At 35.4% G+C, this 109,125-nt stretch overlaps 2 protein-coding genes across 2 annotated transcripts in view; both read left to right on the plus strand.

Annotated features, from left to right (window-relative positions):
• Window positions 1-27,918: 27,918 nt before the first annotated feature.
• fzr (fizzy and cell division cycle 20 related) lies at window positions 27,919-87,411 on the plus strand. The gene is made up of 11 exons (XM_069838368.1): window positions 27,919-28,110; window positions 39,530-39,734; window positions 52,294-52,401; window positions 53,601-53,783; window positions 56,675-56,824; window positions 69,213-69,401; window positions 76,142-76,366; window positions 78,454-78,586; window positions 81,090-81,253; window positions 84,754-84,951; window positions 86,883-87,411. Exons 2-11 carry the CDS (start codon window positions 39,555-39,557, stop codon window positions 86,922-86,924), a joined length of 1,572 nt encoding a protein of 523 aa, XP_069694469.1. The 5' UTR covers window positions 27,919-28,110; window positions 39,530-39,554; the 3' UTR covers window positions 86,925-87,411.
• A 17,015-nt stretch (window positions 87,412-104,426) lies between these two features.
• The window catches only part of LOC138708143 (serine-rich adhesin for platelets-like), a 220,709-nt gene continuing 216,010 nt past the window's right edge, over window positions 104,427-109,125 (plus strand). Inside the window, exon 1 of the mRNA XM_069838373.1 lies at window positions 104,427-104,731. Within this exon, the coding sequence (XP_069694474.1) occupies window positions 104,611-104,731 (121 nt within the window). The 5' untranslated portion in view covers window positions 104,427-104,610. The remainder of the gene's footprint in view (window positions 104,732-109,125) is intronic.

A 109,125-nucleotide genomic window follows, 5' to 3' on the forward strand; every position in this document is an offset into this window, starting at 1 on the left:
GTTGTAGTCATCTAGGTATCCAATGAATCGTATATTTTGCAGTGGCGGCTCGTCAAATGTCCAGGGTAGGCAAAATTTACAGAACATTTTTATGTAATTCCCGCAATTCAATGACAGCTCGCTTTCATCATGCCCCCCCGAAAACTTAACTCTTGCTTACATAACAATACTGTTACATCAATGAGCCGTCTCATAATTTGTCGGTTTTTTCTAGTTTATTGTTATACTGTTGTCTTGCAACCCTTGTTGTTCAGACAACATTTCCGAAATTGGATTCAAATTCTTTTCAAGTCTCTTTACACTTACCGAGTTACAAATATGATCTGATTCCAAGTATCTTCTTTAGATTACAATAACAAACGTGACCACCTACAGCTTAGCTTTAACTTCACTTCCTGTTGGCCATTTATGTGTTTCATACCATACTTACTTACTTACAAATGGCTTTTAAAGAATCCGCAGGTTCATTGCCGCCCTCACGTAAGCCCGCCATCGGTCCATACACTGTGCAAGATTAATCCAGTCTCTATCATCATATCCCACCTCCCTAAAATCCATTTTAATATTATCCTCCCATCTAAGTCTCGACCTCCCCAAATGTCTTTTTTCCTCCGGCCTCCCAACTAACACACTATATGCATTTCTGGATTCGCCCATACGTGCTACATGCCCTGCCCATTTCAAACGTCTGGATTTAATGTTCCTAATTATGTCAGGTGAAGAATACAATGCGTGTAGTTCTGCGTTATGTAACTTTCTCCATTCTCCTGTAACTTCATCCCTCTTAGCCCCAAATATTTTCCTAAGAACTTTATTCTCAAACACCCTTAACCTATTTTCCTCTCTCAAAGTGAGAGTCCAAGTTTCACAACCATACAGAACAACCGGTAATATAACTGTTTTATAAATTCTAACTTTCAGATTTTTTGACAGCAGACTAGATGACAAAAGCTTCTCAATCGAATAATAACAGGCATTTCCCATATTTATTCTGTGTTTAATTTCCTCCTGAGTATCATTTATATTTGTTACTGTTGCTCCAAGATATTTGAATTTTTCCACCTTTTCGAAGGATAAATCTCCAATTTTTATATTTCCATTTCGTAGTGTTTCACACCATGAAGGATTAAATTTTCTTGCACCTTTAGCACTGACTTTATGAACAACAGAGCTTAATGCAGGAGTGGGTCGTCCATTGTCCAAAATACTTCTCTTTTCAATGTCATTACGACTCGAAAACGGACAACGTAACAGTTTACTTATTATATCAGTCATAATATAATATTATTGTTATCACTTACATTAATTATAAATCACCAAATATACATAACACTAATATACAGTACGTACTTGCAAAAATCACATTTTCTAAAATACACTGTTAAAAAAAACATATTTTAAAACACACTGTTTACAAACTGTTATACTACTCGTAACAATCTGCGTTCCAACTCGTGAAACTTTCAAACAGAAATTTCGCAAATCGTAGGTGTTCGATAATGCTCGTGGGTTCTCGTTAGGGCAGGCAGATTTCTAGCGCGCTGGCTTAAGCATAGAACGCATGCGCTAAGAAAGCATTTAGAATAGCGATCTCTTTTAATGCTTACTCCAGGGCCAGCTTTGAAGTTACGTGGAAGGTCGGTTAACTTCGCTTCTGCCTACCTTCTGAAGCATTGTGATCTGTCCAGTGTATTCTTGTCACATAAATCGAACTGCCAGTAGTAAGCAACGTCCAACTAACCCTAAAAAAATCCCATTCATAGTTAATTGAAGAATTTCTAAGCACCTAGACAAGAGTATATAATTATATAAGGTTTTCCAAATGTGTTGGGGTAGTTAATAAATATCCACTTTTAGGTTTTTCTAAATGTGTTGAGGTAGGCTTAGCCTACCCTGCCTGCCCTGAGGAGCCACCTCTGATATTTTGTGATGATGTGAAGTTATACACTTTTTCCCCAGGATGCTCAGAGATAAATAAATATCCTTCTGGCGATCTTAAGTGTGACTTTTTCAAATAGTTTTTAAGTTCTCCGCATTCAGTCATGAATTATGTTTTGTGATCACGATTTAAAAACATACATTTCAGTCAGTTAAGTACTGGAAAAGAAAATATATGTATCTTGTGACTTCTTCATTAACGATAGTTAATCCATATCATTGTCCAGGTTGTTATCAGCTCCAAAAGTACTTTCTTCACATACGAAATGAGAAGATTTGAGTAGTGGTTGTCTGCAGTCTACAGTAGAAGATTCAACATCCTAGCTCATTTGCTGTTACACTGTGTTACTCCTCATCCAAATTAGACAAACATGTTTCTGATATTTACTTTTAAGTTGCCTAATTTCGACTGATACTGGATTATCATTATATTATATTTGTTGGTCCTGCAATAACTCCTATGTGCAAAATATAAAAAAAAACATTATTCATCCTGTGGCAGCTATACATAGGAGATTGTGAATTCTTACATTTTCGAAAGAAAGAAATATAATTACATATAGGAGATTTTATTATTTGTTGTATCACTATTTAAGTTATTTAATAAAGCAAAAATCTGTTAATCGATAAATATGTTACATAGGAGTTACTGCAGGAACAACAACGTTATGTAATATTTGTGGATCCGAGAAAGGCTTTTGATAGAGTGGATTTGAATAAACTTAAGGGGAACCTGAAGAAAATTGGTATGCATTGGAAAGAGAGGAGACTATTCAGTAACCATTACATGAACCAATGAGCACTGTGTATGCTTGCTTAAATAAAAAATGGGATGACTCTTAATGATGGAGATGCTAAGTTTTATTGCGTGGTTTTCTCTCTGATCGTGTGCTGTGTTTTGTATCTGAGACTTTGAATATTACACTGTTCCATCATTTTTTGTGCAAGTGTACATTTTATTCATTTAATCTCTGTAAGACCTGTTAAAAAATGTATCATAATCTACCATTCTTAATTAGCAAAACATGTATCAAATGCCTACCCACTTCACTTGTGTGATTTGAGTTCCGCATATTGCAGATAGATGGCAGGACTGTGACCCATTTTTCAAGTTGCACACCACTTTGGCGGGCCACGTTATGCATGATGTGTATATGTGAAGAATTACTGTATGTTGTGTACTAGGGTATTGAGGGATGCAAAAGAATATGGAACTCACTAGTGTAGCAGTATGTGCTTACTGAAAATTCGAAGTAAAATGGCACATTTTAGCATTTTGTAGCATTGAAATACCGTTATTGAGCTTTATTTTATAAATGGTAGACAATATGCCTTATATTTTGGAGGCCTTATCTTTGAGTAATACAATGGCTATGTGGTACAAGCATAATGGATCCCAAACACATAACTCTTAAGAGTCCATCGTGTTTCGGACCCAATATATCTTGGTAGATGGATTGGACGTACTGGACGTTATTTGGCCTCTTTGTTCTCCTGACCTAGACGTTAAACTTCTTTTCTTTGGTGAGTGAACAAGGACGCTATCGAAATATTCTAACACCGCCAGAGGACATACAGCGAAGTATTATTGATGCTAGTACAGTAGCTATTGTACATGCCGGAATGTAAGCTGAACTCTGAATCAGTGATTTCATCTAGCTTCGGAGAAATGTAAATACACCCTGTGAGGAATGTGGCAAGAAGGCTATAGGGCCAGGGCCCTAAAACATGAAAAGCATTCACTTCTGTAAGTAGTTTGAATGTCACTCGCCAGGTAGCAGAGGTGTTACAGTTCTTCGTATTATTTGAAACTTTTGATACTAGATGGCAATAACACTACACAGTTATCTGTTCTATACAGTACCCTACATAAATAATTTATAGTTCCTACATCGTCCGCTAGTAGCGGCAATTCGCCTAACTTGCATCTAAACCCTGAATATGCAGATTTGCCTCGGAGAATAGCGTGAAACTTTCGTAAAGCCACCAAAGTTATGTTGGTATTACAAGGGAGACAGCTGAAGGTGTGGAAGCGGAGTACGAAGATCAAACTCAGCGCTGGTTTAGCCGAAATATAGTCAGTGAAAAGTTACCGCACTATGCAGGGGACGTATTTGTTGAGCGCACGTTATTTCGTAGTGTTCCATTACTACACTTGTTATTGAACATTATTTGTGTTGCTGTTTGTGTTATAGTATTATTATTTGTGACTCCAGTCGTCAACTAAACACTCCGTACGCTTCCTGCTGTCCACGCACTCTGTCCCCACCACTCGGGAATTTTAGGCCTACAGTAATTAAACTGAGCGCCCGCCAGCGCTGCTACAGCTTAGATCTACTGGTCAGTTGAGGAATGGATTACGGGCAATCTGTTTCCCGACGTCCCCTACATAGTGCGGTAAGTTTTCGCTGTCTCTCTCTGTATATTATAATTATAGCTCATATAACAGATTGATCAGTCTAATGGACTTTCAAGGCAACTACTTTTATCAATTTCACTATGCTGCTATCTAACGACAGCAAAAGAAGTCACGTTATAACGCTTTTGGAATCCCATGGAGCAACTGTACTTCCATCTAGCGGTCGATACCAAAAATGTCTTTTCAATGGTGTGTGATCTGTGGTGGAGGCTCTGGTGGTTGTTCTCAATTTATGTTGCCATTTCATAATATGAGAGGAGTGGTAATTAAATAAAGATAACTAAATTGACAGACAAAATAAGAACATACATGAACTACAATTACTAGAATTACTGAATAATGTACAGCTAAACTGGCAATGACTTGTGGGAAACAGAAATTCAGGATGCTGGAACAATTTGAAAATACACCTACTTCATGAAACTGGAACGAGTCTGAATTCTTAATTCTTTATGCTCAACCATGCCGAAATGTAGTAATTATACACCTGGTAGCAGTCCTTTAATGCATGTCATTAAAGTACACCTATTCATTAAAGTTCAGATTTTCGATTATTCTCGGATATGCAATCGAAAGACAACTAGCGAAACGTCACGGAGGCTGGAAATCCAATACTGTCGCAGAAGGTTATGTTCTGTTACTATAATAATTAGCGTTAATTGTAAATAATATTCAAATAAATTCAATTTGTCATCTCGTTTTTCAATGTCTAATTCAATTTCAAGGTTATATCAAGATTAATTTTTATCTTACTCTCTAGATTATATCAAGGTCGTCGACATTCGTTTCCCGGAAAAAAAAAAATCAATATTTTCGCGTCTGCGCACATCTCACAATTTATGATGTAGGCTATTGCACTCACATAACAATAACATGAATACTTATGAATAACTTCAAGTTAGAAATATGGTCGAGCATAAAAAGTAGTATGAAACTTGCCTATAATGGTAATTAAGACGCTCGTATGAAAATTATGAAACTCCCTTGCGCTCGTTTCATAAACATCCTCGCGTCTTAATTACTACCATTATAGGCTCGTTGCATAATGTACTATTATGATGATGGTAATAATTATGAAACAAAATTAAAATTAATAATTACCTCTTCGTTGATACTACTCACCTAATGGCGTCTTACTACCTCATAGCTCCTCATACCAGTTCCCCTTGTTGACTCTTACACAAAATCTTCTACAAGGAGAATGTTTCTGCAAAATACAATTATTACAAATGAAACAGTTAACATATGAGGAAACAAAAGTTTAATTCACTGAACTGATTGCCATGAATAATGGTTAGGTGGGAATGTAGAAAGGTAGGTAAGTGTGTACATAGATAAGGCTGACAACGGAATGAAGGGAATATAGCTGGGTACCTGAATATGTATAGGCATAAATTACATAGCTTGATAAATATGCATACAATACATGGCTAAACAGATAGGCTACAGTATTTGTTCGATTGATCCTGTTTTAGCCAAAGAAGGATGCATACGTATATCAAGTAAATTTAAAACTGAAAGAGAACCAATAAGGAGGGAAATACTTTGCTCAGCTATATGTAATTTTTCCTATAATATACTTCTATGATTCACTTGATATTTTTGTTTAACATAATTTTTGGCGCATATTTATGAGAAGATAGTTGTAATCAAATACAGTCTTAGAAAAAAAATTGTCACACAGATATTTTGTAAGTCCCAGAAAGGAGGCAGTGCGCATGATCAGATATACTTACTTATGGCTTTTAGAGAACACGGAGGTTCATTGCAGCCCTCGCATAAGCCCGCCATCGATCCCTATATTCAGCAAGTTTAATCTACCATCATATCCCACCTCCCTCAGATCCATTTCAATATTATTCTCTCATCAACGACTTGGCCTCCTAAAAGGTCTTTTTTTCTCCGGCCTCCCAACTAACACTACATGCATTTCTGGATTCACCCATACGTGTTACATGCCCTGCCCATCTCAAACGTCTGGATTTAATGTTCCTAATAATGTCATGTGAAGAACAATGCGTGCAGTTCTGCGTTGTGTAACTTTCTCCATTCTCCTGTAACTTCATCCCTCTTAGCCCCAAATATTTTCCTAAGCACCTAAACCTCTGTTCCTCTCTCAAAGTGAGAGTCCAAGTTTCACAACCATACAGAACAACTGTTTTATAAATTCTAACTTTCAGCTTTTTTGAGAGCAGACCGGATGACAAAAGTTTCTCAACAGAATAATAACAGACATTTCCCATGCTTTTCTGCGTTTAATTTCCTCCCTAGTGTCATTTATATGTGTTACTATTGCTCCATTTTATTTGAATTTTTCCATCTCTTCAAAGGATAGATTTCCAATTTTTATATTTTCATTTCGTACAATGTTCTGGTCACGAGACATAATCATATACTTTGTCTTTCCGGGATTTACGTCCAAACCTATCTCTTTACTTGCTTCAAGTAAAATTCTCCTGCTTTGCCTAATAGTTTGTGGATTTTCTCCTATCCTATTCACGTCATCCGCATAGACAAGCAGCTAATGTAGTTCGTTCAATTCCAAACCCTCACTGTTTTCCTGGACTTTCTTAATGGCATGTTCTAGAGCAAAGTTAAAAAGGATAACATACAACGAAACAAAACTAATTTTATTATCTCAACTAGTCCTTCTCTTGTGAAGCAGGTCGCTCGTCCTCTGATCATGTGGATTGTCTCATTTCTGGAACTTGTACGGTATCTGCGCGGCAAAACTTTTTCTTAGTCTGTACATGGTAATCAAGTCTTTTTCCGACATCCAACTGCAGTGTTATGCAACAAATAGGAAAATATTTAGTACTAATGCAGAAAAGTACTGAGATCTTGTATTTTAAAACTTAATTCCACATGCCTGCAAAATATAACTCACTCGATTTATCGTGATTGCTTAGTCTAGTATGCTAATAATGGACAAATTAAAACAAAGTACGTTTATTTTTGTATACAGACTGCAAAAAGTGCTGGACAAGTCCGGTGTCCAAAACAAGAGCGCAAGTATTGAATGACAAACTATTCGTACTGAGGTCAATGTTGGTGATTTCTTAGGTAATAACTATAGGCATAATATTTAAGAGAGTTTACTTTTTGTAAAATCAACAATCGTTCTATATTTTTCGCATAGTGAAAAGATTAATTAACTGGCAATTTTAAGGGCCTTTCGAAATTACTAATCGTTTTGAGTCATGCATCATTCTTTGTTTCACCCGCTCGCCACGATGAGGCACAGGACACAGAGAACAAACCACAATCTGCCAAACTTATGCAGGTATGTTACAGTCCACTGAACACGTCCAATAAAATACTCCTAGTTTCTTCTAAAATACATACACTGGCAGGTAAAAAATGTGAAACACTTAATTTTTGTAAGAACTTTGATATTTTTGTAAGAGTGAATAACAGCGGACGATTGAGGAACTCATCTGAGCAAGGTCACGGGATATGAACCAATAGCCCATATGATGTCCAATAATGAACAGCATATATCACTGACAAGGGAAGTACTCCAGCTCGAACGGCTAAAACCGAGTGTAAATGAGTTTAAAATACAGAGCTGTGCTTGTTCTACCACCCATCAAGATTATTTATCTGTAAAACTCAGCAGTCGTGTACAATCAATGATTGAAGAATAACGAATCTAATGACTACAGAAGCACAAATCGCTGAAGAAATAACACCGTGTAACAGACAGTTATGACAAAGAGATCCACAAAATACATAAATGAGGTATTATGTGGCAAGAAGCTACAAGACATTTGCTTTAAATAATATAGCGAGTATAGGGTATTTCAAAAGTCAGTTCAAGCATTAAACCGCTATAAATATTATAATAAGAGATAGGGAAAAAACAAAAACATCACAGTGTTGGACAAACAACGGGGTTTACAAAACATTGGGAAGATGTTCGCCGTTCTCTTGTTCAACGTACAGCTTTCTTTCTACGACACCATGTACAGCATTTTGGAGATAATGTCTTGGAATATTGGCAATTTCTTGCGAGATGGCGTCTTTCAGTTGCAGTAGGGTTGTTGGATGTGTCAGGAAAGCTCGTTCTTTAAGGTAACCCCACAACCAAAAGTAGGCCGGATTGAAACTTGGAGATCGCGGAGGTCACATTGTTGGAGTGAAAGTAAGTATTCACTTTGACTTGCAGTCCCTTTATTTGCTGGAGAGGACGTTCCAGAACCCATGTGCTGTTTCTTCTCCGCCATCAGACTCACAATCACTATTCCTATCCAATATGTCCGTATCTACTTCTGATAATTCCCGGTAGTATTTTTGCATTATAATATCACGTAACATCCATGCAAACGGCTCATCCTCACTCCAATTACATCCTCATTATGCGGTATGTAAGTTCGACGTAGCTTTTCGCGCAGCAGGTAAACAATGTTCACAGGATTAATTGACTTCTGCCTACTTATGTATGCCGTTAGTACGTGCACTTCACTACTGAACACCGCAATGGTCTCTCTCGTACTGTCTGTAGAGCTACGACGTAGTGAGGCTAGTACGCTAACTTTCAGATGGCGTTAGCGGTCGTACACGTAGTTTTACAGATGAATGGCATTGATAGCTATTCGAACAGGTACAACATTATATTTTAAACGCGTTTCCAGTCGGTTTTAGCCGTTCGAGATGGGGTACTTCCCTTGTGAATGAAAGTCATTTGAAATTAGATGACAGACGGGTTTGTTGGATTTTCTGTTCAAGAGCTTTGTGATATGCACTTAATTTATGGAGAGACGAAGTATTTTACAAGAACAGCGCTTTATCAAGAATGCTTTTTGACAGTCAGGTTCCTGTACCGGTAAATTCAATGTTTTTAGCTACTCTCAATAGCTTCATGTGATCTAGTACTATAAACCCCATTCTACACACAAGGTATTGTGCTACATTGAAATTAAATTAAGGTGAAAAATAGAATAAAACTTTACAATATATTATATTATTTTTCAGTGGCTTACGATGTACCACATATGTAAGTTTGGCAGTTTGTGGTTTATCGTTTACTCTGCAGAGCGGGACCTGAAAAGAAAAGAAAAGAAAAAAACACACTTAACATTGCGAAACATGAAAACAAGTGAAGGAATAAACATTCAACTGTCTGTGATACTTACCTTAAACCTTTCCATCTTCGTTTCGTCTTCTCAAACTAAAATTGTTTTCTATTACGCATTTTTTTATTTTACATTTTCTCTCGCTGGTATATCGGTTTCCATCTTCCTTTCGTTTTCTCAAACTAAAATTGTTTTCTATTACGCATTTTTTTCATTTTACAATTTCTCTCGCTGATATACTGGTTATCTAAAAGTAATGGTATTAACGTCATTCAGAAATTTTTATTGTATTTTTTTATAACGGTGAAAAAGAACGGCTAGAATTATATCAAATAAGTTTAAGTGTGAAATACAAAACAACTATATTGCAATTTGAAACGAAGTGAACGATCACTCAGAAAGCACAAAACTTCAGAAGTAAAACGAATAATGAAGCCTACCAGACCCTAAATAAATTAACAACATGTTCCTATCTGGCATGTATGTCGTCTATATTTACTAACACTAACTTCCCCTGAGAGAGAGCTTTCCAAACGTAATTCAGAAACTCTTTGCTCTCTGCATCACGCATTGGTTGTACTGAGAAACTAAATATCCTGTGGAGAAAAGACATAAACATACGCAACAATGCAACACTATAAACACATGAACTTAACACTAATGTACTTAATCTGTTCCTGTGGAGAAAAAACACAAACATATGCAACAATGCAACACTACAAACACATGAACTTAACACTAATGCACTTAACCTGTTCCTGTGGAGAAAAAACACAAACATATGCAATAATGCAACACTACAAACACGTGAACATAACACTAATGTACTTAACCTGTTCCTGTGGAGAAAAGGACATGAATACAAAATAAAACTGTTCTACACGACACTTACTACAGAACCTGAACCTGTGGAAAAAAGGAAATACAGGAAATTGCAATAAAAGTGCTAACATGAAACAACTTTATCACTGGCCTTTATCCAGTCCGATGGCTTGATGTCTTCACTTCATTGGACTCCAGTAATCCTCAGGAATAATCCATTAATCCAAATGATAGGCACATTAACACACGCGACGCGGACGAAATTATAATACGCCTGCCTGTCTGATCTGTATAAAACACCTGTCTCCTATCTAACACGCTTGCTTGTTTCATTTATCTAACTACCTTTTTCATCTACAGTAAACATGTTTGTTTTTCTTGGCTATACTTGCTTCTTTCATTTACCAAATTCACTTTTCGTTTCTTCTATTTACGTTCTTTAATATTCTTAATACACACACTTTATTCATTTCACTAACTTACCTCTTTGTTTCTTTTAATATTATTAATACACGCAATTTATTCAGTTCACAAACTTACAATTTGTTTCTTTCATACATTATTCGCTATTTTCCGTTCAATTAAGATTCCTGTTTGTTTCACTTATTAACACACCTTTCTTTTTCTCATCCAACACAGTATATTCCTCCATCTGTAACACATATATTTACTTTCCCAACCTAGACTACCTAACACGCCTGCCTATTTCCCCTAACAAACCTGCATGTCTCAACTAAACAATATATCTGTCTGTATTTCCTGCCTGCACGAATTCACACGCATCTGTCCGGATTTCCCTAATACGCCTGTCTGTACGAGTTAACTAATACGAGTTTATCAACCAATAGGTCTGGGACAAGTTACCTGGTTGAGGTTTCCTCCGAGGTATTTCCCTGAACCCATTAAGAGCAAATGCTGGGTAACTTTCGGCGCTGGACCCTGGACTCATTTCGTTGGCATTATCGCCTTCATCGCATTCTGACGCCAGATAACCAAAGCAGTTGATAAAGCGTCGTAAAATAACCAACTAAAATACTGTTGTCACACTAAGTTTCACATGCAAGTAGTTGTTTAATTTATTATTGACATAAAAGAATATTTAAAATGGGAGAAGTAACAGAAATAAAATCACGACTATCTCGTAAGAACCAACATTTCAAACTATGTGGTAAAGCCCATCACAGAGGCCTACGTAATTAATAATGACTGACCACTTCTACTTATTATTAGCATGACGAGCAATCTGCCTAATATTCTTAATAATAATAATAATAATAATAATAATAATAATAATAATAATAATAATAGTTACAACTTACAAATGGCTTTTACAGAACCCGGAGGTTCGTTGCCGCCCTCATATAAGCCCGACATCGGTCTCTATCCTGAGCAAGATTAATCCAGTCCCCAGCTTTACATCGCACCTTCCTCGAATCCATTTTAATATTATGCTCCTATTTACGTCTCGGCTTCCCCATAGGTCTTTTATCCCTAGGTATTTCAATTAACACTCTATATACGTTTCTGGATTCATATGTCCTGCCGATCTCAAACGTCTGGATTTAATGTTCCTAATTATGTCAGGTGAAGAATACAATGCGTGCAGTTCTGCGTTGTGTAACTTTCTTCATTCTCCTGTAACTTCATCCCTCGCAAGTAATAATAATGATAATAATAATAATACTAATAATAATAATAGCAATAATAATCTTAACTAAACTTGTTTATGTTTGTAAATCTTTATGTCACGCTGTTGAAGAAATATAACCTATCCTAGTTGAGATAGCGCCGAGATCTTGTAGGCTCTGAGGATGGTGTCAAGTAACACCGAAACAGCTGTAAGCTACACATGCTTTCATAATTAACACGACTAAAATCGCCATTTAATAAATTATTTAAATATAACCTCCAAGGAAGTAGCAAACGAAGATCACAAAATAAAGAGTCTGCAAAATTATAGAGGTAGAAACGAAGAACCAATTACCCTACGATAAAAAGAATAATAAAAATTAGGAAATAAACAACGAATACTAATGATAATAACAAAAGAGTTTGGGGTGGATGCTAAGGAAGAGAAAGAGGAAAAGATTTTGATGCAGTGATTGTTTCGAACCAACGATATCAATATCAGAATGAATGGTTTGTGCCCCTTATATTTAACAAATAGAGTTACTTGGAAACAATTAGTAAGTTTTGTATGGTATAATCCTTCTGCACACCTTATGTTCAAACTTATAATCAAAACATTATGCCCAATACATTTAAAAGCAAAGTATTAATGTATTAATTGCTGTATATCACGCATCAGATCATTTTCATGGAGTGGATGTAATTGAAATATAAAATGCTATGGGAAATATTAATCTGAAAGTTTGGTAACATAGAAACGTGAATGAAACTGATCATGTATTAGTCTAGTTTATATATAGTGCCGGCCATGCAAAGAAAGCTAAATAAGATGAGAGAAACTTACAAACTACAATAAACCACACCACAGTATCCCACACCAGAAAGGAAGAAGAAATGTTAGTTGTTAGTAACTAATAGATGGATGATCTGTTCAATGCACGTTGATATTACCAAGAAAAAACTTTCAGACGCTAAAAAAATTAATGTTAATGAATGGATAATTCAATTTATGGACGAGCAAAGTACAGTAATTTCAGAATAAAATCCGATAAATTAATGCATTGAGACATAATTTCAAGTGATCTTTTAAGATAATAATTCTGGAGATGAGGTACATAACGTGTTCCTTATCATACCTTTAATGAAATAGAACTATTTTAGAAAAATATCTCACCTAATCCACCAATATAGAGTTATATGATAACATTTTTACGTTAAATAAGTGTTCTGTAGTTTATATAAAAATTTAAACTGGTGTTCATTTTACATAATTATATTGTTTTTTTTTTCAATTAACTCAAATGGTTAGATTTCTTGTTTCTAGGTAGACTATGCGATGTTTTATTGTCGATATGACTGGAAAGTCTGAGAACTTCATGTTTGATATAAAGATTGACTGATAGCGCTCTCCGTGTAATCGAATTGTGCGAAGAGTAAAAATTAAAGATTTCTTGAAAGATTGGCAAAGAAAATTATGCTTAATCACGTAGGGCAACAAACACAGAAATTATCAATGTACTATATAAAGACTGTATACTGATTGTACAGATGGGTTTCTTATACCGTAAGCTTAAATTGACAACAATAATAATAATAATAATAATAATAATAATAATAATAATAATAATAATAATAATAAATTCATAATTTTAATTCAGTTTTTTGAGACAGACAGATAGTAGGAATGTAGGATACTGGAAACAAAAAAGATAGACGAAATAGCTGCGTATTGTTGGCGCCGAAAATTATGCTGCAAGGTTTAGAGACTATTTCCTAAAGATGTGAAAATATTGACCTAATACAAACAATAATTAAAAAAATAATAAATCATAGGCTACCAAATGAGCAATGAGTAATTACCATACAAATGGTGGGTTACTATACTGGCGTCACTTAAAAAAAACATCCAACATGGAAGATAGCGTAAAGCACACTACGCATTGATGCAAGTCCGTATTACATGACTCTGATAAAATATGCTCTTCGAATAGGCTTTGTGAGCTACGGAAAATAAACTTAATTCTTATTTAAATAAGGATAAATCTCGAAAATGGCCCTCGGTACATAACTCCTGTAAGTTACAAATGAGAATAAACATAATTGGAATTCAATAGAAGCGCAACGGGGTTTACACGATGACGCGAAAGCCTCGGACATTTTTTTTTTATAAAAATTAATTTCGAACTGATATTTTTATACTAAACTGGGTACAATTTTCAAAAATATAATTATAAAACAATTAGAATTAGCGTTACGTACAAATTTTAGAACTTAAACAGGAACTTAGACATGCGTAGCAACTGATAGGACTAACATAATGATGAATTCAGTTACAAGCTATGTAATTTAACGTAATACGTATATTCTGAAAATAATTATTCTCACAGAAATAATTTGTAGCTAATTCATATACACAATATACAATTCCTAAATGTTTAGTCTATCTAAATTAGGAAGACATGCAGGTCCCTCCCAAATCGCAACTACACTATACAGAACAGGTACCGCGCAACGGGGGTTTCAAGGTGACGCGAATGAACTCGTTCCAATTTTTTTTTATAAAGTTAATTCCGAATTTATATTTTCATACTAAAAGCACAGTTGTCAAAATATAAATACAAAACAATTGGAATTAACATTACCTACAAATTTTAAAACTTAAATATGCGTAGCAATTGATAGGCCTAACACAATAATGAAGTAGGCTATTCAGTTACGTGCGAATTTAACGTAATACGTATATTCTGAAAATAATTATTCCCACAATGTGATTATTATGTCTAATTACGCCAGAAATAATTCGTAGCTAATTGATATACAATGTACAACAATTCCGAAATGTTTACCTTATCTAAATTACCAAACACAGACAGGCTTCAAATCGCACCCACATTACAACAGACTCTACGGCGAAATGGACGCTCAAACAGGTGAGACAGCTTAAAAAATATATAAGAGGCCTAATATTTCTCACCAGTTTAATAATACAACTTCCGTGTTATTGAAATATCATACACGACTTTGCGAAAACCAAACGTTAATAACAAATAAATATTTTGTTATAATTATGAAATATAAAAGCGAATTACTTTATAAGTAGTTATTAGGTCTACAGCGGATTGATACATTGCCACACATAAAAAATACAGTTTGATGTAACAATGTTGTTAAAATGTCTAGTTTTAATCCAAAGTTGAAGCCATTGTGGAAATTTAGAAATGTTATTGCTATGAAATTATATAAATCGTTAAATAAAAGAAGGTAGGCCCTATACAAATTATATTACATTCACTCTTTTAAATCAAAGTGTATTTATTAAATACTGTATATTAAATTGTTTAATTTCTTTATTACAGTCCTAGGTTCACAATCGACGTTATCTGTAATGATTCTTCACTGTGTATTGCAGCAGTAATAAATTGTTCATACTTTCCTACACACATTTTATTTATTTAAATTAAACATGGCATTAGTAAACAAGAGATGAACATATGTTTTATTATTATTATCATTATTATACTGTAATATTGAAAAGGATGTTTGAAAAATGTTTTTCTGTAACACTGAGTAACAACTAAGTACCAAGTAATTGGTTATGTAAATAGTTAAATAACTATTAATTCACCAACTATTAACTAAGTAATAAACTAATTACTGACTGGCTACTAACTACAAACTTTATATTTTACAGCATGTCGATTAAATAGTACCGCATGTTTTATTTTATTTTCTTAACAGGTTATTTGACAACGTTGTGTCAATTGCGAGTACCAGTGTAATTCGCGGTGAGATAAGACGGGGGCTCGCCATGAAATTACCTGACATCTGTCTTACAGTTCGGGAAAACCTGGAGAAACTAACTAGATAATAAGCCGACGTAGAAGTAGAAGTCAAACCCACGCTCGAGCGCAGCCTTGGATCATGAGACCAGTCCTTTGTCCCAGATCTACGACAATGACAGTGTCCTAGGTAAGCCAGCTTTTGTCTATTACTAAAGATGTTTCAGAAGTGTTGTTGAACTTTAGCTCTAATATGTCAGTGTTAATTTTTCGCAATATACAATATATAAGATGGTGATCATATGTACGATGAAAGGTGTGTGTCGTCGAACTGATTTATCTCGTGTTGTGACTGAATCTTATATTAATTAAACTTTAGTGTCAGTTACTCACCGAATGCTACATTTCCACGGTCCAAGGAAGGAAGTAAGTTGGGATGACTATGGCCACAATTGATGGACATGGCCATTCCCAGCTGACAGATGAACACAATTATAAACGTAAGCAAAACTCAAGTTGATATGAGTGAAAACTGTGAACGTATACGTTGTTAATCTCAGTTTCAGACGAAAGCAAGTAAAATTGTCAACATCACACTCTCACCGCTTGGAGGTCCGGCATTCGAACACTGAAGTCTCATATCCTGCCTGACGTTCACAATGTCTTCATTTCTACAAGGTAAATGCTTGGATAGCACTTTAAAATAGAACACGACCGCTTTCTACCAGTCTCTCCTATTCGCAAACTCACAATTCCACACATTTCTGTTAAAATAGGGATAGGATTAATTCTGCTCTTGTGATAGTTACAGAAGTTGACAGTTCTATATTTAACCATGCTTTTAACTTACAAGTGTAATTTATAATTTAATAGCAAAGCAGAAAAACGTTGCAAGCGACATTTTATTATTTATATCCTATTGCAACGTTTTAATATAAACACGTTGCATGTAGGCCTACTCTGTTCTATATTGTAATAAACTTTATTTGTTGAAAATGAAAGTACAACCTTCAATACAAGCAGTAGAATCTAGGAGGTTCATAGGAGGTTGTGAGAAAACGTCACAACTCTAATCATCAGCAGCGTTGCCAATTTAGCTCTTCTCGAGCTAGATCTAGCCTTTTGTACTTCGCTTTTGACCCTTATTTCTTGAAAAAGCCCGTTCGGGCATTTTAGCTCTTTAGGATAAAGTCTGGCGTAAAATCTATTTTTTTTTTTGTATATAATTCACCGTCCGAGTCCTTAACATTTTTAACGTAATGTGAATTTGTATGGTTCCGTAACTGTAGTTTCACAGTGGAAAGTATTTCTTTTTCAGTTCCTGTAAAATTTTAATTAGGTGCTTGCAACGTTTTTCCGCTTAGATATTCAATTGTTGACGTGATGGACGAGAGAGCGAATAACTCGAATAAAGCTTGCCCTTCAATTTGTTTTAACTGTCACAATTATCATATGATCTTCCGAAGATCGAACCGGGGTTTTCTGGTGAGAGCTTTCAATTCAAACACGAGTTACGGCTGAGTTCTATGTTGATGAATGATGATGTTGTTAATGGTTATTTATTATGTTGAATATGATGATGATGATGATGATGATGAACGTACGAATTCGACGACAATTTGTACATCAACTAATTCAAACTTCATCTCTTTATGCCCCCTTGAGAAATCCACTCGCTTTCTGTCACTTATATATTAACACGAAAGTTTTGTTCAATAATAATTGTGAAGTCACAGTTTAAAGGCAACGAAATTGATGCAGAAACACATACAGGCTACTCCACGAAATGTAATGATAGCAGACGTATATACAAGATCCTTCTCGATTGGTCAACGCACGCACGCACAAACGTGTATGTGGTGCAGCGAGCGTGAGAAAGATAGACAAGAACAGGTTATTCTGTCATGTGCAGGTCTATCTAGCTTTATTTTCTTAAATAATTATGAATTTCATTTTCGAACCTCTATTTAGTCTTTACTCTCTTAAAGGATGATTAAAAACCACATATTCTGTTTCTGCCCTTTACAAATTCAACTCTTGTTTTCTACGCCTTGTCTCTAATTTAAATACGAAATAAGAAATTTTAAATAAGTACTCTTTTTTTACGTAACATTTATAGAAATTGCGTCTCTTTTTTCCAGAAATTTCTCAAAATGTTAACAAATCTCCCAATTATTGTCGTACATACGTGCAGTATGTGGAGATGCTCTTATTAATACAATTTCAAAAAATGTATGGTGGGGTTTCATGAGATTACTCTGAAAAAAAAAAAAAAAAAAAGCATTTTCACGTAGTGTATATATATATATACATATATATATATATATATATATATATATAAAATTAACCACCGGCGTGGCTCAGTCGGTTAAGGCACTTGCCTGGCGGTCTGAAGTTGCGTTCGGGCGCGGGTTTGATCCCCGCTTGGGCTGATTATCTGGTTGGTTTTTTTCCGAGGTTTTCCCCAACCGTAATGTGAATGCAAGATAATCTATGGCGAATCCTCGGCCTCATCTCGCCAAATATCATCTCGCTATCACCAATCTCATCGACGATAAATAACTTAGTAGTTGATACTGCGTCGTCAAATAACCAACTAAAATAAAGAAAAATAATATATATATATATATATATATATATATATATATATATAATTGTTGTTGTTGTTTAATTCAGTAACTCAAAATGATTGCGTTCTTGTGGTTTTTCCTCTGTCATTATTGTCGTTATAATAAATTCATTATCTCTCTTGCTAAAATCTCTTCCCTTGCAAATTTACAAACTAAAAAAAACATCGCGTTCATGTATTTTTATCTTCTGTGATTGTTGATGTCATAATAAAGTCATTGTAATTAAATTAATAATTTTTATTTAGAAAAAACGGGAGTAACTCGAGAAAACCCCTCTACAATTCTGCTTTCTCCACCACAAATTCTATCATGATCTCGCCGGGGGTCGACCCCAGGCCGCTAGGATGGAAGACCAGTGCGCTGGCACAGACGCGGCAATGTTTCTTCTGAAAAGGAAGGCACATCCTACCTGAAATTTTGCAGATGCTGAGATACCTAAAAAATAAAGATAACCTGTAAATCTTACCTGCAAATTTCAACTCGTTGAAAACTTACAGAAACGTGTAAAATATCGCTGACTGAGGTTGAGGAGCCTTCTTTCCAGGGCTACGACGACACTCTAGCTCCACCTTCTGTCCATCTCGACTCTCGTACTGTTTGAAGTTAAACCAGCTGCAGATTCTTTAGTGTGAGGGGTTTAGTCGTAAATAAATTAATATCAGCGCTTCACGATAATAATAATGTCCACATCTGTGGAGTAACGGCCAGCGCGTCTGGCCGGGAAACTAGGTTCCCGGTTGGGGCAAGTTACCTGGTTGAGGTTTTTTTCCGAGGTTTTTCCTTAACCCAACTGGGTAACTTTCGGTGCTGTACCCGACATTATCACCTTCATCTCTAAATAACCTAAGCTGTTGATGAAGCGTCGTAAAATAACCTACTACTACTACTACTACTACTACTACTACTACTACTACTACTACTAATAATAATAATAATAATAATAATAATAATAATAATAATAATAAACTGAATGTTAGAATTTATAAAATAGTTATATTACCGGTTGTTCTGTATGGTTGCGAAACTTGGACTCTCACTTTGAGAGAGGAACAGACATTGAGGGTATTCGAGAATAAGATGCTTAGGAAAATATTTGGGGCTAAGAGGGATGAAGTTACAGGAGAATGGAGAAAGTTACACAACTCATAACTCCACGCATTGTATTCTTCACCTAACATAATTAGGGACGTTAAATCCAGACGTTTGAGATGGGCAGGGCATGTAGCACATATGGGTGAATCCAGAACTCCGTATAGAGTGTTAGTTGAAAGACCTGAGGGAAAATGGTCGAGACGTAGATGGGAGGATAATATTGAAATGGATTTGATGTAGTTGGGATATGATGGTATGAACTGAATTAATATTGCTCAGTATAGGGACCGATTGCGAGCTTATGTGAGGAAGGCAATGAACTTCCAGGTTCTCTAAAAACCATTTGTAAGTTCAGCCTACCTTAAGTTACATTCCCAGGTCTTGTCGCATACCACGAATGTATTTTAATCATTCTGCAGAATCAGGGAGAGGAAAATTATTAATAATTAAAGAATTGGAGCTTTAAGATAGCGACTGTAGGAAAAATAATTACTTCAGGGAATGTAAATTTTGTCAGTAGTTCTGAAAGACTTCCACTACTGAAGAAAATCTGTCCAGAGTTTGTATTTTACCAACTGTTAAAGAACGGATGTGGTATGTGGAATAGGCCTTCATCTGTAGATGGCCAATTTTGAATATCAAGAAATTTCCCACATCTAAACTAGCTCCTAAAGGATTGTTTTCAAGAGGATTTATTTGACATTTTTTCATAACTTTTTTTTTTCGTAACTTATTTCACTTGTGGCGTAAATATTTTGCACACGAAAATATTGTAATAGAATGAAGTATATATATTAATGTAATTGATATCAACGACTCTCTATATTAAAAAAATATTAGTTTCAAATTTTACGTCTTGGGACACAATTATTGCAGCTAAACGAAAGAAAGCAGTACGGTTTGTATCGAGCAAGGCACGGGAAATCAACCACCAGCACAAACACTCTTACCAGGACAATACAATTTTGATGCTTATTTGTTAAAAGAGTGAAGGTTATCATCAAAGCTCGGAAGTTGGGGACTTGTGTCTTTGAACGTGGCTAAGCGACCGGACTTCAATGTCAACAAACTCCCGCTTCCAGCACGGAGGTACTGTCAGGTCTGCTATAAAAGTGGTTCCTGGCTGGAACAACATAATAATATTATGATAGGTTGAAAATCTAATTTTATAGCATATATATATAAATAAACATGCAAAATACATCAAATTTACAGTTCTGCTCTGTACATTTCATTACAGTGTATGACTACATGCATTCGAAGATTTTCGAACCCATAAATTCTTCGTCTGTTAGTTAAACATGATTTGAAACGAAGGAAACTTATTTCCACGTCACATGAAGTGACGGGAGCAAACTTTAATTTTTTTATTTTATTTATTTTAACTAGCTACCTAGTGAGTACAAATTGCATTTATAAAATAAAAATGTTTCTAGCCACTACCGTAAGAGTCAGGCTCGTGTACGGTGTGTCTTAGTGAATAATATAACATAAAATTTACAAGGACAGTTTACTAAATACAGTAATTAACTTAATTCAAACCAATAAGTACAACACAAGAGCAAGAATAAAGAAGAAAGGGAAAACGAGAGAAAAATACACATTTAATATAAATTGACAATCCGACAGAAGCCAGTGATATTCAATAAAAACATGAATATAGTCGATAGAAATAAAAGGTAAAAAAAGTACATTTGTTACTATTATATATCATGGATAATTTTACAAAATTCTTTTTTAAAAGTTTCAATTTTAAAAAATTTCAAATTTGGAAATTGGTTTGAAATTTTATTATAAAGTCTTGGGCCTAAACAAAATACTGAATATTTCACTGTCACTGTTTCCTGTTCGATTTTCAGCAGATCTCGTATCCGAGAAAGATAAGTATATCCTAAATTTTTCTCGCAAATAGTTTTCAATTAGCGTATCACTACTAGGGAAGGTCCCTCTACGACTTGATCCATGGCTATGGACAAATTCTCCATCAATTTAAAGAACTGCAATGTCTTTCAATGAATGCCCGTTTCCAGCTCTAGTTTATGTGTGGTACAACTTACAAGATATAAACTCTGCATTAGAAGAAAATAACGTATCTCCTCAGAATTCCTCCACGAAATTCTGTACCTAAAATTTAAGAAATGCATTTTCAAACTTCCATAACACCCATTCGAATAACACGTATTTTCTAATTCCTCAAACAGACCGTTTACCTGTAATTCTCTTAATGTCATTGGCTTCGACGTGACACAGTTTATTCGTTCGTCTTCTTGCCATTCGATGTGACCACTTTCTTAGTACAAACGACTGTCCCTGAGCACTTGCAGCGTGAGCTTTGTGTACGTTATGCCTGTAACCTTACTCAAGCACACGACACACATGTCCCCAAGATCCGAGCTTTGGTTATCATATACAAACAGTGTTTATATATTTAATATAAACGTTAGGCGTTGGGTTTGAATTCTTCTTCTACAGCGTGTTTTGAGGGGGCTGCTTGTTTATCGTGTGAATTCCGTTATCGTCAAGCATTACTGCCACGTATGCCGGGCTCAGCTGGGGATGCAGGGCTACTCAATCCATTCCCTGCGGCTTCTGTACGTTTTAGTTATGGATTCTTGCAATTGAAATTTCCAGATAATATTTTCAGGTTATTTTCATTTTTAGGTATCCAAGTATGTGCAAGATTTCTGATAAGGTTTCTATACATAAGCAGGGTGTGTGCTTCCCACAAGGGGCACGTTTTGGTCCATTGTGCGCCCAATATATGCGACGATTGTTAATGATAATCATAATCATTTATTACATCCACTGATCATATACATGATATGGGACATGTCATATTTACAAACTAATAATTAATTACTTAATATACATAAAAGTAATAACTATAATTAAATGCAACACAAATACAAATATAAAAAAAACATGGATCTTGATTGAAGAAAACTACAGGTCGGTCGATTTCGGCTATAAGTCCCGTTTCCAGTATTTCTTGAAGTCAGGAGAATTTCAGCCACCGCGTCTTTCATGAGAAGACATACTTCTCGAAGTCGGGATCTAGAAAAGAGGAAGTAAAGTTTTTTGAAGTAAGGCGTTCTTTTTCTATTCAGTTATGACAATTTTCAATAAATTCATTCATACTGTAAAAGCAGTTTTTGATTAAAATTTTATAAAGAGCTTTCTTAAATTTCTGATGTGCAGATATTTCTCTAAGATAATTTGGTAGGCTATTGTACATAAGAAGACCAGCATGAATGAAACTGTTTTTATATAGAGTTGTGTTAAAACTTTCAATAAAAATATTATCTTTATTTCTTGTATTGTACTCGTGTGTGTCTGAATTTGTAGGAAAGCTATGCAAATTATATTTGATATAATTTAAGGTTTCATAAATATAAATACAGAGTAATGGCAAGATATGTAATTTTTTGAAGAATGGTCTGCAGCTGGTAGTTTGAGACACTTGAACTATGGCTCTAATAGCTCTCTTTTGTAGTTTAAATATTTGGATTGCATTGGGTGAATTACCCCAATAGATTATACCATACGTTAGGATAGAGTGAAAGCATGCAAAGTACAATGTGCGGGCAGATTCAATAGATGATGCTCTTATTAGTAATCGCAAGGCAAAGCAAATTTTACTTAATTTTTTCCCTAGTCCTTGAAGTTGTACGGACCATTTTAAATGTTCATCTAGCCACATACCAAGAAATTTTGTATTGTTAGAATATTGAATTGTTTCATTTTGATACTTTATGACCGGCCACTCAGAATTATTATTTTGTGTTCAAATCCCATAGCTGCTTGTGTGGCATTCATGAATCCGACGCTGACAGGTGGACCATCCTACCTCAACACTGATAGAGGCAGGTCCCATCCGCAGACGGGTAGCCTGTTACGCCCCAGGGCTCGGAGCCCTTCCTATGTCAGCATCAGAAGCCCGCACTACCCGTCAGAATTCACCCCAGTCTATTTAAACTGTTGCAGATAATAGATGAAATGGGAAGAGGTAGAGAGTGTTGGAGGAATGGTAGAAGGAAACGGGAGTACCACGAGAAAATCACGTTGGAACTATTTTTTTAAATTTATGATTTATTTAACGACGCTCGCAACTGCCGAGGTCATATGAATCCTATAGATTCAAAATCCCCTATATCCACTTTCATAAATTAAAGGATTTTGACATATAACTGGTGGAAAATAGAGGGAATTGTAAACCTAACAGTAACTTTTAACAAACATTTAGCTTCAAATTTAGTGGCTTTTTTAATTCAAGCTCTATTAATCATTAGAATTCATTCATAGCAAGCAATATGTGGGGATAACTCAATTCTGAACAGAATGGTCTTTAGGGGGTTTTGAATCTGGAGGATTCATATCAACGTCACCGGTGTGCCTGAATTTTGTCCCGCAGGAGTTCTTTTGCATGCCAATAAATCTACCGACATGAGCCTGTCGGATATAAGCATACTTAAATGTCAAACGTCATGCCTTTATTTCGCCTCCGCCCGCCTTCACTCAGCGTTGCCAAACCAAAGAGTTTGTAGTAAGTATTACAAACTCTTTGTACCAAACCTACGATGCTCCGGCTTGTAACTGAAGATGGCTCTGATATATACTGTAGGTCAGAGTCCGTGGATATCCAGAGTACCGCAATCGTTTGAGCCGGCAAATGCCGACAAATCCGCCATTGTTAGTCCAGCGCGCGCTATGCAGTATACAGTTGTATAGGGAAAGAATGTAATATAAGTGCGAAAAAATGCAATGCTGCTGTGTTCAGGACTGTTCACAGAGAACTGAAAAAAGCGCACATTTGTTTTCTCTGTGACAAGGTGAAAGAAATAAGGAAAAAGGAAAGAAGTGACTATAAATATGAAAAGGAACGATCCACTACCTAAGCGAGCATACATAAAATAAATGAAAATCACGTACCAAGTAGGATCAGTGTCAAATTTTTACCATCTTCTCCCTTTCAAATCAAGCATTTCTGAATTTAATCCTATTTGCTATTTTTATTGGGTTATTTTACGACGCTGTATCAACATCTAGGTTATTTAGCGTCTGAATGAAATGAAGGTGATAATGCCGGTGAAATGAGTCCGGGGTCCAGCACCGAAAGTTACCCAGCATTTGCTTATATTGGGTTGAGGGAAAACCCCGGAAAAAACCTCAACCAGGTAACTTGCCCCGACCGGGATTCGAACCCGGGCCACCTGGTTTCGCGGCCAGACGCGCTGACCGTTACTCCACAGGTGTGGACTGTTATTTGCAAGAATGACATAATATATTTGTGAAGTTCTGAATTCATTCTTGAGACAAGATTGTATTGTTTGGCTCGATTGGAAAATGCAGAATCCGTAGAAACTATAAACCCTATTAAGGTTAGACTGATGAGAAATTTGAATTTTCTAAACTATTCTAGGTAGATCTGTGAAATTTTGTACTTTTAATTTGTAATTTTGAATTGTGTAAATTTAGGTTTTCAAAAATTGCTACTATTATAGCCAGAATTTTTGTTTACATGCTTGTCAGACCTTCAGGAACAAAACTTACTATACAATTTTCCTTTTATTTTACTAAAAAAATAATTACAAATATGCTATTTAATGCACTAAAAGTGTAAAAACAGAAAAAAATTCAACTCGAGCGTAAAAAAATGGTATTAAAATATCTTTTATTGATATTCTGGCTGATATGCATATATATTATCAGGCAGTACATCTTACTTGACGATATGTGTCAGAGGAAGAACAATTGTTTGTATATATCTGAAGTCTTATCAGTGTAATATGTAGCTAATCGGCGAAGTAAGCATTGGAGGGAGAAAGCAACTGGCCACCCCACCCCTTTATCTCCTGGCCTAGTTGTCTCATGAGTGATGCCTTTCTGGTGGTACTTATGAGATTCAAACATGTCTTCGGACATTTGACTAAACAACAGCAACAACAAAAAATATGAGTGTTAGGTATAATCCCGATAGAAATTTGTTAAGGACATATTCAAAAACCTCTAATGATTATTGTAATACAGTAAACTCTATGTGAACTGTAAGAATTGTTTATGTATTTTCGCGATATGACTTCCTAAGTTAAAACGACATAAAATAAATAAATTTAAAAAAACCTCTACAAAAAATTATGCACGTAGTACAAAATCTGTAGAAAAAAATAGAATTTTTAGCAATGCAAAATTTACAGTAAATTAAAGTGGAGAAAATTAACTTCAAAGTGTTGGATGATAATAATGAACCAGGTCTCTGTCTTTTTTATTTTCTAGGCATTTTGAAACATATAGACCTAGCATATTATATACAGAACTTACCCTTATATACACGACCACGCTATGCACACCTAACCTACACTAGTAAATAAAGGTGACTAAAAAAACTATGGTCCCGCGCCGTGGCGTCGTGGTCTAAGGCATCTGCCTAGGACTCACGTTATGGAATGCGTGCTGGTTCGAATCCTCATGGGAGAAGAAATTTTCTCATGAAATTTCGGCCAGTGTATGGGACCGGTGCCCACCCAGCATCGTGATGCACTTGGGGAGCTACGATAGGTAGCGAAATCCGGTTGCGAATGCCAGCTAAAACGGCTGGGGGGTTCATCGTGCTAACCACACGATACCTCCATTCTGGTTGGATGATCGTCCACCTCTGCTTCGGCATGTGGGCGTGAGGCCAGCAGCCAGCTGGTCGGTCTAGGCCCTTCATGGGCTGTAGCGCCACGGATTATTGTTATTATTAAAAAAACTATGTAAACTTATGAAAACACTATAATAGATAAATATTATTTACAAATCACTATTGACTGTAGACACTATTATAACACTAACAATAAAACTATTAGAAACTTGCAAATATTTCTTGTATCATAAACAAAAACCAAGCATGGAACACACGTTGTTATGGCTACTAGCAACAAGCGGAATTTTCCTTTAGACAAGAGTTGTGCTCTCCTTTGTAACTGAATGTTTTTTTAAAGGAAGGCAGCCTTTGAAGTAAGCCTAACACCTGTTTGATTCTATGAAGAAATATTTCGAGAAGTCGAGAAGCTACACTTGCTCAATTGGAAATCTAGTATAATAAATAATGTATGAAATATAGCGTAATTTCCAAAATTGTCGCAGAATTCAGAGTGGAGGGCTTGGACGGAGCATTTAAATTAACAGTCAGAGGCCGCAGCCTTTTAAAAATGTGACCCTAAACAGCTGATAGACCGGTCGTATGGTCATAAAAATTAGCAGAGGGCATCTTTAGACCAAAAATGAATTTTTAAAGGTAAAAACAAAGAAACGATTTTTTGACCAAAAATGACAAAACCTCACGTCAGTGTATCCTTGGGGACATTATACTGAAATTACCAACTTCCATATTTTTAAAGCTAAATTCACAAAATGTTTATCACTAGTATATCTAGTTGGTAATAACACACGTACAAAATTTCGTCTCTCTATAATAAGTGGTTTGCATTTTATTAATAACTTAATAGAATAATATTGTATTGCTTTATATAAATAGTCCCTTGCGTCACAATTTACATTATTTTAAATTGATATTCACTTATATGATTCTTTATATACATTGGAACAAACATTACTATTGGAATTTTCTGCACAGTGAATGGGTAAATGACTAGGAAATTTTATGGCTATTAATTTTTTATTTGTTATAATAAAAAATTCTAGTAATTTACTGATTAATTTTACAGCAAACCCTACAGTAAGCTTTGATTCCATGTATGTAAGGAGCCATATAAGTGAATAATGTCAATTGTAGTGCAAGCGCCTTTTTATATAAAGCGGTTCAATATTTTAATAAAATAATTAATAAAATGCAAACCACGAATCATAGGCGGATGCAATTTTGTACACTTGTCACTGTTAAGCAGATATATCAGTGATAAAAGTTTGATGAATCTAGCTTCGTAAGTATGGGTAGTTATGGATTTCACTGTTGTGAACTCTTAAAACTTATGAACTTCGCGAAATTTCAATATGGTATCCCCTTATATGCGGAAGTCGGAGAGTTTGCACGAGGAATGTAGTTGGAAATGTTTAGATTTATTGTTATTTTATTTGAAACATTGTTGTTTTAATTTGTTACTTGTAATTTATTAAGTTCTTGTTGCTGTAATACCTACAACTGTGACGTTTATGAAGGAGTGTATTGAACATTTAAATGTATATTTATGCTATTATAATTATGAAATGAAGTTTTTTTCTATTAGTATGTTGACTGACAATAATGTTCTATAATGTAAGAAGATCCTTTAGACGTTTTTGCCCTTCAAATTAAAAATATCTGAGTTTTACTTCAAATATTCCTATCCCTAGCGTGTTGAAAAGGACTAACAATGGCGGCCGACTCGGTGATTGCGCTACTCTGGTATATCCACGGACTCTGATGTAGGTTCACTAGCGGCGCGTAGCGGGAGTTCATTGGTACTGACAGAGTTGTTTGTACTTATTATTACAGCAGTTTTGCGCTAGATCGCGTGGTTGTCTGCTATATGGCCTTCACCATCGTAGTTCATTCAATGACTACCGTTGTGACTCTGTAGTTTCGTGTGTTTCTAACCAAATAAAATGGTTAGGGATTTTGTTGACGATTGTTGTTGCTATTTATTGTAATTCTATGGAAATCTGATCTCATGTAGTGGTACCTAGTTGCTCAGTGGGTTTCTCAGTTACACGAATAATACCACGTTCCTCATTTAGATGTAAAAGAGGTACGTAGTAGGTGATGTCAAAATGATGTCCACCCACATTTGTTGTTAATAAATAATGACCATTAGCTTGTTATGTTAAATATAATAATGTGTTCATTCCTGTAATCACTGCAAAGTAGTATTATAACTCTCCGTATAGTATCTTTATATTATTACAATTTCACAATAACATATAAGGTGGAGGATAATTGTGTCACAATCTATAGGATTTGTAAGTTCAAGAAGCATATGTGTTTGTAATAGTTGCTCTTTGGGAACATTTGTATATCATATAAGTTTGTCATATCTGTAGTAGCCATAGGACGATGTAAACGAATCTAGGTAGGAAGATATTACAGTTATTGATCGGAAATATGAATGTTTCCATATCATTTGAAATCAAAGTGAACAGAAACATAATGGGTCTGCTGTTTACTTATGCTGTTGTTGATGGGAGAAATTTGGTTTCTTTCTCTACCCTTACCTTCTACCCACCCTTTGTGACAAATAGTCGAACTGTCATTACTAAGGTTATATATGGCTTGATACGGAGATCGACTAGTGACAGCAAAAATGACGCAAGTGAATGTCAGGTCCATAAACTCTAAAGCCTATAGTAAAATAATACTACTTTTATTTCTTCTTTCGGACTTTTATATAATTCAGTGCATATGTTTTAATTAATTACTTGTAGGTCATACTCATATTTGGGGCTAAGAGGGATGAAGTTACAGGAGAATGGAGAAAGTTACACAACACAGAACTGCACGCATTGTATTCTTCACCTGACATAATTAGGGACATTAAATCCAGACGTTTGAGATGGGCAGGGCATGTAGCACGTATGGGCGAATCCAGAAAAGCATATAGAGTGTTAGTTGGGAGGCCGGAGGGAAAAAGACCTTTAGGGAGGCCGAGACGTAGATGGGAAGATAATATTAAAATGGATTTGAGGGAGGTGGGATATGATGATAGAGAATGGATTAATTTTGCTCAGGATAGGGACCAATGGGGGGCTTATGTGAGGGCGGCAATGAACCTCCGGGTTCCTTAAAAGCCAGTAAGTAAGTAAGGTTATACTCCAGTCTTCGATATAGACTATGATTCATCATCATCATAATCATTGGCACTACAGCCCGTTATGAGCCCTGGCCTCCCTCAGTAGGCATTGCCATCTGTCTGTGTCCTGTGCAACAGTCCTCCAATTTCTGTATCCCAATCTTACAAGATCCTCCTCCACTCCATCAATTCATTGCAGATGTGGCCGTCCTCGTCTCCTTTGACCTCCAGTGTTAGTGAGAATAATTCTTTTACAAGGTTCTGATGCATCCATTCTCATTACATGTCCCACCCACCTCAATCTATTGGTTTTAATTTATTTATTATATTGGGCTCTTTAAACATGCTATATAATTCCTCATTATATATTTTTCTCCATAATCCATTTTCAAAAACTGGACCATATATTCTTCGAAGAGTCTTCCTTTAAAAAATTTCAAGTCTTCGCTCATCGTTCTTAGAAATGGTCCATGTTTCTGAAGCATATATCAGGATTGATCTCACAAGTGTTTTGTATAAGGTGGTTCTTGTTTTCTGTGTAAGAGCATGTGATTTGAAATATTTCTTTTGAGACTGATTAATAACTTTAGAATATCATCGTATCTCAAACATTTGTTTGAAAACTGTACCATTGTGAACTTAGTGTTATTGCTGTTATTATTATTATTATTATTATTATTATTATTATTATTATTATTAATGTTACTGCTATTTTTTTTTGTTGTTGACAGTTTTTATTGCTTTGTTAGGAATTTAGTCCACTGTTTTGTGTGTGTTAAACCTCAATATTTAAGAATTAAATATAGTCCTGAAGAAGGGGAAATTGCAGTACCTGAGATATTATCACTGACAAAGACACAGAAGAAAATTTCAGTTCATTGTTTAGGCCTACAAATAAATTTAGCATTAATAAAAAAGACTTTCTGGTATTCCACTTGTCTGGACACGATGGAATAACCAGTAGTATTTTTCTGGCTAGAATAACCGGGAAAGCCTAAAATCTCCAATTTAGCATGTCTTAAGAATCATTGAGTGGTATTGGTCCCTGGAAACAGAGAGGCATTGTTGCAGTTTGGGGAGAGAAGGTCGAAACTGCCCCTTAATTCACTCCCTTCCTATGTTGTGAACTTTATTGCTTAAATTGTTTAGTCAAGGACAAAACTTTTTTCAACTTTATTTCTGCTGCTGTAAAAAATTTTACTTGTATGTTATGTCTCTTTTATACACCACATCTTCATGCACTTTTACTTTTATATGTTTGCTGGATAAAAAGAAACTAACATCGCATTAATGCAACAAATTAGTAATCAAACTGATTCTCAGTAGATCTAGTACACCTTCAAAGACTCTTGGTTGACTTGCCCATTATTAACATTACTTACTCTTCAGGTGTATGCTGCTTTAGTTTCATTAAAATGTAGCACTAACAGCCAGGCCTATTTAATTGACTTTCACTTCTAAGTAGCCCACACCTGTGGAGTAACGGTTAGCGCGTCTGGCCGCGAAACCAGGTGGCCCGGGTTCGATTCCCGGTCGGGGCAAGTTACCTGGTTGAGGTTTTTTCCTGGGTTTTCCCTCAACCTAATATGAGCAAATGCTGGGTAACTTTCGGTGTTTGACCCCGGACTCATTTCACCCGGCATTATCACCTTCATCTCATTCAAATGCTAAATAACCTAGATGTTGATACAGCATCGTAAAATAACCTACTAAAATAAAAAAAACTTCTAATTTACGTTCGATTGTATGATATATAGGCCTATGTCTTTACGAATTTCATTACAAAGTTAACACAACTGTTGCTGTTAATGAAATTTGAGCAAAATTAGAGACATCAGGATTGTAATTTCCTGTAAAAATGAACTTCTACAGAATTATGCTTCCAAATCAAGATTTAATAAAAAAATGCCGTCTCTTAAAGATATATTATTTGTGAAATTAAAATAACAATTGTCAGTATTTCTGTAACATTATAGCAAAATAGAAAATAATCTATTTTTCTGTAAAAATTTACTCTTCTCTACAACTTACAAAAGGACAGTTACAATTTCTTACTACAAGTAATAAAACACAGGGAATTACGTTCGTCTGAAATGGGACGCTTTTGTAGTAGAGGATAATCTGCTTTTCATAGGCAATCATAAATTTCACTTTTGTATTTCTGAGTTAATATCCATAAAACAACTTTTCTCTTCAGTACTTAATTTACTTTAGTAGTAGGTTGCTACTGTTTGCTTCGCAATAATGAAGTTCTAATACCATAAACGATTAAATAACTTTTAGTATGTCATAAATTTAAATATTAGTTTTCGTGCAATTTATTAAGAGTGGTATGATGTATCCCCCCCCCCCCCGCCCCAACAGTTATTTTCTTGATTGAAGGTCTCAGACTTAAGTTACTAGTAGGGTTGCCACATTTCAAGGACTGCTGTCTACAAGGATCGAAGAACAAAGATATTTCTTTTTTCATTCAGTCTACTTCATATCATCTCACAAATGAAAACATTCACTATAAAATTCAATCTTTCCCAGTTACACATGACAATAATTAGAAAAAATAGTGTCAAAAATATTAACAACTTAAGCCTAAAGAATGCCCTTAATCACCTAAACTGTTCAACATCTACTTAGAGGATTTAGTGATGAACTGGTTTCAGAACATGGAAGGGATGATAGTTGGAGGAAGAATAATAAAGTGTGTAGGATTTGCTGCTGATAATGGCGTTGTTAACAGAAGAGATAATATTAAGGGATATGTTACTTGAGCTAAATGACACCTGTGAGTAGTCCAGGACGAAGATAAATGCAAACAACACGAAAACCGTGGTTATTGGAAGAGAAATAAAGAAAGTAAACGCCCGAATTCGAAATGAGGTAATGGAACAAGTTTCTAATACTTGCGATGTAGGCAACTATAAATAGTAATGTGAGCTGCTGTCAGGAAGTCCAAGGGAGGATAACATTGGCAGAGGAAGCTTTTAATATAAAAGGAACATTTTGTGCGGACATTTGGAAAAATAACTAAGGAAGAGACTAGTGAAGTGCTTTGTGAGGAGTGTGGCATTGTATGGAGTAGAAACATGGACATTAAGACGAAGTGAAGGGAAACGACTGGAAGCATTTGGAATGTGTATGTGGAGAAGAATGGAGCGTGTGAAATGGACAGATAGAATAAGAAATGGAAGTGTGCTAGAAAGAATGGCTGAAGAAAGAAAAATAGCCACCAGCGTAGCTCAGTCTGTGGTGCGTTTGTCTGCGGATCCGGAGTTGTGCTCGGGCGTGGGTTCGATTTCCGCCTGGTTGGGTTTTCTCCGAGGTTTTCCTTTACCATAAGAAGAATGTTAGGTAATCTATGGCGAATTCTCGGCCTCATCTCGCCAAATACCATCTCACTCTCACCAAGTCCTTCGACGCTAAATAACCTAGTAGTTGTTACAGCGTCGTTAAATAACTAAGTAAAAGAAATACTGGAACTGATAAGAGAAAAAGGAATTGGCTGGGTCACTGGCTAAGGAGAAACTACCTACTGAAGGATGCGCTAGAAGGAATGGTGAACGGGAGAAAAGTTTGGGGCAGAATAAGATATCAGACGATAAACAATATTGACATAGCCTATAAGGATCGTGTGCGGAGACGAAAAAAAGTGGAAAAAATAAAATATCGGAGAATGCTGGGTTTGCAGTGAAGGCCTGACCTGCCTTGGGGGAAATACTCTGAGTGAATGGAGCCTGTAGAGTTAATTAAAAAATATATAGGCCTACGAACACTATGAAAATATCTTTATAAGCTCATTCACTTGTGTTTCCATGTATATTTAGAATATTGTTCTTTGCTGCTCTCAAAATCGGCATAGGCGAGACAAATGTGTGTTTGCCTAATGTCCAGGACAGTGTTTCAAATTTCGGTACAATCCTGCCAAAAGCTGGACTGGTGGCAACCCTATTTAGTACTGTGGTTTACTTGCATTCAGCACACATTAGTCGTAACATCTCAGTGTGTAAATTACTTTCTACTGTATGTTACTTTCCGCCAGTGTGTATTTCCATAATTATTGCGAGTTGAAGATTGCGTGTTCTGGACAACCCTTAGCCGTCGTGGAGCCTCGTTGCTTTTGTCATTACGTCATCTCCCTCAAGATAAGTGTAGCATGAGCTAAAGTCCACAACCAAACATAATAATATTTGCTACCTGAATTAGGATTGAGGGAAGATTAAACATAAGCTGACTTAACCTAACGGCTTAGGGGTGTCCAGGACACGTGATATTTAACTGTCAGTATTTATGAAAATCACGTTGGTGGATGATAAAACAGTGGAACACGTTCCTCAAAATCAGATTCTACTGGGTGTTCATGTCAAAGTGTGTCATGACGTCACTGTTGTGAGTCAGCGATTTGAAGCAAGTTTAAGCTTTTATGTCAGAGAAATTGCCTATTATTCAAGGCGTTCAATCTGAACTTGAGAACGTGTACGGTATAACTTGAACGTCGTAGCAACAGATGGCGGTCTGTGTGCTACCATAACCTCTTTCGAACTGTGTTTTGCGCGGGCAAGTCGTACGCAGGGTATATTTTATTTTATTTTTTTATTTTAGTTGGTTATTTAACGACGCTGTATCAACTACTAGGTTATTTAGCGTCGATGAGATTGGTGATAGCGAGATGATATTTGGCGAGATGAGGCCGAGGATTCGCCATAGATTACCTTGCATTCACATTACGGTTGGGGAAAACCTCGGAAAAACCCAACCAGGTAATCGGCCCAAGCGGGGATCGAACCCGCGCCCGAACGCAACTTCAGACCGGCAGGCAAGCGCCTTAACCGACTGAGCCACGCCGGTGGCTCGCAGGGTATATGTTATCATCGGTTGCGTACGGCAACATTCCACAACACAAATCAAATGCTCCGTGTCCATGTTGACCGTCGAAGTTAATGTCAACAAATACGTAAGTAATCGTCTTAACCCTCTCCCCATGTACCGACAGTAAGAAAAAAACTGAACTCAGTACGTGTTTCCAAACAGTTCACATTCCTACCACTACCGGCGTTACCGTACGTATCGATATGAACTCATCAGAATGAACGCCGTAATTGGTAGGCAACTTCTCTGGCACACAGGTAATACACCTTTGAGGAAGTGTAGGAAGATTGAATTCACTAGGCTCATCGACTAGCCACATGACGGCATACAGCGAGCCATGATACACTTTGAACTGAACACGCAGTATGTTTGCCGGTTCCCTATTGGCAGCTTTGTGTTGGATATATTTTTTGCGTGCACATTACGTGTGATGTCGAGCAATGTTGTAATGGTTATCCCTAGTTACAATAAATTTTATACTAACATCAGTACGATGATTTCTACCACCATCCACAGTGAATAAATTTTAAACTGTAAGATGACTTTTAATTAAAACTGATATTAACTCAGGTTGCGGATAGAGGAGACGGCCTCCAGATATGGAGGGTAGCTGCGAATATATTGAATAAGCAGTCGTGGACAGCCGATAAGGGGTGGTCCTCCAGCTTGGGGGTTGGGCAAAGGGCTAACAACCCATCACCGTAAAAAACAGCTTGTTACGAATTCCTACAGTAAGCCTCGGAATAGGACTGATTCTCTGGCACGACCACAACAAAGGAATAAGGTTTTGAGATTTGGCACTTGGAACGTAACTAGTCTTTATAGAACAGGAGGGGTAACATTAGTAGCCAAAGAACTAGCTAGATATAGAATAGACTTTGTGGGAGTACAAGAGGTTAGGTTAGATGGGAATGGCATATCACAAATAGGAGATTACTTGTTGTATTATGGGGAAGGAAACAATAATCACCAATTAGGAACAGGATTCTTTGTTCATAAAAGAATAAAATCAGCAGTAAAAAAGGTCGAATTTATCAGTGACAGGTTATCATATTTAGTACTTAAGGGTAGATGGTGCGACATCATAGTTATAAATGCTCACGCCCCTACAGAAGAGAAAGACGACTATATAAAGGATAGCTTCTATGAGGAATTGGAACATACTTTTGATCAGTTCCCTAGATATCACATGAAAATTTTATTGGGGGATTTCAACGCTAAAGTAGGACGGGAGGATATTTTTAGACCAACTATTGGAAAAGAGAGCCTACACGCAATTAGTAGTGACAATGGAGTTAGATTAGTCAACTTTGCCACATCGAAAAATTTAATTGTCAAAAGTACAACATTCCCCCATAAGGATATACATAAATATTCTTGGACTTCTCCAGATGGATTCACACACAACCAAATAGATCACATCTTGATAGATAAACGGAGACATACTAGTATAGTAGATATTCGAACTTTCAGGGGTGCAGACTGTAATTCTGACCATTATTTGGTGATTGGAGAATTAAGAGAAAGATTATCAGTAGCCAAGCGAGTAGAGCAACAAGTTAATATTACTAAATTCAATATTTTGAAATTAAAGGACGAGGAAGCTAAGCAAAATTATCAGGTCGAAATTTCGAATAGGTTTGCCACTTTAGAAAGTTCCGACGAAGTTGAGAAAGAATTAGATGTTAATAGCGTGTGGGAAAATATCAGAGATAGTATCAAAATTGCAGCTGAGCAGAGCATAGGTTATTATGAAACTAAGAAAAAGAAACCGTGGTTTGATGAAGATTGTTGCATGGTAGTAGAAAGAAGGTCAAATATCTTGGAGCAACAGTAACAAATATAAATGACACTCGGGAGGAAATTAAACGCAGAATAAATATGGGAAATGCGTGTTATTATTCGGTTGAGAAGCTCTTATCATCCAGTCTGCTGTCCAAAAATCTGAAAGTTAGAATTTATAAAACAGTTATATTACCGGTTCTTCTATATGGCTGTGAAACTTGGACTCTTACTCTGAGAGAGGAACATAGGTTAAGGGTGTTTGAGAATAAGGTGCTTAGGAAAATATTTGGGGCTAAGCGGGATGAAGTTACAGGAGAATGGAGAAAGTTACACAACACAGAACTGCACGCATTGTATTCTTCACCTGACATAATTAGGAACTTGAAATCCAGACGTTTGAGATGGGCAGGGCATGTAGCACGTATGGGCGAATCCAGAAATGCATATAGAGTGTTAGTTGGGAGACCGGAGGGAAAAAGACCTTTAGGGAGGCCGAGACGTAGATGGGAGGATAATATTAAAATGGATTTGAGGGAGGTGGGGTATGATGATAGCGACTGGCTTAATCTTGCACAGGATAGGGACCGATGGCGGGCTTATGTGAGGGCGGCAATGAACCTTCGGGTTCCTTAAAAGCCATTTGTAAGTAAGTAAGTAATTAAAATAACATCTTTTGTCGTCATCAATCAACTCCAGATATGACAACGTTGTGTTATAGTTAATGGGGTTTAAAAAGAGCGTATCAGCTACTGTGCCTCTTTGCGCCCTTATCTAAAATTCTTCAAAAAACGAAAACACAAACAATACAAAAAGTTGAATGCTAACACGAACTAAAAGACGTCACATTAAAAAAAAAGATACGCGATTTGTCATACCCTATGTGAAGTTGACATGGGCATGACATTTTAGTGTGATAAGATTTTCAGACACAGAATGCGTAACCCATTCCTAGAAGTGGACCTGAAAAACATGGTCTTGGATTTTTGCTATTTACCTTACATTTCATATATCTAAATTTCATACCAAAGCAGTAATCAGTTTTAATACAACACAAGTTTTAAAATATGGAAACCAATAGCTATCAGATACAACTGCAACAAAGGAAATACTGGTAATATATCAATAATAGAGAAAAGTAATAAATTTTGTTATGGGGAAGTATAAATTGATGTTATGTATTTATTACTCATCCTCACTATTAACTATTTTCTAACATGACTCAGCAAAATACAGATACAGGCTGCAGCTGCTGTAGCACGATTGATCTTCAGAAATTATTGAGCAACTACATATTTCTGATTTGAATGTACTGTTTTCAACAACTGCTGTCCAAGAAGAAAATCATAGAATTCAATACAGCTATAATTCAATTTACACTTTGTAATGAACATGATATGGTTTGGCCAACGGCGTAGCTCGGTCAGTTAAGGCGCTTGTGTGCCGATCGGGAGCTGCGCTCAGACACGGGTTCGATTCCCGCTTCGGCTGATTACCTGGCTGAGTTCTCTTCGGAGGCTTTCTCTAACCGTAAGGCAAATGTCAGGTAACCCTCGGCCTCATCTCGCAATCACCAATCCCATTGACTCTAAATAAGCTGATAGTTGATGCAACTCACAAATGGCTTGTAAGGAACCCGCAGGTTCATTGCCGCCCTCACATGAGCCCGCCATCGGTCCCTATCCTGTGCAAGATTAATCCAGTCTCTATCATATCCCACCTCTCTCATATCCATTTTAATATTATCCTCCCATCTACGTCTCGACCTCCCAAAGGTCTTTTTCCCTCCGGCCTCCCAACTAACACTCTATATGCATTTCTGGATTCGCTCATATGTGCTATATGCCCTGCCCATCTCAAACGTCTGGATTTAATGTTCCTTACTATGTCAGGTGAAGAATACAATGCATGCAGTTCTGCGTTGTGTAACTTTCTCCATTCTCCTGTAACTTCATCCCTTTTAGCCACAAATATTTTCCTAAGAACCTTATTCTCAAATACCCTTAATTTCTTCCTCTCTCAAAGTGGGAGTTCAAGTTTCACTACCATACAGAACAACCGGTAATATAACTGTTTTATAAATTCTAACTTAAGATTTTTTGACAGCAGACTAGATGACAAAAGCTTCTCAGCCGAATAATAACACGGATTTCCCATATTTATTCTGCGTTTAATTTCCTCCCGAATGTCATTTATATTTGTTACTGTTGCTCCAAGATATTTGAATTTTTCCACCTCTTCAAAGGTTAAATCTCCAATTTTTATATTTCCATTTCGTAGAATATTCTGGTCACGAGAGACAATCGTATACTTTGTCTTTTCGGAATTTACTTCCAAATCTATCGCATTACTTGCTTCAAGTAAAATTTCCGTGTTTTCCCTAATGGTTTGTGGATTTTATCCTAACATATTCAGATAGTTGATAGAGCGTCGTTAAATAACCAAGTTTAATGTTTCTAGCTTCAGTCTAGATTTTTCACCTGTCCACATATTATTTACTGCTGCGAAATATTTACTGTTGTTTTCCTTTTCATTAATTTTTTTTCTGAGAGAATAGAAAACTTAGGACTTTGGCTTCAAATTTTATTCCGCAAGACTTAAAAAAAAAAAAAAAAAAAAACAAGATATTTATACAGTATGTATTTCAAGCTGTTAGGCGGGCCGTAGTATAAGGAACTAAAAAAAGAGTGCCCTGTAAATAGAAGGGCATCTGGTCACTTTATGTCATTTGAAAATGCTAATACATCATTGAATAGACATGTATGTTACCGCTTCTTTTGTTTGGAGCGGTACGGTATTTGAGAAGGCCTAAACAATAAACAGGCTTCTCTCTTCAAAGGGCCGGCTTTTACAGCGTATTAGCACAGTCTACTATATACAGTCAGGAAGCTTGAGTTTTGAGGGTGCTAGAAACAATAGACTGTGATGGTACTATTTTGCATTGCCTGTAATGAGGCGATATTAGCGTTCCTAGTGGTGAGCAACTATCTGATGTTTGCATATTTACTACGTGTTGAGCTTCGCGACTGTATATACTAGACTGTGGTATTAGTATTAGTTGAATGAGGATACTGTACCAGTAATGTGTGGCAGATACGGGTATGCTGTTGTAAAGCATTGAGGCACAGCGGATATTAGGGGCAAACTCGACAAAGAATCTCTATTACGAAATCACTCTTCAGGTAAGCTTCTACACCATATAGCCTAAGATAATAGAGGAGAAACAGATGTTAAAGATACATACACCACATCCTTATGAAAGATAAGGAAATCTTCAACCTCCTTCCGTCAATTGAATTCAAACCCAATGAAGAGAACAGTGTTGGTGACGGTAACAATGATTTCAGTAGTAATGGTGGTAGCAATAGTAATAATAATAGTAATAATTATACTATTGAGGTACTTTCTGATAATAATGATGTTTGATATAGGCTACTATAATTTAAAGATATACATTTACCTTCAGAAATTCAAAACGCCAACTAAAAATACTGTACCTTCACTAGAACGATGTTTTTTTTTTTGTGGGGAAATTTCATTAATGTTTAAATGCAGTTTGGTATCAAGAGTCTTGAAATATTTTTATTACGACAATGACACGGCTTGATTGACTTGACCCACTTATCTATGATAAACTGAAGTTCTTTGACCCTTAACTGTGTTTGTTTATTGTTTTAGATAAGAGGATGAAGTTTGGTTAAGATGCTAGTGTGACACATGTGCTTCTCTTGTTTCGCAGGTTTTTCTGGAAGCTGAGAAGAATTATGTTCAACCAAGATTATGAAAAACGTTTACTTCGCCAACATAATGGTAACATATTGTCAGGTAGCTGGTCAAGTTACCCCCAGGATGGCACTACTGTTGTGGAATCACATCCTTCACCCACGGAATTTCCAGGCTCAAGCAACATAGCACCGACTGTAATGCTAACACCAACAAAATCGGTATGTGAACTTATTTTTGACGTGGGACTTCAAAGTCGTAAGTAATGTATAAAGTTTCGGTCACGTTAGTTTGAAGGTCAGAATTATAAAAACATGTCAAACTCTTTTACCTGTAGCTTAGATTGTTTTCTGATGTTAAACCCCCAAGAGCTGAAAAAGTCGAAGTGCACTCCTCCCTTATAGTCAAATTGACACAATATTTTAGGCAGAAATTTGCATACTAATTCTTCATTTACATTTTTGAATTAGGTACACAAATAAAATTGTAATTCACTGTAACATTACTTAGAACAAAAATTGCTGCGAAAGTTAACATTAAATGTAATAACTAGGGCTAGGATTTTGATGAAATTGCATCTTTTTTTCTAGTAAGCCAGAAACATAGCTGCTTTAGTATTTATATGTTATGTGATAAACTGAGTGTTTTAAGACATATATGTTAGGTCATTTTTTTTTTTGCATTTTTTGCCTGTTTCAACTCGTAAGAGCATCTTTTGTTTTATTCCGTCATTTTTTTAGGCATTTTCATTTAATTTTGGCCATAAATCCCCATTATTAATGTAAGTTAATGTTTATTTCCTTTGATATTTTCTTTACTTATTTTGTCCATTAATACCCATTATTTTGTATGATATTTTAATCGTTTTTCAACACAAATATTGCCATTTTAACGTAGTACACCCCATATAATGGATCAGTCCAACCACCCCTTCAATATAAACTCCTCTATACCTGCTAATTCTGGATAAGAGTGGCCTTGTGGTAGACTACATGGAAACTAAAAGTAAAGTAAATCCATGGCGCTACAGCCCATGAAGGGCCAAGACCAACCAGCTGACTGCTGACCTCACGTCCACATGCCGACGCAGAGGTGAATTATCATATATGGAAACTACATTAGGTAAAATAGTTAAAGTGTACTACTTAGAAAAATTATGTAAAATTTAATTTAAATACTAATCTAAATAATAAGTAGTACAAAACCTCTTTCCCTACTAAGCCAATTATGTAAGATCAGTTTTTAGGGCATTTTTAAGGACATTTTTGAAAGATTTTTAGGTCATAAATGCATTGTTTTTAGGACATTTTTTCATGATTTATAGGTCATCAAAATCCCAGCCCTAATAATAACACATTGAAGAAACAAAATTTAGTAATGTAGTAAACATACGTAAAAGCAGCTTGTTAATTATGATAACTTACGTATGAAAATTACGACTTTTTTTTTTGTTACATATGAGTGAAAAAAATACAGGGCTACAAATAAAAAAAATATCGGATATCAAAATTTGGGAAGTAAGCCCAATGTAAGAAATGAAATTAAAAAAAAAAGACGATTAAGAACGTAGATTAATCACGGATTTTATATTTTGTAAAGTATACCCTTTGACACGGAAAATGGTCGCACTCCTGTAGCGTGAATTTGTCTAAATCTCGTTCGTGTTTACGCGATATTCACACGCGGAAATATTAAGCATCGAGGTCCGAGGATGAAGGCAAGTCGTAATAGTGACATGCCTGTATGTCATGAAACGACATATTCCTTACGAAGCCTTTGTGGCTTAGCAATAGAGCTCTTTCTTCTCGTTACAAAGACCAGGCTTCAAATCTCTATACGTAAAATGCACGCGTGTAAACAGCGCACACGATGATTTCCGAGCTATTCCGAAGTGGGACTTTGTCTCTGAACAACGACCATTTTCCGTGTCAAAGGGGTTATATTTCTAGACTAACAACTTTTCTCCAATGTATAATACGTAACTTTGTTCAAAATGCTTTCGTTATATAATTTCGTGTTCATATTTCTAGCCCATATCTTCAATGGTGATTCAAACCAGTTTTCAACTCACATTTTCTTTTGGAGTTGAAATAAAACTTTGTGTGGGGGGGGGGGGGAATGAAATACTGGGTGTTCATTTCAAAGTGTGTCATGACGTCACTGTTGAGTCACCGATTTGAAGCGAGTTTCAGCTTATATGTCAGAGAAGTTGCCTATTATTCAAGGCGTTCTTCAATCTGAACTTGAGAACGTGTACGGTATAACTTGAACGTCGTAGCAACAGATGGCGGTCTGTACGGTCTGTGTGCTACCATAACCTCTTTCGAACTGTGTTTTGCGCCGGCAAGTCGTACGCAGGGTATTTGTTATCATCGGTTGCATATGGTAACATTCCACAACACAAATCAAATACTCCGTGTCCATGTTGACCGTCGAAGTTAATGTCAGGAAATACGTAAGTAATCGTCTTAACCCTCTCCCCATATCCTGAGAGTACGTATTTCCAAACAGTTCACATTCCTGCCACTACCGGCATTATTGTACGCATCGGTACGTACTCTTCAGAATGAACGCCGTACTTGCTAGGCAACTTCTCTGCCTCCTAGGTAATACACCTTTGCGGTAATGTAGGAAGATTGAATTCTCTAGGCTCATCGGCTAGCCACATGACGGCATACAGTGAGCCATGACACACTTTGAACTGAACAGCCAGTAGTGCTATTAAGCGCGGTGCTATATAGGGTGTTAAGAAAAGGGGCCTAATATTTTGAGAGGAGGTAAGGAGGTAGTATTTATAAAAAGGGGAAATGAAATAGTGTTATTAAGCGGGTTGCTATACAGAGTGTTAAGAAAAAGGGTCTAATATTTTGAGAGGAGGTAGCATTGATGAAAAGAAGAAGAAAAAGTCTAATAAACAGTTCCTAAAATGAATATCTTTGAAGAAACAAGAACTTTGAGATTCTTTTCAGGTATGTTACATCTGCCTGTTTACTCTTTTGTTTATTGCACTGCAATAAAAAACGAGTAAAAAGCTCACCCATGTTTTATATTTTTCTTGTTTTTATGAGTGCTGCCCCAAAATATTAGGCCCTTTTTTGTTAACTCACATTAGAAGATAATGCTGTTGATACTATACCAATTTCAAATACCTTGTTTATTTAAAGATATTAATATTAATACTGATGTTTATTAGACTTTTTTTTGCTGTTTTTATGAATACTATCTCGTCTGAAAATATTTTGACTGTTTTTTCTTAGCTCACATTAGAAGATATGCTGTTGTTACAATACCAATTACACAGTCCTTGTTTCTTGAAATATACAATTTTAGGACCCATGTTTATTACACTTTCTTTTTCTTCTTTTTATGAATATTACGTCCTCAAAATATTTTAACTATTTTTCGTAACTCAAATTGGAAGATACACTGTTGTTACAATACCAGTTTCACAGTCTTTGTTTCTTGAAATACAAAATTTTAGGATGCATGTCTATTTCTTGAAATATACAATTTAAGGACGCAAGTGTATTAACTTTTTTTTTTCTTGTTTTCATGTATATTAAACTTCTTTTCAAATTATTTAACACTTTTTCGTAACTCTCACTGAAAGATACTGTTGTTACGTACCAATTTCACAGTCCTTGTTTCTGGAAATATACAATTTTAGGACGCATGTCTATTATACTTTTTTCTTGTTTTATGAATACTGCTTCCTTTCAAAATGTTGACTCTTTTACGTAACTAACATCGGAAAATATTCTCGTGTTACAATGTACCAATTTCACAGCCCTTGTTTTTTCAAAGATATTAATTTTAGAACCCTTGTTTATAAGATGTTTTTTCTTGTTTTTATGAATACCATGTCCACTGAAAATATTGACCCTTTTTTTCTTAACCCATGTATAATCTTAATTCGCCTTCAGTCTTGTTGCATTTTGTTATTATAACTTAAGTAATATCTTAACTATGTTACGTAAATGGATATTTTCATGTTATACATTGTTTTAATTTTAAATAATACCTACTGGTACATTAAATTTTAATATATTGCTATACAATATTCAAGGTATTGATTTCGGACAGTTATTTTAGAACTGAAAATTTAATACATGAATGATGCAGTTAGTAATTGCTCTTTCTTGAAGTTTATGGAACATTTTATAGGAATTTGATTGTAGTTGTTATTACCTCTGGGTGAGGATATTCATTTCCCCAGAGAAAGGATAATATCCTTCTTGGCTACTTTTTTAATTCTTCACTGATTCCAACTTCGTGAAAGTTATTTGATTATGGATGAAATTTAACCTTAATTTTCAAATACGATAAGATTATTAGAATAATTTAGAAGTCCTTTCAAACTTCAGAGGTTATTCAGAAATGATAAGATTATATAGAAGTCAATAATAATGTTGTGGTGGTGATAGATATACAGGGGAAACCGAATACTTGGAGAGAAAATTGCCACAGCTACTTTTCCCACAACAAACATTATGGGATTCACCAGGGTTCAAACCCTGATTCTTTTGGTTAGAAGCCGTCAGTTGAGATACAACTGGCATAATCATTATGTAGAAAAATTGATTTTAGCTGTGTTGCCTGAAAAATGGAGTCCACACAGTGACTTCAGGATAAAATACTGTTCAGGCCATGAGGATCACTTGTGGGCTTCGTTTCCTTGGGAACAATGTAGCACAGTGCTCCAGGTTCTGCGTCATAACTCATGTTCTTGAGCAGACTGAAAATTTGTTGACTAAAATTGTGCTTGGCCCAACAAGTTATCTGGAGTACATTTCTTCAGTGCTCGTTGTATCACACATTTACATTTTTGTGTAAACTTTTAGCATTATTAGGTTCGGAAAATCACTTACAAATAGTTATAGAAGTTATAATTGTAAATTGTAGAGTTCATGATTGTTTCTGATACGCATGTAATAATGTATCTCAGTGGAAACATACCATTTGTTACCGATACTAATTATTACTTGGCCTATATTCAGTGGCGTAGCATGAAATTTTGAGCAGGAGAAGCTAACTCAAGTTGTCTTTCATGTATATATGAGAAAACGTATTACAAACATATAGTCTTAACCCGTAATTGGTGAGGTGATGACTGTCAGTACCCCAGCCATTGTAAGAAAAGAAGCCTGGGCCAGGTGGATGTGCGGAGATATATATTTTTTTTCATTGCATATTATGCTGCCTGCTTCCCTAATTTTGAAGAAAACTTAGCTAAAACTAATAAAAGTACTTGATTATATAAATTAAAAATTCAGTTTGATTATCTGAGTGCTACGATACAAGTTTCTAAGTTGGGGTAAGTGCAATCCCCATCTCACCAGTTACCTGACTAGAAAAATACCTCACCACTTACGAGTTAAAATAAATAATAGTCAGTATCAAGTCAGTAGTCCGAAGATTGGTTGGAATCTCGTAAGTAACACCAATAAGGTATGACCTCAAATGGTACATAGTAAAATATGATTCACGGTTTACACATATCTCTAACAAATAGACACGTATAGTATAACATTAGCTCACTCCCTGTCATACTTAGAGAAATCACAATATTAACGGTCAATAGATACAGTATTAGCACAGTCTACTATATACAGTCGCGAAGCTCAATATGTAGTAAAAATGCAAACAGGGGTAGTTGCCCACCACTAGGATCGCTACTATCGCCTCATCATCGCAGATCTCTCTCCTAGCAGCCGACAAAATATGTTACACTATCGTTGTCGTGTTCTTTTGGAAAAATTAACGCCTTCCTTCCATTATGTAAATATTAAATGCATAAAGTTAATTTATTATTTTAATGAAGTATATTAAATTCCACCACAAACTCGAAGATACCTGCAAGAAATAAGTTAATATAATTTTTGTTTGTGCAAAACGAACTGAAATTTACAATAATAGCTTCACTCATTCAAGATTATAGCGATAATTAACTATGAATTGAAACCAATAAATATTAATTTGCACTTCTCTTTACAACAATAATAATGGAAATATGAATTAATGGAGTAACTTACGTGTACCGGTACTTGTAGTGTAGGCTTACATAGTTAATAAAATGGGATGAGGTTAAGCAATAATAATCACACCAGAATTGGAAATAAAACGTGATCAATACATTTTATTGTAACAGACTTGTTCTACGTCTCTAGTTAAAGCAACAAATAAAAATAACAAAAAAATTAACAGCTATAATTAAAAACATATCCTTTGAAGAAAAAATTAGGCCTAAGCAATAATAATCCCACCAGAATTGAAAATAAAACGTGATCAGTAAAGTTCATTAAAACAAACTTAATTTTTCTACGTCTTTAGTAAAATAACACATAAAAATAATAACAAAATTAATAGCTACAATTAAAAATATATCCTCTGAAAAAAAAAGTAGACCTAACCTTTATTTCTCTGGAAATTTATAGCAGCCTAAGTGACAGAACTTTGACCGGTATCTAATGTCCTTTCGGTTGGACTGAAACATTTCATTGTGAAATTTAAGGATATAGCCTAATGTATTCTAACAGCCACAAAGAACTTCAAATTAAGAGTTTTGTTTCTGCACAGCATTCTTGTGGAAACCCAGGAACCTTTCTGAATCTTTCGGAAATCGGAAAAAGGATAACTCTGGCCTCTTTCTCTTACTGTTGCTACAATTTATAGCACTACAAACGTCTCCTCCTTGTCCCATATTATTATTCCAATTATTATATTTTAGCCATTAACATTTTTATTATAACCAATAACGAACATTTCACAAGCATCAATGTGAAATACGCAACGAGCTAGCACTCGATAGAAATACGACACAGTCGAAAGTCGACCATGGACAGTCTATTGTTTCTAGTTGCTAACCGCTTGGAGCGCTTTATCACGAGATTTGCAAAAAAAACACCTCAAGCTTCGCGACTGTATATAGTAGACTGTGGTATTAGTATCATTACGTAAGTATGCATCTGTCTTTTGGTTGTGTCCTTCATTGACAGCAAGGGAGTCGTCATTTGTTCTTTAGATCACACTTGTGTTCAACTGAACACAACTCACGAAAGGGATAACTAGGAAAAGAAATTATTTTCAATGTAAAAGCTAGCTTCTTGCGAGCCTTGCGACCAGGGTAGTTTAGTTAGAAAGGGATGGAAGATCTGCGTGGTGGGTTACACAGAAGAATGAGTGAAAGGAACCAGTCTGCTTGGAAGCTGGTATGTGCAGGCTTCTTGTTTACTGCTGCATCACGAATCATCTTAATCTACCGCATCACAATATTTAACGCATAAATATAAATCCTATTAAAATTAATAACTAATTTTGTTCATAAACTGCAGGTTTATTATGAAATTATTATTAACTGGGGAAGCTAAGCTTTTTAACTTACATTGATGCTATGCCACTGCCTATATTACACTATCAAATTTCTGTGTCACAGAATATGATAAAATTTTTGATCAAATATATATGATCAAATGTAAGATTTTGACTATATTACACTATGTCAAAACTTTGATAATATCTTTTATCACAGTTCTAATAATGGATCCACAATAGTTCTATGATTGTTGTAACTGTAAAATATGTAGTAATGGTTACTGCATTAATACTAAAGAAGAAATCAATGAAAAAATGTATTTCATCGGCTTAGAGTGCACACCTGCTAACCAACAAAAAGGAAATTTTACAGGAGAAACAAAAAACTGAGTATAAATTAACTCTGAAACTTTAGGACCAAATCCAAAGTACAGGTGGTGAAGTTTCAGAGTTAATATAAACTCAGTTTTTTTTTCCCCCCTGTAAAATTTCCTTTTTGTTAGCAGGTTTACACTCTAAGCCGACGATTTAGGTTAGAGATTGGAGTGGGGAGAAAAGATACAAAAGGACTCCATCAAACTCTAATGAAAGAACTTTTGTGCGAGATCGTGCGTATTTGCTTGGTTTCCACACAAAACCAATCTGCGGAAAGTCTAAAATTCCACATTCAATATTCCCAACCTAACACACATAACAATTTCCCTCTTCTTACCGCTTAAGTGACATATTGATTTTACTGCTTTAGGCTTTTAACATATTATTTTTAGAGACTTTCAATATAGTAATAATTATAAATTGGAAACTTACCACTGCAATTTCACTTAAATTTCACTGTTAATTATTGTTTTTAAATATTTGCAATAATTAAGTAAACTCTACAACTCCACTAAAGTTACTGCATTCGTGATGCAAGTAACATTAAGGAAGCCGTGAAAAAATCAACAAGATTCCATAGACTGGGGGGAAAAGAAGACAGACGTATATCATGGCCTGCTGCAGTATAGTAAACACAGAAAACATTTTAAAGCAACAATGTTGAAGATAGATATTTTTGTTTTACAAATTTGCCGTCATTGAACAGAAACCAAGATGGAGATTTCATTGCAACTAATTAGAAATTCCTCTTTCAGGTATGTAATAAACAATCTTCGCACAAAATAATGTATGATACACGAGCGGTATGTTTTCTTTCAATTCTCGGAAATTAAAAAAGCTCAACTATGTTTCGCTTTTTCAAACTTTTCCTCGAACATGAAAACTTCAACATACCGCTCTTGTAACGCATATTACTACAGTGTGAGGATGTGAAATTCTATATATACTAAGTATTTAATAATGGATGATAAAACATTTCATGTGACTCATAATGTGATATTAAAAGTTTTGTGGTTTTCACAGACCATGTGTACTTAATGTCCGCCATTTTCTTTCTTCTCAGTCACCGATTTTATCAAAGGTACGGTGATGACCATAACTTTTATCACAGAACTATGTCACAGGTAGATGTGATCATATATGCTATATTACTCTGTAAAAGGTTTTATCATATATATTTTATCAAATTTATGTGACACAGAAATTTGATAGTGTAATATAGGCTAGAATTTTTATCTTTAGGAGTAGGTATATCTAGGGATTGTTTTCAGTTTTTTGACATGGGAATTAGTTCTTCTGGAGGTTCTGACATATCTATGCATTGTAATACATTTATCAAAATATGAATATGGCTATGGCTATTATGTCACGAGACATAAATTTCTTCGAAATCTTAACTGTAGGCCTATTCTCGAGCAGGATATACACTGTATATTTTTGACATTGACCCTTCTTCACCCTTGCGTAATGTGGGTCATCCTAGCTTTACTACTCATCAGAAATTTTTGTAGTAGATAAATTTTTGAACTTTGAAGAAAGTGTTATGCAATGCAGTAAAGTCTTATCATTATTTGTGTGATTAGAGAACCATACACGTGTGTATTCAAAATGCACTTAATATCTTTGTACAGTTACGTAAACAAAAGAGAAAAAAAGTCTTATCTACAACCACTTGTTTACACAATCGCATACTACTGGATTTACTATAGGGTGTTTAAATGTGCTGCTCTTTCTGTATTGTTTTCATTCCTACTGTATGTTAATTAAATTGCTACACTGAAGCATGAATACATTTGCATTTGAACGTGTATAATAACCTAGGATGGCAAAGTGACTTGTAAATGAAGTTCCAGCTATTACTGTTGCCTTCATCTGAAGACAGTCTTATCTTTATTATTAGATAAGAAATACTATATAATTTGTGAGAAGTAATTAATTGCCTCAATGCGACAGTCATATTTAATTGGATGCTGTCAGAAATATAGTATTTGCATATCTTCGTAATGAACAGAGTAAAGTGATGAACTGTTAGCTGACTGGCTTGGCTTTATGCTCCAGATACCTTGGTTCAGATCCTGGTAGAATTAGAACCTGTGAACTAAGCTCGTATCAGGACAGGAAATCAAGAAGTAATTCCATTTCCTCCACCATAATTTTAGAAATGTATTATTACCATCTTCACAATCACAATCTCCACTGCTGTAACCGTCACCACCACTGCCACTGTTATTACAATGATCACAACGAATACTGGTACCACCACAATCACCACTACTGCCATGATTGCCACAACCACCATCATCATAGCCATGATCATCATCATGAATTGTCGACCTGGTTGGCGAGTTGGTATAGCACTGGCCTTTTATGCCCAGGGTTGTGGGTTCGCTCCTGGGCCAGGTCGATGGCATTTAAGTGTGCTTAAATGCGACAGGCTCATGTCAGTAGATTTACTGGCATGTAAAAGAACTCCTGCGGGACAAAATTCCGGCACATCCAGCGATGCTGATGTAACCTCTGCAGTTGCGAGCATCGTTAAATAAAAACATTTCGTCATGAATTTACCAGCATAACGATCATTTCTGCCACATTGTCACCACTACCACATTCATTACCAACCTCATGGTCTTGATCAGCATCACCGCAATCACCACTGTCATAATCTGGCCATTATTTTCATGAAACTCGCCATGTTCACCGCCACCAGAACACCCTTCGCATTGGGATAAGTTGTGTAATCTTGGCTTGTATTTGTCCTCTACATAGAGTTCGATTACCTTATTGTTGTCCACATCAATCATCATTTCTGTGAACCATTGTTAGCTATTTAATACCATTGTCAAAATTGTCCCAGTTGTTTTTGCCAGATGATATACTTGTACTTAAATATTAATGTAGAATAGGAATGGCAATCTGTTATAGCAACATTTCTTAATAATGTTTATGCTCGACCATGCCGAAATGTAGTAATTATACACCTGGTAGCAATCCTTTAATGCAAATCATTAAAGTACACCTATTCATTAAAGTTCAGGTTTTCGATTATTCTCGGATATGCAATCGAAAGACAACTAGGGAAATGTCACGGAGGCTGGAAATCCAATACTGTCGCAGAAGGTTATGTTCTGTTACTATAATAATTAGCGTTAATTGTAAATAATGTTCAAATAAATTCAATTTGTCATCTTGTTTTTCAATTTTAAATAAATTCCCAAGTTATATCAAGACTAATGTTCTCTAGGTTATATCAAAGTCAATGATATTCGTGCCTCGGAAAAAATCAATACTTTCGCGTCTGCGCACATCTCACAATTCAGGTCAGTTCCGTTCATCACTTAACATAACCATAACATGAAAACTTATGAATAATTTCAAGTTAGAAATATGGTCGAGCATAAAAAGTCGTATGAAACTTGCCTATAATGGTAATTAAGACGCTCGTATGAAAATTATGAAACTCGCTTGTGCTCGTTTCATAAACAAACATACTTGCGTCTTAATTACTACCATTATAGGCTCGTTGCATAATGTACTATTAATGCATGTTTTATTACTTAGAGTCACTATAATGTAAGATTATTTTGTTCTTTAGCATTTTATAGGTCTATTACCTTTGTAATATAGGCATTAAAAACTGCATCAGTAATTAATTTTAGTTTTAAACTTGAAATTTTAAAGCACTATGATAATGTGCCAAACCAAATCATTCTCTCCATTTATAATTTATATCAACAAAATGAAATTGCCATAAGAACTGAACGCGGAACTACTAGCTGGACTTCCATCAACCAAGGTGTTAGACAAGGGTGCGGTCTTTCCCCTCTGTTGTTTATTATATATATGAACTATATTTTATACATTTGGAGGCAAAGTCATCATGCTGGAATTCAAATTAATCGAAACACACTTCTCGATACACTAATGTTTGCCGACGATCAGGTTATTATCGCAAAAACAGAGGATGCTTTACAAAGAGCCATTTATAATTTGCAAATAATCGCCTCTGATTTCAATATGGAAATCTCAAAAGAGAAAACAAAAGTCATGGCATTTTCGGGAGAGAACCCAATTCCAAGTAAGATCATGATAAATAATACTTTAATTGAACGTGTTAACTCATTTAACTATTTAGGTTATAACCTCTCTTACATCACTGATGAAGATATGTCAAACAAAATATCTAAATTTATAAAAATCACTGGCGTCATTAACGCCGTCTTCAAATCCTCCCATGTTCAGAAACATACAAGGCTAAAGGTATATAAAACACTAGCTCGACTGGTCCTCACTTACGGTAGCGAGGCATGGACAATCAGAAAAGCTGATGAGCAAAGGCTGACGACAGCGGAAATGAGGTTCATGAGACGAACAGCGGGATGCTCTTTGCTGGAACACCGTAAAAATGTGGACATATTGCAGGAACTCAAAATGGATCCTATAGTTAATTTTGTTCAACAATATCGACTTCAGTGGAAAAAACATGTCGAAAGGATGGATCGCACTAGATGGCCTAAACAGATTCTTACTTATGTACCAAGAGGAAAGAGGAAATTGGGAAGACCACGAAAGCGCTGGCATGAGACCGTAACAGATCCTGTAGGGTCTAATACGTGAGGGATATGATGATGATGATGATGATGATGATTTTAAAGCATAAACCTATTCAATTTCCGATTTTCTTTTAATATGATGACATCTCTCGTGCAATGAAAACAAAAGCGTTTTCCATGCAGTTTCGCTCTGCTCTGTTTAATATGTAACTCGATGTTTTCCAAACAATAGTATATGGGTTGTGTGTATAGCTACATAAATATCAAATGAAATACTTTGCAGTACAGTGTTAAAGTGCATATTGTATTTTATTACTTAAGTGTGTGATCTATTTATATGGCTTGGTATCTCCAAAACCAGATGTTTTTGGACTTGGACATGTGATCCTAATCAATAACTGCCTACTCAGTTTCCTGTACAATTTTTCGAAGTTCGTATGAAATTGACATTAAATATGATTTTTATATCTAGTTCCTTTTCAGTTAGTCATGAATATTTCATAAAATATAGAATGCTATTAATAAATATATTTCATGCTTTCAGTCAATCATTTCATTGCTGCCACAAAGTCCTGGACGTATCAACAACAGTGATAGATTTATACCTTCACGAGCTGGGAACAACTGGCAAACAAAATTTGCATTAATCACAGTAAGTATTGTACAAAGTATTTAACATTTCAAGAGATAATAGATATGTAGGCAAGTAAAAAAAAAAGAGTGAGAATTAATTTTTTGCTTGCAAAATACATTAGGCAGTGTCAAGGTTGATGTTGTAGTTCTTCAAGGGGTTAGGTACAGCTAAATATTTTTTCTTTAATGCACATATTATTCCAGCATATTTTACTGAAAAAAATATGCCCGTATCTGCAATAGTTTTTTGAGTTATGATTTAAAAGGCAGGATGCTGCAACCACAGTTCCTCCTGACAATGGATAGCACCATGCCCACTCTAATAAATTTTTATTTTTTGTCTGGAAGCAATATTTCTCATACCACTGATGAGAAAGAATTTGGAAATTAAATTTCTCAGACCAGTAACCATCTTAGAAATGGCTGCTTGTTTGTAAACACAAGAACGTGATTTTTGGTTTCAAGAAATCATAGCCTACATGAAAAATGCTTAACGCTCATTTCCCGTAAATTACATTTTCAAGAACTGTTTCCTTGATATCTCAAAAAATATCCAACATTCTATGATGCAATTTTTTGTCTATTTATGCCTGTCATACCTGTTTCGGCCGATATTTAGCTAAAAGTTTGCATGCTCTGGGTGGCTCTTTAACCTTTCCAACTCAATTTTCTCCATTTACATTTTTTTTTACTAAAAGTGCTACTCCCGCTCCAAATTTTGTACTGTGTGCATGATTTGTTGTAGGTCATCTTAAAGGTGTGCTTAACAAAACTTTCTATCGTGTTTTTCCTTAAACTTCACGATTTTATGTGAAATATTTATTTTCTGCTATACATTACAATTTTTACCTTTTCTATTTTTTCTTAGCTCTTGAATAATCTGTAAAAAGTAAATAGCAGGTTATGTTTCAGGGAGTTTGAAAGGTATGTAGAGCAAATTACAGGCAAAGATGTGACAAAAATGTAAAATGCTTAGTAGTAGTTTTACATTTAAAAAATTTAATAATTAATATAATTTTTGACCAAATGCGATGAAATTTTGCATGAAGGCTTTGTATATGCAGCAAGATCTGTGTATACATTTTCAAAGACCTAGCTCAAGTGGTTAAGAAAATTGAAACTTTTGTATTCATGTGTATTAATATTATGTTATACAGCTGTTACTTTCTATATTCCCATAAACTCTTCACATCTCAAAATATGCTATTGTATTAATAGGAAAGTGGCAGAAATGGTTTAACTACTAAAAAGGCTCGTGAAAACGGAGAAGGAAGCCGTGATGGATTAGCATATGTTTGTTTATTGAAGAATGAACTTCTTGGTGCCAGTATAGATGATGTCAAAGGCCAGTGTGATGAAAGGAGGGCGTTGATGCAACTGGAAGGAGTGAATCTTTTTCAGGTATGAAATTTGAAACTCTTAAAGTAGCTGAAGGGCTAGAAGAATTTATGGTACTACTCGACCTTAAAAATTATGATCTAATTTCGATTTATTTCCCACAAGCAGTGAAGTTCAATATTATCTGCTAGGTTTTACTCGTAATTGTTAAGATAAATCAGAGACGAAGTTCTTTACTTTTGTGAGTTTGTGTTTTTCATAACAATTTTTAAAAGTGAGGCACTAGAATGTTGAGTGAAAGTGATAGTGACAATGACACTACTTCGAATCCCGCTGATTATATACTTGAAACTTTCTTCCCTTCCTGTGTGTAAGAAAAGAAAACAACTGTCTAAATTTAAAGAATCATGGTTTTCTATTTACGTACTCTTAGGCCCAATTGTATAAAGCTCTCTGACTAAAGATCAACTTTGATCAAAGATCAGAAAGTGAACCGAGATCAGACACTTCTTCTATTATATAATACTTTTCCGCGATCAAATTACCTTGGTTCAAATGCAATTTAAGTTCACGTGAAAAGGATTTGGCAACATCGCATAAACAGGTGAAGTATGTGATGCGTGGGCATGTTGTACAGGTTTGTTCAGTGTCGCCAATTTAGTGAATTTAACTCATTTTCAACGACAATTTCTTTAAACTTTTATATTGCTTAAATAGAGATTTAGCGACCTTTTTAACACCCCATTGTGACAAAATTGAATCTTTCTTTGTTGATAATGAGAAAACTAGCGACTTTACAACTACTTCTTGGCGACTTTCCGTACACTCTGTTGGAGACACTGGTTTGTTTTGTGCGTTGTAAGTAATGGCGAACAATAAGAAGAAGATTGACAGTTTTCCAAATTGTTATCATGTTATGGTGCTTGATACTGCTAAACACAATAAAGCTTTATAAAACGACAATTTTCGTTTAGTAATACAGTTAATTGAAAATTTATAAATGTACCTATCATATCCATTAATAATTAATGGTTATAAACCTAGTATAATTATAGGTTATGTTATTTGATACTGCTGAACACGATAAAGCCTTATAAAATATAAGAATGTTTGTGTATTAAGGCAAGAAATTGAAAACATATATACCATATGTATTAATATTAATAATAATGGTTATTCTTTTTGCACAATTTGCCACTCGTATATTTCAAACAAAAAGAAATAACTGAACTTGGATCATCTAACTTAATCGGAGAAATTTTTTTCAGTCAAAGTTGACTTTAGTTTAAGACATTAATCTCAGATTAGACTTTATACAACACAAAATTCCAAGTTCAGCTAGAACGAGGATAAATTTAACCTCTGATCTAAGATTAAATGGTTTATACAATCGGCCCTTAGTTAAATATGGTAGAAAAACTAATATTTTGACAAGTGTAAGGATAGTGACAGCCAATTCCGTGTTTGTCATGGTAATATGATATTCTAAACATTAAAAAAAACTGCGGATATTCGTCAGAAATGCATCCCACAGAAAGAAAAGTTCAACAGAAAGGGTTTTTTTGTTTTTCTAGCTTATTTATTTTTTTAAAGAGTGGTGTAAGTAAAGAAACAGGCTATGAAATTAAAGCGGAATTAAGAATTCTCACGTTTTTTGTCAGCTCATTGTGTGTCGTCATTGAAAAAGACAAAGATGAACATTTTTGTAGTGTTGAAACATAAAAAATGGTTGCAGTTACAATTGTGAAAAGATTAACACTGTCCATACTCATATCACATTTCCTTTAAGAATAAACATAAGTATTGTGTATGACGGAAAAAGGATGTCCCTCCTTGGTAAATCTAAAATCTGGCAACCCTGGTAAGTAAAGTTTTCAATTTTTTTTTTTTAATAAGAGAGCACTGTTTCCTAAATTACTGAAAAGAGATCATGTAGACTTGCATCTTTTCTATATGTAAAATTGAACATGTTCAAAGCCTTAAAATTCTCCTTCATGTCAATCCATCTCATATAATTCTTTGAATGTACGTTGTAATTTAAGATGCAATTTAAATGATGCTGTCAGGAGTAGTAGAAACATACTTGGAAATTGGAGACTGCTTTAGGTGCAGAAGATATTGTTTGTGTTCTCAGATACAATTTGGAGAAATTATAGAAATGTCATGTTATAAGTAAGGCTCGGATAATAATTTGCTTAAAATTCTACAAATATGTATTTTGATATGCTTAAAAATTAAAAAAATATATGCTTATAATATTTCAAGTGAAAAATACAGTCCTTTATGAATTATTACATGCTTAAAATTAAGGGAACATGTACTGACAACTTACAAAATACATGCTTAAATTGAAATATATATATTTCTGTTATCAACAGTCTAAAAATAATTTAAATGATTATTGGTATAAACCTTTGCAATGTTATTTACACTTAAATCGGATGTTATTTACACTTAAATCAGTTCTGTAGTATATAAGGGAGTGAAAATACTTTCCGTTGTTAAGTTTGATTTGGCACATGAAACATGATGAAATGATATTACAAAAAAAAAAAAAAAACACTACAACATTTTTTGGGTAATGCTACTTTTGTATCTGGGAAAAATGTCTGTATACAAGTATGAGAATTCACGAAAACTGACCTTTTATATAACAATTAAAAAAAAATATATATTTTTAATTAAACATGCTAAAATATGTATTTAAATATTCTGAATCCCAAAATATGTAAGAATATGTGCTTCAAAAATCTACCAGGGTAATCAAAATTACCTAATTTGCAAATATTAATTGGATAGGCTATCTTTCACTAGTGAACTAAAATATGTATTTTCATAATTATCCGAGCCATTTTTATAAACGTAAAATTTTTCTTTAAGAGACTGTTTTATTTTACAGTTTGTAAATGTGTTCTACATTTTATTTCATGATGTCTTTTGTTTCTTTTTTTCAGTATACATCACCCAATAAGAATGCTAATAGCCCTGGTAGTGACACTTCTTCTTTAGCTTCCTATTCTTTGTCTCCTATTAGTGGAAAGAGTCAAAAATTGCTTAGATCTCCAAGAAAAGCAACACGAAAAATCTCACGCATACCATTTAAGGTATTTGTAATGTATTTTATTGTAAGTTTTAAATTCACTAAATTTACTATTACTTTGTATAGCTGCTTTACTTTTTGTATCTGTCTGTTCTACTAATACAGTGCCAGTCTAAAAGAGTCTGTGTCTTTGCAGGTAACTGTATTGAAATAGCCTTGAAACGTGTTTTGATTGCTTTTCAGTATAATCTGTAGGATATGAACTGCAAACTAAGACAAGCTTAGACATAAATAAAAGTAAGGTGTAGATAATTTGATCTTATAAAGTGGAATCTGTCTTAACAAACACGCATATTTATAGTCCCGTCGCCCTAATTTCTGGCAGCCAATCGTGTTGCAGGTCAGCTACATTTAAACGTGTGCGTCTTGTCATTCGCTGATGATGACGTTATTTATTTCTTAAGGCTCGATAAATACTTAATATAATCGCCCGCCATTTTGGCTCTTTCGTTGTCGTTCGCAGAAAGCACACGAAGACATTATTTGCCGCTTAATTATTTGCTGAATTACAGTGCGTTTGATTTATTATCATAGGAGCTACGACATGATAATGTTTAATGGTGTGGCAAATAGATTCCTCGTATGGTAGCTCGGCAACAAAAGAACAAAAATAGCAAACGATACTACCTACCTAGACTTTATAGAGCCTTCACTTCCTAAGATGTAAGCAAAGAGGAGGAGTCACGCCGGGAATAACAGCGTCGTGACTATAGCTGTAATTGATGTTACAGACAATTTTGAAAACAATTGAAAATAACATCTGAGAGTTCTGTTTATGCTTATCATTACTGTAATGTTGTCCCTTACTGACTAACAGCTGGCCTTATAGAAGTTACTTTTTTTTCTCCATTAAATGACCATTTGGCAAATTTTTTTATTCGTAAAACCATAATTGAATACAGGTCAACTGCTATCATTTGTGTGGTACATCCACCACAACTTAAGAAACGATGTCTTAAAGTAAGAAACGATGTCTTAAGTTGGCGAAATATTGGCATGAAGCAAAACATTGCTTTTTTGTGGATAACTAAAGCTGTGAGAACTTCTGGTGTTATTCATTTATGGAGACATCTTTATGTAAGGTAATTCCGAGAGAGATGCCCCACAGGGAGAGTCGCCCCACCCTTCTTTTCTCCTTATCTCAAAACCTCTAAGGAATCGACCTTGGGACCATTTGTTTAATTCGTATACGACCCTCGAAGGGCAAGCAGTGTAATCTTTGTGACAGTTTTTTTTGTGTGTGAAAAGTGAATAGAAAAAGAAAGTGCTGTTTTTCGTAGGCTTTGTTATAATATTTATAATTTTTTAAAATTCGTAATTTGGATAATGGCTATGTATATGTCGCTTAATCCAATATATTTGACAAGTACATACATTGTACTCCATTCTAAAAAAAAATTAAGTAATTGTCCATTATGGTTACCCTCAAATACATAAGGTTAATGGTCATGCTAAAGGGAGAGACGCCCCATGTACTTAAGAGTAATATTACCGTACATAACTAATTATTATTAGTGTCCTTGCTGCATTTATTGGAATTTTAATTGAATTATTATATTAGAATAGAATTATTATATACTAGAGGCCAATAATTTTTAAAGGGTGACCAAAACTTGCTAGAGGATCACATATTTTCAAGAGGTGTCCAATGTTCAAATTCATGAACATTTTAAGGAATACCGGTATTCTAAATTTGTTGCAGCGACATTTTCGATAGGTGCCCAAAGTTGAGGGCTTTCAAAATTTTAAGGGATATCCAAAGTTGTGTTTAAAAACACATTTCACGACCAAACGTTAGTCAATGCAATCCCAGAGATTTCTTCAATCTTACTGTAACTTTTTGGGGAATTGGGAATTAATGAAGCATCACATTGTTATGCAATTATTTAGAGAACAATCCACCGACTGAAATCTAGTGGAGTCTTCAAGAAACATCCAATGGCTGCAATTCTTCCTAGAGCAAAACCTTGAGTTACCTGTCAGGCAGTCAGAAGGATCATCCATCTCTCTGAAGAGGTCAAGGTATGTCGAGACAAGAAGTCAAGCAGTATTTTGACCTACTGGAAACAACTCTATGTGAACGCAATTTGTAGGAAAGCCACATAAAATAGAGGAAAGTGGCATCCAACTAAACAAATTTACAAGGAAAAGTGGTTGAGAAAAAGGGATCCAAAGACGTTTTCATTTCTAATTTCAAGTGAGAAAGGTGGAAATGATTCTGTCATAACATGTTGCAATTCGGAGGGAACATTTGTTCCACCAGCAATGTTTGAGAGGAAAAATGAAAGTTTTTTGACGGATTCCTAGCAGAAACGGAGATCTATATGAATCCAAAGTCCTATGTTCCATCAGAATTATTTATGAAGCGATTGAAGGAAAATTTTACTCCAAGAAAGAATCCTGGCAAGATTCTCTTAATTTTGGATGAACATTCAGCACACTTAGATAACATAAAATGCTAGAATGAGGACAATGAATCACAATTGTTTGCCTACCAACCTATGCAACTCAGGCACTTCAATTTCTTGATCGCTCACATTTTAAGTCTCTCAAGCATTATTTCAAGAAGAGAATCACAGAAATGGATGGCTTATAAAAAGCAAGCCTGACTACCCATCTAGAAAGCTGGACAAATGCTGCGTTGATAGTAATAGAGAGGTCATTTGTATTTCGAGCCAGAGGTTTCTATCCTTTCAATCCTGATGCAGTTCCTGAGCACCGCTTTAGTATTTATGATGCACCAATCAACAACACAGCTGTAAGAATTCCTTTCTGTGCCTCTTCAGTAAATCTCGAAGAAAAGAAAACATTATCGGCTACAAGTTCTAATGATAACAGGATAATAAGTTGTAATTTCGGCTCACGTGCCACAGTGGCAAATTCAGCGACAGCGACTCCTTTCAAATTCCTTCATGAAATAAACTATGTGCCAGCAATATCTTTTGCTGTGAACAAAAGAAAGCGATCGGTAGAACGCGTTACAGGTGGAGGTAAAAATGGAAATACCATCTTTGAAAATCTCCCAGTTCCAAAAAACTCAAAGTCAAATTCTTCAAAATCTAGTGGATATAGAAGACACTTTTGGAGAAAATATGAATAGAGTGTCGTCAAATGAAACAAAGTAGATAGTTCCTACTTTGTTGAGTGCCTTGAAAATTATCAAATGACGGAAATTGTTGATTGGATTCAGTGGCTTTCCTGCAAGAAGTTGCACAACATGTGGGCTAAGTGCCATATGTGTGGTCGCACTGAAAAACGAGCTCAGAAAATGAACTTATTGCAAAAATAAAATAAGCAACATTATTTAGGGTGTTATTTATCAACAGTAATCTCACTAGACGTTTTGATTTATCTAGAGAAAATCAAAACTCGAGTGGGATTTAATTGACTATTACACGATTAGAAGAAAGTATTTAAAGATTAGAAGTAACGGAGTACTCCAATACAATAAAATATTAATTGACTTACGAAAATACAACTGTCTTCAAATGTATTATTGTACCATCTCAACATTACAAATATTACGCTAGATGCATGCCAGATGGCAGTAGTGAGCAATGCCTTCTCGTCGGTCGAGAAGTTCTCGATCTATTATACACGATGGCAATGTTACTAGTCAAGAAGGCTTTGTTGATTCAGTTTCATTTTTATTAAAATGCAACATTCCACTTCAATTATCCGAATCCCAGTAATCAACGTCACTTGACAGATGATTTTCAATAAATCTTAATATTAAACAATCTCTGGTACGTGACTATAATATCATATAGCAGAAGCTATAACATAACCTAACTAATATATACAAGTGTTAGAAAAGTTTTAATTAACGACGATGACATAAAAAATAAACATGAATAATTTTAAAAGGAATAATTATTGAATGTACAATTTTCAAATTTGAATGTGGTTGGCGGTTCAATTGATGTTATATTGGACGTGTGCGTAATAGAAGTGAACTCGTTTATTTAGGCCTACATGAATAATTTTAAAAGGAATAATTATTGAATGTACAATTTTCAAATTTGAATGTGGTTGGCGGTTCAATTGATGTTATATTGGACGTGTGCGTAATAGAAGTGGAACTTGTTGATTTAGGCCTACATGGTGTATTCAACTTATTCAGGATTACCGAATGGTGCTCTTCATTTATTTGTAAATCGGATTTCAGAAGATGCATAGGTATGATCAGTGATTTTTATTAATTCTTGTTCTTGAATGCCAATGCGAGTCATATTTGAAACTGCTGTACATCGACTGGAGTGGTTTGTAATTATATATATATTTTTTTGACGTCCAGACCAGCGCAGTTTCAAATGTTGGCAAACAAAGAAACAAATGCTAGGGACGCGATAAAATTAAACAAATGCTAGGGACGCGATAAAATTGTGCAATAAGCAGCCATGATTGGTTGAAATACGTCCTTTCGTACCGTTTTATTGGTCAAAAGTAATATGACGTAGTAAGAGTGTAATAGTCAAATTAATAGTTTAATTTGGCAATTACCAAAGCGGGGCATCTCTTCCCTATATGTATGTTTATTACAGTGACATCGTATCTGATTAATTTTTATTTTACTACTTATTGTCTACGAATTATTGATTGTTTCATATTTTACATAAATCTTTAATGTATGCCACTTGCTATAACACATGAATAAAAATCTGCTTTGGTTTGTTTAATTTTTAAACGATAAAAACTTTAAGTGGGGCAACTCTCCCGGAATTACCTTAATAAATTTCTGTAGTGACACAAATTAAAACCATGGACTGTAGTTTACAGTATTCAGTCACCCTTTAAAAATGGCGAAGAGTGTATGAATGATAGGAAGTAAATTCTTCATACAATGAAGTTTTTGTAATAGTGTTCGTATTATTTCAGCTCTTACCTTTAGAAGAAATGCAGAGACTAACTATTGTCTTTCAAAACATAGACTTACTTTAATATGAAAGCCTTGTTTCTTGTGAACTGAACCTAGAGTCAGTGTTCCTAGCTGTAATTCGACTTAACCTTTCAGTTGAAATCAAGTGGTATTAAAGTCTACACCAAAACAGAGAGAATAGTTACACGTTTGCTGCGCTAGTGTTAGATTTTAAAGCAAATTGGGTAACAATATAAATTAAATAGAATTCCTGTCATTAAAAAAATGAAAAACTGTTAAGATGTTCTGCAAAGTAATGACCCCTCTTAGGGACACTTAAAAAAACATACGTTAATCCTTTAATTCAGGTTTCACTGTATTTTGTTGGCTGAACTTTAGTGTATGGTGGGCAAAGGTTAAGGTCTTGCTTATGATTTATGATTTTCGGTTACGAAAGAGTGGTACTGGTAAGGGAAATTTTCAAATACATTGATTTGTTAGACATACAGTATTTAGGAAATTTTACTAAGAAAGCAAAGATACTACTACATGCTTTTAGACTTTCATTATGATTTGCTTGAGGAAAAGATTTTGGTTTTTCAATTGTGTGCTGAGATGTGATTCTATCATATTTTAGAATCTGTAAGTAGTTCAGAAAATTCAAGAGAAATTATATTTAAATACAGAGTTGAAAACTTCAAAATCTTCCTCTCAATATGAGTTAAGTTTAGTATGTTAAGTATTACAAATGTTATAAGGCATGTATTTTAAAATGTAAGTTCACTTTTCTTTTTTTTTTCAGTTTCTTTCGTTTTCTTTTTCTTCCTTTCCTCCTCTTTCTTTAATTCATTCCTTCTTGTCTTTTTCATTTTTAATATCCTGTTTCCTTTCTTCCTTATTGACTTTCCTTTCTTCTTTCATGCGTTTTTGTTTTCTTCTCTTTTTAATTTCCTTGTTTTCTTCTCTTCTTTTCTCATTTTCTTCACTTCTACATTTCCTTCCTTCACTTTTCAGTTCTCTTCTTTTTATGACTAAGATGGAACAGCAACTCCTCTTGTTCCCAGTGGATGTTTTTCTTAGCAAAGTGAAGAGCACTGATTAAAATATACTGAATGCTGATATTTAGCATCTGTGACCTCTCGGCCTTGCGATGTATTTACTTAAGGTATCCGACAAGATAAGGTGACCAAAAAGTTACAGTTCTCGTGCCAGTTTGTCAACCTTACACAGGAATTGAAAACTATCAGGATAAATCAGTATGTAATGCATATGTGGGATGTGCAAGAAGGAAAATTAAAATCAGCATTCAGTAGCCATTGACTTGTTTACACATTTAAAATTATTTCCTGCCCTCTAATTTCAAAGAATGTGTAAATGAAGTTATTGTTGTAATTTAATATGTGCTATGCAGAAATTTTGATATGCATAATGACATGAAAATATAATTTAAACAAATATTGAAAATATGAAGCTCATAACATATAGTCCTATGCGAATTAATTGGAATAATTTTTTTTTTTTTTTCATTTTCGCGATAGTTGGCAACAGTGTGTTACAGCACTGTTTATTCTGAGATGCACACTTCCTGTGCATTGTTTCCCATTGATTGATTAATAATTGATGTTTGACAATCATTTCAATTTAATGTGTATTTATTTGCATGTGGTTTATTCTTGTGGTTTCCTTGTGAGATTAGTAATATTTTTCTTCAATAGATTTTTTTTTTACTAATGGATTACTTGACTGATCGTCATGGGTACATAATTGTTCATCATTCACCCATATGTAGTCAGTTGTGTAGACTAATTTACCGACAGTTGTTGCTCAGGGAGTGCCATAGGAGTCTGGTCTAAGCTACATGTGCAATAGATGAGGTGATGATGGAGATTTGTTGAAATGCCACAGGGGAACTGGAGTTCCCAGAGAAAACACGTATGTTACTGGGCCACAGGCTTGCCCAACACAAGTTATAAATTGGGATTATGCCAGGAATCGAACCAGGGTCCACAGAACTTTTAAGTCCTGCGGTCTAGCCACTAGACCACTGTGGTGGCCTTTCTTCAATATACATGTACAACTCCCAAAAAGCATAGTTGCGATTCTGGCATTATTGCAAAATACTTCTGTATGCAACGAGAAATAGGTACAACATTCTGTGTCGTTGTAGCCTCTGTAAATAGAATTATTCTGGGATAAATCGTAAAACAGCGAACGCCAGTAGGGGAAGATATCCCCACCCTCGCCGCTTGGCACCTCGCTTGCCTGCTCTCTCTCTGTCTACTGTCTCTCTCTACTATCTGCCCCGCTTCGGTGGATCACTGCCTACCGCCTCGCACGTATTTCATATTTTACAACACAACACAACGAAATTAATGTGCATTAGACAACACCTTCAAATTCTCCCGCACAATTTGAGGAAGAAGTACACGTCTTTGGTACGGCTCATTACAACACGTCATTCTGTCTGTACACGAAACTGGACACGGACACAATGAAGATCTACCAACGCGCGTTAACACTTATGCCACCCCCGCAGTCAACCCCTACCACGCTAAATTCACAAGCTGCCACTTTCTACCCACGCTATTCGGTCATTTATGTTATGGCAGTTCCCTTGAACATAAATGAAAAGCTTCCGGGAAAAACGATGAATGTCACATTTCTATTAAGGATTACATAATGATCTAATTGAGTCTATAACTGCAAGATGTAGTGGTGTTTCTATAGAAAATAAAGGAAAGGATTACTGTATTCGTGGTGATAATTTTCCTTTTTACCATTTTTCATAAGAACAACATTAAATTTCGCAGTGATCCATTGAATTAGATAATGACATTAACCTTAAGAAAACTGTGACATTCATCGTTTTTCCCGCAAACTCTTCAAATAGATTCATTTTCCCTTCTACCACCAACTCGTCTCGGTAGCCGAGAGGTCTAAAGCGTGCGTGTGTTTCGTTAGGAAGATCAATGGATCGAATACTACCCTCTGCAAAGTCATAAGAAAAAAAGAGAGACATCAAGCAAAGAAAAAAAAGGAGAGGCTGGAGAGAGAGAGAGAGTGAGAGAGAGAGTGTACAAAGTTCCTCTTTTGCTTCGTAGATGCCGCATTCACTCTTTTTGTTCCACTTTTCTCCACTAGATGTCACCCCATCCAAAACCCCTATTTCCACTCTTTCCCGCTAGAGTGTGTGGTGAGCTTGTAGGGGAAAAGTGGAAAGGGATCGTGGGTGGAGCTTAGCGTTCGCTGTTTTACGATTTGCCCTTATTCTGCAGCACAAGTAGACTGGCTCCATTCCATCCAAGAGAAAGAGAAACTGTGGCAGAAAATAAAACTACACCAAATGATCACTGCTTTCTTCTCAGAAAAAGCAAAATAAACCGCAGGACCACTGGAGTGAACTTGGCCCGCAAACCGGAGGAAAGGAATTCAGTCTGCACATATATAATGTTCGTGACAGACTTCTAGCAGCTGGAAGGAAATCTCACAAACCTCTAAAGAAACAATTTCTTACACCAGAAATGCGTAGGAAACATCTCTTGTGGGAGCATGCTCTTCAGAATTTGACACTACAAGACTAAAAAAAAAAGGTACTTTGTGTAAGGAGAGTCACTTTTAAGTGCAGGGGCAGAGAGTTCAATATGTGTGCCAAGGCAAGAATGAGTCTGAAAATTCAGCACATTTACAACAGACCGCAAAACACTCTAAGAAGATTATGCTTTTGGGGTATTTCATTCGTGAAGGACCTGGACTCTTATTTATTACCGATTGCAGGCATCTTGAAAAATGACGAGTACATCAGTGTACTGAAGAGAGCTGTTCATGATCTGCAGAAAAGGTTTCCAGAGAGTGATGGAATTTTTAAGCAAGCTTTAACTCTGTATCACTCTTCAAAGAATGTCAAGAAATTCCTCAGTGATAACAATATTCTTGTGCTAGAATAGCCAGGGAGCTCCCTGATATTAATTCAATCGAAGACTTGTGGGGTTATTTGCGAAACACACACGCACTTTTAATGTTCCACAGAAAAACTCACAGTGGAGTCTATAATTCGAGTGGTTTCATGGTAATGGGGGGGGGGGGAAGAAAGTGCTCCAGACTTGTGGAATCTATGCCAAATCTTGTAATGGAACTTATAGAACAGAAAGGAGGACATTAACTATCAAGGGACACTGGAACTGTGTTTTAAAACTAAAGGTTTTTATTAATTCCTTTCAAATTTGGCAGGTTTGTTGTCTCTGTACGTTTAAATAACAGTACCATATTTCATGAAGTGTCATTCATTTGTTCCTTAGATATTAATTTTCACTATTTTAATGATATTCAATTATGGGTAAATTAAAACATCCCTGATGGCTTCAAAATTGTTTTTACTTTTAAAAATCTTCTGTGAAGGACTTACATTTCATGATAAAGAAAACTAACTGCGCATGGATTTTAAAATTTGAGAATTGGTTTATGAGATAAACATTTTGTTACAAATCATAATTTTTGCTTGGTAATTTTCTTTAATTTTTAGAAGTTAAAAATTCATATCGTCCCGTGCCATGGCATCGTGGTCTAAGGCAGCTGCCTAGGACTCGCGTTATGGAATGCGCTCTGGTTCGAATCCTCATGAAATTTCGGCCAGTGTATGGGATCAGTGCCCACCCAGCATCGTGATGCACTTGGGGAGCTAAGATAGGTAGCGAAATCCGGTTGCGAATGCCAGCTATAACGGCTGGGGGATCATCATGCTAACCACATGATACCTCCATTCTGGTTGGATGATCGTCCACTCTGCTTCGGCATGTGGGCGTGAGGCCAGCAGCCAGCTGGTCGGTCTAGGCCCTTCACGGGCTGTAGCGCCACAGATTATTATTATTATTATTATTATTATTATTATTATTATTATTATTATTATTATTATTATTATTATTATTAAAAATTCATATCATGAAAAGTTTTCAGTGAAGAGTTGATTCCATGCACAGCTTTGTGTATTGTAATATGCTGAGTATTCTTGCAAAATTTCATGTAAATCGGAGCAAATGGAAGCCGCTATGAACTTTGTTATTGACCAAAAACGTAGTTTTGAGAAAACGCAATTTTTAGTTTTGTGGCATTTTAAAAATGGTCGCTAGACCTTTAAAAGTGTAGATGAGGGCTAAATATAGGACAGAATGTTAAACATATGTATAAGGTAATTATTTATGAAAAAAAAAAAAAAAAAAATCTATTTTTACCATTTTGGCCAAAAATCCAGTTCTAGTGTCCCTTAAGAACATTAAATTTACAGTAATTGATGAATAAACGAAAAAAGAATCAGGGTAGACTTTATGGGTGTGTTCCGAGACACAGCTGAGGTAAAAAAGTAGCATTTGGAAATTTAGGAATATTTTTTGTTATATTAGCAATTGGTTTATTAGGTTTTGTAGTATGAGCACATCATATATTTACTGTAGGAATGAATGCTGATACACGAGCATATTTTACATCTGCAGTTATAATTATTGCAGTACCAAGAAGAATTAAAAGTTTTCAGTCAAGTTTTATGCGTGAATAGTCATTCGCTGATAGAATTCCTGCTAAGGTAAATGTCATCAGTAACAATCAGCATTTCTTCTTTTCAGATACACTGATAACCTCGCACATCGTACTATTGCTTGTACACCCGCTTCCATTTGCACTGCATTTGCCTCTACATTGTGAATTTTCTCTTCACTCAAATTCCCTCACGAATTTTTCCTATTTAATTTATCGATTGCTGATTGTTGCTCAATTGAAATTGTAGTCTGGTCCATTACGAATCTTTTGACACCACTGCGAACGTTCTGTCTCTTCGTATTCTCGAGTTACACTGCCTCGTCTGCTGTGTGGTCCTCCATTTCATGCCTAAAATTTCCCTCTCCTTTGTATCACTATATGACACCATGTGCTCCAATTCAAGGTCACATTGTATACATTGGTCCTTTGTCTGTCGATTGTCATTTATTTCATTGGAATGTGTCACGTACTTTGGGGCCGTTTTCATAAACGAGACTTTGGATGAAGACTTATCAAAGTCGACTTTCGTAGTAAAGTTTAACTTTGTTGAAAGTCCTATTCATAGACAATACTTCTGAGACTTCAACTTTGACTTTGGTAAGTCGAGATTTGACGATCTTGTTCTAATGTTGGCAATCACAATCACTGCCTTCTAAACGATTTAAATTAATAGATAGTTGAAAAAGAATAGACATTGCCACAATCAAAGCCATCTTTTGAGTCACAAATCGATGAAACAATTGAACATCAGTACATGTTAGGCGATTGTTAACCGTTCTTGCTGCTTTACATAAGATTAATTATTATTCGTGGCCTTAGTGTGAAACTAGTGTCAGTACAAAAATTCACATTTTTAGGTCTTTACACCAATCGATAATAATTTGTTCTTCTATTTGGCCACAAAAAATCGTAACTCAGTTCGAACAGTCTTGTATATAACACAATTTGTAACTACAAAACATGATGGTAGACTTCATCTGAAATAGTATTGCCTGTTAAGAATTTTATTGTGAATAAAACATCGATTGTAGTTACATTAGTTTCACATTAAGCTCTCAAATTATTTCACTGTAAAATAATTTTATTCTGAAGATATAGAAGATAAGAAGATGCCGCCAATGACAGACTGTGAAAGAGACATATTATCCTGCTGTCAGTTGGCATATGCTAGTTATTCCCTGCATGTCTGCAGAAACTACTTGAAAATTATCTGAAATCAATATGCAGAAAACATTATTATGACGACAGGAGGATTATAAATCAACTGCATATCCAACTGTATAACCTATCCTCTATAGAATTAAATAGTCAAAATCAATATTAAGCTACAATCCTTACGGGTACCTGTAGCGTAAAATCGCGATGAAATAAATTGTATTATTTATTGGTGGAACAGATAATCTTTTTTGATTATTCATCAATGAAAGTTTAAACATGACGAAGATTTTAATACTGTCTATCAAATCTGTACCTTGGTTTGAATTTATAATCTATAATAGTACGCTAAGGAACATGAGAAGCTTTAATAATCTCCTAGATGTCCTCGGAAAATTCAACAATTTTCCAAATATCAGCCATTTTCCTTATGTTCCACAAACGAAAGTCAAAGTCAGAGTCTAGATTTTCGGCGACTTCGAAGTAAGGTCGCCATTGAAGTTTACTTTCGTAAAAGTGTCGACTGTGAATGGAAAATGGTGACTTTGTACTTTCCAAAGTCTCGTCTATGAATATGATCCTTAGAAATCATAGCCGCGTAAAAACTCGCCTGAAAATGTGTCGTTCGATTTTCTGAGATCGCACCCTAGTACTGGACCGAATTTATAGACGTAAAAAAAAAAGTAAAATATTGTTTTTGTCATGTTCCGATTAATATGCATTGGAATGTATGTTTTATGTAACATCATTACTGTGACATTTCACTGTGTATGAAATGGTGTATAATTAAATCAGAGAAAGTATGAATGTCTAGATTATGAACTTGATAGTTTAATATTTGTTATCCTTGAAGGTGCTGGATGCTCCTGAACTCCAGGATGATTTCTACCTCAATCTTGTTGACTGGTCCTCACAGAATGTACTAAGTGTGGGACTGGGCAGCTGTGTATATCTTTGGTCTGCATGCACTAGTCAAGTGACAAGACTCTGCGATTTGTCTGGAGATGGCAACTCTGTTACCTCTGTCGCATGGAATGAGCGCGTATGTCTTTAATATATAATGTAGTACAGTGAAACCTCTCATTTACGGACATCAAAGGGACATAACAATCTGTCCGCATCTGGGAGGTGTCCTTAATTGGGAGGGAGGCTCTCCAATCTAACAGTAAATTTATAGTATGCATTATGTATCCCTTCACGCTTTAAATGAAAGGTATTACTGTAGTTTAATTCTAAATACAGTATACTACAGTAAATTCTTTGCAACTTTGAACTACAGTAGATAAGACCGAAAAAGGGTAATACAGTTCTGTGCCATGCAGTTTTATTCTAGGTCTACAGTTGTGCAGCACTGTAATTTACAGTTTTCAAATTAACCTTTACGTTCAGGTGCCATGTCTCTCAAAACAGAATGACTGATTGAAGTGAAGAGAATAATCCTACTAACCCTATCATTTGTCGAATACAATTTCACGATCGCGGGAAGTTTGGACCCATCAGACAGGTTAAATTTTATGACTTTGTTTATCCACCCGCTTCCAGCTAACAAGGGGTAGCCAGCTGAGCTAGTGGTAGCCTACTAGACACATATTGTCTTCTTTCATGTAAAGGAATTCATGTACAGTTCTCAAAGTTAAATTTTCCATTTTTGTAACACATTATGTCTTGAAATCCAAGTTCTGTCCGCAGTCAGAAGGTAAAGCAAGCTTTAGGACTGTGAAACAGCTGTCCGTGTCCATGTCTGAGAGTGTCCGTAAACGAGAATTAAATTTATCATTACTTCTGTATTATTTCAGTTGGGACATAAAAATTTGTCCGTATATGAGGAGTGTCCGTATCTTGGGGGTGTCCGTAAGGAGAGGTTTTACTGTACTTCAGTCATTAACTCTAGAAGTGTCAAGAGAAAAAGTTTTATATTTTATTATGAAATCAAGTTCAAGTTTATCAGTGTGATTGGTAATGAAAAATTTATTTAATTTTGGAGTTTTATAGATACTGTATTCTTCCCTTCATATGTGTTGTATCACTTTTCCCTCTGTTTTATTTTAATAGTTTCTTTTCCTTTTAGTATTTAATTTTATATATAATATATACTGGGTGTTCATTTCAAAGTGTGTCATGACGTCACTGTTGTGAGTCAGCGATTTGAAGCAAGTTTCAGCTTTTATGTTAGAGAAGTTGCCTATGTTCAAGGTGTTCAATCTGAACTTGAAAACGTGTATGGTATAACTTGAACGTCGTAGCAACAGATGGCGGTCTGTACGGTCTGTGTGCTACCATAACCTCTTTTGAACTGTGTTTTGCGCGGGCAAGTCGTACGCAGGGTATTTGTTATCGGTTGTGTACGGAAACATTACACAATACAAATCAAATGCTCCGTGTCCATGTTGACAGTCGAAGTTAATGTCAACAAATACGTAAGAAATCGTCTTAACCCTCTCCCCATATCCTGACAGTAAGAAAAAAAAAAACCCACCTCAGTACATGTTTCCAAACAGTTCACATTCCTGCCACTACCGGCGTTACCGTACATATCAGTAAGTACTCTTCAGAATGAATGCTATACTTGCTATGCAACTTCTCTGACACATAGGTAATACGCCTCTGCGGAAGTGTAGGAAGATTGAATTCTCTAGTTTTTATACCATTAAGTACGAGAAAAATTCGTACCGGCACCGGGAATCGAACCCAGGACCTCTCAGCTGTGCGCGCTGAGTGCTCTCTAACCAACTGAGCTATGCCGGGACCCGATTCACGACGCCGGCCGAACTCCTCTCGTAGTATCGTGTTACGGCCTTACTGCCTGCACTTGAGATGATACACGTCATATATGTACAGGAGCGCATATTGCATGACTTTGTGGCCATATTCAACAACAGTTTCTTTAAACTGTTAACATCATATATGTAGCGAATATGAATGAGGTCTCGCCCACCTCATTATATTTTGCTCGACTAGTATGACTAGTCAGTTTGTTTTTATACCATTAAGTACGAGAAAAATTCGTACCGGCACCGGGAATCGAACCCAGGACCTCTCAGCTGTGCGTGCTGAGTGCTCTCTAACCAACTGAGCTATGCCGGGACCCGATTCACGACGCCGGCCGAACTCTTCTCGTAGTATCGTGTTACGGCCTTAAAGAAACTGTTGTTGAATATGGCCACAAAGTCATGTAATATGCGCTCCTGTACATATATGACGTGTATCGTCTCAAGTGCAGGCAGTAAGGCAGTAACACGATACTACGAGAGGAGTTCGGCCGGCGTCGTGAATCGGGTCCCGGCATAGCTCAGTTGGTTAGAGAGCACTCAGCGCGCACAGCTGAGAGGTCCTGGGTTCGATTCCCGGTGCCGGTACGAATTTTTCTCGTACTTAATGGTATAAAAACAAACTGACTAGTCATACTAGTCGAGCAAAATATAATGAGGTGGGCGAGACCTCATTCATATTCGATACATATATGAATTCTCTAGGCTCATCGACTAGCCATATGATGGCATACAGCGAGCCATGACACACTTTGAACTGAACACCCAGTATATAGTTAATATGTTTTTCTCTGGGGAGAAAAAGAAGTGACTCTTGATAGAGAATTCTAAAATGGACTTCGCTGATATTTTACTGGATGCAGGTTCTTGAGAAGCATGAAACAAGAAATTGAAACTTACCTGCTGTGTGAATTCATTCTCTGTGTCACTTGATTTTATTTTTGTAACATAAAATTTGGACATGAGCAGATAATATTTATATATAATTTATAAATATAGATATATTAAAAACTCTAGAGCACCACCGATTTCAGATAAGAGTTGAGAACCAATCTAATAGAAATTTAAATATACAGAGCATTCGAGCCAAGACCTCCCCCACTAACATGAAAACTGGTTGGCGGCGGGAATGATGTTTCAGCATTAAGCCACCCGCTAGTACGGTAGATTCAAGTCAGTATTCAGTGTGGCTCTATTTTGCGTGTTTTTGCAGTATAGAACAATGCATTCTTATATGCAAGACTTTCTTGAAATATATGTGGAGAACGTGTTGCCGTAAATTCAGACACCGTTTCGCCGATCGTCCTGTGGCAAATAAGAAAACAATATACGGACTGTAAAGAAATTCAATGAGTCAGGCTGAGTTCAAAATAAGAAGCGTTGAGTGAATAAATGGGTCTTAACTGAGGAAACATTAGATGAAATACTTACTTACTTACTTACAAATGGCTTTTAAGGAACCCGAAGGTTCATTGCCGCCCTCACATAAGCCCGCCATTGGTCCCTATCCTGTGCAAGATTAATCCAGTCTCTATCATCATACCCCACCTCCCTCAAATCCATTTTAATATTATCCTCCCATCTACGTCTCGGGTTGACCTGGTTGGCACGTTGGTATAGCGCTGGCCTTCTATGCCCAAGGTTGCGGGTTCGATCCCGGGCCAGGTCGATGGCATTTAAGTGTGCTTAAATGCGACAGCCTCATGTCAGTAGATTTACTGGCATGTAAAAGTACTCCTGCGGGACAAAATTCCGGCACATCCGGCGACGCTGATATAACCTCTGCAGTTGCGAGCGTCGTTAAATAAAACATAACATCTACGTCTCGGCCTCCCTAAAGGTCTTTTTCCCTCCTGTCTCCCAACTAACACTCTATAAGCATTTCTGGATTCGCCCATACGTGCTACATGCCCTGCCCATCTCAAACGTCTGGATTTTAAGTTCCTAATTATGTCAGGTGAAGAATACAATGCGTGCAGTTCTGTGTTCCAAGTGCCAAATCTCAAAACCTTATTCCTTTGCTGTGGTCGTGCCAGAGAATCAGTCCTATTCCGAGGCTTATTGTAGGGATTCGTAACAAGCTGTTTTTTACGGTGATGGGTTGTTAGCCCTTCGCCCAACCCCCAAGCTGGAGGACCACCCCTTATCGGTTGTCCACGACTGCTTATTCAATATATTCGCAGCTACCCTCCATATCTGGAGGCCGTCTCCTCTATCCGCAACCTGAGGACGCGCCATGCCGTGGTGATAGGGACCCACCATAATAGGTTTTCAATTAGAACGAAGCCCTCAGAAAACTTTGCGCAGATTAACCCAGGAAGTAGGGGTGTCAGAAACCTCATTTTAACACGCCACTAAATTGTTGAAATTAAAACTGCACAAAACCCGTCTAGTGCATCACATAAGTGAAAATGAACTACAGAATGTGTTGGGAAAGTGATGAAGTGATGTTAAGCATGCTTGAATGCCGAAGCTGAAGCAATTATTAGAGTAAGGTATGCCTTTTATTTCAATATTATGAGTTTTACTTTGCTGCAAATTACGGTCACCATTTGGCAGGAGATGGGCAACCCTTATAGCATGTGGAGGCCGCGTGGTCACCCTTAGTGAGTGGACATCTTGGCTCAGACGCTCTGTAGTTGTGGGTAGGGAACGGATTTCTAGTTCAATACCTATTTTGTTTGCTACGTCCTGGACATATTATGTTATTCAGATATCTCTACCTTTCATGTACACAGTATTCTCTTATTAAAATGCCTAAATGGACCATAATCTTCTATAAATACCTTAAAAGCAATTTTGTGCTCGAAAAGCGCGTTTTTAGTATTTTGAGTATATTTAAAATAAAAATACCAGTACTAAAAATGCAAATATGTCCAAAAAACTACAAAAATGCTATTTATAATGTTAAAAAATCTTTTCTACAAACAGACACTGGTCTGGTAACTTCGTCCCATATTGGTCTTAGAAGGGGAGGGGAGAAGATTTTACCTAATTTCCTGGAACCGAAGTTCGTTTGAAAAGGTCTATCCTAGCATAAAAGAGATAAGTTGTTGAGGTTAGGCGAGAGCTTACAAATTAGTTTTCTCGTCAATGCAATTCCGTTATGTGAAATGAAACTGACCAATCAGAAATCAGTCTCTTTCACTGATATAATTTGAGTCTTCAGTTCAGTAGCACTAATTGTCAGCACCAGTTTTTTGTAGCCTCAAATTCTACCTAAAATTGAATATGTACTAAAATTAAAATAATTAAGTGTTAATTTTATATGAGGAGCATCGTTTCAAATCATATTATGTCCAAAAAACAAAATTTTACAGGAATAACGAAAAACTGATTACTCTTATACTGGGTAATTTTTCACAAAATGAAAAAAGTGAAGTTATTATGCTTGAGGCGTACTTCAAGGAACTTGAAAAAATGAAATCACTTTTCAATTGTGTTCTTGAAATTGATGGAAAATATGAGAGGCATAATACGTTTTGATCCAATAATTGTACAGATGTTCGTAATTAAAAATTCTTAATGAGGCAAATACATAAAATAACCAACCATTATTGTTATTATTAAAGAATAACATTATTTGTTAATATAAAATTACGATTTCCACATTAAACTTTTTGATATAAAGAGTGTTCATAACTTATTCCTGCTGTCAAATGTCTTTAACGAGATAAATGAATGCATAAAAACCATTATTATTGTTATTATTAAATAAAACAATATTTTATGAATACAAAAAAATAAATATATACATTAAACAAATTTTGTGTAGGTCTACAGGATATTCATAACATCCGTCTGGCTGGATTCATGTGTTTGATTCTTTTTCATATTTTTTCGAATCATCCTTCTTCTTCTAAGCAGCCACAAGTAGCCACACTACCATCATCCTCATTGCCAGTTACCATAGCAACTGCATCGATAATGTTACCAAAGAAATCTAAAGCTTCACACAATTGAAATAAGCAGCCTTTTTTTAACTATTCCTTTCTGCCATAAGTTACTATAGGTCATAGAAATAAATGAAACAGTCATTTTACATTTTAAAAATTCGAGGGTAGATTTCAGCCCATTTCCCTTCTCCGACATCAACCCCATGCCTATGAATTGGTAAATACCCTGTTGTGTAAGAATGAGGTGAAGACCTGAATATTTGAATGTTGACTTAGTATTGTATTAAATTAAATTAAAATTATAAGATTTCTACATTCATTAAAATATTGCCACAGTGTGATAAATGTTTGTAGTGGGGCTCATAATCCCTGCATTCTTCATTAATATCTATTCTTTACGTACTTTGCCTCATATTTCAGTTTATGTGCATGGTTTGCTTTCTTTTGCTTCTTTCGGCGTCGTCCTGAACTGTCACCTACAATAATTTCTTGTTCCAAACTGGAAACAACTTCTATTACACACAGCTCACGAGAAAATGACTGTGTTGTCTGTATTGAATGTGTAGCATTGTCGAGAAAAGTGGGCCAGATTGTAAGTATAACTAACATAAGAAAGTAATTAATTAATTTCATTTATACCAATCCTATAACATGAATATTGAACTTAATACAATATGAAACAGACACTATAAAAGACTGAATACGATTTGAAACAACCGCTAGTTTTAAGCAGTCATTTACACTGTTAGCGAATACGATTTTATACAATCAGAGTTCACAGCGTGGAAGAGCGCATCCGAAACTATACGAAAATGTATCAAACTCAATTTTGTCCACCAGTGGACTTAATATGATTTGAAACAATGCTCCTCATATAAACCCCTGAAAGTCTTAAATTGGATTTTATGAAGTCTTAAATCTCCCTTTTTTTTTAGTACCTAGAAATCCATTCCCAAGTTATGAGTAACTACCGAAAAAACTTGTGTTAAAATATGATTAGATCGCTTGCTGTGAGTGGTTTTGTAATGACCACAGTGACTGTATATCCATAGATATTAGCCTTGTCATTTACTGTACTATTATTTACTTATAGATCTTATATGTATCTCTGCTTACAGGGAAATTTGGTAGCAGTTGGCACACATCATGGTTATGTGCAAGTGTGGGATGTAGCTGTAAACAAGCAAGTAAACAAGATGCAAGGTCATTCGGCTAGAGTGGGTGCTCTAGCATGGAATGGTGATGTTCTGTCATCAGGTAGTCGTGATAGACTTATTTTGCAACGAGATGTAAGAACGCCTGGTCTTGTTGCAGAGAGAAGACTTGTAGGTCACCGCCAGGAGGTTAGCATTCCTTCAGTTGATGTCATAGTTTATCTTTCATTGTTAAAAATTTTTACTGCCATATAACACACTCCTTTTTACTAGCACAACAGACTTGCCGATGGAGTATGAAAGTAATTTTTTGACGCATATTTTATGCTATGAACTGTTGAATTAGTTACAAAGTTTCCACGATTACATATGAGGAAGTTTATTAATGAAAAAAATATAGTAACAAGCCGTGGATATTATTTGTAGCTTTTTTTTTAATGGTCCTACACGATTCCCTACGTTTGGCATCTACTATTAATCTAAACATGGTTTAAATGCATGTAATGAAGCTCTAGCCCAGGCATGTCAATTGATGCCCATAGGAGCAGGCGCGTGCTTTAGAGCTCAAGAGAGCCTGAGCGCTTTACAGCTGAAAGGAAAGAGACAGACGAAAGAGGTAGTATATGCCGCGTAATCGAGCTATATTCAGGGATGGCCAGCACTGATTCAATATATAAAGGGAAGAGAACTTATTACAACTGTATCCACGTTAATTTTTAGATTTGTCTGAGAAGTACAAGTGCATTATAAGAATGTAAGTGTTAATTTTAATGCTCATTTCTCACAAGTTTGATTTTTTTATTCAAAAATATTTTCTCAATTTTTTTTTATAGAAAAGTGAAATTTTCAGATATAGACCTATTTATTTAGTAGCCTTACAGAATGTTTTCGTAAATCTAATATATCGTAAATACGTATTACTGAAGATAGTGTATTGAAAATTTTGAAAATATTCGCATGGAAATTGTTTGTAAGGAAATGAATTAACAAAGCAACTACTGTTACATCATAAGCAAAAGACACGTGCCCATGTGTTGTAAAAATGTCAGCTCTATAGCTTCAGCATATTTCGAGATTATAATTTAATATTCTGGGGATAGGACGTTGCTCACCAATATCACCTTAAAAGCATAATGCGATAAAGAGTTTTGTTATGGAATATTAGTTACACTTAAAACATATACAGCACCTAGGTAACTTTGCTTTGTACTGTAATATTGTTTTGATTAGTTTATTGATTACTTTTATAAGGCTAAAGGTACCATCAGTATCAATTCCAACTTATCATGTCATACTCAATCTCTTTTTTTTGGGCTATCACTTTCTTTATGAATGATGTATTTCATCCATTTAGTACAGTATAATTGTACTTCTATGGAATTTATGTGAATATTCCTTCTTAACTCTTTATTATGTTATTAACATTTAAAACACAAGTGCAATATTAAGAAAGCGGTATTAGTACTTTTGTTTTACAGACAATATAGATAATATCAAACAAAAAGAAGCCATATAAAAATAACGACATAAAATTTCACGTTCCATTTGAAGTTTGTGCACCACTGTTTTCTTAATCCAACAGGCTGCTTATTCATATACACAATCCTTCCTCTTTCCGTACTTAGCGCTTGATGCCGACGCACGACGTCAAGGTCAGAAAAATGCACTTGCTTTGACATCACTGCTCTAGCCAATGAGTTAGCTTCAATTTACTGATTGGAAAATTTTCTGTGCCATATGCCTGAAACTCTTGAACTCTTAAAACCTATTGTAACTATTCCAGTTACATTGAGCTTTCATTCTTTTCTCTAATGTCTCTTGATGGAACATTGCTTATAATAATGAAGTTTGATTAAGATCAAGTTATTGGAGATTTATTTCGAAAAATCACATAGGTAGGAGAGGATTTGTTTTGAAATAAACTGTGTGAATTAAAGTGAAAAGAATAGAAAAGTAGCAGTTCCACAGACATTTCACCTCTTGGGAGGTGAATCTGTTACAATATGAAGTTCATTAGGGTTGTGGTGAAAAGAGGAATGGTCAGATGCTGTTTTTGTCCACTAGAAAATGCACCTGGACTAGTCAGAATTTGGCTTTGGGTCTCCATTGCAGGAAACTAATGCTTTAGTCGTACAATTAATGGTGGGTCTGCTTTGATATCTTATGAAAAATATTGAATATTTGTTTTACCCTTTTGTATGGTACTGTACTTAAAAATATTTTATTTTTCTGAACACCAAACTTGCGTGGTACTGATTTGATGTGATTTCTTGCAGGTTTGTGGACTGAAGTGGTCACCAGATAACCAGTATCTGGCTTCTGGCGGTAATGATAACAGATTGTATGTCTGGAACTTGCATTCGCTTTCTCCAGTTCAAACATATACGGAGCATTTGGCAGCTGTAAAAGGTACAGTTATTTGTCTCCTGGTCTGAACACATTGTTAAAAGAAATGTTGTTCGGTTGACGTAAGATTAATTCCTATAAAGCTAATATGGCAGTCTTTTCAATGTTGTCAACTGTTGCCAGAATCATCAAATCACAATGCTGTATAAACAAACAAAAAATAATAATAAATCATTTATTTATGATTTATATAATATTAAAATGTATTTTATCTTGAAACATATATTTCATTGATTTGGTTAAATAGTTTATGATTCATGAGACCTAACCTAAAAATGTATTTTGTTTGACAGCATGAAATGATTAGTATGAACTCCAAAACTGAATACAGTTTGAAGTGTATACTGTTTAATTATTAATTGTTACTATATTATTTATTAGTAATGATATTATTAATTATTGGTAATGTTGTAATGAAAGTGGTTCTTCAGAAGATAATGATCATGACAACACCATGGTATTAGGTACCCAGGAGTTATCTTAAAGTACCGAGTGTTCCACTTATAAGTGTAATAAAAGAGATAGCTGTAACTTCTGAAATAATATGAATTTATTGATGAAATCAATTGTTACAAAGAGTGAAAACTGGGAATTTTTTTTGTCTTGTGTCCCACAAACCTTAACACAGCTTCTATTAGTGGCACGGGAAATATCCAACCGGTATTCTACCTCGAGCCATGTGTTATGAAGCATCTGTGGTGTGATATTGTTGAGAGCAGCATGAAGTCTTTCCTGTAAGTCTGCCAAGTCATGTACTGATGTCCTGTAGACTTGGTCCTTAACAAATCCCTGACATTTTCTTCAGAAACTTTACACTTGGAATGTTTACCTGCTTTGGATTACAAACTTCCCGTTTCTCTGAGCTGCCTATCCCATTTCATTATTGATACATATGTCAGAATAGCTTGTACTTGGTTTCAGCTAACTAATAAACACTCCAGAGTGCCTCTATTGATGTGTGATCACACTTCTCACTAGAACAAACTCTTGAATTGGTGTCTGTTGCATCACTGTGATTATGCTGCCACATCTTCACATATTACTCGGGCTTAAATTGTTGAACTGATGGGACATTTGAATGAATGAACATAAGGCTGGAGACTTTAGTAACCAACAGTGATGATCTTGAGTCAGTGACGATGTTATTCATCAAGCTGAACTCTTGCTCACATTCTGCAGTTTAACATGACATTGTGGAATTTGTTCTTGGCACTGGTCACATATTATCTGGGATGTCTTTGACTTCAAGGTTGTTTGACAAGTCACTCAACCCTTGTATTGCAAAGGTTTCATTTATATTAAAACATCTGCAGATTCTCCTTAATTCATTTTTACCATCATGCATGTCTCGTTTCCTGTTTTTAGAAGGATCTAGTAATACAATGTCCCACATCAGTTGGTCATTTTCGGAGTTTGCATCAGTACACAGCCTGGATTTCATTCTGTGTGCAAGAATCTGAATAAATTGTTTAGCAGCCAGAGTATTAAAACTCACTGGTAGAATGGCCAAATTAAAAAAAAAAATTCGAAGCAGAAAGTATAGCAAAAAAATTAGAAGACATCCTCTACTGAGTGAGATTAAGCAGAGAGTATATGGCAGAAACCCGTATATACCCTCGACTACAGCATTGGGTGATGCGTAGGTTGAGAACCCCATGTATAAAATATTATCTTAATTATGTAACCTAAAAGTGTAAAAGAGTTACCAAAATGTTGGCACTTGAAATCTTCTGCGAAAACATTCGTAAATTACAATTGAGGTGGTCAGCAGCAAAGGGGTGTAAGTGCACTTAAGTTATTTTCAATAAAATGTCATTAAAAGTTATTAAGCAATCGTAAATTCTGTGAAGTTTTAATTTTAAATGTTAATGTAGTTAAAAGATATATCCCTTTACCACTAAAACTTTAAATGCTTTAGTTTACACCTCTTTGCTTCTAACCACCTCAATTGAATAATAGTTTACTTAAAACTTACCTATTATCAGGCAATACATCTCACTTGACCATGTGCGTCAGAAGAAAAACAATTGTTTGTAGGTATGCATCTGAAATCTGACTAGTGTAATATGTAGCTAATTGGCGATGTATGTAATGGGGAGAGAAAGGAACTGGCTACCCTACTCCATTATATCCTGGTAGTTGTCTCATAAGTGGTGCCTTGTTTGTATCACTTGTAAGGTTCAGACCTGTTTTCGGACAGTTGACTAAATAACTTAAAACTTACAGGTTTGAATGCAATTGGATGAAAAATCATTTGAAAAGTTATCATTTAATCTGCGTTCTTTGATTTAATGTGGTTTCTCTTTTCTATGCTGTGAAGTGTTAACTATTCTATGAATATTACAATCATGATTTGGAAGCAGAATGTTAGATATTGGTAACCAATATCCTTTTATATTCTGAAAGAATTTATTGTATATTTGAAGCAGGAGTTGATGTAAAGAATGCTTGTTTGAGATTGAGTTTTCACAAATTGTCATCTCATACCATGATACAAATGTTGCAGCAATTGCATGGTCACCGCATCATCATGGTCTGTTGGCTAGTGGTGGTGGAACTGCTGATCGGTGCATTCGTTTCTGGAACACCCTCACAGGCCAGCCAATGCAGTGTGTGGACACTGGTTCTCAAGTCTGTAATCTAGCATGGTCAAAACATTCCTCTGAACTGGTAAGTTCGTGGCCTCTGAACCAGCTAAGTGGGCATGAAATTACGACCTTAAAAATTAAAACAGTTACTGATGAATATACAGTAATGAATCGAAGAAATTAGGTTTTGCATTTGAAATTCTTTAAAAAACGAAATACAATACCATAAGCCAGGCATGTCAAAACCCTGCACATTGTGCAGTCGCGTACATTGTGCAACTGTCTCTGTGCGATGTGCACTCTCTATTCCCCTACCTGGAGGGAGTGAATAGCCTTGGAGGGGAATGCAACAGGCCTATACAATACCTGCAGCAGCTTTAGTTTCAGTAACACAGTTTCACTACGAGTGCCGATTTGGCTGTCTGTGAATGGGTTATGATAAATAAAGTGAGTAGTTCACAGATAACGGAGAAGAGAAATTACGAATCATATAACATAATTGTTATAATGTTTTCCTCAGCCAACAATAATAATAATTATTATTTTAAAGTGAAAGGCTTTCATCAGCCTATAGTATGTCGAGGTAATAATGTTGTGAGGTGACAATTTAGATCAGATTAGTAAAGTTCTCAAAATATGATATTGCCAGTGCTTATTTCTTAATCAATACTCTCACGGCAAAACGTACTTGACAATGGTGTTGTTTTGAGTCTGTACTAACACAGCCATCAAAGGTTAGATGACTTACAACTTTCATTTCATAAACTGGTAAGTGATGAGAATATAGTGAGGCTCTTGAGGTTGTAAGGAGAGAAGAAAACAACTATTTGTAAGGCGGAAAAATGTTCTGGAAAAATATATAATGGCAAATTTTCCATCTCCCCTCACAATATTAATTCAGTATACTTATATTAATAAATCTTTAAATCTGACATAAAAAGAATATTGTCACTTCACAGCTTGTGAACTACATTTTTAATTTCTTTAAGTAACCCTTCCAACTTTTCGATACTTGCTCTCAACGTTTTCAAATAAACTATATGTGAATTTAAATTCTAAGCTTAATTTATATTTATTAATATTAATATTAATTTATTTTGACATACAGCAAAGAAATGATTTCAGTGTAAAAATTTCACAATGTCCTACTGCATATAATTAATTGGGAGTATAATATTTTCTTCAACATTTGTGTACCAATGGTCACAGTAAATAATAATGCTTGACGAACAATGAAAGAGTAGGGTCTATTACTTTAAAATAATTAGTAACTACTATGTAAAATGAAATATTTGATCGTTTCTTGTTGTTTCGAAATTACTGCATTTTTTTTTCTTCAAATACTGTATAAAAATCATATTAATAAATTACGCTTTACAAACCACTACTTTGTGAAGTATAACTGAGTAAGCCTAAAGTTTCTTGTATTACAATTGTCAAATATAGACACTGATAATTGTTTTTTTTTTTCGTTCTGCTAACTATGTTTATAATGTCCAAATGTCTATTTAATTCAACCCTAGAAGCGCAGACTAGATTATTGTACACCCCTCCAGCCAAGAACGGGTAAGAGCAACGCTGATTGATGCAGCCTGCACAGACCGGCGATCCGCGCACATAACTGCACATTTAGAGTCCGATTTCTGACATGTCTGCCATAAGCTAAATATGAATACGAACTAAAAACGTTGATGACGATGTAAGATGCCTCTGACAAAGGTTTTCTTCAAGGAAGAGTAGTGAGAGTTGCAACTGTTCTTTGTAATCTACCTTAGAATGATATTGTGCAAACTGACTTGAATTAAACAAATCAAATCCCTTCTAATTGGTCCTAATCAACTAGAAATAGCTTAACCATGTATACCTGACTCGTAGACGCCTTTATCATGCTTACCCCAAGAATTAGCAAATATTTGAAAGATCTGGATTTTTGGCCCACTTGAAGTGTCTGTCAATGTACCGAAAACACGTTATACAGTACGTTCAGATATAATATAATGTCGACAAGCCAAATTCACAAGGTTTCTTTTTAGTTTCTGCTCTAGCAAAATACAGGCTCCACATTTCTAACCTGTATTTCCCTCCCTGATTACTCTTTTTAGTTTATCCATCTCTTTCTTTCACTCTTCTACAAGAATCATTATTCTCTCTTGAAATCACATCATTATTGCTAATTTTTTGCTCATGCATGTTGTTGCATCTTCTTTTGATCTGATTATTGCGTAATTCGATCAGTGCCTTTCCCCAGCTCAGCACCATCATAACAGCTGGTTCTAGTCTCACGATGCTTGGTGGTTATTCCCTCATTCTGCATAAATTTTTCTCTTTCCCAAATGTTTTGTTCGTTAACACTTTATATTTGTCTGCCACATGATTCTTGTATACTCCCTTGTACAATGGCTTTCCTCTGTTCGTGATATATTGTTTTATTTTAATCACATTTTTACAAATGAATCGTTTGTTGTTGAAAGGAACTAAGTCCACATTTTTGTCAGTTTAATTTTTTTATCGATTTGTAATGTAGAAAGCAAGCTGCATCTGTTGGTGTTGGAACGAACTTATTACTCATATTCCTTGTGCTTTATTTGAGATGGTCAATCTTGTCATTCGGTGTTGAAAGGAACTCTTGTAGATAGTGCTTTTCAACATGGAACTATGAAGATTCCAGGTTGGCGGCCCTGTGCTAACAGTATATTCTGCCTCCAATATTTCGCGGGTTTTATGAGTCTGCAGAGACTGATTGTTGATTACTAGTTGTTCGTCGCATTAAATGTTCAGATTTGATTATTCTGTACTTGATAACAGTAGCAGATAATGGAAGACGGAATACACGAGAAATTGTAATCTTATTAGCCTATTACAGAAAATCTATCCCGAAGGACGAGTTCCAATCAAAACAAGCAAACTAGGAGATGTGAGGAAAGTTTATCATTATGTTACTACCTCAGGAGATAGCAAAGATTTCTATGATGAAATATTGCAATGGCCAACGGAACAAAAAGAAAACCTACTTTATTGAAAACAGTAATTTATTTGTACTGTTGTTCTTTATTTACCCAAGAATAATATTGGTTACTTCAGTCAAATAGTATGGATATTTTAAAAACGTTGTTTTGTTTTCTGAGTTATTCTCATTACAAATGTGTACGACTACTGTAAATATTCTTTGTATTTTGTGAAAATAATATATGTTATACTGCACCATGCAAGTAACATGTTTCATAGTTGATTTTTTTCCTTAAGACATGCATTACAGGTGATTTAATAAATTCTCAATTTGTTCTTACAGGCCAAAATGTGTTTACATTTTTATAAATAGAGCATTTCCATGTTGAAAGGAACTACGTCCAATGACGTGTTTCCTAGATTAGAAAGATTCTAATGACTGTGTGAATATTTTTATGAGTCTAAACTAATTCTGTGTGACTATATTTTATATGCACAATATATTTTGGTTTAATCTTCAATAGATTACTCACAAAACAGATTTTTTTGATTATCTCAAAACTTTAAAAAGTGGACTTGGTTCCTTTCAACAATAACCAATTCAAATATTTTAATGTTGTACATTTTTGTCCCCAGGTGAGCACTCACGGCTACTCTCAGAACCAGATACTTGTTTGGAAGTATCCTAGCTTGACACAGGTTGCGAACCTCACTGGTCATTCCTACAGAGTTCTGTATTTGGCCATGTCGCCTGATGGGGAGGCAATTGTCACAGGAGCTGGAGATGAGACTCTTCGTTTCTGGAATGTATTCAGCAAAGCTCGTTCCCAAAAGGTAAGGTTTTAGTAACTAGCATTTGTTTCTGTATCACTTATACTCACGCAATTTGCACAAACTGGATTGCACATGCAATTTATATAAAGTAGCTGGTGATGAATGTGTTTCATGCAAGTCAGTACTTATCCTCCAAGTGGCTGTAAAGTCAATCTATAACCCCATATTGGACAGTCTTAGTTGGCCTTACTTTCAATGGTTATGGAATATCGTGTAATTACCTGTCTTTGTAAAAGTTTTAATGTTCATATGTTCTGGACTTAGTCGTTTACATAAACCTCGTTCTGAGACATGATCTGCATTTGTTTAAATTAAACTTTCCATCCACAAACCCAACAACATCCGATTGTACAAATTGCATGAGTGTGTAAATGGCCCATTGCTAAGGAAAATTCCTGAATATTGAAGGATAGATGGCATGTTCCTAAAAATGCTTTTCCCAGAATATGTGAAAGATAAAAGTACCTAGTCTAGATGGATACTGCAAGGGCCTGTTAAACTAACATTCCGACAAGTTTTGTTTTCAAACACGTTACAAATAGCAAATACGTATCAAGATACAAGTGAAGTCCACACCTGTGGAGTAATGGTCAGCGCGTCTGGCCGTGAAACCAGGTGGCCCGGGTTCGATTCCTGGTCGGGGCAAGTTACCTGGTTGAGGTTTTTCTGGGGTTTTCCCTCAACCCAATATGAGCAAATGCTGAGTAACTTTCGGTGTTGGACCCCGGACTCATTTCACCGGCATTATCACTGTCACCTCATTCAGATGCTAAATAAGCTAAGATGTTGATAAAGCGTCGTAAAATAACCTACTAAAAAAATACAAGTGAATTTTTCCTCTCTTACAACTACTTCGGTTTTAAGAATTCGATTGTTGAATTTACTAGTAATTTTTAGCTTACTTTAGTAAGTGTAAGATGTATGATCAAATTTGTTTCCATTTTTTTTAATTTTAATTTTTTGAGTGGCAATCAACAAATACGTAGTAGCCTGCAGATAAGGGCAAGTGGTTATGAAGAAGAAATATAGTTATACGTAAAACAAGAAATGTGGGCAATGTATAGGCAAATGATAGTTTATTTTGATATGTAAAATGAATACCAATTTAATAAAATTCAGCTTAACCTCGTTTAAAAATGTTTAAAATAAATGTGGAACTGCAACAGCTTGACAAGGCTGTGACTTTTATTTAACATATATTGTTGTCAGTGTTCAATGCATTTAGATATGAGTTTTTCTTGAGCATGTGGGAGAAGAGCTCGAAACTTAAAGAATTTGGCGGTATTTCAGTCTATTTATAGGAATCTGTCCCTTAATCACTAATCCAATAGTCCATGCAATGACTTGTCAGCCAAACTAATCTATATTGGTCTATTACAGAGAGATGGATGTTAAAATTACATTAATTAAAATGTAGAAAAAGATTAAAATGTTATATAAAATAGTGGATGGGAGGATAATATTAAAATGGATTTGAGGGAGGTGGGGTATGATGATAGAGACTGGATTAATCTTGCACAGGATAGGGACCGATGGCGGGCTTATGTGAGGGTGGCAATGAACCTTCGGGTTCCTTAAAAGCCATTTGTAAGTAAGTAAGTATAAAATAGTGGATATTAATAACCAAAATGTGTGGAGAAATATCAAAAGAAATAAAAACGAAATCATGGCCTTAATGTGAGATTTGTTCCCAAAATTAAACGAAAATGCCCCAAAAATGACCAAATACAACAAGAAAGCTCTAAAGAGGAAAAAATGTGCCCGAATGAATATGCCTTAAATTACTTCAGTTATTATAAAACATGTAAATACTAAAGAAGTTATATTTCTGGCTTGCTACAAAAATTATGTAATTTCATAAAATTCCTAGCCCTAGTAAATTACCTTTAGTTTGATTTTTCATTAATGCACTTGTTATTGTCTTATTTCAGGAAAATAAGTCTGTCTTGAATCTCTTCACCAGTATCCGATGATGGAACGTCTACGGCTGAACTTGTCTAATGCTCAAGTCATCAAATGTGTACTTCGTTACTAAGTGCTGAAACAAGTATACCGTCGTAATATTGTTGTACAAATATAAGGTTGTTTGCTGTTAACACCTAGGATTCGAGTGGTGTAAGGTGTAATTGAAAACCTGTATATTTTCATGTATACAAATTTGTCAGTCGATGGACTCCAGAGTTTAAAGTTGAAGGTACAGCAGAGTCACGGTTATGTAGCAGCAGGTATATGACTACACGTATCTATTGTTTTATTGATAAAATATTATTCGCATTTTTTTTTTCGGAATTCTTTTTTCGTTAAAATATTTTCGTTTATATAATTTGCATTTAAATAATTGTTATTTGCATGCAAATTGAGAATGCTTTACATTAATTCTTCCTTTGATTGTGACAAAGATATAATCAAGGAAGAATCTGACAAGAGAGTTAAAATAAATTATATGAAATAGAAATCAAATCTGAGTTTATTCTACTACCTTCATAGTCTGAATGTGTGGGTGAATTTTGTAGTTTTAGTTTCATTTGGTAGATCTCCAGCTCAGTTCCATGCCAATAATCTTCATTTTATTTAAGAAAATGTTTAAATATGAACAGTGTGGGTAAAATTACTATAGGACTCGAGATCTCTCAGGGGTTCTTTAATTGTGCTAGAGGTGGCAGCATTGTGTCGCTGTAAACTTAGCAGCAGTCCATGTGGTTAGTGTGACAACACTGAAAGCAGAATATCTCGGAAGGATTTTAAAAATCCATTTTAATAAGCCAGTGTTTTCCTCCTCTTCTTCCTATTCCCTTCCCCCTACCCCTCTCTTCCCCCTACCACTACCACCATATCCATATTTATCGTTTTCATCTTCATCGGAGCTGGAAGCACTGCAGGATGTTGACAAAACAGTTTTCCATTACCTTTTTGATTTATCAAGCTTCCAGAATTTTTGTTTGCTTTTGGAGACACATAGTTCATCCTACCACTTAATTTTTAACAGAATTCATTATTTATTTATTTCATTTATAGTTTTCTTCCTTCCTTTTAGTCTCGACACACGATCCATGTATCTTAATGTTGTGCATCATCTGATATGTTTTTCTGCCCCCAAACTTTTCTCCTTTTCACCATCCTTTCCAGTGCATCCTTCAGTAGGCAGTTTATTCTTAGTGACCCAGGCAATTTCTTTTTCTCTTCCTGATCAGTTTCAGCATGATTCTTTCTTCACCCGCTCTAAGCACAGCTCGATTTTTTATTTTGTCTGTCCATTTCACAAACTCAATTCTGCTTCATATTCGCATCTTAAATGCTCCCGTCCACACCTGTGGAGTAACGGTTAGCGCGTCTGGCCACGAAACTAGGTGACCCGGGTTTGCATTTTCCTTTTTGCTAGTTTACAAGTTTCTGTCATTGTAAGAATGAAGTATTAATCTAAATTTAAAAATAAAAATGGAACAACTGGATAATACGCACGGCAGACCAATATCAATAGTCGACTCTACTCGCTGGCCACTAGTCACCGGGCCGTACCGAGCCATATCAAACAAAATATAATCGAAATGGTGGTAGTCAAATTCGCGACTATATTCTTAAATAATTCACTCCATTAGTCAAGTTCAAGGTTTTATGTAGTACAACGGCGGTTTTTTTGAATGCATTAAAAGAAAATGAAGATGTAATAAGATAATAAACTAAGTTATCACAAGGAAATTAACAGGAAAAAAGGTGTGTTTCACGGAATACAATTAAAATGACGGAAAGTAAGTTTCCGGTTAATGTTCGCCAAAGCGTAAAGTACGTAATTATGACGGCGTTGCTTTTTTATTTCTGGCCTATAGAAAAATACCTAGCCTTTTACGAAAAAATTTTTAGGGACCATGAAATTATTCACCGCTTTCATTATAGGCCTATTATTTTTTAACAATATTACGAATCAAAAACTGTCATATTATATAATTTTAACTACTACATGGACGAATCAAATCAAGCTAACCTAACCAAAGCTAACCTAACCTAACCAAAACTAACCTAACCAAAGCTAATCTAACCTAACCTAACCTAAGCTAACCTAACCTAACCTAAGTTAATCTAAGCTAACCTAACATAACATAACCTTCGTAAATGCAAGGCCTGTAACTGGAGCAAGAAGGGATCTCAATCATTTAATCTGCAAGTACACGCAAAAATAAATTCAAGTAAGGATCACTCTCCCACTGCACGAGAGGTCTGCGCATGCGCTACAGCAAAACTGTTTCTGTCCCGAGCCTCTCATCTAAGGCACTCGTCATAATTTACTCGCAATATTTACGCAAATACACATTGTCGCAGTGCTATCTCTCAATAATGTTCAGAACGAAGGAGGTAGACAGAGAGAGAAAAAATTTCTCCCGCCAACTACGCCACACACCAACGACATGTTCTTATGTTGGTGACATTGTGTATTTACTTAAATTTGGTGGTAAACGTAACGGCACGGTTCAAAGTGACCGTGCTAATTCTCCAGTATAGCGATAAAAATATCTCTTCTGGAATTGTAACAATACTACCATAATGCACTTAACACTAACACAGAAACTCTAAACTAATCGAAATACTAAATAGCTGGAAATAATAAAGAAACGGCTAGTGATGTAGAATGATACTAGCTGCTGTGACTTTGCACTCCATACAATAGAAACTGAAAATGTACCCAATCACATGTTTATTTTTAAAAGAGCTAACAGTCTACTAATGCCAAGGCAACTTGCTGTATGTAAACGCATGATCTAGGCTGAAATCACTCAACTGGTTCTGTTGCTAAACAACACTTCCCTTATTTTCCCTCTCGTGTCCTATAACAATTTTAATCCAACTGTAGTTTCTTACTTGGAAACTTTCTTTTCAATGTATTATAACAATTCTGCAATTTATTTTAAAATTGTTTTTGTGTTTGGTGGTTGTATGGACCAATTGCAGACTATTTGATCTCATCCATATGTACTGTATGTGGTCTGAATGCCAGTATATGCTTGCTATATTTTAAAAATACCAAAGTTGTACTGCATGTATACTGCCTACATGTGTACAGATACGGAATTAAAATTTGAAACAGATCTTGATGGGAATCCACAAGTAGCATATATACTGAGGTGCAGTGTGTTGTAAGCGAAACTTAGGGTACGGTCACACGTCTCTACTTTTGCTGCGCAACTTTTGTACTGCAGCTGCAAAAGTTGCGTGTTGTGTTCAGACGTAAGCCAAAAGTAGCGTGCTGCACGCTACATTTCATGCTGCACAACCCGAGTGCTGCAAAAGTTGCAACTGGAGGTTGCGAGTCTGTTCACACAAGGCGCTACTTTTGCAGCCGCAGTCATGCTGCAGGTTTCCATCTCATGTTGACTTCTCAATATACATTTTGTGGTTATGTTCACGTTATTAATAAACTCATGCGAAAGCTTACTTATCTATTATTTGCTTTTCTGTCCTAACTAGTATTCAGAAATTGGCATTATTTTTACTATAAAGCTTTTAAAAACGCCTATATACTTAAATGATAACCAACAGCATATTCACGTAATCAATGTTGGCAATCCTCCTGTTTGAAACTATGCTACAGAAAATTAAAAAAGTGAATTATATCGTCAGCAAATATGCTCAGACTGTGTTGTGCATTTAATAACTGTTATAAATAATTTATTTTCATCACATCTAACATTAAAATACAGCCAAACAATAAAAGTATCATTGGCACATTTGGGTGGCAACACTGATCGCAAACGCAGCAAAAGTTTCAACAAAACCGATATGGAAAATGCTGCGGCTGCAACCCTGAGAACCCTGTTCACATGTCGCTACTTTTAAGCTGCGCGCAGCATGGAAAAGTTGTGAGCAGCAGGTTCGGCAGCCGCTACTTTTCGGGTTGGACCATTGTTCACACGTCGCAGTACGAGAGTTGCGCAGTTTTTTTTACTGCAGCACTGCAGAAGTAGCGACGTGTGACGGTACCTTTACACAGGAAGGGAGCTCCAAATTTTATTTCTGTATCTGTACATAAGATATATAATAGAATTACACCTGAGTGTAACGAAAGAAAATAACATTGTTAAACACATTTTATTCAAAGTTTTTATTTCAGTTTTAGTTTGTACTAGAGATGGAGTCAATTAGTTTCAAATGGTGATTTGTTACAAGAGAATGGTGTAATTAATTTTTGTGTACTTCTATTTTATCATTAACTTATTCTGGTTTTCCTTAATTTATCAAAGACACCGGTAACTTTAACTGTGTTTACAATTCAGTGATGATCATTTCGAACTTGTTACTGTCTGTTGCTCATGAGAAAGTTCCTTGAAGGATCTCGTCTTCATGTATGTGCAAGAGATTTAGGCCCAGTTGTACCAACACAGAATAAAGTCCTATTAAAATCAATTCCATGGTTACGTGAGAAATGTGTTGTACACACTCGGAATAGTGCGTTATTCGGAGGTTATCTCCCGAATAAGCTATTCCATGCTTTCAGTCGCTGTTAAATCATTATCTAGAGAATAAAATATAAAATGGCAGCAGCATTAGACGTCAATAATTCCGATAGTGATGATGAATTATTATATAATGTATTTTTGAGAATGCAGAAACAAAAGAAAATAAGGCATAGACCTGACCTATTAAATTAAGATGATGATATGTTTGTGGAAGAAGATTTTTCATGTGATGAAAGAAGAGATATGTTTTGCATGCCATTGCCACTAGATATCGGTTCCTGTTCCACACTTGCACATTTCTTTGCTTGTAAAGCGGGATGTAAGGGAGATTTCAGCATTTGTGGAATATATTTACTTCACAGTTGACCTACAGTATAATGGAGCCACTTTACAGAATGCCACACACATTTGTCCCCATCGTCATTGTATTTTTTCATTTGCATCCCAGCTTTCATTAGAAGAACAACAATAAATTTCTCGTACAGTCCATCTAATCACAGCCATATGAAAACAGTTGGACAGTATCTGTAACTTTTCTGTTGAATGATCTACGTTTGTGTTCTCTGGTGTCCTTGTTTGAATATAGTAATTCATTTTGATGTCTTATTTGTCCCCCCCCCCCTTTTTCTTTACAGAATAGTTGACTTACCGGCGTATTTTCCTACCTCTCTCTGGTTCACAATATATTGAATTCCAGTTGTTTTTTTGTTTGCTGATTTACTACTCTTTTTTAATTAAGTTAGCTATAATTTTTCACCGTTTGCTCTAAATAGTTCTCCAAAATATTAGTCGAGTAGCTTAATATCAAAGACAGACATCTGACCTCAATCAAAGTTTAGATAGCTGTGGTTTTTTATACAAATTTTCATGTTCTTTCCAGTTATAGTGAAACCATATGTAAACTCTAACTCTACATTTATAAAATAAATTGTGTTAAATATTACAAAGAACACTGTGAATTAAAAAATTGCCTCTTGATCAAAACTATGGAGATGACAGATGTCCGTCTTTGATATTAAACTACTCAGTCTTTCATTGTGTTCAGATGAAAATTTTCAGTTATTCCACTGTATGCTGAACTTAAAACTGCCATTGTATAAGTCGAGAAGTCGAGCATATGGTTGAATACCCAAAAGTTTTCTTCTGAAATCTTAAAGGCTTATTATTTTCGGAAGTTAAAACTAACTAACAATTACACTATTTCGTGTGATGTTTCGAACAGCTGTGTAATAATAATTTGCACTCCTACTAAAGGCTGGTTCACAACAAACCGGGAACGGAAACGAGAACGAGAACGGAAATATTGTTAAAATAAATATATTTAAATGTGAGCATTCACAATTAACTGTTGTGAATGCTCACATTTAAATACATTTATTTTAACATTATTTCCGTTCTCGTTTCCGTTCCCGGTTTATTGTGAACCAGCCTCTAGTCGACCATTAGTAAAACAGATAACTCATGCCCCACCAAAGGACTTTCTCGTGATACAGACAGTAATCTACATTTCATTGTAATACAGATTTTGTTTAACAATCCGGAAAGAATAATGAACCAAATACTACAGAATAAGTGATAACATGTGCAATCTAACTGTCCCTGGACAGACTGCATGAAAACTCATTGGTGTTTCAGATACTCTTTTTAGATTGAAGCTCATATTACTACTGTGAGTTGAATAACGTAATTTTAATTATCTTTAATTAGTTAAGTATATTCCTTCAAGGTTCTGTTATTCTGGAATTACAGATATTTTTATTTGTTACATTGTGTTCTTCACATTTTTCTTATTTCTCGAATTCAGTCAGCTAAAGCTACCCACTCAACATTAAATTAGTTCATTATAGCTTCTGGTCAGATTTTGATATTTAAAACTGAAGAGTGATAATAAAGGCCAAGTAAGGCTGTGGAATACCAAATATACTGTTACATTATTTCTAACTCCCCCTTTAAAACGTCATTATATTATACATACACTTTCCCATGAAGAATCTACTGTGTGAATGCTTATTGTACATTTTTTTGCAGAAATGCTCTGTTACCATTGCCCATCATCACGTAACATTTATGAATGTGAACGTATCGGCTAAAATAAACATAATACGTGGTGAAGTGTCACGATTTTATGAAAAACGTTTTCTTGCTGTTATTAGTCATTAGTAATGCTGATTTGATAATTTGTCAGTTTGAAAAATAGGCCCCTGATTCATTTGGCTTCATGGGGCTCATAGATGGAGAGAGAATTGTTTCCTTGGGGGCGGGGGGGGGGGCAAAGGAAAACCATAGAATCCCGATATAACAAGGTTACGGGGGATATCATTTACTTACTCCCCTGTTACAGCTTCACCGTGGTACAGTATATCAGAATATGATCATTTAATAAAAGTATTTATGCTCGACCATGCCGAAATGTAGTAATTATACACCTGGTAGCAGCCCTTTAATGGACCTCATTAAAGTACACCTATTCATTAAAGTTCAGGTGTTCCACAATCACAAAATACCATTGTAGCAATATGAAAGCGCAAGTATCGATTATTCTCGGATATGCAGTCGAAAGACAACTAGTTCTGTTACTATAATAATTAGCGTTAATTGTAAATAATATTCAAATAAATTCAATTTGTCATCTCGTTTTTCAATGTCTAATTCAATTTCAAGGTTATATCAAGATTAATGTTTATTTTACTCTCTAGATTATATCAAGGTCAATGTCGACATTTGTTTCTCGGAAAAAATCAATACTTTCGCGTCTGCGCACATCTCACAATTTACGAGGTATTGCGCAAGGTCAGTTCTGCTCCTCAGTCAGATAAGAATAACATGAATACTTATGAAATAATTTCAAGTTAGAAATATGGTCGAGCATAAAAAGTCGTATGAAACTTGCCTATAATGGTAATTAAGACACTCATATGAAAATTATGAAACTCGCTTGCGCTTGTTTCATAAACATACTCGCGTCTTAATTACTACCATTATAGGCTCGTTGCATAATATACTATTTTGGGGTGCGTGTTTCTTACAGTGTTACATCCATATCCACAATGTTTCGGACCGAGTTGTGTAGGGTTTCAACTGTAGGTCTACTACAAATTATAATAGGCAGAGTTATAGGAGGGTATCTGGGAGCACTGCCCCCCCCCCCCGCCCCCAAATTTGTCTGAACTCTTTTTTTTTTTTTTTTTTTTTTTCCTATTAACATTACAAAATATTGAATTCAAAAGACTTTTTTTTTTGCTTTTGTTTATGAATGGGATAGCCTATTATTTGTAAATGCTACCATCGTACTATCTTCCTGGAAAATGGCTGTTTTCACAAAAAAATCTTTGGACTATGGTTGTTTTATAAAAACTACTGAAAATTTTCACTCCTTTAACATGGGACTATGGTGTTTTCTTTCACAAACACCTAATTCAGTAGATGGCCGGTGCAGACTTCAACACATCAGTACAGGCTGTTGCAAAAGAAACATTACAGTGCTTCCATTCCTCAAACGAGGTATAGAAATTCTTATACATTCAGAAATTTAAAATAAATGTTATAGTCTAGACACATGATCTGAAGACTTAAAGCACAGAAACTTAATCATAAACAAAAGCAAGAAAAGTCTTTTGCATTCAATATTTTCTAATGTTAATAGAAAAAAATAGAGTTCAGATAAGTGTGGGGGGGGGCAGTGCCCCCCCCCCCATAACTCCGCCTCTGAGCTGGTAACCCTTTCCTACTTGTCAATCCCATAAGAGAGGATACTTCTTCCTATCATCCTTTTTTTCCAGAAGCTTTGTTCGTTGTTTTGATGTTTGTCTAGAGTTTTGTTGAATTTTACTACTGAAATGAACTGCATGTTATCCACAATTAAATCAAGAAGTTGGGTTGGATGTTTTACAGGTTGGGTCAAAAGTCTGGAAAAACTGTAATATGTGTCTGATACTTTGTTAGGGTAATATAGGTTATCATTTCTTATAGGATTAATTAATCAACCAGTTACACAATCCTAACCCTCCACATTTTTAGAAGTCTCTAGCGTTCATATGGCTACTCTAAATTACTGATGTGAAAAATGTTAATGAGAAAACCAATGGTGCACACAAATTCCACAATTTGGGACATCTGGCTGAAATCTATGGCTGACCACTAGGATCCAGAATACAAAGCAGAGGTTAAATTAAAAATACAATATGATTGCGGAGAGAATACGGAACAATGATAAATTTAAAAATAAAGTACAATTTGATTTCGGAGAAACATGAGATGAAAATACATTGAAGAATAATGAAATGAAGTAAAAAAAATTACATAGTATTATACAAGTGATTGTGTAAAATGGATAATGAATCTCTCAATACCATTAGACAAATTTTGTTAATGTCCTCATTAGAAAATTTAAGAGAAAGGAGAATGGTTTTGGTTAACTTAAATGAAGTTCCCCTAGCTCCAAAAAGAGGTCCTTTCACTTCCCATGTATTAATATTCATTTTGTATCTCTCATTGAAGTGAGGAATACATGGATTGTAAATAGACTTCTTTTCATCGTTAACATTATTGGCTTGTTGATCATCCTTCTCAAAACGGACAGTGGGGTCAAGAATGAGGCTTCTTTGATTCCGGCGATCGATGGCTATAATGTCTGCTCTTCCCGTTGACCCATTCTCAGTCAAGCAGTGCACTTCTTTGTAAACCTCCCACTTTGCCTTCTGAAGAGTGGTTGCAATGGAGCTTCTCACTTTATGGTGAGTTGTGAGATCTCAATTCTCGTCTAATATTGCTCATTAAAATTTCCATAAATCTTTTACTACACTTCACTTTTAAGAAGCGTCTTTTAAATCTTTTACTACACTTCACTTTTAAGAAGCGTCTTTTGTAGAAGGTCAGTGATAATGTTTACAGAGTTTTGTTTGCTGTTCATTACATTGCATTGTTGTAATTCTTCGAAGCTTTATTTCGCTACTCATAAAAACTGTGTTCTTTCATCATTTATGGGACAGCATTGTCAGAAGAGAAAAAAAATTCTGTCATCATTAATTCTGGTGAATTAAAAGAGAAGTGGATGTCTGTGACTCTATGCTGCAATGGAGGAATTGAGGATCCCTAAAAAATTTATCTCTCTGGTGAAAGCTACGATGACAAATACCAAGTGCATAGTTAAAATTCAAAACATGATGTCTAACCCTGTTTCTACTAGGTGTGGCATCCGACAAGGAGATTCACTAGCTTGTCTCCTTTTTAATATAGCACTGGAGAAAGTCATAAGGGATTCACGTATTAATACTAGGGGAACTATTTTCTATAAGTCGATTCAGGTGCTGGCTTACGTACACTGACGACTTAGATATCATAGGGAGAAGTCAGGCAGCAATGAAAGAGGCCTTTATTAAGCTGGAAAAGGCAGCAAGAAAGATGCATTTACAAATTAATGAAGAAAAAACAAAGTATATGCCAGTCACGTGAGCTAATATAAATGGACCCCCTTACTTGGAAATAGGCTGGCTCTGAAATTAACAACAAAAATAATGTTAGTTCTGAAATAAAAAAACGAATATTATCTGCCAATAGATGCTTTTATGGTTTTAGAAGACATATGAAATCTCAAATTATATTTAGGAATACAAAAGTTATGATGTATAAGACTCTTATAAGGTCTGTACTGTCTTACGCATCTGAGACTTGGCCATTGTCGAAGTCAGATGAGACATTATTATGTACATTTGAAAGAAAGATTCTTAGGCAAATCTTGGACCAGTTAGAGAAAACGGAACATGGAGAAGAAGACATAATTTCGAACTGTACAGATTATATAATGAGCCGGACATTGTTAAATTCATAAAAATAAGAAGATTGGATTGGGCCGGGCATGTTGTGAGAATGCAAGATGATAGAGTTGCGAAGAGAGTTTTTAAATTTATTCCGATGGAAAGAAGGAAGGTTGGGAGACCGAGATTGAGATGGGAAGACTGTGTGATGGATGACATCAAGACTTTGGGTGTTAGAAATTGGAGAAGTTTGGCATTGGATAGGGAGGAATGGCGAAAACTTCTGAAGAAGGCCAGGGCCCATGAAGGGCTGTCGTGCCATTGATGATGATGATGATGATGATGATGATGGATGTCTGTGAACAGCAGTGGATGAACAGTCATCAGTTAGGACATTGGCTGTCGTAGCAAACAGCCCACAGTGTGCAATTTTCTCAATCTAGCTGGACAAAATTAATTTTCGACTTGTTGATTTCCCTGAATGTACGAAGCACCTTATGAAGACATAGCATGATATTTTTTGCGGGTATTTATTTGTTTCAGAGTAGCGTAAACATTGCTGTCTGTAGAGTGTTGAATTCGCACTCCTCAGTCACAATAGAGAGTGCTTTGTTGAAAGTTGTATTAAGGGCTGGTAAATTGTATTTTCTTTTGTTCTTTCACATGGAATTTTTAAATCGAGGTATATGCTACATCATAATGTGTAATTTAGCTAAATTACTGAATTAGAGCCTTCAATACTTCTTTTATTTGGTATGAAGAACATTTATATATTTCTTTCCAAAAACTCTGACTTGAATTTGAGTTATAAGATTGGAGCTGCTGTGTAAGTGAAAATTTTTCTGTTGAGTTGTACTGTGATAAAACAATTGAAGACCCATGAAAGCTTTTAAAGCTTCCAGTATAATGATCTGGGATTAACCAAACGTTTCACTAGTATTATGAATGTTGGCGATCATTTTTCATTCTTGAATCCTTCACAAATTACAGAATTGTGAACTGAAAATTAAAAGAAAAGGCCTCGAAACGTGTAGATAGATTAGGTTTAGGTTAGGCTATGAGGGTTTTTTTATAGAGTCTTAAAGGCCTCCTGCACGTCACCCTGAAAGGCTTATTGTGCATCCCCATTGGAATGGACACTAGCATTGTCTTCCTAAGTCTGTTCCTTTAACTAGCATCAGTATTTTAACGTGTAGATAAATATGGCACAGATTTATCAGTTAATTTTATTAACCAGTTAGTCAATTGAAAACAATTATGACTGCCGAAATTCAAAGGAAATACCTATATCAGTCATGTCAATTGATGCCCATAGGTGCAAGCTCGCGCTTTAGAGCTCAGGAGAGCCTGAGCGCTTTACAGCGGAAAGGAAAGAGACAGACAAAAGAGGTAGTATATGCTGCTTGATCGAGCTATATACAGGGATGGCCAGCAATGATTCAATGGATAAAGGGAACAGAACTTATTAAAACTGCATCCATGTTAATTTTTAGATTTGTCTGAGAAGTATAAGTGTATTATAAGAATGTAAGTTTTAATTTTAATGCTCATTTTTCTCAAGTTTGTTTTTCTTTATTCAAAAGGACTATTTTTTCAATTTTTTATGGAAGAGTGAAATTTTCAGATATAGGCCTATCTGTTTAGTAGCCTTACAGATACTGAAACAATGTTGTCGTAAATACGTATTACTGAAGAAAATGTATTACAAATTTGAAAATATTTGCATGGAAAATTAATGTTTGTAAGGAAATGAATTAACAAAGCAACTACTGTTACATCATAAGCAAAAGATATGTGCCATGTGTTGTAAAAGTGTCAGCTCTATAGCTTCAGCAGGTCTCGAGAAAATAATTTAATATTCTTATGGTAGGAAGTTGCTCATCAGTATCACCTTAAAAGCATAATGCGATAAGAGTTTTCTTATGGAATATTATTTATAATTAAAACATATACAGTACCTAGGTAACTTTGCTTTGTACTATAATTTTGTTTTGATTAGTTCATTCATTACTTTTATAAGGCTAAAGATACCACCAAGATCAGTTCCAACTTATCATGGCATACTCAATCTCTTTTTTTGGGATATTACTTTCTTTAATGATATGTTTAATTCACTTAGTACAGTATAGTTGTAGGTACTATGGAATTTATGTGAATAGTACTTCTTAACTCTTTATTATGTTATTAACGTTTAAAACACAACTGCAATATTAAGAAATTGGTGTAAATACTTTTATTTTACATACAATATAAAATCTCAAACAGAAAGAAGCCATATAAAAATAACGACATAAAATTTCACATTCCGTTTGAAGTTTGTGCACCACTGTTTTCTTAATCCAACAGGCTGCTTATTCCGCCTCCCATAAGTAGTGTTTGATGCCCGCGCACTATTTATTTATTTACTTATTTATTTATCTATTTATTTATGTATCTATCTATCTATCTATCTATCTATCTATCTATCTATCTATCTATCTATCTATCTATGTATATCTATCTGTCTATCTATCTATCTATCTATCTGTCTGTCTGTCTGTCTGTCTGTCTGTCTATCTATCTGTCTGTCTCTGTCTGTCTATCTATCTATCTATCTATCTATCTATCTATCTATCTATCTATCTATCTATCTATCTATCTATCTATCTATCTATCTATCTATCTATCTATCTATCTATCTATCTATCTATCTATCTATCTATCTATCTATCTATCTATCTATCTATCTATCTATCTCTGTCTGTCTGTCTGTCTATCTATCTATCTATCTATCTATCTATCTATCTATCTATCTATCTATCTATCTATCTATCTATCTATCTATCTATCTATCTATCTATCTATCTATCTATCTATCTATCTATCTAGCTATTCTGGTGTAGTTAAGGCCATCAGGCCTTCTCTTCCACAACACCAGGAATACAAATACAATAATAGAAATAAACAGAAAAAAATACACTATAATATACAAAGTAAAGCTAGACAAGAAATAAAGAGAGAGGAAAAAAACACTATAAACAAAGTAAAGCCACACAAAAATATACAGGTTGCAGTCACACAAACTTTAAATGAGTGATTAAGTATCATAATTAATTCTATCCTAACTAATTAACTAACATAAACAAGAAACTTGCAATTTTAATCTAGATTAAAAAAGAAAAAGAAAAAAAAAACACAAATCAATACTTCTAGCAATACCTAAAAAACATTAAATAAGACAAAATTTTCCAATTTAATTTTGAAGTGTGATAAAGTCCGGCAGTCCCTGACGTCAATAGGTAACGAATTCCAGAGGCAAGGTATTTCTACAGTATAGGAAGATGAGTATAAAGACGTTCTGTGATGAGGGATAGAATGAAGTGCTTGATGTCGGTTTTGAAGAGTTGTAAGAAATTGAAAGCGTGATAACAGATAATTCAGAGTAGAAGTATGCATGATTCTAAACAGAAGAGACAGTGAATGTATTGTTCTTCGTTCCTTCAGACGCACCCATGAAAGTAACTGGAGGGAAGGTGTTACATGGTCAAATTTACGAGTATTGCAGATGAATCGTATGCACACATTATGAACATGTTGTAGGCTCTCATCTAAGAGTGAACTTACATTAGTTAGCAAGGAATCGCAATAATCAAAATGAGGCATTACAAGCGTCTGAATAAGATTCTTTTTTAGACTAAGTGGTAGAAATTCTTTCATATGAAACAAGGAGTGAAGTTGAGAAAATATTTTTTTGCAAATGTGTGTTACTTGAGTATTCCAATTTACATCAAGGTCAGAAAAATGCGCTTGCTTTGACATCACTGACCTATATGAATCATCCATATAAGACCTCGCTAGAGTTTTGCTGATTGATAAGTTGGTTCAGATATACCTAGTCTCCCTCAGTTGTGCACCACAATTCAGTTGTATGTAACCATGCCCATCATTCTGGAAGCAGCTGAAGGATCTTTTTCTAAATTGAAACTGATCAAAACATTTTTGAGAAACACGACAGAGTCGAGATTAAACGCTTTAGCTGTGTTAAGTATAGAACATGAAACTTGCCATAACCTCAATCTGGACGAAATGGCGAAAAAATTCATGAATGTAAAACAAAGATGCTTTGGTAAATGAAATACTCAGTGGCTGTTCCTCTATATGAGCACAGGAGCACGTGAACACCTTAAAAACCAACAATAATCGTACATATTACTATATTAATGTTATTACATCTATTACTTTCCAATGTGTAATGACGTTCCTATATATTTTGTCTCGAGAGAATGTCCCGTTCGTGTGTCTTTAAATCTCTATTGGACAGATTGACAGCAGTTCGCACAATTTTTCCGTAGCAGGGTGGAATAGCCTCAGGCGAGAATATTTTCTGGTTTGGTACAATGGTTACAATAGCTCTGGCTCGCACAGGTCTTAACGTGCTAGTGACAGAGAAAGAGAGATGCTCCATCTCCCTTGGGTCTGGCATCCTGTTCCTTTCTCCCTCTTTCCTCGTTTTCTCTCTTTACTGTTTCTTTTCAAAATACCGATACACACGGGGGCCGATTCTGTTGTCTTTTTTTCAGCAAAGTAAGTAACACACGTGTGTAAAGTTGTGAGGGTGTTAAATTAAGAGAGGATTAAAATATTCCTCCGTAGCACAATGACATAAGAGCGATTAAGTACATTGGCTATGTTGGCCGTGGAAAAAAGACTTGTTAACAACATTAGAGTTATTGATAAATTTGCATCTCTCAAAACTAGGCGCATGGAGTTTCTCTACAAATAAATCTAGATCTTCAACAACAGCAGTGAAGGTGAGTCCTATGAATTAATTTTACTCTACTCTTGTTTAATGGTTTTAATTTTGGTGTATATGCGTAGATTTGGTACATGCACATTAGAACTCGTTTATCTCTGACGTGTGACTCACCTATACGAGAATAGCCTATATCAGTGTGTTCATTACCAATATTTTTTTTTGTGAACACCCATCCAAGAAAGGCACGAGCCGCCACTGCAAATACTATAATGTGAAATACGATATCAGTATGTCTCTTCAACCATGTTCTACAGAAGTAGTTCATCTCTGTTATTTTATGTGAAAACCGCAAATGGGCAGTACAGAAATTCGAACGTTATCGAAAGTTTGAGCTTTTCTTTTTTAATAAAAGAGTACCTATGTTGTAAAAAGCCTATTCACATACAGGCAAGTTTAAAAACATGCTTCAAAGATCACAGACTTTCCACAATAAGGTACATAAAAACATGGCACGTCAAGGCATTAAAAAGCTTCCTTCTTTCCCCCCTTTTTGATTTGGGAGTCCACACCTGTGGAGTAACGGTCAGCGCGTCTGGTTACGAAACCAGGTGGCCCGGGTTCGAATCCTGGTCGGGACAAGTTACCTGGTTGAGGTTTTTTTCCGGGGTTTTCCCTCAACCCAATACGAGCAAATGCTGGGTAACTTTCGGTGCTGGATCCTGGACTCATTTCACCGGCATTATCACCTTCATTTCATTGAGACGCTAAATAACCTAGATGTTGATACAGCGTCGTAAAATAACCAAATAAAATAAAAAATTGATTTGGGAGGCTTGAACCCCCTTAATCCCCTCATGGGTACGCCACTGCAGTAGCCTACAACAGCAACAAGCATTCTCAAAAGTAAAACTACAGACAGTCATGATGTGAGACAAACGACTATAAATAAAACATAGATTAAAAAGTTGAAATACCTCCTGTACACAATAGCAATTGATTTTAAAATGTAAAACTAATTTGACTACTCGAAATACAAGAATTCTAAAAAAAGATGAGCTAGATTTCAGGAATGAACGAATGTCTTAATATCGTATATTATATCTCTAAAGAAACCCTTTCTTACATATTTCATTGATTTACAAATAAATTATAAATAACATTTATTTATTTATTTACTGGTACAGCACTTATTTATTTACAGATTTTTTTTCTCTAAGAAGGCAGGAGGGGAACATCCCATGCACCGAGACTTCAGGTCTATAGTACACCTCTGGAATGAGTTGCATGCCCACTGACCCCACCTATGCCGACCCGACCAAACCTCTAACACCCTGATGACCAGTCTCGCCATCCTTCCAAACCTGTTTACCATTCCGTACCAACAGCTCCTCCACATTTCCCCCTCAGACGGTCGTGAGTTGTAAGCCCTCTCTCCCATCTCCTCAACAGTCTGAGGTGTAAGCCCCCTCTCCCATCTGGAGGGGAGTGGGTTCCTCTGCTGGCCACCAACTACCATTGCTTGACATATCCATGGAGGCCAGTTGAGAGAGTCAGTAGCTTTGGAGGGCTGCCAAAGCGTGATCTGAAAACCAAGTAAGACAACCAGAAATGAAGAGGAAAGGATGATAAGTGAGGAAGGGTAGTGGCGAGAATGAATGGGGTTCCATACGCCTAATGAAGTTACCTGATATCCATAGGAGTGAGGGAAAACCCCCGAAAAACCTCACCCAGCCAACTTGTCCTAATCAGGGAATTGAACCCCGGCCTGCTGGGTTCAGGACCGAAGACGCTACCACGAGACCTTAGAGGTGGATGGGTATTTATTTATTAATTTATTTTCGTTTTACTGAGTGAACTTGCTAGTTTTTCTTTAAGGTGCCATGGAACCTGTGGGCATCATGTTGGATAGGATATTTTATTATTAAGTTTGGTAATTATAATTTAAAAGTCTAGTGAATATAGTAGAATGAAGAATGCAATTTTTTTCTGGAAAGCATTCATACATTCCTCTCTTATTCAAATCCATCACAACTCCTCATTAAATAATTAATTACAGGAAATAATTTATTTTAATGAGATTTTTTTTCTCTTGTATGGAGAAGGAAGGCAAAGCCTTGCACTAGAGCCTGAGCCTTATTGTGCTTACCACTCATATTCTGTGAGTGACTGGGTAGCCGAAAGGCTGCACTTGTGGACAAGTACAGCACACTTCATAGTGAACGTAACCCGGGCTATTGTGTGGATGATTGATATGTGAATTAATGATGGCGAAACGATTCAAGGTCCAAAGCCGTATTGGTTTAGGGAAAACACAGGAAAAAAATTCACAAAGGTAATTTGTCCCAACCAGGATTTGAACCCGGGCCCTCTCGTTTTATGGTCAGACGTGCTAACCGTTACTCCACAGCAGTGGACTTTTAGTAAGGTTTAGTAAAATTCTGTTCATTGGAGTAATCAATTGAAAGCGGCCAACATGAATATTTGAAATTTGCACCTGACATGACTGGTAACCTGCTTTAAATGACAGTTGTCTCTATGTTGGCAATAGTTAAAAAAACAAATGAAAATGCAAGAGTTGAAGGTGAATCAGGCGAAATTCCAAACAATGTGGTTTTTACCGGTTCCTAGTACCTCGGCCTAGGTGTTGTCTATTTTTAACTTCTTAGTTATTTAAAGGTGGAGAAAGTGATTTTGAACTAATAATACGTAAAATCGTTATGACTTAATGGCTGTGTGTTGTCAAGGTCAAAGTGCTGAAGAATGGGTTATAATCGTCCGGTATGGAAGACGTCTTGAAAGAACATGGGAATATTCATTCTATTTCGAGTGTGATCTGAAACTTTTGGGTGAGTAACATTTTATTCTAAAGACATAGTACCTCCTTTAGGACAGTAATACTAGCACTTCATTGTGTTTTACTAATTTGTTCAAGAGTTATTTTGGCGCGAAATTTGAAAACAATTCGTAAGTAAGTACCAAATTTTATGTACGGATATATTATATAGTTAGAAAATGGGTAAAGCATACATACAAAAATATGTATGCACAAAATTTCATATACATGAAACTCATTCCTTTAAGATATATGTTGTAGGCCTATGCATTTGGTCATGAACATATAAAGGGCAATAGTTACTGCACCTTCATGCATTAGTTTCTTTGCATTGGTTTAAAAATATGTAGGTATAATCTTATTACAAGCAAAGAGCTGTGTTTTTCTTAAGTCTTTAACAAATTTGAAAATGCAATTATACAGTGCTGTACTACTGACTATGCATAGGCCTAAATGAAATTTGAAGCAGCTATTAAAACTATGAAATGGACTGAGAAATATTTATTTAATGTCCATTTCAAGTGTTACCGGTGCTCTCAATATGCAGTTCAAATGAATTATAATTTGATATTTATAAATTCATTGTAATGCAAATGTCATTAGATTTCAAACACATGTTTACCTGTTACCACATACTGTGAGTGAGAAAAAAGTTGCTTGATATGGAACGGTTTAACTTTCTTTAGTAATTTATAAGGTTGAAAAACGTGATTTGATAATTATTTACTTGAGCTGACGGCGCTTTTTGTAGATAAAATTTATTTAGAACTCCTTGGTTTGGCTTGGGGAATAGGTTACCTACAAAGTACAGTAGCAAAATTGAACGGAAAGCAATAATAAATAACTAACCATGTCACATTCCTCGGTCTCCTGTCACTTATCTATCCCATCTTCTAACCTACTCTAACCTTGACATATTCCTCAGCCTCATGTCAGTTAGCTATTCCCTCATTTAATCTAACCTAACTTTTAACTCGCAATAATTACGGAAATATACGCCAGCAGATAGTAAAACAGTGTAACACTATTCTCACGATCAGACGCTGACACTAATGTACTTGCTTCTATTCTTTCCTTTTCTTTTAGTAGATTATTTTACGACGTTGTATCAACATCTCAGGTTATTTGACGTCTGAATGAAATGAAGGTGGTAATGCTGCTGAAATAGCTTTTATCATCCAGTCTGCTCTCAAAAAAGCTGAAAGTTAGAATTTATAAAACAGTAAATTATAGTACCGGCTGTTCTATATTGTTGTTTTTTTATTTTTCATTTCATTTATTATATTCCATAGATCTTACATTAGCAATGAAACTTTAAGATGTGGAACAAGTCAAAATTTTACAAGATTACAATTACAATTACAATTTTACCATTTTGCAATTTTCTACAATTTTTTACAATATTTTGGCGTGATGTTGTGAAACTTTGATCTCACTTTGAGAGAGGAACAGAGGTTAAAGGTGTTTGAGAATAAGGTGCTTAGGAAAATATTTTGAGCTAAGAGGGATGAAGTTACAGGAGAATGGAAAAAGTTACATAACGCAGAACTACATACAGTACATTTTATTCTTCACCTGACATAATTAGGAACATTAAATTCAAACGTTTGAGATGGGTAGGGGATGTAGCACGTATGGGCGAGGCGAATCGAGAAATGCATAGGCTCATAGAGTGTTAATTGGAGACCGGAGGGAATAAGACCTTTGGGGAGGCCGAGACGTAGATGGGAGGATATTAAAATGGACTTGAGAGAGGTAGAACATGATGGTAGAGACTGGATTAATCTTGCTCAAGATAGAGACCATTGGGGGGGCTTATGTGAGGGTGGCAATGAACCTCCGGGTTCCTTAAAAACCATATAAGTAAGTAATGCTGGTGAAATGAGTCTGGGGTCCAGCATTGATAGTTACCCAGCATTTGCTCATATTGGGTTGAGGGAAAACTCCAGAAAACACCATCAAGCAGGTAACTTGCCCCTACCGGGATTCCTAGAAATTTCTTACAAAATTTAGATCAAATTCTATCAATAAGCTGGCTAGATAAATCATTACCCCAAATATTAAAAATCATTAAGCTAACTAAAATCAAGCAAAATCTTTGCAGTTATCTACACAGGAAACAGCCTCATCCAGATAGGATTGTCAATATTGTAATTGTATTATATTTGCCATTGCAGTCCAGTGGCTGTAGTGGTGAACTCATAATCCTTGACCAGCATTCAATCCCTGGGATAACTCCAGTTTATGACTTGTGTCTGACAAGCCCGTGGTTCAGGTAACACAAGGGTTTCCTTTGGGATCTGTTTTTTTTTTTTAGTAGGTTATTTTACGACGCTTTATCAACATTTTTGGTTATTTAGCGTCTGAATGAGATGGTGATAATGCCGGTGAAATGAGTCCGGGGTCCAGCACCGAAAGTTACCCAGCATTTGCTCATATTGGGTTGAGGGAAAACCCCGGAAAAAACCTCAACCAGGTAACTTGCCCCGACCGGGAATCGAACCCGGGCCACCTGGTTTTGCGGCCAGACGCGCTGACCGTTACTCCACAGGTGTGGACTTTTGGGATCTCTGGTTCCCTTGTGGTATCCTAACAAATTTCAGTCATCACTAAGGAGCAGATTCCTATGTAATTAAATATTATTTTTGCGTGTGATAAAACACAATTAACAAAGTTAAAAATTCCGAACATGAAGTTTCAAGTTTAAAACCCGAATTTTATTTCACATAAAAAAACATATTTTCACAAAAAAATTATGTAAATACATATTTTCAGAAAATCTATTATAAACACATAAATCTTGGAGTTTTTTTACTTAAATAATTTTTTACAAGAACTTTTAAACATATTAAAACTAAATCAATTATGTCACTCAGAAGTATGTTATCTTTTTAAGAATTCTTGGTTGCTTCGTGTTTCTAAGCGCTGTGTGGTGTATCCCTGACCCATTTTTGTAATAGTTTCGCCTCAAGTTCTGAGAACTGCTAGGCAGCATATCAGTGTTATTATTAGAGAATAAATTAACATGGACAAGGAGGAGAGATCTTGCAACGCATAATCAGGAATGTTTATTGTTGCTGAAGATGATTTCATTCCACGCTTTGTTTGTGAAACACAACAGATAAGAGCTCAGGTATGAACATTATTTAATTTAAACAAATCTCTCACCTCTCGCACATGTCCATCAAGTAAGGCAATACATATTGTTGTGATTCCCTGTTATTGGGCTTCGTCAATCGATATCCTTCAGGATATACTGAAAGATGGTTGTTTAAAAAACGATTTGGCTTTCTTATTAGCAAATGTAAGCTTTTTGTGTGACACCATAAAAAACTCAAAACATCCAAAAACCTGTTGTCTGAAACATGGAGGTGCGCACCATGAAAATTAAACTTAGACTCGCTACCAGGTTCAGAAGTACAAGTACTAAGGGACAAATTCCAGAATGTGTTTGGGAAAAACAGTGGATATAAAAAAATGTGTAAAGTTGCTCAAGTATTGGAGGGTGTGCCTGTAGGTGAAATTGACGGTGTTTGTGTTTGTGTCATTCCTCTCTTTAAATATGCACGTCTGACGTCCTGTGATATGGAAAGATCGTTTTCACAGTATAAGTAGTTGTTCAGAGATAATCGGCATGCATTTATGATGGAGAATTTGGAGATGACCTTTGTTGTTCACTGCAATTCTCGGCCAACTACTAGCACTCAAGTGTGGCGAGTGAGTACCTAGTAACATTTTTTTTTTCCAAGCTAAGTCAAGTATTTTTATCTTATTTAAAAAAAAATATTTTTTTACTTTTAGCAAATATTTCCGTACTTTTTAGCACATAAAAAATAAATATATTTAAATTTTGTAGCACACAAAAATCTGCTCCCTAGTCATCACCTCGTCTCGTTGTGGGTGTAGTGTAGACGAGTCTCCTATTGTGGAACCTAAGCAATGACTCTGTCAGTAAATTTGTCTATACATGAGTTAATGACGAACAGTCACATACTCGCCATTAGTAAAAAAAGAGAGTATCATCATCATCATCATCATCATCATCATCATCATCATGATGTTATAGTTCCAGAAGGACTGTTACAGCTCACAAAAGTTTTCAACCCATCTCTTCATTAGACGTTCAGTTGATCTCCTGCCTCTAGATTGAGAGTATTTTATAATGAATTAATGTCACTGGTTCATAGAGAGATATGATGAATACCGTGAGGACAAAGGCTTTATTTCTTTTTAGATGGTATTCATTGAGGAGTTTTGGGAATACCAAAGCTGTGAAATTTCACTGAAGGTTAGGTAATTGAAATATATTCCAAGTTTAACACCAAAAAGTATTCTCATTAATCCACTCGTTTAGGCGATTGAAGAATTTTCTACACTTTTCCATGAAAAAAATGTTAGTGCAAACAC

This window comes from Periplaneta americana, chromosome 10 (assembly GCF_040183065.1).
Source record: "Periplaneta americana isolate PAMFEO1 chromosome 10, P.americana_PAMFEO1_priV1, whole genome shotgun sequence".
In the NCBI taxonomy this organism is placed as follows: Eukaryota; Metazoa; Arthropoda; class Insecta; order Blattodea; family Blattidae; genus Periplaneta; species Periplaneta americana.

Bases quoted from the DNA above. Each gene is read 5' to 3' on its own strand.
- fzr (XM_069838368.1), top strand. From the start codon at position 39,555: ATGTTCAACCAAGATTATGAAAAACGTTTACTTCGCCAACATAATGGT. The intron at 56,825-69,212 runs GTATTTGTAATG...TTATCCTTGAAG, and splicing joins TCTCACGCATACCATTTAAG to GTGCTGGATGCTCCTGAACT. The intron at 69,402-76,141 runs GTATGTCTTTAA...CTCTGCTTACAG, and splicing joins CTGTCGCATGGAATGAGCGC to GGAAATTTGGTAGCAGTTGG.